This window comes from Perognathus longimembris, chromosome 5 (assembly GCF_023159225.1).
Source record: "Perognathus longimembris pacificus isolate PPM17 chromosome 5, ASM2315922v1, whole genome shotgun sequence".
Classification (NCBI taxonomy): Eukaryota; Metazoa; Chordata; class Mammalia; order Rodentia; family Heteromyidae; genus Perognathus; species Perognathus longimembris.
Genome location: NC_063165.1, coordinates 16,515,630 through 16,659,808, shown reverse-complemented (window position 1 = coordinate 16,659,808; position 144,179 = coordinate 16,515,630). Strand labels below are relative to the sequence as shown.

The window sequence follows — 144,179 nt, the reverse complement described above, 5'->3', positions numbered from 1 at the left end:
TGTTAGCACCCTGGGATTTAAAGACTATTGCTCCTCAAAATTATCCCTACTGCCTAGCTTTCCAAGTAACTGAAATCCCAGCCATAAGAAATTCACCTGGGGGAGTCTAAGGCTGGGTACCAGTGGCTCGTGCCTGTAACCCAAGCTACTCAGGAGGATAAGATCTGAAGATTGTGGTTTGAAACCAGTCCAGGCAGAAAAGTTGGTGAGACTCTTATCTTCAATTAATTACCAAAAAGCCAGAAGTGGGGCTGTGGCTCAAATGATAGTACACCTGCCTCAAGGAAAAAAAAGGGGGGGGGGGGGGTAAAAGACAGTGCCTAAGCCCTGAATTCAAGCCCCAGGACCAATTTTTAAAAATTTAAAAAATATATATGACAGCAAATCCCAAGTCTTTGTTTGACCAGGTTAACCAGAAGTGTGGGGAGAAAGAGCAAAATCGGAGAAGGAGCCCCATCTCATGCCACTGACCCAGAGAAAAGACGCAGCCCCATAAACTCAGGAAAAACTTAAGTATCCAGTTATTTTTGTACACTGTCCTTTTGATGTTGTTGTTTTTTTTTTTTTCCCCACAACTCTGTGAGATGGGAAAGTGGCATCTATTCTTTATTTGGAGAAGCTGAGCTCTAGCTAGAGATTAGATAGAGGCAAAACTGGCAACAGTGGTGAGTCTTTCCAATAACCTCTCTCCCACACCAATGTCCGGCCGAAGGAGCAAAGCCACAGTGCCTCTCTAATGATAAAGGGCTGATTTGGTTTGTTTAACTAAAGCTGTCCCAGATTATCAGTCCATAATTACAGCTACAATCCTTGTCTCTGTTACAGTTGACAGAATGTCTGTTTCACTGAGCTCAACTGTGGGGAAAGGTTTTGCTCAAGGTTAAGCCAGGCTGCTTGAAAGCAATAGTGCTGTTTTGGTGTCTTACTGGATAAGTTATCTGAGCCCCAGGATTTCCTATGGCTTCGGTTTCAGATGCTTTACTCTGATTTCTTGGGAAGATAAAGAAACTTACTCATCACTAAATGGTATTTTGTAATGGCCACACCACAGTAAAACCTTAGCTAATTTCTTTTACAATTAGGTGGGAACAGATCTTCTCTTCCTTCTCTTCTTCTGTTTACACTTTTATTTTTCCTTTTTGGGCTTGTTCATATAATGCAGAGAACTTTTATGTGAAATTTGAATATATGAATATGGTATATTTTGAGCAAGTTCACTTCCTCCATTACATTCCCTTAACTCTCTCTCCTTCCTTCCCTTTTAAAAAAAACCTTTGATGTTATTTGTATTTTTTATGCTCTACACATAATACAACAAACACAGGTATGTATGTAATGCACCCCCATTCTCTTCACCACCCTGACTCTGTTCATTTCCCCTTCTCTTCCCATTAAGGTTTCCCTTCCCACGCCCAACCCCTACCATGTCCACACATTTGAGGTCTCTTTGTTATTGTGATTTTTTCATTTTATATCTAGGTTCTATATATAAGTAAAATCGTGATATTTAGCCTTTTGAGTTTGTCTCACTTCATTCAATATGATGGATAATCTCCAGTTCCATCCATTCTCCCAAATAATTTAATTCTTCTTTATGGCTCAATAATACTCCTTTTATTTTGGGTGGGGGTGCATCCTGGGGCTTGAACTCAGGGCCTGAGCACTGTCCCTGGCTTCTTTCTGCTCAAGGCTAGCACTCTACCTATTGAGCCACAGCACCATTTCTGGCTTTTCTATATATGTGGTGCTGAGGAATCCAACCCAGGGCTTCATGTATGTGAGGCAAAAACTCTACCACTAGGCCATATTCCCAGCCCCAATATTATTCTACTGTATGTGTGTATGTGTGGTGTGTGTGTGTGTGTGTGTGTGTGTGTGTGTGTGTATACACATACATTTTCTATATTCTCTCAGCAGTTGGTGGGCACCTAGGAGGATTCTACAGTTTGGCTACTGTAAAAAGTATTGTGATAAACATGAGTGTGCAGATATCTCTCGTATGTTGATTTACACTCTTTTGAATATATACCCAAGAATGGCATACAGAGCAGAGTCGAAATATAGATCTATTTTCCACATTTTTATGAACTTCCATACTGATTTCAATTGCAATTATACTAGTTTACATTCCCACCACAGTAGATGAGGGTTTTCTTACTCTACCCTCAATGTCACTAGCAGTTGTCCTTTTTGTTGTTGGTGGTGGTGGTGGGAGTAGGGGTGGTTGTGGGGCTTGAACTCCGGGCTTGGCACTGTCCCTGAGCTCTTTTGGTCAAGGCTAGTGCTCTACCATTTTGAGACACAATGCCAATTCCCATTTTCTGGTGGCTATTGGGAGATAAGAATTTCATGAACTTTCCCACCTGGGCTGGCTTTCAACTGTGCTGCTCCCATCTCAGCTTCCTGAATAGCTAGGGTTACCAGCCACCAGCATCCAGCCTTTGTCCATTGTCTTAATGACAGTCATTCTTCCTGGAGTGAGATGCAATCTCAGTGTAGTGTTGTGATTTGAATTACGTTTATAGTTATCTGTTATTTTATTGATATACAACTTTATAGGGATTTCTTTTGGGAAATACTGGCACATACATACTAATTCTTTCCTTGTCATTCAGATTTTGCAGAAAATGATGTTGTCTACTGTTGGTAGGCCTTTTCTCCATCTGGTTTTTTCTATTTTCTTTTGGCCAGTCCTGGGGCTTGGACTCAATGCCTGAGCACTGTCTCTGGCTTCTTTTTGCTCACTGCCACTTGAGCCATAGCGCCACTTCTGGCCTTTTTCTGTGTATGTGGTGCTGGGGAATTGAACCCAGGGCTTCTTGTATGGGAGGCAAGCACTCTAACCACTAGGCCATATCCCCAGACTCAAATTTTTTGTTCCTTTTGAGCCAGGATTTTTTTTTTAATTTTTAATTTTTTATTTATTTTTTGCCAGTCTTGGGCCTTGAACTCAGGGCCTGAGCACTGTCTCTGGCTTCTTTTTGCTCAAGGCTAGCACTCTGCTACTTGAGCCACAGCGCCACTCCTGGTCATTTTCTATATTTGGGATGCTGGGGAATCAAACCCAGGACTTCATGTATACAAGGCAGGCACTCTCGCCACTAGGCCATATTCCCAGCCGCTCTTCCATCTGTTGACTTCAAATTTTATTCTTTTTTTTTTTCAAATTTTATTCTTAATTCCTTGAGATTTAGAATCAACAATCAGTTCACTCTGGTGTTTATCTATATCTATAATGAATTAGAAAATATTCTCTACCCTTTTACAGTCTTCTTTTTTTAACCAGTCTTGGGGCTTGAACTCAGGGACTCAGCACTATCCCTGAACTTCTTTTCTTCAAGGCTAGAGATCTACCACTTGAGCCACAGTGCCATTTCCAGCTTTTTCTGTTTCTGTGGTATTGAGGAATCAAATCCATGGCTTCATGCATCCAAAGCAAGCACTGTACTGCTAAGCCACATTCCCAGCCCATTGCAGAGTCTTTTGTATGGTTTCCTCTCTGTGTTCCCTCTCTATGCACTCTCATCTGCTTTGTGAGACAGAAAGCAAGTTATAAATATAATTTGATTAAAAGTATAAGAGATAAATCAGGGCAGGAAAAATAAGCTGAGAACAAGACTGATAATGAGATGCATTTGGACAGTTCTGTTTCCTCTCTCTCTCTCTCTCTCTCTCTCTCTCAGACACACAGACACACACACACACACACACACACACACACACACGACACAGCCAGCCAATCATCCCAGACTCCCCTTAAATATAGTCCACAGCTCCTGTGGCTCTCTAATGAACAGTGGTCAAGTGGTAGCTTCAATTTGAAGCATGTTATTACCTTTTCTCCCCATCCCTTTGTCTTAATTAGGGGCTTAGAAGGAGGTTGCTCAGTTTCTGACATACAGCATTAGCTTCATGAAAATGCACCTATGATCTTGGAGGTCTTTCCTGAAGAAGTGACTCTTTTATTCCCAGGAAGCACTGTTGTTTGTGACATTCTGTACAGACAAGGAATGCAGGAGGGGTACTGTGAACATGATCTGTGAAGCTTATGAAGTTCCCTTCTTTCTAAAGGCCTCGTCTTCTAGGACTGATTTTAGTAGTCTCCATTATAGGGCAGGGAGACCTCAGTCTTGACTGAGCCTCTTAAGACCCACAAAAAGATTCATTTTCACACACACACACACACACACACACACACACACACACACCAAAAATTCCATAAATAATATTTATTCCTACGATATACAATGATTTTTGCTTCCCATTCTATTTTATTGCATTAAAAATAAGTGATGCCAAATCATTGAGCTTATTTCCTCACATTAAAAAGTGGTAACCTCCAGCTTGAAAAATCCCCAATGGGATACCCTTTTATTTTGCTGACCCTGTAATTCAATAAAGTGATTTGGAATTGGGGACAAGCCTGATGCATTTGAGGTATGAAATAAAGGAATCCTATCGGCTCTTGGTGTATTGTGTTTTCCAGTCTTCCTCTGTGTGTTCATTCTCTTCAGCACAGAGAGGACTCTATTATCTTTGCTCAAAGAGCAGACAGTGTTCTGGCTGTTTCTCTTTGATCCCTGAAGTAGGCTTAGCCCTTCCCCCAGCCCTGCTGTGCAGACTACAGTAGGCTGTAGGGACTCTGGGGGTTTGATGGGGCCAGCCTTCTGTTAGTCCCCGGTTCTTACCCCACCCTGCTCATCCCCCACCCTTTACCTAACCCCTACCCCACCCCCCACTGAGCTTTTCTTCCAGATCTGTTGCTGCTGCAGGTTGAGGGGACTTTTGGACGTCTCTGATCATTATTCTTCTATTTCATACAGAACTGAATAGTCTGTTACTTTATTGCTGAGGTAACAAATGAAGGTGAACATTTCTTTTTAGGCAGTTGTGTTTCTTTGTCAGCTAGGACTGAATCTGGGAAGAATTCAGTCTCTCAAATTAAGTTCTTTTTTGGAGAATGCTTGAGGATGAAAATCCTTTAACAGAGATAACCTAAGGTAGCTGTCGTTGATGCTATGTTTTGGTACTGGAGATGGAGCCTGGACCCCCGCAGATTGGAAGCATATGCTCTTTCAGACCCCCAAATAACCACCTGCTCAAAGGTAAATAGTCCCTGCTGCGCTAACATCTGTACCACATCTAGTAGCTAATATGTGCTTTCATGTACAATTTCCCACTGAACCATTTGACTCACACCATGAGGCAGTGAGTAGAAGTATTATTATCCCCATTTTGCAGATGGGTGATCTGGAGCTCAGGAAGACTAAACCATTCACTCCAACCTAGATTAAATAGTTTCCAAATATTGTGAAATGTAATGCCCCACCAAATGACAGCTGCCTGGTGAAAAGTAAACTCTTCACAGAAGAACAAATATATTCCTTCCCTGACAAAACTCCAGGTTTGCTCTCCCTCTAAAAGAAAACAGTTGGCCAGGTACCAGTTGTTCACATTTGTAATCCTAGCTACTCAGGAGGTTGAGATCTGAGGATTGTGGTTCAAAGCCAGCTGGGGCAGGAAAGTCCATGAGACTTTTATCTCCAACTAATCACGGAAAAAGCTGGAAGTGGCAGTGTGGCTCAAAGTGGTAGAGTACTCTAGACTTGAGTGTCGTATCCTGGTCACCAAGGACTCAAACTCATGACAATCAAATCACCAGCACTCAGTCAATCAGGTTAGGAGTCTTTATTAAAAGGATCCCTGGGGGCTGGGGATATGACCTAGTGGCAAGAGTGCTTGCCTCGTATACATAAAGCCCTGGGTTCAATTCCCCAGCACCACATATATAGAAAACGGCCAGAAGTGGCGCTGTGGCTCAAGTGGCAGAGTGCTAGCCTTGAGCAAAAGGAAGCCAGGGACAGTGCTCAGGCACTGAGTCCAAGGCCCAGGACTGGCCAAAAAAAAAAAAGAAAAAAAGGATCCCTGGCCCAGAGTTCAAGCCCCATGTCTGGCAAAAAACAAAACAACAACAACAACAAAAACCCTGGCAATCACTATATATCAGTATTGCAAAAATAACCCCTTGACCACTGTACTTTCAACTGTGGAGTTTTGTTTTTTTTTTTCAAGTTGGATACTTCTAATGTAACAATCTAGTTGACAGCAGATCAGTACATTACAGGCCGAGCTTTCACATTGGCCCTGAAAATGTGTTGCAATCATTTCTGTCTGGGAATACAAACAAAAGTGGCTCTGCAGACTGGGTGTTTGTTACAGGACATGCTGGCCAAGTCCCAGCCCCCGGGACATTGGCTCACCCAACAACAATACCTCTCTTTCAGGCAATGCCAACTCTTCCATGATACCTTCCCTGGATGTCAACGTTTGGGTTTTGCCCTAGTCAGCAGGATCTATCTTTACCAGAGCCATGGAGAATCAGCTTTTTATACCTCCTTCTTCTGACACTGTGTGAAAGACAAGACAGATTTTAAAGGCTGAATTCCACTGCCCTGCCTTTTGAAAGGTCCTACTTGATAATAGGAGCTATATTGCTTCCTACTTAGGCCACCATGAAAATTATTTCTTTCCCTTTCTGAAATTTTTGGCAAAACCTTTGGCAAATCATAATTGGGTTACTGTGGAGAGCCACAGTAAACCATGTTAGGCTTCAGAACGTAGATGAGGTCATAAGGAACAGGTAAGAGCCAACGTGACTATTTCTTTCATAGCAACCCCTCTGGCATCTTTTTACAGGGATCACAATCATACTAGTAATGATGTTGCCTCCCTGGAAGTGCTGAGTAGAGAATCTTTTGCCCTAGCTATAGGCCCCATACTATGGTTCCTTAACTAGAAGAACAAAATGAAAACCCTGTGGCCTACTAAACTACCCATTGTCTAGTTTATTATTCACTTCTATCCTTCCTTCCTCTAAGGAAATGAGGAATACACCAATGAGAAGTAATATCAAGCTTGCCAATAAATACTAAAAGATCCCAGACATTTTTGTAATTGTCAGCATGTTTTAGTGGAGGTCAGAGGCATAAAGGAAGTTACCATCCTCCATTTCTATCTCCCCAGTAATAACCATCTCTATAAATCCTATTCTCAGAGGGGGCTGGGAATATGGCCTAGTGGTAAAGTACTTGCCTCCTATACGTAAAGTCCTGAGTTCAATTCCTTAGCACCACATATATAGAAAAAACCCGGAAATGGCGCTGTGGCTGGCTCAAGAGGTAGAGTGCTAGCCTTGAGCAAAAAGAAGCCAGGGACAGTGCTCAGGCCCTGAGTCCATGCCCCAGGACTGGCAACAAAAACAAAACAAATAAACAAATAAATCCTATTCTCAGAAACCAGTTTAATTCATGTACTGGACCAATTAAAGTAGTTTATTGGCCACCTTTCCTTATACTTGCTTTGTACAATAATGATTTGCCTAATCATTTACTAGCAAAGCAAGAAAGCTTAGAATTAATGTTACTATAACAGTCTTATCCAAAAGAGCATATGTTGAAGCAAGCACTTTTATTCCTTGAACATCTGCACAGGTGTGTATATTTTCACAAGTATGCAAACCTACCTGATAAGAAGACATTGCTGGGCAGGTGCTATAGCTTTGTAAATTCTAGTGTACATTCAAAATACCTCAAAGCATTCAGATTTCACTAGGGTGATTCAGTCCTCCTTTCTGGATCCTGCAATTGTTTAAAAAACTCAAATAGATTCTCTAGTTTCCAGACTGCCCATAACTTGTTTGTTAGTTAAAAGATGTTCTAACATGTAAAAGGTCATATTACAAGTCTGGAAACTGGTCTTTCTGACTCACATACTGTCTTTCTCAATCCCTAAAATCTCAACACCATTCATTCACCTTTCCACAGGGATTTTAAAAGGTATCTTAAAGGACTGATTTACTTGGCTTTAAATGCTAGAGTACTGCAGCAGTGGAACTCACTGGACACTATGTTGAAAATGAACTAGACAACTGGTGGGAGAAGACAGGAGGGGAAAACTGGGAGAAAGAGAGGGAAGGGGTGACATCGTTTAAAAAGAAATGTACTGTCTACCTGACTTACGTAACTGTAACCCCTCTGTAATCACCTTTATAATAACAATGAAAATTTTAAGTGCTAGAATACCTACCAGCTTTAATTCAGCTTGTCAGATTATAGGAAAAGTGATCTGAGTATCTATGTGTCTGTGTGTCAACTAGGTTCCAGAACTTCTGTCCGAAACTGTGTGAGTATGTATACATACATCCCCAGGAGCAACTTCTTTTATTCTTCTTTTGTTGCTTTATTAGATCACTTCTCAGAGTCACACACACACACACACACACACACACACACACACACACACAAAACACACTGAGAAAGTTTTTGGTTGACTGGAATTGCCTAAGGATATTATGTCAGAACAGGTGCCAAAATAGTGACATCTCACCTGTAAACACACCTGGGGATTTCAGGAAAGCACTAACAGAGAGGGTTTAAAGTAAACTATAGCAAAGAGAGATCTTTTTTTTTTTTTTTTTTTTTTTTTTTTGGCCAGTCCTGGGCCTTGGACTCAGGGCCTGAGCACTGTCCCTGGCTTCTTTTTGCTCAAGGCTAGCACTCTGCCACTTGAGCCACAGCGCCGCTTCTGGCCGTTTTCTGTATATGTGGTGCTGGGGAATCAAACCTAGGGCCTCGTGTATCCGAGGCAGGCACTCTTGCCACTAGGCTATATCCCCAGCCCAAGAGAGATCTTTTATGGAACTGTAAAATTAAAAACCTAAAAGCTTTCATGGGGAAACTTCTTGCTTTCTCTATCATCACCAAATGAGCTGGTCATATTTATTTCCTTAAAACAGTAGAAAGTAAGGCCAGGCATGGTGGCTCATACCTCTAATCCTTACTACTTGGTAAGTGAGGAGGATCCCAGTTCAAGATCAGCCTGGGCAAAAAGGTTAATAAGACCTTCATTTCAACCAATAAGCTGGGCATGGGTATACACATCTGCTTTGTAGAAGGCACAGGGAGGAAGGCCTTGTCCTAGGCTAGCCCCTGAGCAAGAAAAAAAATGAGACTATCTAAAAATAACCTAAAGCAAAAAGAGTTGCTAAAGAAAAGGAGAGAGGGACTGGGAATGTGGCTTAGTGGTAGAGTGCTGGCTTAGCATGCATGAAGTCCTGGGTTCAATTCTTCAGCACCACAAAAACAGGAAAAGTAGAAGTGGCACTGTGGCTCAAGTGGTAGAGCTCTAGCCTTCAGCAAAGGAAGCTCAGGTTCAACATCCAGGCCCTGAGTTCAAGTCCCAGGACTGTCAAAAAAGAAAAAGAAGGAAAGAGAGAAAGAAAGAAAGAAAGAAAGAAAGAAAGAAAGAAAGAAAGAAAGAAAGAAAGAAAGAAAGAAAGAAAGAAAGAAAGAAAGGAAAAGAAAAGAAAAGGGGGGAGGGCATTATTCAAGTGACAGAGCACCTACCTAGTAAGCACAAGGGCTTTAAACTCAAACCCCAGCAAAATCAAAACTAAAAAGAGAACAGAAAATGTTGAACAGTCAAGAAATTATTTTATATATCCACAATTCCATTTACTAACTCATACACATTTATTGATTATGGATGTGTTAATATACACATATGTACATGTATAATCCGATACAGTTGAATTGAGAAATCTTAGCTAGATGATGTCATAAATATATACTCTTACATAAAATCTCCTTTTTTATTTGACACATCATAACACACTGTCCATCTCAATAAACAGACATCTGTCAAATCATGATTAATGGTGCATATTACAATTTTATATGGTTGTAGTTAACATATGTCCTATGTTTGATTGAAATATTACAAACTTTGTAATGATAAGCAAAAGTAAAACAATAAACATCTTTCTTAATATATTCTTATGAGGGGCTGGGGATATGGCCTAGTGGCAAGAGTGCTTGCCTTGTATACATGAGGCCCTGGGTTCAATTCCCCAGCACCACATATACAGAAAACGACCAGAAGTGGCGCTGTGGCTCAAGTGGCAGAGTGCTAGCCTTGAGCAAAAAGAAGCCAGGGGGGCTGGGGATATAGCCTAGTGGCAAGAGTGCCTGCCTCGGATACATGAGGCCCTAGGTTCGATTCCCCAGCACCACATATCCAGAAAACAGCCAGAAGCGGCGCTGTGGCTCAAGTGGCGGAGTGGTAGCCTTGAGCAGGAAGAAGCCAGGGACAGTGCTCAGGCCCTGAGTCCAAGGCCCAGGACTGGCCAAAAAAAAAAAAAAAGAAGCCAGGGACAGTGCTCAGGCCCTGAGTCCAAGCCCAGGACTGGCCAAAAAAAAAAAAATATATATATATATATATATATATATATATTCTTATGAACGTATATGATTTTTTGAGTACATTTTCAGAATCATGATTTTTTTTAGTAAAGGCAAAAATTATTTTACTTTTAATGAATGAAATCCATAAAGCCTTCTAGAAAATCGTGAATTCATAACCGCCTTTACCAACATAAAAGAAATCTTTTTCTCATGGTTTTGCAATCATTTGAGATAATTTACAGCTAAAGAAAAGTAGGGGTTTTCCATCTGATTGGTGATAATTCATATCTGTCTAGTGAGCTTCACACGCGCACGTGTGTGTGTGTTTATTGGGGCTTGAATATTTGGGGCCTGGGAACTGTCCACTGTCCCTTAGCTTTTTAGCTTGCTTTTTTTAACTGATTAATTGCAGATAAAATCATCCTCATGGACTTTTCTGCTCAGATTTACTGGAAACCAAGATTCTCAGACCTAAGACTGCTGAGTAGCTAGGATTACAGGGGTGAGTCACTATTACCTAACTCTAGTGCTTTACTTTATTAGTAAACAATATGTTTCCTTTATATTTGTTGACCATGTACCTTTTTATTTTTTATTTTTATTTTTCCAAAGTAACTACGATTTCAAATGTGCACTGCTTTAAGGGAGTAGAGGTAAACATGGTGTCCTTGCACCTGTGTTTTTTGTTTGTTTGTTTTTGTTTTTGTTTTTGCCAGTCCTGGGGCTTGGACTCAGGGCCTGAGCACTGTACCTGAGCTTCTTTTTGCTCAAGGATAGCACTCTACCACTTAAGTCACAGCACCACTTCTGGCTATTTCTGTTTATGTGGTACTGAGAAACCAAACCCAGGGCTTCATGCATGCTAGGCAAGCACTCTATCACTAAGCCACATTCCCAGCCCCTATACATCTGCCTTCGTGTTTGTCTAAGGCCTCATGACTCCCAGGACACAGGAATTCAGTTTGTCCTTCACACTTAAAGATTTTCACCCTATGTGCATCTGATCTTATAAAGTAATATTTATTGGAGCCAGGCACCCATGGCCCACGCCTGTAATCCTAGCTACTCAGGAGGCTGAGATCTGAGGATCAAAATTTGAAGCCAGCCCAGCCAAGAAAGGCCATAAGATTCTCATCTCCAATAAATTATTCAGAAAAAAAGCCAGACGTGACACTGTGGCTTAAGTGGTAGAGTACTGCCTTGAGCAAAAGAAACTCTGGGACAGCACCCAGACCCAGACCCTAAGTTCAAGCCCCAGGACCAGCAAAAATAAAATCATCATCATCATCATCATCATCATCATCATCATCGTTGTTGTCATCATCAAAATGAACTCCAGGAAATGGAAACAAGAGGTTTCTTTCTTTGTTGCTCAAGCTTTTGTTTTCGTTTCTGTCCTGTGTGTTCATTTATCTGACTCTGGGAAGATAAAGGGAGGCACAGAAAGAGGAACAAAGTATAAACAAATGTAGCAATGCTACTCACTAGATACTATGTTGAAAATGAACAATACAACTTCTGGGTAGGAATGGGATGGGAAAAACTGGGAGACAACAAGGGAAGGGGTGTCTAATAAATGTACTCATTACCTGACTTATATAACCGTAACCTTCTGTGTTCCACTTTTATAATAACTATAACAAATATTTTTAAAAAGACTCATCTCATAGAAATCCTTAGTGAACATATAAACAAAACTGGAGTTTTCATGTGCAGTTGGAAAACTGGTTTTGCAAATCACACCTCTTAGGAAAATGCCTCAGAGACAAGTCCATTCTTATTCCTCATCTATTTCTGGGCCTGGGGTAGAAACAAACTTGTAAATAATCCAGGTCTTTCCCTAGCTACCTTCCCCAAACCCTAATGCTCAGTCAAGGGCCCAAATTTACCAAATTTCCTTCCTTAGAAGCCAGCACAATAATCATTCTAATTTGTTTCTAACATGTCTCTGGAATATCATGCCTAATTCTGGCATTTTAGCAGAATACGTCTTTAGATATTTTCATGTTAAGTCTCAAGAGTACTAAGTCTTTTTCTCTGTTTCTGTACATTTCTAATTAATTTAGTTTTCGATATATTAATTTCTTGTTGCTACTGTAATTGGTAACTGTAAGGTTAGCCAGGAAGGAAAGGAGACCCACCACACGGTTCAGGTAGAAAGGAGTTTATTGGGGGGAAAGCAAACTGCCAGCCCACACAAGATGGAGGAGTGGGGAGACTAAAGGGGAGGAAGAAGAGAAAACGAGAGAAAAGGAAAGAGAGAAAGGTAGCAAGAGAGAGTAAGAGAGAAAGGGAAAGGGAGGGGTAAACTCTGTTGAGCTGGATTATACAGGAAACGGTGGGAGATATGGCCAAGTGGATTGGATGTGACCTCAGAGAAGGAGGAGGTAACTGCCTCCAGGTGTGCCAGTTACCTAGGTAACTCAGATACTGGGCTAGGACTTAAACAGGTTGGGATATCTGCATGGAGCCCTCCCAGGGGTGGACCTTACAGTAACTTCATTCCATATTATCTAAGCCACTATTCTTTCTTTTTTCCTTTTTTGTCAGCCATGGGGCTTGACCTCAGGGCCTAGGCACTGTCCCTGAGCTTTTACACTCAAAGCTAGCACTCTTTATCCCTATGACACTGCACCACTTCTGGTTTTCTGATGATTAATTGGAGATAAGAGTCCCACAGACTTTTCTAACCTGGCTGTCTTTGAACAGCAAGCCTCAGATCTCAGCCTCCTGAGTAGCTATGCGTACAGACTTGAGCCACCAGCGCCCAGCCTAACTATTCTTTATGTAGATAAAACTCATCAATTAAGATGGTTTTTGTGTGAAAATAACAACCTCACTTGCTTATCTTATAGTTTATAAAAATGTTTTTTACTTCTTTGATTTCATTTTTATTATTTCAGTACACTGAAAAATGTTGGCTGTGTCTCTCATTATTATATGGGAGCTATGGCTCACTGATGCTGACTAGCATAGTGTTCATACTTACATAGACAATCAAAAAAAAGATGAAAATTTAGATTTCAAGTGTGGTTTCTATTGAATGCATATCTCTCTTGTACTGTAGTAAAGCTAGAAAACTGTAAGTTGAGCTGTTACCAAGTTCGAGACCATCTGTACAGCTGTAGGATAAAATTGCTTGCCTATTACTTCGGGCATTCATTTCATAGAGCACTTTGTATTTCCTGACATTTTTAGCACATAGATTAACCTCTGACATTATAAATCATCACATCGCAGTGTGTGGCCATGATCAGATAGCAGCTGACACAATTTTGTAACTCAATAACTTAGGGAATATTTGTCTTAGCTCCCCAATTTTTCCATACACACACCTAAAAATAAACCTCCATTCTCTCGCATTAAGCTTTGTGACTATGGATACATGGAAAAAGGTCCAAATTAGTGTTGATATAAGAAAGCTTTTTTGCTAAAGATGAGGCTCAAATGATAAAGCACATGCCTAGTTCAAACCCCTCACCACCCTGAGTTCAAACCCCTGTACCACCAAACAAACAAACAAAACTTGAATTCAAGGCTCTGAATTAAATCCTCAGAAGGAAAATGAATATTATGTAGCTATCATCCAAGAATGATAACAAAAAAGAGAAACATTACTGGCACCTTACCACATGTTCTAAATTGGCATTAGTATGGATTTTCAGGTATATACAAAGAAAAGCAAGAGTAAATATTGAACAGGCATTGGTGGGTCACACCTATAATCCTACCTACTTAGGAAGCTGAGATCTGAGAATCATGGTTCAAAGCTAGCCCAGGCAAGGTCCATGAGATTCTTATCTCCACTTAACTACCAAGAAGCTAGAAGTAGAGCTGGGAATATGGCCTAGTGCTAAGTGCTCGCCTTGTGTACATGAAGCCCTGGGTTTTATTCCTCAGCACCACATGTATAGAAAAAGCCGGAAGTGGCACTGTGGCTCAAGTGGTAGAGTGCTAGCCTTGAGCAAAAAGAAGCCAGGGACAGTGCTCAGGCCCTGAGTTCAAGCCCAGGACTGGCTAAAAAAAAACAAAAAACAAAACAAGACCATAAAAAAGCCAGAAGTAGAGCTATGACTCAAGGGGTAGAGTGCTAGAATTATGCATAAAATCTCAAAGACAGCACTCAGGCCTGAGTTCAAACCCCAGGACCAGCACAAAACAAACAAAAATGTATTGCTCACAGTTCCTACATAAAAGTTCTAGCAGGTATATTGACTGGGCCAAAGTAACTCATCCTGCTAATCCTAGCTACTTGGGAGGCAGACGTTGTTGTGTTCATAGAAGATTATGGCTCCTAGACAATCTAGGCAAAAAAAAAGTTTGAAACCCCCATTGCAACAGAAAAAGTTGGAAGTTTTGGTACATGCCTATCAGACCAGCCATTCTGGGAAGCATAAATAGAAAATCTAGGTCCAGGCTGACCTTGGCAAAAAGGAAGGCCTTATCTCAAAAATAATCAGAGTAAGAAAAAGCCTAGAGACACGGTTCAAACAGGAAAACACATGTCTAGCAAGGGTAAAGTCCTGAGTTCAAGATTTAGTACCATCAAAAAAAATTTAAAATAGGTTCTCTGACAGCATTCATAGAGAGCTGTCTTTGCTCTAAGATAATTTACTAAACTATGTGTCCTCACATGTGAAATAGTGAGAGCTCTTAGGACTGTTTTTCCCCATTGGTGCTGCTTGAACTCAGAGCCTGGGTGCTGTCCTTGAGCTCTTTTGTTCAAGGCTAGCACTCCACCACTTTGAGCCTATCTCTACTTCCAGTTTTTAGGCTGACTTCGAATCATGATCCTTAGATTTCAGCCTCCTGAGTAGCTAGGGTTATAAGCATGAGCCACCAATGCTGGGTTTCTGGGACCTTTATAAAAAAGTATTGGCCCATTCATAACATTCTCCATCCTTAGGCCTAATTATCTGCTAGAGGACCCACTTCTTAATGCACACTGAGGGTAAGGGTTCGAACATATGACTTTGGAGTTCAGGAAAACCAATATCCAATGTACAGCAAGATTGCTCCTAATAAACAGCAATCTCTCTCTCTCTCTCTCTCTCTCTCTCTCTCTCTCTCTGTGTAGAACAAGTAAGATATAACTTTCACTTTTACTTGATCGAATAATTTCTATTTCACAGGTTGATTGCTCCTTCTTGAGACACATAGGTTATGTAGAAAGCAATTCATCTCAATTGCTTCATTTTACTAGCTATGATAGACAGTGTGCTGATTTGAACAACTAATGATGTGAAACTTAGAGACTGTCTGATGATAGTGGGAAACCATAAGTTGACAGAAATACTCAAACTATTGTATCCTATATTACTGAACCATGTGTTTCTCTACCACTGACCTCAAAATGAGAGTTGCATTTTAGATGCAATTTTAGATCCAATGTCATCCATAAAAAAAAGAAAAAATACCCACACCCAATTGTGACTTCCTTTCACGCTGCCAAAGCTGATGTATAATGTAATATATAAGTGCATGTAAAAAATTAAAACATAGTATATTCTGGGTACGGGGATTTGTCTTTTTGTCTTTGCCACAGCTATAGACTATTCTTGCTGTTTATATGCTTGCTACTTAGAATTCTTCTGTCTCCTTGGGGTTGTCAGGTTGTCAACTGTCACTTCGTGCTATTGCTATGTTTGCCTTGAGTAATGAATAATAGATATGAAGATCCTTTGTATAGTTGTTAATGCCAAGAAAATGTGTAGTTGTGTGTTCCTTTGGTCTCCTGTGGGCTAGATATACCATGGTAACCAATCTTAATATAATTATGCCTACAATTAAAGTAAATAAATAATGAGGGAGAGTCTGTGTTTCTTTTTTTGTTTTAGCAGTTGAAAATTATTGACTCACTAAATGCCTAAATCTTGTAAGATTTGAGGGCTTTGTTATTTGTTTGTTGGTTCTAGATATGCAAGACTATATGCTAGAGGAATTCTGTAGTTTTTGTTTGTTTTTCCGGAGCTGGGGACCGAACTCGGGGCCTTGCGCTCGCCAGGCAGGCATTCTTCCACTGAGCCAGATCCCCAGCCCCATGCTAGAGGAATTCTGCATCTATATTGTCCTAAGGTTTCCTATTCTGTCTGTATTATCTATAAAGGTACAACATACAAAAACAAATAAACATAAATAAGCAAATAATTGTCCAGCCTATGTACTTCTTTACTCATAAATGGAAGAATTAGCATTGCTTCTTGCTTTGAAGTTTAAGTGTGAGATGCCTTTATTTATAAAGTTAAGTCTGTGTTCATGAACAGAACTAAAAACCCAGCTAAGGGAAGCTATCTACTGTTTAAAAATACACTACATTTTATTTTTAGCTGCCACCTTTTAGCACCTAGGTATTAAAATACATAATGATAAGGAGCTGAGTGTATGCCATAATCTGTCATCATTCACTCACTTCTAGAAGCCCCTTATTAGCTTGTCCATTAATTGTATACCTTCTAGATCTTCTTAAATCAACACCTATGCTAAATTACTATTCAAACTAAACCTTAGTTTTACATCTGCATTTTCTTTTCTAGTCTGAACAGCTTACGTACTGTTCTGTCTAGTCCTCATTTCTGCCACACTCCAGTACCTGGCATGAAGCCCTGGGCCTTCTCTAATCCAATTGTTGGCAAGCAACTCCTCTATCAAATAGCTCTCTCACATGTCTATGTATTAAAAATAGCTAATATGACTCACTTCTTACTCAAACGAAAGGAGACCTCTATGTCCCAGGGATAGTCAAATGGAGGAGGATGTGAGGAAGGCCTACACCAAACCAGAAAACACTTCTTACTTGAAAAATTTATCCTGCCACATATTGATTATAAGTACTAATAGACATAATGTGACACTTCAATACAAGTATGACCTCATGTACTAATCAGACAAGGTAATTTGCATATCTGTCTTCAGCCCACATCATTTCTTTATGTTGGCAACATTTAAAATCTCTCTTCATGGGCTGGGAATATGGCCTAGTGGTGGAGTCCTTGTCTTGCATACATGAAACCCTAGATTCGATTCCTCAGCACCACATGTATAGAAAAAGCCAGAAGTGGTTCTGTGGCAAAAGTGGTAGAGTGCTAACCTTGAGCAAAAAGAAGCCAAGGACAGTGCTCAGGCCCCAGGAGTGGTCAAAAAAAAAAAAAAAATCTCTCCTCATTATTTCGAAATAGTCAACTGTTGTAATACTTTAATTGTGATGTTTTTGTGTTTTTTGTTGGTCCTGGAGCTTAAACTCAAGGCCTGGGTGCTGTCCCTGAGCCTCTTTGTGCTCTACCCCTTGAGCCACAGCGCCACTTCTGGCTTTTTCTATGTATGTGGTACTGAGGAATCAAACCCAGGGCTTCATGTATATGAGGCAAGCACTCTACCACTAGGTCATATTCCCAGCCCTTATAATACACTTTTTAATTCATTCACTCCTTTGTTGAGAAAATCAATACTGAATGAATACCACTTATGAAAGGCGGGGCTGCCAGGTTTCCAGGGCACCATCCTCAACATAGACTCTGGAGTTGCTCTCGGAGGGGTGGACTGTAGAAAGTCCTCATGATGTTGGAAAGGCATATGTGACAAAGGAGTCTATCACTGGCTCTGCAGGAACCATAGAAAAATATTTTTCAAAACAAGGAGATTACTGTGCATGTGTTACTCATTCATTCCTGTTAGTTATTCATTGATGAATAGTCTCAGGTTTATGTTATTCTTGGCCACACTTTAGTGACTTTCTCAATGTCCATAGATAGTACATTCGGTAATCAAGTTTAAATGTTGAATAATATACAGATCCGAAACCAGCTATGAGCAAGGCAATAAAAACCACTTTCGTATAGTTTCTGTCTTCTAAGCACTGATAATTCTTAACAACTAAAGGGACAAAGTCCTACATGTAATGCAATGGAAAAAGTGAACTTTGTAATCCACAGTCATATTTAATTATTATAATTTCCTCTATTTTTGTAGTCCAGCTACAAACAGAAAAATTCTTGCTTTGAACCTCAGTATTCAGATCTCAGCCTCCTGAAAATCTAGGATTACAGATGCTAGCCACCAGCATGCAGTACAATTTCTCTTTAATGCAAATCAGGAAGCTCATAAAATCTAGTCATCTGAAGTTAATTTATTTTCATTTTGGAAAATATTCTCCTTCCAGAAAGAAACTGTTCTTCCTAATAGCAGGTGACCTTTGTCAAAAGATTTTCACCTTGTCAAACATTTCTAAGACTTAACATAATATTATGTTAATTGAATCAAAAATACCCGTAGGTCTAATTCCTTCAAGCACAGGAATTTATATAACTCTGCCTTTTACTAGCAATTAAGCAGGTTTTTTTTTATGTTGGGCCTACTTGTAATGTGTATTAATGTCAGCTTGTAGGTAGAAATTACATTCATCTGTTTTACTGCTTTATAGGTAGAGATCACTATTTCAAATAATTATCACTAAATACTGCTCTGTATTTGTGCACTGGACAGAGAACAGACATAAAGCTGAGCAAGGCTCACTTATATGCACACAATCTGGTGCCTGAGACTGACATCTACTCAAAGAACAATCAAAAGGCAAACTAACAATGGTTATAATCATGGGTTAAATGGAGTGCATGGAAAATATGAGAAAATGAATTCCAAGTGGGGGATTTGTGAGAATGTTAGAGGAATGGGAAAACAAAAAGATTAAGGGATAACAAGCTTGAGATTTTTTAAGAATGAAGACTGGTTGAGGAATTTAGATGTAACCCAAGTAAATCCTGGAAGTTGGAAATAAGATGCCCAGATTTAAAGTTCCTTATGAAGGTGTTAGGTGTTCTCAGTAAGCTTTGGGTTCCAAGGAATACTTTGAATACTAAGGAACTAAAAGTTTACCCTAAGGTTTCCACAATGGGTTCCATGACCCATGAGTTTTAGGAAGAAAAGTATGCAGTATTTTCTGCATACTTTTCTGCATACTTTTCTTAGTGTAGATAATATGCTACTTAAATGACACATTTGCATAATTTAAAGTGTTTCTATATAAATACTTTAGAATGGGATCTACTTTAAAAACAATAATCGTATGCAATTAAAATTTAGAATTTTCCAAGTATGATTTTAGGCCAGCTTTATCTACATAGAGAGGAAATCTACAAACAAAATATTGGGAGCTGTTATGTGGTAAATTACCCGAGAAGCCATGTACAGAAGGGCTGAATCTTGCAGTTTTTATTAGAGCATTAGCAGTGCACAGGCAGCCAGTTGTTACAAAGGCCTGCAGCCCACCCAAACACTTCACACTATCAGGAAACAGACCAGAGAGGAAAGAACAAAAACAATACCAACAAACCAATTCAGCTCCAATGGAGAGCTGACTTGGGACACCATGGTGACCAGAGAATAGACAGGAGACACGACACAACACATGAACACAGAGACAAGTGTCATGCTGTGATGGCGCCTGGACTGGTCTGTCTCTAAATAGGGTCAGATCGGATGCTGGGTCAAAGGAAGCTCTCAGTCCCAAGCACTTGACTGACTGGGTTCAGTAACCTATAGGCCAAGGGCCCACCCATGTCTCCAGGCATTCAGGAACACCCATCACTCTGGGGGATGGGACTTTGCTTCCTCTAGGAATTCAAGCATACCCACCATCATGACAAGATGCCAGATAGTACAATTCACCATGTGGCCAATGATGGCACTGGCCAGATCTCACCTCCCTACTACAGAGCCACACTGCAGACAGAGGGAGAGCAAATGTGGTCTGTTTTGTGAAGGATGTTCATCATATAAATTAGAATTAGGAGGAAAAACCTGTTTGCCAGACCAGACCACACCCCAAACTGTAAGGTCGACCCCCGGGAGGGCTCCATGCAGATGCCCCTCACCTGTTCAAGTCTGAGCAGAGTACCTGAGTTAGCTAGATAACTGGCACATCTGGAGGCAGTTACCTCAATCCACCTGGCCATTCCTCCTGTCTTCCCTATATAATCCGGCTCAACACGAATCCTTGCTCTCTTTTCTTTTCTCTCTTATTCTCTCTCTTTTTACTTTTCTCTGTTTTTCTCTTTTCCTTCCCCTCTGTCTCCCCACCCCTCCATCATGTGTGGGCTGGCAGTTTGTTCTCCCTGCAGTCAACTGGTCTCTGTCTTCTCTGCCGGAACCACGTGGCAGTTTCCTTTCTGGTGAGCCTTACACAAACAAATCAACTTTCCTGGGCAGTGTAGGCAGCCATTTCAGAAGGCAACATGGACAAGGTCACGTACTGGATGAAAGGAGGTTTATTAGAGGGACCATCTTCTCTATGGGAGAGGGAGCAATATGGCCCCTTTCCCCATCTGGTAACTGGGGGGTTAAAGGTGGGAGGTACTCTATGTGCCCAGTTAGGTCTGAGGCGAGAATGGGAGTACCCACCTATCCCAGGAGAGTTCTGGGGCAGGGAGGAGTTCAGGCCTGGTGGAGAACATTCTGCTGAGGCAGCTGGGGGGTACCAGCTGCTCCCACAAGAAGAGTGAAGTGGGAGGGGCTGAGAACCTGATATGGAGGGAATGCTAACAGGCAGGACCAGGCATTAGTATTTTCCTTTCCCTTTGATGGTTCTGATGTGCTAGGGTGAAGTGGCAATGAAATATTATAAACAGCAATTAATTCAAACTATCAAAGGGCTTCACAATTTACAGAGAAAAAGCAGCTAATGATTTAAGAAGTGCTAAATATTGTTAAGTTTTTAAAGTAGGTAGCTGGTAAAAGAGAATGCCAGGCAGTATTCAGGCAGGAGAGAAAAGTTTAATCCTGAACTGCTGGCCTGTGGCCAAGAGAAGGGAGAGAAGGGGCCACCCCCATCCGGCCCTGCCTTATCTAGGGCAAGGGCACGGGGTGTAGCCAGATGGATTAGGATGTGACCACAGGGGAGGAGGAGGTAACTGCCTCCAGGTCTGCTGGTTACCCAGGTAACTGAGTGGAGACTTACTGAGGTGGGGGTGCATCTGCATGGAGCCTTAGAGGACAGACCTTACAAATATGAAATATGAAAACTAGTTTTTCCTTATGAAGACTAGCAATGAAGTGAAAGGCGCCCAGGTCTTTCTGGGAAGAAATAAATGACTCATTAAAGACCTTTTACATAAGCCACTTTCTTATCATTGACTGGTGTTTGACTGAGTTCCCTAGGCCTCTCAGCTTGTATTCCCAGTTTACACAATAATAAAATCCCCGCAAGAACCCTCTTACTCTTCTTTTAGCAGCCTGATTAGCTTTGAAATGCAAATAGCACTATCAAGTAGCAACTACTTGCCATCAAACTATGCTGAAGCTGAATTGGAGTGAAATTCAAAACCATTTTATACAAAAACAAAATAGTCTCTCCAAAGACTTCTAGATTTCCAATATTTTCAGGATTATATTCAGGATATGAAATTCGTTGTACTATCAGATTATGTTTTCTCATAAATTCTTGTTCTCAAACACCCCATCTGTTTTGACTTACACTTAACAGTTAACTATTCACTGAACTTATTTGTTTTTCTAAACTTACTTGTATTGGCAGAACTTGTATTTCTATGAGAAATACCGAGTAAGGATTCTTTGTAAAACAATCTTACATTACATTAAGGTCATTATTTGTTTTTCTTAAATGCAGAGCAAGACCTTAGAGTACAAATGCTTTCAATATCACCTAATACACCCTCTTCAACTCTGAGATAAGCACGGAGGCCAGGCATGCTTTTACTAGGTCAGATGGACTGGAAGACACGGGGTTGGGTTGCTGAATAGTAAATTCCAGGTGGGGTGGAAACTGAGCTGGCACCAGCAGATGAGTGTCATACCAGCTGGAGTCCTCAGCCTGAAATTCAAGGTTTTGAAGGAGTCTGGGGCTGAGCAGAGCCCTATGCCAGGAGACTAGAACTGATCATTTTTTCTTTTTTGTTCATTGTGGGGCTCAAGTCTAGTGCTTCTACCACTTTGAGTAAATGCACCCCTTCCAGTTTTCTGGTGGTTAATTGGACAGTAGAGTCTCAAGGACTTTCTTTCCCTGGGCTGGCTTAGAACTGCAATCCTCAGATCAATCTCCAAGAGATTGCTCTTTTTTAATTTTATTTTTTGATGATTCTGTCTTCTTTATTTATATGGTATATTCAGGCGTATATGTGTGCATAGAACTCAAGGGAAAAGGATGAAAAAGTACAGCAGTAGAGCACACTGGACACTAATGAAAGTGGGTGGAAACCAAAGGAAGAGACTGGGAGAGAATGACAGAAAAGGATATGTACTTGTTGCTTGACTCAGGTAATTGTAATCCTTCTGTATATCACTTTTATAATAACAATAAAGTAAATTAATTTTAAAAATTGTTAAACTAAACCAGTAGTAGTGGCACACATTTGTGAGCCCAGTAATTCAGGAAGCTGAGGCAGGAAGTACTCAAAAACCTGAGAGTTTAAGGCCAGCATGAAAAATCATGAGACCTTAGCTCCAAAACAAGAAAAGAGGGGAGGGGGGAAGAATTATGGTTATGTATATTTTATAATAAAAATACATTCTGCCATTAGTTCTCTTAATCTGAAACTCTTAATGCTAAGGGTTCTCTGAAATGAAAAGTTTGTGACACACATGCCAGCAAGAAAAGCTGTTAAATCTGTTGTTCCATGTCCGATCTGCTGTTCACCCAAAAGTCAATACTGAGGAGAAACAAGACTTGGTGGGAAGGAGTGAGTTGTACTCAAAGGCCAGCATCTTGCAAAACCATCTTGGGGAACTTGGTTGCACAAAGGGCTTTTATAGGGAGAGAAAAGAAAAACAGGACAAAAAGGCTACATGCTACACACAGTTTTCATCATCCAGGCCATTTGTCTCCTTTTTCTTCTTCTGTCAGTAATAATGCAATGTAAACACACTTCCCTGGACCTAGTTCCTATCATTCTCTTAAGACAGACAGATTACATTGATTTGTGTGTTTTGTGCAGCTGATGCACAAAACCAAAGACAAATAAGAAAGGATGCAGATTCTAATTCTGTATGAAGGTTACTAGATGATCTAGGTTTTCTAAATTTAAAGGATACTAACAGTTAGCATCTTAATCATTTACATGGGGCCTCTTAGAACCTTACAATGCTGGGTAACAGAGAAGGATGAGAAAGGACCTCTCCAACTGGCCATTCCCAAAGGAGCAGCCATTATTATGGAATAAGTTCTGCAACTGCCAGCACCAAGACTAGACAGAGTCTAAAACATATGTCCACTGGCCTTTGACACCAAAGCATTTTTGAAATTTAAAAAAAAATTGAGAAAGGAAAGCATACACTTTTTCCACATAGAATAACAATGGCTATTAATAAGAGGGGCAAGGAATAAGAGGGGCAATGTAGGAAGCGTTTTGAACTAGGGTTGTCTCTAGGGGAAAGTACTTGCCACATCTGGGTTGGTTAGGGCTTACAGTAGTCCAGCAAATTGAAAAGGAAGCTGGAGGAACAGCGCAAGGTGATTGAGTCAAGACTAAACGTGTGCATGTTGACACTTCTCCAGCAGCTATTTACTGATTAACTACTCTCATCTCTTACCTCTGATGCCCTCCAGCCTCAGGAAGCAAGTTGAAAGCATCTCAGTATTTTTTTAATCCATTAATTAATATCTTCTGCCTTTTGAATAGATTCCTCATATTCTCATTTACTTAAATACACACAACCTCTGTAAAATGTCAAGAAATTCATTTTTTGAGGAAATGATTGCCATACTGAAAAAAAATCACCTAGAGTGTCATCTTTGAGGAAAATAATTAGATATGATTGGTGACTTCCTGTCTGCAAAGTAGTAGACAGGATACTAGCGTTTGCTGACCACGCTGCAGCTGCTGGCCCGCTGCAGAGTGTGCTGTTTTGAAGCCAGTGTGGGATGTAAAGGACAATGTGTTTTTTATCTGATCTATGAAGTCAGATGGCTTGAAGTCAAATTCCCAACTTTGCCTTCACTAGTGATATTAATACTGACATAGGTTTGTATATGTGTCAAATGGGAATTTAAATAATCTTTGCTTCCAAAGAGTGTAGGGATAATTAGATAATAAAACATGTTGTTTTCTTAGTTTATGCTTACTGTGTATTTATTAGCTAAGTAGTTTAGTAATATTACTGTTATTGACAAGAAGCCTACAACTGATGTCACTTTGGGTGTTTCATGGGAGAGATTATTTTTCCTAGCTGTTAATTACAAATCCTTGCTTTCCTACCTAGCCTAGCCAGAGGCTCAAGTGGTAGAATAGCAGACACTGTCTAACACTTGAAAAGTCTTCTGCTCAAATGTAAACCAAGTGGGACTCCAGTACCCAGGAGATCTAAATAAATTTTACCCCATTCATATACTATGTAATTCCAGTAGATAACAACTTTTGCTTCTTTTTCAATTACCAATTAAAAATTACCAGAGATGTGGGCATAGTAATGCACTACGGAGACTGAGACAGTAGCATCACAAGTTCAAGGCCAGCTCGGGCTATATAGCAAGACTCTGTCTCAAAAAATAAGTAAAAAAATAAATAGGTAAATTAATTATTTGAAGAAAGCACAATTTTCAGAATCTTTCACATATTGTCAAGAAGGGCTCTAAATATGCTAAACCCTACTAAACTCTGAATTTCCTAGTCTCAAAAGACACAGGTTAAGGCACCGCTTTCAAATTGCTGCCTGTTGAACTACATTATGAATTACTAACCTACATTAAAATTTTATAAATTCTTCCTAGGAATTTGCTCTAGCCCACAGTTTGCATGCAGAATCATAAAAATCTGAGCTCAGATTTCCTGATTCTTAGAAACTATGCACAATAGTAAAGGTTTGTTGGGTTAAGTGACCAAAATTTCCAGTAATGGCTTCATCACAACCAATACTAAAAACAATCTTCAAAAGGGGAAATAGAGAGGGATCCAAAAATAATATACATTGTGACCCAAGAATAATGCATTCTGGCAAGATGCTATTCATGAGTAAAAGTAAGTAGATATTTTCACAGATGAAAATTTTTAGGCATGGCCATATCAATTGAAAGAACTACTATGTCAGACATTGGTGGCTCACATCCATAATCCTAGCTACTCAGCAGGCTGAGATCTGAGGATCAAGGTTCGAAACCAGCCTGAGAAGGAAAGTCCATGAATCACTAATCTCCAAGAAACTACTCAGAGAGAGCCAGAAGTGGTGCTATGGCTCAAGTGGTAGAGCACTGGCCTTGAGCACAAGTTCAGGGACAACACCCAGTCCCTGAGTTCTAGGCCCAGGACAGGCAAAAAGGAAAAAAAAAAAAAAAAGACCTATTATATTTTCTAAGAAAAACAATAATCAATTAAGACTTTAATCAAAATAAAGCATCAGAAATGAGAAACTTGGCGGGAAATGGATAATGAACATTGACACTTTCAGTTGCAGATATGGTACACCAAAATATTACAGAAATTTTGATACAGATTGGGAGAATAAATAGTAAAAACTGACCCATGAGTAGATAATAATAATAATAATATAAACAACCAACAGATGAAACTAGATTCTTTAATCTTCTTCTTTTTCTTTTTTTTTTTTTTTGCCAGTCCTGGGGCTTGAACTCAGGGCCTGAGCACTGTCCCTGGCTTCTTTCTTTTTGGAATAATTATTTATTTATTGTCAAAGTAATGTACAGAGGGGTTACAGTTTCATAAGGCAGTGGGTACATTTCTTGTACAATTTGTTACCTTCTCCCTCATTTCCCCTTTTCCCCTCCCCCTTTCCCTCTCCCCCATGAGTTGTTCAGTTGGTTTACACCAAATGGTTTTGCAAGTATTGCTTCTGGAGTCATTTGTCTCTTTATCCTTTGTCTCTCGATTTTGATATTCCTTTTCCCTTTTTTTAGTTCTAATACCAGTATATACAGTATCCAGGGTACTCACATGAAATACAGTGATAGCGTGGGGATAACCACAGGGAGGGGGTACAAGAGGATCATCAACCAAAAAAAAAGGTACGGTTTCACATGGCATGTAAAAGTAATTATAGCAGTGATATAACACTCGTTTCTATAACATGGAGTTCATTTCACTTAGCATCATCTTATGTGTTCATAAGGACATAGGTATTGGGCTCTTGTGATCCTCTGCTGTGACTAGCCTAAAACCTGTGCTAATTATTCCCTATGAGGGAAACCGTAGAGCCCTGGCTTCTTTTTTTGCTCAAGGCTAGCACTCTACCACTTCAGCCCCAGTGCCACTTCCGGCTTTTTCTATATATGTGGTGCTGAGGAATCAAACCCAGGGCTTCGTGTATACCAGGCGAGCACTTTACCACTGGGCCATATTCCCAGCCCTTAAATCTTCTTTTATCCTATAGATATTTTACTATCATGTCAAATGATATTTTTCTTCTTTCTTTTTTTTTTTTTTTGGTGCTGGTTCTGAGGCTTAAACTTAGAGCCTTGGTGCAGAAGCAGAACTTCTGCTCAAGGCTGGAGCTTTACCACTTGAACCATGGTGCTATTTCTGTTCTTTTGGTAGTTTACTGAAGGTAAACTGCTTCCCCATCTGGCTTTCAGCCAAGATCCTCAGTTCTTAGTCTCCAGAGTAGTTAGGATTGTTAGCATTTCCCTAGCCTCAGGTCCTCAGCTCCTCCCACTAGCCCCCAGATCCACCCATACCTAATGAGCCACTCCTACTCACTACCTACCTACTTCCCTTTTACCCCCAGAGAAAGAAGCTGCCACCTGGATAAGGTGCAGACACCATGTAGCTCCCTCTCCTGTGGGAACTAAGGCCCCACTAATAAATCTCCTTATGAACCTTCTTCTCCTGCCAGTGGTTATCTCCGCATTGTCCTCTGGGATGGCCGAGACATATGCTTTCAAGGATTACAAGCATGAGCCACCAGTGCTGGATCAAATGTAAAACTTTTAGGAAAAATAGACACTTCCAACATCTATGTATTTTTCACAAATTATTTATGAACCTCATAGGACTTAGTACCTGATGATGAAAATATACACTCTTGACTTTGAACTTCAAAATTCATTTAGGGGCTGGGAATGTGGCTTAGTGGTAAAATCTTGCCTAGCATGCATGAGGCCCTGGGTTCAATTCCCCAGTACCACATAAACAGAAAAGGCAGGAAGTGGTACTATGTCTCAAGTGGTAGAGTGCTAGCCTTGAGCAAAAGAAGCTCAGGACAGTGCCCAGACCCTGACTTTAAGCACAGGACTGGCAAAAACAAAAATAAATAAAAAAATTAATGTAATGATATTTGTTAGTTTTCTTCAGTTATAAATTTGAATTCATACTATATTTAGCATTTAGTTATCATCTTATTTGTGTCTTTCATTCTTCCTCTTTCCACTGAGAACGTCTTTTACTGTGACTTTTTTTGCCTCTGGTACTGGGGTTTGAACTTAACTTTGCACTTTCTAGGCTTAGTGCTCTAAAGCTGAGACATGGTGCCACTAAACGTCATTTTATAATAAGAGATTCTGACTTGTTTTCATTTTCATTTTTGTGTCTTTCTACATCTATGAGGCCAAGACTAGTGTAAAACAAGCAAAGGCAGTCACAAGTTTATATTTCTTCAAACCTTTAGGAACTCTACGTTTTCTCATTTTCTTTCAAAATTAATGTAGGAGAGACTAGGGAATATTTTACCTGAACAACTTTGTCTAGTTCTTGGAACCATATTTTTTTCTTTATAATACCTATTTATTGTTTTTATAATTAATGAGCAATTGTTAATCAATGAAGGAAAATTTGGGCAGCTGTGACTTTACTTTTCTATGAAGTGAAGTGAATGAATCTTCCCCTATAGTAGGGATTAAATGAAATAATGTAAATAAAATTCTTAGCAGTGTCAACAGAACAAAACAGAGCTCCATAGAAATCAGCTACTCAATCATTACATTTGTTTTGAATTTTCCACAAAATCCTCCCAAATTACATTCCCCAAAGTGTTGTGGACAGATTTATAGAGCTTCAGCTCCATAAAAGTTCTGAGAGTGCTAAGAAAAATAATGCAGCAAAAAGATGATCTGTGTGTGACAGAACTCATTTCCTGTTGTTTGCACATCATATATGTCTCCTAAAGTTGCTATTGAATTTGCTCCACTAAGCTGCCCTTCTATGCTATGCTATGGTATTAATTAATGGAAAGAATGGAGATACAGTGACAAACGGAAATAAAAAATTTTAATCAACTCTTAAAATTAATTTGATATGCAAGTTCTGGTTAATGAGAGCAAAGGTAATGCATAAATTACATGGATAATTTCATCACTATCTTATGAGTTTTTCCTCCTATATAAAGAAGAAAAAAAGCAGAAAAATACTGGGTATCCTTCTCAGTAGGTGTTTATACCTACCAAGTTGGTTAAATACCAAGTAAAATAGAAAAATAAGTTATTTGTAAATGGTATTATTTCCACTCATCATTGTTCACATCCTCACTGGCAAAATAACAATTGTTGCTGTTATAATTAGGATTTTCTCAGTATTTGTGATCTATTCACAATAATGATCTAAAGAATTGAGAAATAATAAGTCATTGCAAAGTTTTCAAGATATGATGAAAACACAAAATTTAATTGTTTTTATCAAAACATGGAAATTGAAATAAAGGTAAAAAAATAAAACAATTTAAAATTTGCATTTTTAGAAAACATTTTTTCTTTAAAATGTTCAAACATCCATAGAAATTAAGGGCAAGTACAAACTAGAGAGCTAATCTTGTAGTTAGCAATAGATTTTATATTTTAGCTATGGCACATATTTGAATATAGGCATGCATACTTGAAGAATTTAAACCAGTTTACAGCTCTTAGGTTCTACAAGACAGGCAAATATCATAGAAGTGAATAACTTGACTTTTTGTTCTTGTTGTTGTTTTGCTAGTACTGGTGCTTGAACTCAGAGCCTGGGCACTGTCCCTGAGCTTCTTTCGCTCAAGGCTAGCACTCTACCACTTGATCCACAGCAGCACTTCTGGCCTTTTCTGTTTATATGGTACTCAAGAATAAAACCCAGGGGGGCTGGGGATATGGCCTAGTGGCAAGAGAGCTTGCCTCGTATACATGAGGCCCTGGGTTCAATTCCCCAGCACCACATATACAGAAAATGGCCAGAAGTGGCACTGTGGCTAAAGTGGCAGAGTGCTAGCCTTGAGCAAAAGGAAGCCAGGGACAGTGCTCAGGCCCTGAGTTCAAGGCCCAGGACTGGCCAAAAAAAAAAAAAAAAAAAGAATAGAACCCAGGGCTTCAGGCATGCTAGGCAAGTACTCTACCACTTAGCCACATTCCCAGACCCATAACTTGAGTTTTAAAGTAAGACTGACCTGAGTTTAGATATCCTATTTACAAGTACAATTACTCATTTTAACTTCTCCAGAATATCCAGATAATTATATTTAACTCATTCTGTTATAAGAATTAAGTGAAATTATCTATACTCTTAAGTAGCACTTGTTAAATATCACTGTTATTATTAGCCTGAAACATAAATACATTATAATCATTTTGATTTTACATCACTAATTTAGAATTTGTGATAACTGTAACACTGGTAATTTCCAAATGAAATATTCTTGATTCCACAACCTACATTTTATAAGTAAAAAATTGACAATACCATTCGCTCTAGCTTTTCTTTCTGGGTTTTATTAAGTATTTCTTCTTTCAACAAACTGCCACAATTTCAAATAAAAGCTATTTTCTTTTTTTTTTTTTTTTTGGCCAGTCCTGGGCCTTGGACTCAGGGCCTGAGCACTGTCCCTGGCTTCTTCCCGCTCAAGGCTAGCACTCTGCCACTTGAGCCACAGCGCCGCTCTGGCCGTTTTCTGTATATGTGGTGCTGGGGAATCGAACCTAGGGCCTCGTGTATCTGAGGCAGGCACTCTTGACACTAGGCTATATCCCCAGCCCCAAAAGCTATTTTCTGATGCTCAAACTTTTTGAAAATCTGGCTACCATTTTTACTTAAAAAAATCAAAATCATTATGAATTCAGTACTCAATATCCATCTAGTTCTCACCATAAAGAATCGTTCCATTTTAGTATGTGTAGATTCATATATGCCCATCTAGGCATCTGTGAGTAATACAAATTGTTCAGTCTCATGTGGTACTTTACCACTTTGCATTTAGTGTTGGAGATGGACTATTTCAGTGTTGCCCAGACTGCTCTGGAAATTCAGGGGCTCGTGGATCCTCCTACCTCAGCCTCCCAAGTGAGATTTCAGATAAGTACCACAATGCTAGACCTCATGTGATTCTTCCTTGATCTCCGGTGCTGGGGATCAAAGCTAGGACTTGCTACAGGTTACACAGTGACCTACCATGGAACTCCACCTCCACCTGCTTTTGCAAGATAGGATCTCTTTGTATGTAGCCCAAGCTGTCTTGAATACATGATCTCCTTGTCTCAGGCTCCCAAGTGCTAGGATTACAAATGTCACCCAACATGCTTGGTTCATGTCATTCTTCACAATTAGTCAAATGGAGGGACATGGAGATAAATAAGAAAATGGATGCTCTTTTCTAAGAAGATTAACAAGCATAAAGTGAGATCTACGTTCAAGCTATCTGAGAGCAAGGATTTGATTGTCCTATCTCTGTCCTTCAGGACTTTCAGGCACCCTGCCAGAGGCTGGGTATTTTTGACATCAGAAATAGCCTACTCTTAAAATTTCACATTTGGTCAGAGTGAACTTTTGTCTCCAGGACATTGATATGGAGAATCAATTATTTCTCTGGGGCCTGAATGATGTTAGCCTCAGAAAGGGACCATGTAGAGCAACACAGCATTCTGTGCTAGTCCATGCATTAAAATACAAAAGGCGCCCCTGTTCTTTACTATATTCACTTTGTGGGTGTGCCTGTGACATGTATGGCTGGATCTACTGACCCCAGCAGTAGTCTCTCTTGCCCAGGTCTAAGAGCAGAACTACAACAGGAAAGTGAATATGACCCCAATCTTCAGAGCATACAGGACTGTACACTAGCAGAGCATCCAAGAACACATACCATTCATAGTCACTTCAAAATGCTTCTCCAGCTCCCCTAGTTGGAGGAGCAGGCATTAGTACATACTGTCCAATCAGATGCATTCTGTGTTTTTTGCTCCTGCCATCACTGGTGCTGCTGACCACCTTCCTCCTGCTGGAACAAGATCCTGGAAATGGATGGGGCCACCTAAACTCTCTCATAACTGTTTATGTATCGGACCATTTATATAAATCAACCAACTCTACACGCAGACGGTCTACTAAAAAAAAAAGCCTAGTTCTATAGCCATATTTGGTTATAGCCGTCTTTGTATTTCACTGATCCCTCCTCTTATAAGTATGTTGGGAGGCTGAGAATGTATGTACATATTCAATGTAGTGGTAGAGTGCTGGTCTAGCATGCTGGGTTCGATTCCTCAGTACCACATAAAAGAAAAAAAGAGAAAACCAAAAGTGGCACTGTGACTCAAGTGGTAGAGTGCTAGCCTTGAGCACAGAGAGGCTCAGGGGCAGAGCCCAGACCCTGAGTTCAAGCCCCAGGATCAGCAAACAAACAAACCTAAGTATTTAGGGCCCACATGTATTCAATTGACCCACAATGCACTTGAGGTAATTTGCAGAGAAAATGCATTGCTTTTGCTAATACTTTAGCTTTGGGCACTCAGCAGTTACTTAAAAATACTTTGGAGTAGTAGAGAAAAGATAAAATGAATAATAAATGAGTTAAACAGGGTTACCAAGAAGTCTGAATATCTAAATAGCCTCAGTTGGCTGAAAACCACATCTACTTTTGATTATTTACCTGCTTTTACACTGGTTTCATTTTTCCTAAGAGACTGATAAGACACTTGGTAGCTGTTACTAGAAGTTGGACTCTGGAAATGAGACATGTTGTTTGGCAGATGGACTTTTGCAGTTCCGCAGAACTAACCTAATTATCCATTTTGAGTTGTCATGTGAGTTTATTTGAGTTGCCAATGTTTGTCCATTTGACTTTTCTCCTGTCCATTAAGCAATTTTACTGCATGATAGAACATCTACCCGAAAAGAATTTCAGGAAAACAGCAGCTATGTGTGAAGAGCACCATGGGAGGTGCTGGAGCTATTTACTCAAAGTCCATTTCTTTCCTTAGTCCAGCAAGTAAGAAACTCATCTTAGAATAAGGAATTCAAAGAAGATGTGGCCTAAAACGTCTATGAGATATAGGCTGGAAAATTCGTATCAAGTTAGTTTAGTCCTAAATAGGCACCAAATGCATTTCTCCTTCATCATGTACTAAATGTCTTTTAAAAAAAAATCCATAGGGCTGGGGATATAGCCTAGTGGCAAGAGTGCCTGCCTCGGATACACGAGGCCCTAGGTTCGATTCCCCAGCACCACATATACAGAAAACGGCCAGAAGTGGCGCTGTGGCTCAAGTGGCAGAGTGCTAGCCTTGAGCGGGAAGAAGCCAGGGATGGTGCTCAGGCCCTGAGTCCAAGGCCCAGGACTGGCCAAAAAAAAAAAAAAAAAAAAAAAAAATCCATAAACTATCTGTATAGTTTTCTCAGGTATGTATGAAAAAGGACACCTTAGTCTCCATTTGAATAACACAAACAGGAAAATGCTATATGTCGCAATTACCTTAAAAAAAGTTTTAACCTATACACATTAAACGTAAGCTAAATGCTCTTTCCTCACTTTTCTTAGTTTCTACAAATAGTCAATTGCCATTCCCATCTTCATCCAACACTTCTAGCCAAATCTGAAGTTTGTGGGATTAACTGACACAACAGAACTTAATCTTCCTTTAGTAATATCTCGTATATTCCTCCCCCATGTCTAAGTAAACAACAAAGAAGAAAACCAACCAGTTTATTTTTCATATTCAATTATGTTTATATAAACGTGAAATAATGCTTAGCAGTCACACAAACACTTCCTAATAATAAGAAGAACTTGTTGGCTTTTTTTTTCTTTTTGTTGCAGGGGGAGGGGAGGAATTAGGGAAAGATGGAGTCTTACTATGTTGTCTAAGTGGGCCTTGAACTCCTAGGCTTAAGCCCAGCATCTGCTGGCCTCTCGAGTACTAGAGACTACATAGGAGTACCATACTTTGCTTCAGGTGCTTTTGAGTAAGGTGAACATAATTAACTTTTAAACCTATAAAACTAGGGAAAAGCGAGCTCACTTAGAATGATTCTGCACAATGGTATAGTTGTTCCTTTATATGAACTAGTAAACTTGGAAAGTCCTTTAGAACTTGATTTATGAGTTGGAATTATATGTTCTTCTACAAACAACCTTAAATCAATACAGCCAGGTTCTAGTGGCTGACATCTGTAATCCTAGCTACTCAGGAGGCTTCTGAGGACTGTGGTTCAAAGCCAGCACAGGCAGAAGTCTCTTATCTTCAACAAACTACCAAAAAAAAAAAAAAAGTGTGCAGTGGAGCGGTGGCTCAAGTTGTAGAGTGTTAGCCTTGAGCATAAGAAGCTCAGGAGCAGTGCTCAGGCCCCAAGTTCAAGCCCCATGACAGACAGACAGACACACACACATTAAATTAATATACATGTGAATGGCTCTCTTACCCAAGGTATCCCCTCATGTCTAAAAATAGCCTTTTCCTGCCTGCTCATACCCCTTCACCTTCCCTCTCTCCTTTACTACTGTGAGCAGAACACAGGACTGATCATTGCAGAGACATCAGTAATGTCACCTGCACTTCACAGCATCTTTGGTTCCCAGGCTTCCCATTCCTGCTCATTCACCACTCCTCCGATGCAACTCTTCCATCCCTGCTTGGGATTCTTCACTACCACTTTCCATCACAGTGTCCATCTACACTGGGTTACTTTCCCTACTGGACACACCTGTCAGTCTTCCCTCTCGCTTCTTTAAATGCCATCCTTTCTTTCTAATACTACAGACAATGAAAGTCCTAGACTATAGGCTCTGTCATTTTTCTTAATCCATGTGACATTGTTTCTGGAAAGAAAATAAGGCTTAGAAGAAAGTCTCAGTTACCAATTCTGTGTTGGAAAAAGAAAAGATGCTTTACTGGTTGGCCTAGATGATGCAAGTCCTCACAGAAACATTCATATAAATGATATCGCATCATGTTCCCTCAAGAAAACTATGGCCTATATGGGTGTTTGTGGGTTCCACAGGGAATGAGCCATATTTTAAGAATGGTTCCTATAAGAAGTCTTAAGATTTCCCAGAAATATAAAAATACAAACAATTCCTCAAAAGAGTGTAATCTAGGTTCTAAAATCTGACTTTCCAGCCAGGTCCTCTCTCTTTCTGGCACTTTCACTTGGATGTACCCCAGGGGACAAAAACCTAGCCTTTATACTGCTGCAAACCTGTTCAGTTAATAGCACTCTTATCTATGAATTGTCCAAACCTAGAAACTTGGGGCAGCTTTGCTTGTTTCCTGTGCCTCACTGCCCACATTGACTGGGCTCAAATCTTTCTAGTCTTTCCTGCCAAAATCTCTCCAAACCCAATTTCAGTTTAGACTTCCAGATTTTCCTGTGACCATCACCAGGATTTCTCCATTGGTCTCTTTGAGTTGGATACTTTGTACCCTCTTCAGAACTATTCTTGGCAGATCTCTGTAGTTTTCTTTCTAAAACATAGATAAGATTGGGAAAGGCTTCTGAATAAAAGGGAAAATACAAGCAGAAGCACATCTTGGATTGTTTTTTGTGCTACACCCAAAAGCTTGACTTCCAAAGAAAAGGGATTCTTGCCTCATCCTGTCCTACTTGAGTCCCCAGGCACAGGAGCTGGGCTTTGCTAACAGCACTTGCCCAGGAGTCTGAAATGCAAATGTTTCAATAAGTCAGTGCATCCAGGCCTCTCTCTCAGGTGACCTAGAAAAGCCTCCAGGAACTCTCTTCTCTCTAGGAGCCAAAAGCATGTGTGCTAAAGAGAGGAGTGAACTTCGTGGATTAAGTGAGGACTCCTGCTGCAGAAATCACCCACTTTCCTGTCTAAGCTCAAATTTCCAGGAGTCAGAGGTAACTTTGGTGTTTCTGATTGTTGATGTTTCCCTTAACCATGGCTGATGTTTCCTCTTTTCACTACTTGCTTTGATTCTTGCCATCCTACTAGACCTTTAATGGTTTCAGTTTCTGAGGGCATACATTTTTCTATTGCAATGTGTTATAATAACTTAGAATGCTCACTGTTTTCATCCTAAATGGAACTCTTCCTTTTCTTTTTCCTTTCCTTTCCTTTCTCTCTCCCTTCCTTACTTCCCTGCCTCTCCCCACCCCCGCCCCCCACTTAGTGCCAATTTTAGGACGTGAACTCAAGCCCAGAGTGCTGTCCCTGAACATTTTTGCTAAAGGCTAGCACTCTGCCACTTGAATCACCACTCCACTTCCTCCTTCTTTTTGGTAGTTAAGTGGAGATTAAGAGTCTTTTTTTTTTCTTTTTCTTTTATCCTAGCTGGTTTAACCGGAAACCCTCAGATATCAACCTGAGTAGCTGGGATTAGAGGCATGAGGCACCAATGCCTAGCTCAACTATTTTCTCTCTGATAATAATTTCAAGTTGGACTTTTCAAGATTTGGGTTCAAATTCCCAAAAATATTTTTCCTAAAAATCAAACCTCAAAATTCAGTCAACTAACACATTTTAAATCCATATTTAGAAGAACTAAGGTGACTTAAGGTTACAGCAGTTAGGAAAGTAAGACATGTTCCTCTCCTTCACAGAGCCTTCAAAGCAAAGCAACAGCAAGTAAAGCAACAAGGTAAGCAAGCTGAAATGGCACCTGTTGCCTTGTTATAGTGACTCAAACCTATAACTCTAGCTACTTTTATCTGAGAAGTTGAGATTTGGATCACAGTTCAGACAAGCCCCAGCAAAAACCTTTGTAAGACTTCACCTCACCCAATAAAATGTTGATGTGGTAGCACATTTCTTTCACCCCAGTTTTGTGGATGTATAAATAGGAGGATCACACACCAGGCTGATCTAGACGTAAATATAAATATAAGACCCTATATGGGAAAATAATATAAGTAAAAAGGGCTGGGGCATAGCTCAGGTGGAACAGTACTTGTCAGGCAACTGCCAGGTCCTGAATTCAAACACTGGTACCACCTTTCCATGCCCTAAAGGGGAAAAATCAGAACTGTTTAAAAAGCACTAGATTGGAAGTAGTGTAAAACTACAAATAGTAACAATTCAATCAATAAAACCTGTAACTGACCTGGGAACAATCTGTGTCCCTTTTTTTTTTTTTTTTTAAAGAATAGGAATGGATCAGGACATTGGTCCAAGTATCATCTTGGGAGAAGACAGTTTATCTGAAATAAGAAGGTCAAGTGGTCATGCAAAAGTGGCTACAGTTTAATAAGAGGTAGAATTCAGAATTCTTTTCTTCATCATATATGCAACTGAAATGATTGAAATCTTTTATAGGGACAGACTGTATGACATTGTTTACAGTATTATCAAAGCAAGAGGGACTGACTGTGAACTATGTCTCTAACTCCTATAATAATACCTGGTCAATATTTAATACCGTCTCCAGCTTTGCAGAGATAATTTAAAGAACAGTGAATCATAATTGCTGAGTTCTTTGAACTCCTTAGATGAAAGATGTTTTACTGTCTATGAATGTAAAGTATTATTATTATTACCTGTCAGACAGAATGCTGTCTCCAGCCAGGAATAAATTAACAAAATGTAAAGTATATGCTGCTCAATGTACTTCTGTAGTATTTAAATTTATAATCTTGGATAAAGGAAATGGGTGTAAGGCTGAGTAAGCCAAACATCTTTGATATAGCATGCTTAAATGAGCTAGTCTCAAGATGCCCTGGGTTGTATATACCACAGACACCACACATTATAACAATTCTAAAATTCTTTCTAAAATTTGCTTCCAAAATTAGCATAAAATCCTAGAAAGTGGATATAAACTCCTGGCTTAGTTTGCTAATGTTATTCATTGTCACTGAACAATAGCAAAAAGTAGAAAAACACTTTGGGGCCAGAATGAAAACCATGAATATATAGATAATTTTTTTCTGAGATTAAAGAACACACTTGGGTTCCAAGGTAAATGCCCTATCTGTACTAGAAGACAAATTTAGTACTTTGTGGATTCATTTAGCATTAGAAAGAAAGTAGAGAAACAGGATTAGAAAGATAGTACCAGAAGGATGTGGAGGTAAGATAGAAACAGCAATGAGAAGGAATATTTTTGGATAACTACTTACTCTTCCTTTCAGTGGAAACCTTCAATATGATTGATATCACCAGAGCAACTTCTATTAAGGGAACCCCTATGGTATATATGTGTAAAAGTATGTACTGCCCCTAAATGCTAGTATTGGGTCCCTAAAGTGCCCTGAGGAATTTTTGCTGAGGAGATTCCTCACTATACCCAGATACTAGAAGATTCCACAAAAGAAACTAAGTTCAACATTTTGAAGTAATTCAATAAACTGTATGGAATAAGCTAAATAAAAATGCCAGGAGGATTAAAACCAAAGGAAATATAATTTAAATGAAAATCCATGCTGTGGTTTGAATATGGGTCTTGTAGTTCTTTCTGAAAGTTCATGTGATTACAAACACTTGATTTGTAGGAAGCAACTATTAGAAGGTGCTAGAACCCTTTAAGAGGTTGAGTGTAGAAGAGGGTCCTTAGGCTACCAGGGGTAATACTCTTGGAATGGAGCAGTATTTTTCTGGATTGAGCTCTCCAGAAAGTTTGTTGTTCTAAGACCTGAGGTTGGCCAAACCTCAGTTCTTTATTCAATCCAACAGCACTGAAAAGAACATTAACATTGACACTAAAACTAATGTCTACAGTCCTTTCCAGACATATTTCTAGAACACTGCTCACCTCCTGTTTATGCTGAGTGCTGGAGATAAGTGTCCTTTTTAAATCTAACGGTGACAGTTAGACTTCTCACCACTTGGACAGAGTATTATTCATGAACTACTTAAAAGGAGGAAATGTTCATTTCAGATCAGTGTTCTGGAAAGTTTCAGTCCATAGTCCTGGGTTCCATTGATTCTGGGCTTGTGGTGAGACAGAGCACCACAGCAGAAGAAGCATGCAGCAGATTCACACATGTCCTGGTAGACAGGAAACAGAGAGATATTGGAAGGAGTAGGGACCAGGTAACCTTCAAAGGCCCATTAGTGACCTACTCCCTGCAGCCAATCCCCACGCCTAAATTTTGCAAATCTTCCCAAAATAGCACCACCAAAGGGGACCAAACATTCCTCTCACAAAGAGGCACATCATGTTCAAACTATATTTTTTGGGGGGTTCTCATCCAAACTGACCTGAAATAAGTCTACAATAAAAATGTACCACCCACAAATCTAGAACTTTCGGTATTCTTCTTTTTCTTTTCTATCCTGTTTAATCTTTGAAGAGAAAGCCAGGAGGTAAGAAACTAAGTTGTAGTAGTAAATACCAAAACAAAGAGAAGGAAGCAATTAGAGACAGGTTATTCCTTGATAAAAATATCTAAAAAGGCTATCAATAAATCCTCAATCCTCAATTACTTTAGGAATTCATATATTAGGAATGCATGAAAAATATGCTTCACTCTTTACAGTAATAGCAGTAAAATTACATTAAAATTGTAAAAAAAAATCTGCCTCATTAGCTAAGGACTGACTGTGAATATTACATGCATACATAAAACTACACTTGTAAGCTGGGCACTGGTGGCTCATGCCTGTAACCCTAGCTACTCAAGAGGGGGAGATCTGAGGATCATGGTTCAAAGCCAGCCCAGGCAGGAAAATCCCTGAGACTCTTATCTCCAAGGAACCACCAGAAAGCCCAACGTGGTACTGTGGCTCAAAGCCAAAGAGCTCAAGGATAGCACCCAGACCCTTAGTTGAAGTCTCACGACCAAAACAAAAACAAAAACAAAAAACACAACCCTTGTATACATTTGTAAATTCATTATTTAGAGATTTACTAGGTAGTTTTTGGTTGATATTAACTCACAAGAGTAATATTTTAGTAATATAAATACAATACCCTAGAGAGTACTTTCTTATTAAGAAAAGCATTATCCATATCCCTTGTCTTTTATTTCTATAAATAAAAAATTGGCATATGTGTAGTTAGTTCCTTCCTCCATATGCTTTCCTATTCTAGGATAGGCAGGGATAGAAATCCTTTCATAACTTAAGTATACCTTACCTTCAAATGTGATGGTTTAATTTTAATTACCTGTGGGTATGTTGACAGACCCATTACTGCTGAGAAGTTTGTATATGGATAGACACTTTATTAACCACAGAGTTATTTATGTCTGTCTAATAAGTACCTTCCTGATGGCCAAGAATCACCTCTCTGTTGTTTTAGAGGCTATACAATGTGGAGTGCTTGGTACTTGACTGTGATAGGACAAGTTAATGGGATTGAATACCCAAAACAATGAATAAATTGCATGCTCTGAAATTAAGGAGATAATCTCATTACAGCTTCCAGGAGACATAATCTCCAAGCTGACAAGAAACAGAAAGTCTTTTTAAGGTGTCAGTATACTTCAACTACTTGCATGATTTAAACTACTTTTTATTCATCATAAGCCAACGACTAAAGATAACTTCATATAACTTTTTGAAGAATAACAGTTCCCTAAATAGTTACCTATATTTTATAAGAACATATTTTTAAAAACTTACATTTGGTCATCTAAGAAGCATAAAGTATTAAAGTTCTAAAGTATATTTCATTTTGGTTTGTCTGTACTGGGACCAGGCCTTAGGATCTCAGACAACTTTTTTGCTCATGGGTGGAACTCTTCCATTTCAGCCACACCTCCAGTCCTGCTTTTCTGTTGGTCAATTGGAGATTAAAGTCTCAGGAACTTTACTGCTATTGCCAGCTTTGAGCCTTGACTGTCAGATCTCGGTCTCCTGAGTAGCTAGAATTACAGGTGCAGGCTACTGGAACCAGGCTGTTTGTTTTTCAAGACAGAATCTCATTGTATAACCTAGCCTGGCCTCAAACTGGGCTACTGTGGGCAACTATACCTGGCTTAAAATTTCTATTTTTTAAATATATAAATCTTCTCAAAGGATATATCAGAGTATAATGATTTGTAATTATATGCAGTTGTCCTTTGCTTTCTGTGGCTTCACTGTATCTCGGGTTAAAAAAAAATCTCTAATAGTGGTCCCTCACCTTTCATAAGAGATATGTTCCAGAGACCCCCCCCCCCCCATGATAGGTGAAAATCCTCCAAGTAACTGTATATACTGGGGGGACGACTATCTAATGCTGTTACTTTGAGGATTTCCACTTATCACAGGGGTCTCTGGAACATAACTCCCACAATAGGTGAGGGATCCCTGTTAGGAAAATGGAGAATGGAAAAGGAATAGACCAGACTTGATTCTCAACAGACCAGGACTGTTTATTGCCAGGGAGGGGCAGGGGCTCAGACCTTCCTGTGGGTTTGGAGCTTGTGCAAGGGACTGGATTTGGGGCCAGGTTTATATGGGTCTCAACAAGGAAGCAGAAAATTAAAAAATTGGCTATGATCTCTTGGAGGCTAAGGGCTGTGTCCTTGGCCAGGCTTTCAATGGAATGTTCTGCCTAGGGTGAGGGCGACTTCCTGAGGTGGATGTAGCTTGCCTGTAGGCAAAGCAGGTGCTGCTCTGCTTGACCTGGGGGAATAAGGCAGGAGTCCATCCTTCATACTCCATTTTTAGAGACATAAAACGTTTGGTCTGAGAGGGGAGCAACATGGAGTTATGAGAAAAAAGCAGATTCCCATCAACTGTATTTAAATAATGTTATGAACATGATACAGGAAATAAACTCATTAAATACATGATGTATGTATAAATATGTATAAATACATGATTACTATATGATCTGTCTCCAATATGCTCTGCTTCTAAGCATAACAGTGATCAATAAGATATATGTGCCTTTTCAGTTTTCTAGAAACAGAGAGGCAAAATGTGAGGATAAAAAGTGCTGGGAAATAGCATAATATGAAATTTCTTTTGGAAAATTTCTAAAATGGACTTGAGTCAGTGCCAGTGTTCTCTGGAGAGTGGGTTTGATATCTACCTGGGTATGCTCTAACAGTGATAACAATGTAACACATGCTTGCCACTATAAAGGGGTTAACCCTACATAAAGCTCTCCTAAATCTGTGAAATGGATACAAATAACCTCAATACTTGATCTTTCTACCGAATTTCATAAAGTATAATAGAAATGTAAAATTCAAACATTACATACTTGTAATTTTACAGAATTCCTGTTTCCTCAATAGAAAGCCCCTAGCCATTGTCCCACATCGGTACTTGGATTCCTTTAAGACAGAACTGCCCTCAAATCAAGTTAAAGTAGGCTTAGGTGTTGGTGTTTTTTAAAAAAAGTTCTCTACATAACTTTAAAGTGTGGCTAAATTGAAGAAGTCGGTCTGAACGACTATTCTTCCTGATAATTTATCTTCTCGGCTGGGTCTCTTTTCTGGTTCAATAAATAAATGGTGAGACTTATGCAATATTACTTTTATTAGCTTCCATTTACTGAGTACTTACTGCGAGCCAGGCAAGGTGCCAAGCATTTCTTAAATGCATTATCTCATCTGATTTTCATCTCAACCCCGTGGGCATAGATGCCACCTCTAAATATCTTGCCACATGGAGTGCAAGTTCTTACCACAGAGCTGGTGTGACTTCTTTTCTCTAGTTCATCCCTGATTTGCTCAATCCAAGATAACTCTTCAAAGGCTCAAGTGGTAGAGTGCTAGCCTTGAGCAGAAAGAAGCCAGGGACAGTGCTCAGGCCCTGAGTTCAAGCCCCAGGACTGGCAAAACAAAACAAAACATCTCTGCTGCTACAAATAATCATGAACTGGGAAAAGCAAGAACTAGCCTTGGAAGATAACAGGAGGTGGAAGCCATGCTGTAGGGTTGAAGAGACTTTCAAATAGATCCCTAATTTCCAGGATCTCCTGGTTTCCCTTCCTATCTAATTCCTTTATCTGAGTTAATCCCAATGTCAAAGCTTCCATTCCAAGCCGAGCAGGAATAGCCTATCAATGCCAGGAGGCTGAGAGACAAAACCGACAGAGGAGTGTTCCCAAATCCACAGTCGCAATGGGAAGATGCAGAGGGTTTAGAAAAGCTTCTTTTCGCGCCTTCTCCAACCAGGAGAAGATTTAGGAGGCCGGAGCTGCCCGACTCGTTTTTCGGGCAGAAAAGCACCGAAGGTGGGACGGGTGTCCCCGGGTAATTACCCGTCCGCCACTGCCCCGCGGGGCGGGCAGGGCCGGGCGAGGCGGATGCTGGGCGGGGTCCAATGCAAAAGCGCAATTCCTTCTCTGGGGCCGGGCGCACGAGCCTGGCAGTGCCGCGCCCCAAGGCAGGGGTGACGGCCGTTGTAGGGAGACTGGCTAGCCCAATAATGCCTTTAATTGGCGGGGTAAAGGTCAGCACCCTGGATTTAAGCTGAGGAGGAAGGGTGGGAAGCGGGGACCAGTGCGCTCCGGTGCTCGCGCCGGGCGCGACACCACCAAAGCGGGAGCGTCCCCGGAAGCGCTGCACGCGCCGCGCCTGATTGCTATGGCAACGCTACCCCCCCCCTTTCTCCGCGAGGCTGGGTGCAGCCAGTACTTGCCAATGGGTTCAGCGTGCCTGCTGCCGGAAGTGACGCGAGTTCACCTGCCGAGCTGCGGCGGGGGCGGGGCTCGCGGGGGAGGGGCTCGCGGGGGGAGGGGCGGGACGCAGAGGTGCCGCCGCCGGTGCCGCCGCTGCCGCCGCCGCCCGGACACGCTCGGGAGTGTGCGGAGCTCCGGGAGATCGGGATTCCCCAGCTCCCTACCTGCAGCCACCGCCCTGGGTCGGGGGCATTCAGCATGGACCTTCTGCTAGGCTTGGTGCTCCTGTGTGGGGTAGCTGGTGAGTAGCGGACCCTTGGATCCTCTGCACCCACCAGCCAGGCCCGCGGCCACCCGGGAACAATGGGGCCTGGGGGGAGGGGGACGGGCACGATTTGGGGTTCTGCCGCCGTGGTGGCGATGGGGCAGCTTTTGCATCGGGGTGATTTCGGGGGTGGAGGGAGCTAGCGCGGGAGCACGCAGGAGGATGGAGCGCCCCTGTGGGGAGCAACCGCGCCGGGGAGCTGGGGGTGCCCGAGGGCTGTGGGCATAGACACCCACTGGGATCCTTCGGGACCCACCAGGATCCGGGAGCTGCGACGGCTGAAGCTCCGCGCGTGGCGCGGGGGACGCGGGGCGCGGGAGACGCGGGGCGCGGGGGACGCGGCGGGGCGGGGGTCTCGGGGCGCGCGGCGCGGGGGCGCGGTGCCTGGCGCTCTCGCAGGCAGTCTTCGCCCCCGCACGGTTCCCCTCCGTTTGTTCGCGCCTGCTCCGTGTTAGCCTCCGCGTCGTGCCCTGCCAGCCTGGACTGGATTTCCGAGCCCGGGGCGGCGAGCTTGCAGGTGTCCAAGCGGGGAGGCCGGATCGCAAACGCCATTATTCAGTGAACGCGGCGCGATTGTGCGGCTCGGCTCGTCCGGGCGACCTCGAGGAAAGATTGGTGTTGGAGCGCGCGCTAGCCTGCCCCAGTCCGAGTCTCACCGACAACGCTTGGTGCAGACCAAGAGGTGCGACCGACCCGAGGGGGCACCATGGAGTCAACCGTGGGAAATCTCAGCGCACCGGGGCATTTCCGAAGCCAGGGTTTGGATTTGGAATGAGTTGATTCCTTTTGCAGCTAATGATATACAAGTAAGGACTTGTGCAGGGTCATCCCGGTACAGGATTTCTCCGAGTGTATTTTTTCCTAGGAGGGAGAAGGAAGGCATTCTAAAAATGTGTGGATCCTTAGAAGGCATAAACATTTTGACATTTAGAAGACTGCTTTTTTTTTTTTTCCACATTAGTGTTGAACCCACCAATCCCTTGCCACACTAAAAAGCACTTGCGACATTTTATAAGCCAATGAGCCATTTTAAAAAGAAAAGATCTATAGGTAGGACTCTAGGAGGCACGCGGTGTAGCCTCAGGAACGATTTTTTTTTTTTAAATTTTAAATGCTTAGAAGCTGGGTCGAATGGCCACTGTCTGTTGGGATGGCTCCCTGCTTCCTGTTGAAATGTTAATTCCATTGTTGGCTGCCACAGCTGTGAGCATTACTCATGGGATCAACATTCTATTAACAACTCTAATCTTGGATCTGAGGCTATAGAACTACACCTCCATTTTTTTTTTTTTTTAATTTAGGCTTGGCTAAAATTTCGAAAGTAAATCTTCCGGAAAAAGCTGAAGGAAGGCTCACACAAAACCAGTTTACGTGGTCCATACATACTTTTGTTTTGCCAAATTCGAAACTGAAGTTTGAAGTTGGGAAAACTAGATTTGTGCCTTCTAGATAGTGTGCAGGCTACATCTAAAGCAGAAAAGAAATACCATGTGCAGATTTTCTTTTTTGAGGGGGAGGTGAGGAGAGGAACTCCTCCTTACCGAGGTTTTTTATACTATTTTTCTTTCTGGGTTGTCTCACTTTGATAGGCACAGTCGCAGTTAAGGATCTTTAAATACATATCTTTCTCATAAAGTTTGTTATTAAGGTGTGGTGGATATATCATTAAAGGTCAAATGTCTTCAGCTGAAGACATTATCTTCCCACCAAGTTTTTTCCTGTAATAAATAACTCAGGAACTTGCCTGTAATCCCAGCTGCTTAGGAGGCTGAGATCAGAGTTCAAAGACAGTCCAGGCAGGAAAATCTATGGGATTGCTATCTCTGATTAAACAGGGAAAGCTGGAAATGGAGCTGTGGTTCAAATGATTATACACCAGCCTTGAATGAAAAGGGTAAAGGACAAGTGCGCAGGCCCTGAGTTCAAGCCCTAGTATTGGCATGTGGTCAGTGGTCACATGTGCACACACAGACACATGCATACACATACAACTCAGAAATTGTAATTGATGTGTGGCTTTGAATATGTCTTTAAATATTTCTGACGACATTAGAAATATACTGCCATGAATTCAAATTCTGGGTTAACAGTCAAGGCCTGCATCTTATAAATTTCAGTACAAGTGATAAATAATCCTCTAGAATTGTCTATAGGTCTTAAAAGAGTTTTGTGTTTTAGCCTGGTTGTTGATGGGATTCCTGGTACATTAGAGAGAAACTGAGGCATGCAGTAGTTAACTTGTCAAAGTCATGAATTTGCTCTCCATTGTGCTGATATCACTGGCTATTATCTCTGGAAAAGCTTCTTTCCTTTTTGATTACCTCTAATTGACATTCTAATTTCTACTACTGATAATCTGACAATTTATTAATCTGCTGTTGGTGATTATGTGCCTAATACGGTTAGCCTTTTAATTTCATGATCTTAGCTGAATCCTTTTGAGAACAATCCAGGGGGACTCCAAAGATTCTCCAGCACTTAAACAGGGCTGGAAACTGAAGTGGTTTATGTCTGTGCAACATTGCCATTACATAGTTTTTAAAGCATCAGTGTGCTGCTAGATTCACCCAGCCAGTGTGAGTGACACTACAATGTTTCATCTCCCTGCTGCTTGTTAGCCTTTTGATGTTGGCCAAGTCACAGACCTTTCTGTGCCTGAGGTTCTTTCCTGAGAATTGTGATCTTAGGGGTAGGAGAGATGTTGGTCAAAGGATACGTAATTTCAGTGAGATAGAAATAAGTTGAAGAGATCTGTTGTTAAACATGATGACCGTAGTTAACATATTCTTGAAATTTTTTGAGTAGATTTTGTGTTCTCATCACAAAATGGTATGAGAATGCATATGATATGATATGATATAGCTCTATATAGCCTTTCCACAGTGTTTTATCTTTCTGCCTAGTTTCTTTTGTTTGGCTTGTTTTGGCTTTTGAGACAGGGTGTTGTTGTATAGCTAGGCTTTCCTGAAGCTTGTAGTCCTCTTGCCTGTACTTTTGGGGTGCTAGGATTTCAGGCATGCACCATCATATGCAGCTCTTCTTGTTCTCTTTTCTACCTCCCTTTTCAATTGCCAAAAGTAATGATAACTCATGTGCCAAGTGGATTTACATCTTTGCAGTTCCTTTGGTACCATACCCATTGCTTCTTCCCAACCTATGGACCTACTCCCTACTGCCTTCTAAATAGGTCCCTTAAGCTGGCTGAGATCTGAGGATCAAGTTTCGATGCCAGCTGGAGCAGGAAAGTCCTTGAGACTCTTTATCTCCAATTAATCACCAAAAAGCAAAAAATAGAACTGTGGCTCAAGTGGTAGATTGCTAGCTTTGTGTAGAAAAGCTCAGGAACAGTGCCCAGGCCCTAAGTTCAAGCCCCAGGATGGGCATAAAAAATATAAATGAGTAGCACCCCCCCCTCCTTTTTTTTTTCCCTGCTAATCCTGGGGCTTGAACTCAGGGCTTGGGCTCTGTCCCCAAGCCTCTCTGTGTTCAAGGCTAGCGCTATGCCACTTGAGCCATGGTTCCACTTCATGCTTTTTCTGAGTAGTTTATTGGAGATAATAAATAGTCTCATAGACTTTCCTGCCTCGGCTGGCTTAGATGTGATCCTCAGATCTCAGTCTCTTGAGTAGCTAGGATTACTGGCATGAGCCACCTGCAAATGGCTTAAAAATAAAAAGTCCCCTTAATACCAACTTTCCCATCCTTTAACCCATAGCCTACTTCTCAAAATGAGAAATGAGAAGTATTTCCAGCTAAGTCCACTTTGGATTTTGGCTATTTTTAATTTTTATTGTTATCATAAAGGTGATGTACAGTGGGGTTATAGTTACATAAGTCAGGCTAAGAGTACATTTCTTTTTGGCCAATGTCACTCCCAGTTTTTCCCTCTACTATTTTTAACTGCCTAGCAAACTCAAGTCCCCAAGTGAACTCATCCATTAATTAAGTTGATTAAATCATCCAGTCATTTAAATATTTATGGCCTTTCTGTATACTGTGCCCCTTGCTTAGGTGCCTCTATGACATTGCTCAAGCGTGGTAAAACATTGCAGGCAAATGGTAGCACGTTTGTCTAGAGATGGAGAGCTGAAGAGTCTAATGTGTCTTGAAAGTTGAGAAGTTCACTGTGTATAAAGCATGTAACAAATGCCACTCAGACTTAATGCACATCTGAGTCACGCTTATGAGGAGCCCTGTGGTGATGTCACTGCTGACCACATTTAGTGTAGGCAAAGATTAAAGGCAGTACTGGAGCTTGGTAAGTAATAATGGATTGGTCAAGTTGGGCCTCTCACTCCTATGACACTAAGAAGCTTGTGGCTTGCTGAATAAGGGATGCTCCACACCAAGATTTATTCTCTCAAGTGACCAAATACTGCAGCAGCTCTGGAGGCAGGATGAAGCAATAGAGCGACCCCTGGAATCCATTTGCGATGGTTAGGACCAGGGCAATCCCTGGAGACATGTAGCTGAGCAGTGTTGGACTTTGGTCTCTGGAAGCTTTTCTTGGGAAGCTGGGGTTGAATTTGATGGCTGGTTGCCATCAGGAGTGGCTCAAGTTGGAAGGAAGCTGGAAGATTTCCCTCTGTGCTTTGCACTTGAGATGATGTCACTATCTTAGGGCAAGGTTAAGAAAAGAAGCCACCCTTAGTGGGAAGACAACCAACTTAAGTTTGGACAAGGTAGTAATTGAGGTGCCTTGAGAAGATGGGAGGTAAAAAGAAAAGAACCAGGGTAACATTGTTCAAAAAGAAATATACTCATTACCTGACTTAAGTAACTGTAACCTCTCTGTACATCACCTTTATAACAACAGTAACAATAAAACAATTGCCAGTAGGAAGATTTAAATAAAGGCCTGAATCTCAAGAGAAAGAGACAAAGATTGGAGCAGAACTGAGCATTTACAGGTGACCGATTTGAAATAGGACTAGAATAGGAGGTGGGATATGAGGTGGGCAGGAGGGATCTACCTCTAACAAGCTGAAGATGAACCTTAGAGCAGGGAGTGATGGGGAATGTAGGAGAAGGCAGAACAGGGTCCCCTAAGTAGATGCTGATGGAGAACTTGCCCTCAGCGGGCTGTTTTGTCTTCCAGGAAGTTCTGTGATTCCACATGGAAGTCAGTTTCTGAGCAGACTCAAGGTTAACGGCACCTGAGAGCTGTACTTTGCACATGTGGCTGGTTTAATAGTGAAGTGTACACCTAAGGGAGAAAGCAATGTCCCTGGAACTTCATTTATGTTTTCATTCTTATTAGAGCACTTTTTCATCCTTCAGGTTCTTGAAACTTTCAGGTTTTTGACGATCTCATCTCTGATCTTTGGAACTCATCAAAGTTAGAGAATATACCCCTTCAATCCGTCTCATTTTTTGTTTTAACCAGATTTCTTTGTTTCTTTTCTGTTCCATTCTCTTCCCTTATTCCTTCTCCTTTCCTTCCATTCTCTTTTCCCTCCCCTCCCCTTCCCTTGCCTTCCCTTTTTTCCCTTCCCTCTTCTATGCCCCTCCCTTCCTCACCTCTTTCCCTTCCCCTACCCCACCTCTTTCCTTTTTTGTGTGGTACTAAGTTTGAACTCTGGGCCTTGGCCTTTCTGAGGCAGGTGCTGTACTACTTTAGACATGCCTCCAGCACTTTTGGCTCTAGATTTTTTTTTTCCAGATAGGGACTTGTTTCTTTGCCTGGGGCTGGTCTTAAACACAGTCTCTCTAACTATGGCTCCTGCCTAGCTGCATTAGAGGTGTGAACTAGCACACCTGACTTGTTGTGAGATACAATCTCCCTAACTTTTTTTGCGTGGGCTGGCCTGGCAAAATGAAATGATCCTTCTATTTCTACCTCCCATACACAGCACTAATCACATTTCTGAGAGTTGCTTATGTTCACTGACTCCATTATGTGTCTCATGTTTTTAATTCTTCCACCACCACACCCCTTCTGTGCAGTAGACTGTAGTTAACTACAGTGGCTGCATCTTGTGGACTCGCCACATTTTTAGGCTTTATCCTCTTATGAGTGCTCACAGCTCTATTGAATTCCTCTGGAGCTACTCTTCATTTTCCTTGTGCTCCATTTCCATCTTGGACCTTCAGTGCCAAGGTTCCTCAGTTTATGGTTTCAGTTACCAATTGTGTGTACAGCCTCTAGACTATTTGTAGTCTGTTTTTCCCACTCTATGTGAGTAGTAATGATATCAAACCACCCACCTGATATCTTTTCATAGATTTCCCACTGGCATTCTACCTGGATGTGTTGGAATTTATTCTGTTTCCTCTGATATTAAGTGGTCATTTATCTGTCTTCTGTCTCCATCTATACAGATGCAAGTAAAGAAGCGTAAGTGTTGATTTGATTCCTTATTTGTTACATTCATTGTCTGGGACACTTGTGTCCAACATATTGAAATGTCTTCATAATTGACCTTGGAGTAGTGAACTTGCCCTTGCTGTGCTCCAGGCTCTTTTCATTATTGTGGTGCTTATCAGCATGCCTTCGCTGAAGCTGTTATCTCTTGCCAGACAGTACATTTCATTGTTAGCGACTGTTTACATTTCATTTCTAGGGTGTGATGCAGTGCTGGTAGATTGGATGATGGGGAATGTATTGAGAGACTGGAGTCCATGTGTGTAGCTGGGAAAGACCTAGAGGAGAACGCAGTTGAAGGTTAGGAGTAGGTACATCCTGGATGAGCTGGGTACGGCCGGCTGTGGACCTTGCACAGGCTTGCTTCCTGTCAGCTTGCGCAGGTGTTCAGGAGTGGAGGGGAGTTTGTCTCTCACACACCAGCCCCAAACTTTAATCTCTCTTCACAGCCTGTTTTCTGTTTCTCTTGTCTCACATTTCTGCCAGATACAGGTCATTACTGATTGAGAATTGATGCTTTCTGTAATTACATAAAGGAAATAATTGAGCTGGGAATTTTGCAGTGAAATTCCTTTGGTGGCTAGCAAGCAGTGGATGGGAACTTTAAATTAATTATTAGGTAACCTAGAAAGTAATTAAGTATTGTCCAGCTAAAATGACCTGGGAGCTTTTATCTTTCTTTAATCTAATTTATACTCTTTTTGTGTGTGTGTGTGTGTGTGTGGGTCATGGGGCTTGACCTCATCCTAGGTGCTGTCCTTGAGCCCTACCACTAGCTCAAGGCTAGCGCTCTACCACTTTAAGCCACGGCTCCACTTCCAGTTTTTCTGAGTGGTTAATTGGAGATTGGAGTCTTGGGGACTTTCTGCCCTGGCTGGCTTAGAACCTCCATCCTCACACCACAGCCTTCTGAGTAGCTAGGATTACAGGTGTGAGCCACTGGAGTCTAGCTTAATTTATACTTTTTTTAGAGAGCACAGACTAATAATCTGGAATGATTATTAGATTTTTCTTTTCTTTGTAAGATGGAGTCTTATTTTGTATGCAGTTCTGGTTCACTCTGGTCTCCTGTCCCAGCTTTCCAATGGCTGGAGGTCACCATGTTCGTTCTGACTTTACAATGTTTTCTAGAAATTGTCATACTTATTAGAAGTAGATGATAGAGGGGTGTACAAGCTCTGGTTTCCTGCTTTTTCTTCTGCGTAATTTCTTTTTTTTTTTTTTTTTTGCCAGTCCTGGGGTTTGAACTCAGGGTCTGAGAACTGTCCCTGAGTTTCTTTTTGCTCAAGGCTAGCACTCTACTACTTGAGTTACAGCACTTCTGCCTTTTTCTATATATGTGGTGCTGAGGAATTGAACCCAGGGCTTCATGTATGGGAGGAAAGCACTCTACCACTAGGCCATATTCCCAGCCCCTTCCGATAATTTCTTCATTGGGGTTGAAGTTACACATGGTAGGGAGTGAGGAGTATAGAAGGTTGCCTTGGCATGCTGAAATGATCTCTTCACAAAAGCTGAGCCTAAGCTGGTGCCTGTGTCTCACACTTATAATCCTGGTTATTCAGGAAGCTAACAAACCCACAAGACTTATATCTTCAACTAACCAGCAAAAGGCCTGAACTCTGGGCCAAGGCCCTGTCCATCCCTGAGCTCTTCAACTTAAGGCTAGCACTTTACCACTTGAGCTACATTGCTGAAGTTGGAGGCTCAAGTGGTAGATTGGCAGCTCCAAGTGGAAAAAGCCAAGCAAGAACTAAAGGCTCTTCAGTTCAAGCCCCAGTACAAGAAAAAAGAAAAAGCAAAACACTGAGACTCAATGGGCATGGTGGTACCTGCCTGTAATACCAGAAGTCAGGAGGAAGGCCAGGTCTGGTCTGTGTAGCTCAATCTTGTCTCAGCCAACCAGCTAGCCATCCATCCAGCCAGCCAACCAACCAACCAGCCAGCCAACCCCCAGAAAGCAGAATACAGCTCATGGTTTGGTCTGGTAATTTTCTGGATTCTATTTTTTTGTACTTCTTTGTAAAATTTGCCATTTCCAATCCATTACATACCTTATTTAAAAAACAAGAAAGGAAGGGAAGTTAAAAATGTTTCTACATTTAGTGGCAAATGTTGATGTGCTTGTCATTTTGTTGGTGCTATAGCTTTTCTCTCCTGGTTATTTTGTTTTATTTATCTTGGTTATTTTACTAGTTTTCTGTAGCTGCCTCTCTTCTTATTGTCTTCATCCTTTCTAACTTAGAATAAGGAGCTAATTGGAGTATAAACCTTAAAGGACAGAACTTGAGTTAGCACTGTTTGCAAGTTATTTTAATTGGCCTGGTGCCTGTACAAGAAAAGCCTCTCCTGCTCTCTTGCCAAAGGGAAGGTAAGAAAAGAAACAAGTCTGTCATTAGGGTAGATAAAAAGATCATTGACATGATTTAATTTGTCCTTTGGCATTTGATTTGAAAAAGGATCTACAGACTAAAAATAATACATACTGAGAAATTTTCTCAAACGAATCATTTTTATACTAACAGATGTTCTACAAATTACAGTGGGAATGATATATTTTTTTTTCATTTATGTGTAATAAAAATACGTCTAGCTTTCAGGAAGAAACAAAGTTGTGGTTACTTTTACACATTCTTGTTTTAGGTGTGTTTCTGTTTGGCCGAATGAAGGGAGGCTTAGCTGAAACCATGAATTTGCTCTCAGGGAGTGTAAAGGAACACCCAGATAGAGTGAACCCGATTAGTAGAGTTGTTTTGTTTGTTTGTTTTGTGCCTGTACTGGGACTTCAATTTAGGGATTTTTGCTCAATCTGAGCTTTTTTTTGGCTCAGGGCGCTTTACCACTTGAACCATGCTTTAACTTCCAGCTGGTTCTTGTCAATTAAGATCTCAGGTTTGTGTGCCTGGGGCTAGCTTTGAACCCTGATCTTCAGATCTCAGCCTCCTGAATAACTGTGATTAGCAGCCTGACCACCCGCATCCAGCTGAGCTGTTCTTTGTGAAGCCTGGAGTGAATTCACTAAACACAGGCTCTCTTGCTAGTCTTAGCAGTGAAGAGTAGAGTGAACGCTTCAAAGCCAGGTGGTTCCTCTGAGGAGCTTCTCCAGTGAACCAAACTTTGAACCTTGTTTTGTGCCAGAGTAGTTCTGTATTAAGACTAAGGAAGTCTTGTTTTTTCTGTTGACAGTACTCAAGGCTATGAGCTTAGTAGGGAAATACTCTTATTAGTATTACTTAGTCATTAACATACTCAAATGTCGTAGTCTAATCTACAAGGAACTGGAGATGAACTCTACAATGTGCTGGAGATGTAAACATACACTATTTAAAAAAATTTATTTATTTAGTAAACCATGGGGCTTGAGTCCAGGCCTGGGCCTTATCCCTGAGCCTTTTTCCTCAAGGCTAGTGCTCTACTACCTGGGGCCAAAGCTCAACTTCTGCTTTCCTGATAGTTAATTGGAGATAAGAGTCTCTTCCATTTTCCTGCACTGGCTGGCCTCAAACCTCCAGCCTCAGATCTCAGCCTCCTGAGTAGTTAGGACTACAGATGTGAGTCAGCAGCTACCCTATTTTTTTTTTTTTAAAGTACTTCTGTGTGTATATATCTGGTTTTAATCCAGTCTCCCTCTCCCTTGGTATCTTTGAGATAGAAAAGATACTTTGCATTCTCATAGGAATCATGTTCTAAAATCAAGGTCCACTAAAAGGAAGAAGTGTCATTAATTTGGATATATTTTGTAATACACACATTTCAAAAGAAGAGGTGTGGCTCAAGTAGTAGAGCACTAGCCTTGAGTGGAAAAAGCCAAGCAAAAGCAAAAGCACAAGGACCTAGCTTCATGCCCTGGTACCAGTAAAAAAAAAAAAAGAAAAAAGGAAAAAAAAAAGAAGCATTTCTATATGTGATCAATTGAACATCCTGAGATTACAGGTTTTTTTTTTCTTTTTTGCATATTGTTTTAGATCTATGGTGAATGTTTTCATCAGTTCTCATGAGGTTGCCTGTCAATAATTAGTTGTGTCTTGTAGTTCCTCATGAGTAGTACTCATGAGGTTCTCTCTCAATAATTAATTTTGTGTCTAGTAGTAGTTTCTGTTGGCAGTTAGCTAAATGACATTTGTTGTTTCTTAGATTCTAGGAATCCTTGTTACATATGTGCAAAATTATATCAGCAAACCATATCTGTTAGGAGCATCATGTTTACATATAAGGTAGGAAAAAATCTATATATGAGCAAAAATTGTACTTTTTGCTTGTCTCCGGGGGGAAATACATGCATTTATGGGGAGATGCAAAATAAGTAAGATAGAATAGCCGCTGGTGATGGTTGCTGAGGGAATTTGAATTCACTCTGTGATACTAGAAAGGAATTTATGCCAAATTAATGCAGTCAATTTAGGGATGCTCAGAGCAGGGATGGTTTTCTTATTACAAGTAACCTTTCGTGACTTCAGGATTTCCCTTACGAAGACACTTTATTTACTGAATTTGTGAGGGTATCTGTTTGGTTTTTGTATTTTTTTGTGATCCTATCTCACGAGATATCATTTGATTTTTTTTTCTTCAAAAGTACTTTCCCAGCCTTGATTATGAAGGAAGGCACTGGATCTGAGGATTTTATAAGCAAGGAGGCAAAAGATTTCCTAAAATGGAAGTGATGAAAATATTCACCATGGTAACGGTCTCCTTTACCCACAATGCAAAATAACTTATTTGCATTTGTCTTGCCAGACATTCCTGAAATTGGCAGCCCTATACTTCAAGATCAAAGGGAAGGTAATATACTATTTACACTGAGAAGAAAGACTAGAGTAATTCTAGTCAGAATTAAAAGGAAATGAACACATTTTTATTAACCTATATTTATTTATTGTACAAATGTTTCTATTGTGATATTTTCATACATGCATTTAATATACTTGGATCAAATCCAACCTGTCTATATTAATTAACTCCTTTCCTTCTTATTCATTCCTGTAAAGCTTTTAGTAGGTTAGTTGGTTTTCACTGTGGTATTTTCATATGTTTGTGTGTGTGTATGTATGTATGTGTATGCACACACGCATGCATGTGCTTTCCTCTAAAGAGAAATGGGGGAGGAATGGGTTACAATCTGCATGCTTGTAGAAAAATATCTGCATGTCATACTTGCTTATAGAAAATATTTGCATGTCTACAATGTAATTTTTATATTTACATTGTCCTGGCTTCTAAACTATATATTAAATATTTCTTATAAATAGGCCAAATCCCTGTGCAAGTGTGGCAAGTCTGAGGGAAGATAAACAGTGTATTATATAATTAAGGGTGAGGTTGTAATGGGCTATTGGAGATAGAGAAATGAGAAGACCCTGTTGTAGTACTAGTTCTAGCAGGGTAAGTTCAGAGGGAAGGAGTCCACCATCTTTTATTTTAAGTTCACCTATGGCTCCTTGGTCACAGAGGAAATAGAGGCTAGCAGGTACTTTCTTGTACTCTAGTGTGCAAATCTAATTGTAGTTTTTGTTGTTCTGAGACTAGGACTCAAATGGTACCTTACTTTTGCTCATTAGCTAGTGCTGTACCAACTGAGCTATGTCTCTAACCCCAACTTAACAGTAATTGTACTTACTAATCCTTACATCCATTCCTTCAGTACTGCAGTTGTCTAATTTCTTATTAGGTTCGCTTATCCTTGGGGTTTTGGTCCTTTGGGGGTATAAGTGTTCCACTCAGTGCTTTTTTTTTTTTTTTTTTTGGCCAGTCCTGGGCCTTGGACTCAGGGCCTGAGCACTGTCCCTGGCTTCTTCCCGCTCAAGGCTAGCACTCTGCCACTTGAGCCACAGCGCCGCTTCTGGCCGTTTTCTGTATATGTGGTGCTGGGGAATCGAACCTAGGGCCTCGTGTATCCGAGGCAGGCACTCTTGCCACTAGGCTATATCCGCAGCCCCCACTCAGTGCTTTTTAACTTTTCCTATTCCCTTTGACTTGTAAACATTTTCCATATTTCTAATCTCAGAACAACCTTTCCCTGACCTCACAGTACAGTCTTATTGTTCTCCTGTCTTTGAAGGCCAGGCTCCTCAAAACAGTCGCCACTTGTCACTTCTGTTGCTCCTCACTTGCCTCAAACACTGTAATCAGACGTGCCCATTTCCAATCCAGAGGCCTTCACTACATCACCAGTGATCTCATCGCCAAGCCTAGTCATTGATACTTTCCAGTGTCACTTATTTACTTGCTAGGTTTTGGGTTCTTCCTGTGTGGAACACGTTACTAAGTACTATGAATGAAAGATTTTTAAAGACCTCTCTCATAGTAGGAGGGATGAGCTTTTCAGGTGACAGCAAATGATATAGTAGCTATTGTTTATTGAAGAGACAATACCAGTTTGGTCTGGACCGTTTACAAGAGCTTTCTATGTATTATTATCTTATTTGATCCTTCCAAAGAAGCAGGCTTTATGACTACTAATCCTTATTTTAAAGATGAAGGCATCAAGTCATAAAACGGCTTCAAATTGCCCATGGTTAAACACTTAGTAAGCTAAAGATGTGCCTTAGATGTGACTTTTTAGAGTTATGTTATTCGTGGGTAGAACTGTGTGCGTAGTGCAGGATGCTAATGTTGAGGAAATACCCTAAACTGGTGGGGAGGTAGACGCTGAACTGCAGATACCGTTAAGATGCAGGTGGGGAGGGAGAAAAGAGAGGGCCTCTTGGTTGATTGATGGACTGGAATCAGAACATACTTAGATCTGAAATAGATTGCTCAGTTCAACATCCTTCATTATTATGTTTGAGCCCTTGGGAAACAACTTGTTAAGAACGATACAGCTCTTTTTTGATCTCTCTATATGTGACAGTTTTGACAACAGATTACCAGCCTGAGATTTCTGTTTGGGGGATAAAACCAAATAAACCAAAGTCCTGAAGTATATGCTACTTAAGTACTACTTAGAATTTAAAGTAGAAGAGAAATGCCAGTCTTCTTCCCCATGGTGACTGTGCCGTGTAGAGGCTCGTGGCTTTTAGTGGTGTGCTCCTTGTGTTTTATCATGATTTCAGAAATGAAATGTGCCTGGGGTTTTCACTAGTTGACTTCTACATACAGATGTGCATGTCTGAGGAGTTGGTCAGAATGGACCATTGCTCCGTAATAGCTTAACTACTTCTTAGTGTCTCTTTCTTCCTTGTAAACTGTGTGTGTACCCCCACACAAAGTGTATGTTACTTATAGTATATTTACCTATAGTATGTGAGTATATATACACATGTATGTATATATGTATATATATATATAAGTATTTTGAAAAGAGCTTGGCAATAAGTGCTCAATTGCTATTTCATTTATTTAATTATATTAACATACTTTAATTGTACAAGGGAGGTTTAGCATGACATTTCCATAGGTGAATGTAGTGACGGGGAAATTTTCTTAGCTGTGAGCACACGTTAATATTCTGTAATGGGAATCAACCATGAAAACTCCTAGATAGTAGCAAAGAGCCAAGTTTTGTAAGTAGTGTCTGATCACCCCCAGCAATATTGTAGTCAATAATTAACATAGTTTGTTTTGTCTTTTACTTCCTTTTTTATTTTTCATTTCTCCTCTCTGCCCCGTACCTTTCTTCTCCCTCCCTCCTTCCTGCCCTCCCTTTCTCTTTTCCTTCTCCCAGCTTCCCTATTTTGTTTAGGTTGGTTGACCTCAGCCTCTTCTCAGCTCAAGCTGGTTTCACAGCCTAGTTGGGATCCTGCCTCTGCTTCCCTAGTGCTGGAAGTATGTGCATATTCCACACGAGGGAAAGAAATGGTTCAAATAGCATAGCAGTTATCTTTCCCAGTCCCCTGCTGACACTCTCCTGCAAGGCCAGGTGGTCCTGTCTCCATTCTTCTCTCACACAGTTCCTTCATTCGAGTCACCTCCCTCTGCTCTGAGCTCCCTCCACTCACAGTTTCGCTAGCTAGACCTGCTAGCTAGGTCTGTGTGCATATGGTAGGCGATCACGGGAACTCACCCTCCATTGGTGAGGTACTGAGATGCCAGTTAAGTGAAGAAAAGCATGTGTTTCAGAGTAGGGTCAGATAAGCAAACACCTATAACAAAGGAATTGGGTAATCCAAAGGAGAAAGTGATTAACACTGCCTGGGAGACCAGGAAACCTCCTGAGGGGAGATGGCCAGTGAGATGCTCTTTGGTAAATGGCCTAGAGGTACTTTTAATTGGAGAAGGTTGGAACGGAGTGGGGGAGGGAAGGGGTGGGGGAAACAGGCTTTTCAGGCATTACATGGCCAGTGGACAACAACAGAGTATATTCAACCAATGTGGGCTTAGTGGACTCTCTCCCCTTTGTCCTCAGTGCATTCTCTGACTTGTTCTTTCTGGAACTGATTCCAGACACGTTTACTGCTGTGGTTCTGTCATTAATGAAGAAAGGACTAATTCTCACCCACATTCAGTTGTATTTCACCTATTAATTAATTAACTAATTAATTTGGTGCCTGTTTGAATTCAGGGCCTGGGTGCTGACCCCTTAGCTTTTTTGTGTAACACTAGTGTGGTACCTCTTGAGCCATGGCTCATAGCTTATCTCTTTCTTTCTTTTTTCTTTTTTCTTTTTTTGGCCTGGTTAACTGGAGATAAGAATCTCATGGACTTTGTACTGCCTAGGCTGACTTTGAATTACAAAATCTTCAGATCTCAGCCTCTCCAATAGCTAGGATTATAGATGACAGCTGGAAGCACCAATCCATCTTAACTAATTTTTTTTCCTCAGCTTTGAGATGTACCCCCTTTTGTCTCTAGTGGATCCTTCATTCCCATCTGTAGTAGAAAGGTCTGAGTACCTGTGAGCGTGACTCTTGACTTCCCTGAGCACATCTGAGCACTGTGATCTGCTTACCCCACACATCCAAAATTGCCTGCTTGTTGTTGTATTCTGTTTTAATGAGCACTTTGACTACTTAGTTCACAGGTTAGATAGTTGCTTAGCTTATAATTCACAGCCCTTTGCTGCACCCAGGTGAAAAGACCTTACCTAGTCACTGCTGGAATTACATGACATGTTCTTTGAAATCTCTGTGGGTCAACCATCCATGGTCCCATTTCCATCAATGGTCTGACTTCCCAGTTACTGTCTTGTTGGGTAGGTGAAAACACAGAAACTATGTTATCAAACATTTTTTGTTTTGTTGCTTCCTCAGTCAGGGACCTAAAAAGCTTCATTTATTAGCAAATGTTTGTGAACTGGAAAGTTACGTACCTGACATGAAACAGATGAATGGAGAGAAGCCCGTTAGCAGGCTGTATTCAGGCCTTGTGGGAAAGAACAGTGACCACGATGTACTTAGAAAATTGGATTTGGGATGTATGCAGGAGGCAGAATTAACAGGATAGTATTTGTTTGAGTCCATGCAGGGTAAACGAATTGGTAATGTACCTATTTGCCAGTCCTGAGGCTTCGGACTCAGCCTGAGCACTGTCCCCTGGCTTCTTTTTGTTCAAGGCTAGCACTCTACTGTGGTGCTGAGGAATCCAACCCAGGGCTTCATGCATGCTAGACAAGCACTCTACCACTAAGCCACATTCCCAGCCCCATGTACATAGTATGTCTTATACCCATGATGCAGTGCAAGAATTGATTGCCATTTGGGTGCCAGTGGCACATACCTACTCGGGAAGGTGAGATCTGAGGATCACAGTTAGAAATCAGAAAGGGCAGACAAATTCAAGAGACCCTGATCTCTAACCAGCAAAAAGCCCAACATGGAGGTGTGACTCAAGTGGTAAGAGTGCTAACTTTGAGTGAAAAACCTAAGGGAGAATATCCATGCCCTGAATTCAAGCTCTGGTACTCTCTCACACAAAAAAAGAAAAATAGAGGGGCTGGGAATATGGCCTAGTGGTAAAGTGCTTGCCTCGTATACATGAAGCCCTGGGTTCAATTCCTCAGCACCACATATATAGAAAAAGCCAGAAGTGGCGCTGTGGCTCAAGTGGTACAATTCTAGCCTTGATCAAAAAGAAGCCAGGGACAGTGCTCAGGCCCGAGTTCAAGCCCCAGGACTGGCAAAAACCAAAACAAAACAAAAACAGAAAAATAGAATTGGTTACCACAAGGTGATTGTGACAGATATATCACTAGGTTAGGCAATTCAGAGAAAGTTAGGGTTGTGCTAGGGAACAAATACATTACTGTTTGATGTCACTACTTTCCTTTCCCTGAAATTAGGTATGAGGGTTAAATTCTGAAGTTGCTCCCATATTCTCTCCCTCCCTCTTTCCCTCCCTCCCTCTTTCCCTCCCTTCCTCCCTTCCTCCCTTCCTTTTCTTTGCCAGTCCTGAGGCTTGAACTCAGAGCTGAGCTTCTTTTGCTCAAGACTAGCACTCTATCACCTGAGCCACAGCACCATTTTTGGCTTTTTCTGTTTATGTGGTACTGAGGAATCGAACCCAGGGCTTCACACATGCTAGGCAAGCAACCTACCACTAAGCCACATTCCCAGCCCCCTATATATATTTTTTTATCTACCAACCTATCTTTAGAACCTTGGTACCTTGTGCTTTCTTCTTTCTTCACGACTTACCCACGATTCTGAGAAACGCTTGTTAGATGTCTCTCTCTACAATGACTGTCCCACAGGTTTTGTAAAGATTAAATGAAATAAAAAAATGTAAAGCTGCTCCTTACATAATTCCTGACTTAACAGGTAGAAACATTGAGTTTATTTCTCATACATATCTGTGTCTTATTTATTTACTTAGCCAATCCAGGGGCTTGGACTCAGGGTCTGAGCACTGTCCCTGGCTTCTTTTTGCTCAAAGCTAGCGCTCTACCTCTTGAGCCACAGTACCACTTCTGGCTTTTTCTGTCTGTGCATGTGGTGTTGAGGAATCGAACCCAGGGCTTTGTGCATGCTAGGCAAGCACTCTACCACTAAGCCACATTCTTAACCCACATCTGTGTCTTTTTTGTTTTTGTTTTTTTTATTTTGTTTTGTTTTGTTCTTGGCCAGTCCTGAGGGCTTGGAACTCAGGGTCTGATCACTGTCCCTGGCTTCTTTTTGCTCAGGGCTAGCACTCTACCTCTTGAGCCACAGCAGGACTTCTGGCATTTCCTGTTTATATGGTGCTGAGGAATCGAACCCAGGCCTTCATGCATGCTAGGCAAGCACTCTACTGCTAAGCCACATTCCCAGCCCAGCACATCTGTGTCTTAATGTACATAATAATTTCCCTCCTAACCTGGAACAACCATCCACAGAATTCCCTGCTTGCTGGCTGTATGGCTGTGGATTGATAAATATATTGATAAACATATTTTGTGAATTCCTGATTACAGTTAAATCCAGGAGTGTTAGGTAGTCTTATGTTAGTCTGTTCTCGCTGCTAAAACAAAAACACAAGGTAACTTATTTCTCTCAAAGGCAGTGGTGGAGGTAGGCAAATTTGGTTGTTGGTGAAGGCCTTGTTTTGGTGTGTGAACAACTGCCTTCTCCTTTGCTTCTTCGCGAGGTGGAGCTCTCCTTTCGCTTCCTCTGCCAAGCCTGTCGGCACCGATCTCTACCCTTAGCACCTCTTTTAACTTGATTCACATCTAACACAGCCTCATGGCGGGCTCTGATAGGGCAATTTGGGAATTTTTAATTCCTTACACACTCTGAAAGCTTTGTTTTTGTTTTTTGCTAATACTGGGACTTGAACTCAGGGCCTAGGCACTGTTCCTCAGCCTTTGCACTCAAGGCTGGTGTTCTAGGCTGGAAATGTGACTTAGTAGAAGAGTGCCTGCCTAGCATACATGAATCTCTGGGTTTGATGCCTCAGTACCACATAACTGGAAAAAGCCAGAAGTGGCTCTGTATCTCAAGTGATAGAGTGCCAACCTTGAGCACAGAGAGGCTGAAGGGCAGTGCCCAGGCCCTGAGTTCAAGCTCCAGGACTGGCCAAAACAAAGACTAGTGCTCTACAAATTGAACCACAGCTCTACTTGTCGCTTATATTTTTTTTTTCAGCAGTTAATTGAAGGCAAGAGACTTCTTGACTTGTTTGGAATGGTTTCCAGCCTCATAAGTAGTTGGGATTCCAGGCATGAGTGGCCATGCCCAGCTCACTGATTGAGAAGTGAGTCTCAGTCAAGAGGATGATTCCATGGTTAATGCCCAGGTTGCCTTTGAACTATAATCTTCCCAATCTCTATGCTTAGTATGTATTATTATGTTTATTATTATGCATGCATGTTATATGTATATACACATGTACAGAGTGTATTACATATTTCTCTTACAAATAAATATGCATACACCCATTTTTCTTTCTTTTTGTTGCCAGTATTAGAGCTGGAACTTAGGGCCTGGGTGTTGCCCCTGAACTCCTTTGCTACCACTAAAGCTACAATTTTCTTTCTGGCTTTTTTGGTGTTTAATTGGAGTTAAGAGTCTCATGGACCTGCCTGGGCTGGTTTCTGACGCAGATCCTCAGATCTCAGCCTCCTGAGCAAGATTATAGACATCATCCACAGCTACCTGGCTATCTATACATTCTTTCTGTAAAGTGAATGGAGTTAAATCTGAAGGTGGCCTTATTTCATCAGATGCCCACTCATGCATTGGAAATCAGTTTTACCAACTTCAAAGGGGCCCTATGTTATAAGACTTTTTTTTTTTTTGCTGGAGGGGAGTAGTTTTACCTGGTGTATTTTGTAGGTGTCTGTCTCAAATAGTTGAGCTTGAATTCCTTATCATAAATTTCCTGGCCATTTAGGTAGTGTTTAGCTGTGTTCTTCTGTCAGGAAATTTTAGTGAGTAAGAGTGCATTTAAGAATAATGCTCGTGCACGTGGGAGGTCCTGCCTGTGGATGCTGTCTGTCCTCATGGTAGTTTGGTACGTTGACATTGCTCAGGTCTCCACTGTGTGGACATTCGGCTGTACTAATTTAGTGTGTGTGTGTTGCCATGGTTTCCAGCACCCTGGCTAAGCTTCACTTTTGTTTAGAAAAAAAAATAAACACTGTCAGTCTTTTTTTTTCTTTTTTCCCCTCTCTGGTCATAGGGCTTGAACTCTGGGCCTGGACACTGTCCCTGAGCTCTTCAGCTCAAGGCTAGCTAAGCACGCTACCATTTGAGCCACAGCATCACTTCCTACACTGTCAGTTTTATATGGGAAAGATGATATTGTTTGAATATGTATTTAGTTATGCTTGTGATTGCATATGCTCTCGTTAGCTTTTTTTTAAAGAACAGTTTTTAAAGTTTTAAAGAACAGAGAGAGAAAACATGCACACACTTGTCTACTTCTTCCTCCTCCTTTCTGTCATCTCTGGTCTCCCCACCCCTTTAACTTCATTTAACTCTATTCATGTTAAAATACTATGTCTTAACACTTAGGGGTTAAGGGCTTTGAGAGATGGATTTGGGGAGATTTGCACCCAGTAGAAATTTTCCTAAATTTCCCCTTCAAGGAGAAAGTACATTGGTAGGTTGTTTTCAGCAGAGCTCCCTCTTGTCTGTGTGACTTGGATGAATGGGCATGCCTATGGCTCCCACTATAGCATGTAGAGGAGTTTTGCCACCCCCTAATCCTCTGTGCTCTGCCTGTGTCTCTTGATCCTTTCCAATCTGTGATCTTTTTACTCTATATGTACATTCTGTCATATCATTGTACTCAAACAACATTGTGCTTTCAGATTGGCTTCTTTCATTTAGTAATATACTTAAATTTTTAATAAATTGTTATTATAAAGGTCATGTACAGAGGGATTACAGTTACATAAGTCAGGTAAAAAGAAGAGCACATTTCTTTTTAGACAATGTCATCCCTTCCTTCTTTTTCTCCCAGTTTTTTCCTCTCACCCACCCACAAGTTGTATAGTTCCTTTTCAACAGTGTTCATTGTACCATTGCTGCATTTGTTTATTCTTTGTCCATTTCTGTGCTTTCCATTACATTCCCAAAGACATATTGACAAACAACAAGACAAAAAGAAAAACAAAAATGAGAACATCAACAAAGAAACAAACCTTGTTCCATTTCCTGGAGTTCATTTTTTAGTAACACACTTCCATATCTTTGTGTGCCTTGTGTGTGTGAGGTGGATGGTGTGTTTCCTGTCCTTAAGCTTTTGTGCTCAGGACTCATGCTCTACCATTCGAGCCACACTTTCACTTCCAGCTGCCCAGGCTGGCTTTGAACTGCGATCCTCAGATCTCAGCTTCCTTAGTCACTAGGGTTGCAGATGTGACCCACCAGTACCTGGTTTCTTGCGTATCTTTATAGTAAGATCATACATTTTCTTTTGGTACACACAATCGTGGGATAATAAATACTGTGTGTCTTTTGAGTCAGGAGGCTCATGACACCCATCTTTTCTCATAAAGGCCATTTAATTAACTTAGTGTGTATTAGAATTCTGCATTATAAAGTTACCATCTTACTCTGTAATATGTTTTTGTGAGAAGATTCTCTGCCAACATGTAAAATACATCCTGTATATTTTTCTGGGGGGAGGGGGTGTTCCATCATGGGGCTCGAACTCAGGGCCTGGGTGTTGTCCCTGAGCTCTTTGGCTCAGGGGTAGGGTTGTACCACTTTGAGTCACAGTGCCACTTCTGATTTTTGTCTAATTGGAGGTAAGTGTCTCTCTGGGACTTTTTCCTTTTTTTTTTTTTTTGCTGGGGCTGGCCTTGAACCTCACATTCTCTATTCTCAGATCTCAGCCTCCTGAGTAACCAGGATTACAGTTGTGAGCCACCAGTGCTCAGCAACTAACTATCTTATACTTATATGTACTACCTTTCCACATCTTGCTTAAAAGTTATTACTGTGGTTTCGCCAAATGGTGATTTGAGCTCCTAAAGTTTAATATAGTTACATTTCTCTTTTTTCCCTTCCTTTTATTTTTTTTCACTTTTCTCTGACTTTCCTCACAGAGACCATTGAACAATTTCACATGTTTACCCCTCTTAAAACACCTTTTCTTTTAATCGTACCATGATTTTAAGCCTATTAGAAAGAAAAGATCACTTTTTAGATTGCCCAGGTTAAAAACATAGCTTAAACTTGAAACATTAAGTAAATGAAAACATGCTGTCTGTTCTGAACACTGCCTCTTTTTTAGAGTCCTAGCTCAGCCTTCATTATCTCCAGTGAAATACTCCATGCTGGGTAGAAATGGATCTTCTAAGGCTGTGGTAGGAGGTGACCTTTAAGGGCTGAAAAATATTTTTTGATAAATCCATGTTACTTTGATGCTCAGCTTGAAGTGAGACTGGACAACAGGGAAGCTTTAAAAGTCCAAATGATTTAGAAAGTTGAGATTAAAAAGAACAAGCAGAAAGCTGGGAGATGTGACTTGAATCACGGCCAGTAGGTGATGTGATTCACTGTGTTTATTTATATACTCCAGTGCTGGGCACTTATTACTGGACGGCAAACTCTTGTGACTTGACAATGTGCTTTATATTTTGCCACACTCGGAATATAAATATGAATAAAATATTGTAAGAAAATGTGAGGTTTCATTTAATTTTCAAGACAACTTTGAATCTGTAGTTGATTTTGCTGATGGCTTTGCTGTACAAGTAACACTGGATGGTGTGGAGAAAGAATCTCCAGGGCCACTGCATGGGACCAAGCATCTGCCTTTGTTTCATGCAATTTGTGACTGCTAGATAGGTCAGCACTTGGCAGGAAAAACTGTGTCTTCATGGAAAGATACCTTTCGGTGTTGCTAGGGAACCTAGGAACTGTTTTCATAGGATTTTGAGATGTCAGTTCATTTTCAGTACAACAGTAAAGAACAGTTGAATGTTTTAAGTACTATTTTGAAGAGGAAATACTGAAAGTCACTTAAAAAATGACTTGAAATGTCTCAAGCAGAAAAGTCCTCCCTTGATCTCTGCAGGCCCTTTCTAGCTAGTCAAGCCCACAGATGCTCAGGTTTCTTATATACAATGGTATAATGTTCTGCATGTTACCTGAGGCCTATGCTTCCATATACTTGAAAATCACTTCTAAATTATCTGTAATGCAACATAAATAATGTATACAGTATTAGGGAATTGACTAAATGAGAGAATGAAGAAAGAAAGAGAGCACACATGTGAGAGAGAGAGAGAGAGAGAAGGAAGCAAGCAAGCAAGCAAGTGGGAGAGAGGAAGGAAGGAACAAAGAGCAAAAAAATCTCACTTAATATAGATGCAATTTTGTTTTTGTTTTTGTTTTGTTGGTCCTGGGGTTTGAACTCGGGTCTGAGTGCTGTCACTGAGCTCTGCTCTAGGCTAGTGCTCTGCCACATTGAGCCACAGCTCTTCCAGTGTTCCAGGTGGTTAGAGATAAGAATCTCCTAGACTTTCCTACCCTGACTGGCTTCGAACTGTGATCCTTAGATCTCAGCCTCCTGAGTAGCTAGGATTACAGATGTGAGTCACCAGCGCCCGGCTTAGGTGTAGTTTTAAAAGTATATTTTTGTTTTGTTTTGTTTTTTGCCAGTCCTGGGGCTTGAACTCAGGGCCTGAGCATTGTCCCTGGCTTCTTTTTTGCTCAAGGCTAGCACTCTGCCACTTGAGCCACAGCGCCACTTCCAGCTTTTTCTATATACGTGGTGCTGAGGAATTGAACCCAGGGCTTCGTGTATACGAGGTGAGCACTCTACTACTAGGCCATATTCCCAGCCCTTAAAAGTCTATTTTTGGCCCACACTCTGTTGACTCTGTAGATGCAGAACCTACAAATTAGTGCTTGGGTGTAAATTTCAAAATATCAGAATAAAACAATAGGCATTTACTGTCATTGCATTCTCAGTTCTCAAAAATAGTTGCTGATAGTAGTATCAGTATACTTTGGTATATTATGTTTTTTTACAGATCATTTTTATGAACATATATAACAAGTATTAAGGCATTTCAGTATTTTAAAGTCAAAGTATTTTTCTCTGTAAATAAGAAGAATGGAAGACACTTAAGTTGCATTTCATTCTAGAGACCTTGTGTAAAGGAAGAAGTTTAAGTTGGAGGATTGAACTTTACATATTTTGATGTTTGATTAATGTCATTTCCATAAAATAAAATTCAAAAAGCACACTTGTGATCACATGACTGTTTTTGCATATTCACTTGTGTGTTTTGCTGGACTGTGTTTTATTCATTTTGAAGTGCAGTTTTTGTTCTGAAGTGCAGTGGGTTTTTTTTTTAACCTTAACATAACATTAAATGCAGGCAATAAGCAAATGACAGGTGCAAAGATATAGAGCCAGCACTTGCCTAGCATTAGTAAGGCTCTGGATTCAACCTAAGGAACAAGGAACACTTGAAAGAGCTGGAATTTCTTCTTGCAGATGAATCCTCCCCCATCTCCCAACATTTCTAAAACTAGCACACTGATAACGCAGTCTTGTTTTGTTTTGTTTTTTCCTTACATGCAAGGAGTTGTGTGAAAAATTGTTACTTCTAGTTTTTATCACCCATAATGGTGCTAATTAATGATTTCATGGTAAAATGGGACATGTACTTCAATAACTCCTAAGATTATGAGATAGCCTGGGATGAAAAGTTTGTCAACTTTGAGGCAGTATGACACGATCTTGAATGCTGATAGTCTCACCATCGAATCTAATGAAAGGAAAAGCAGTCCAGGATAGGATATGCAAAAAGTTGGGTGGAAACTGTGAAGTGATGTCCCATGGACAAGGATAGAAAGGTCACTAGAGGCAGAGAGGAAGAACATCTTTAGCAACTGAGGAGGAAGGCATGGAACTGAGTTCATTAGACATGATTTAGAAAACCCCATGCTTATCAAGAGGTATACTTTTAAAGGAGAAACACTTATGATGGCACAGTACATATCAAGTCATACTTTAAATATGTAGATATGAAATGGAGGCTGGAGTATTAAGGACTAATGGGTCTGAATTATTGGACTTGGGTAGTGGTCACCAATCTTGCTATGTAAAAATCTATTCCCAATTCAAGTTGAATTTTCACACAAAGAAATCCTATGTTTGTGATCCTATGCATTTCGAGATTAGGCTAAGCTAAGGGTAGGACACTCTAGGCTCATTCACAGAGCTACAGTTGAGACACATCAGATCTTTCCCCTGAGATTTGGTCACAGTGACAGGGGTCCAAAAGAGGAGGGAAGGGGTACAGCAGAGCTTTCGAGGCCGAGGGCACAGAGGTCCTCCTGTGAAATTTCGTTGGTCAAAGCATGATCAGCCACAGACTTAGAGGAGGAAGTAGAGGAAATTTGTATCCATTTTTAATCTGTTAGAGAAATGTTCTTAAATGCTGTCAAAAACTTAGGAAATAGCTGGGCTCTGGTGGCTCAGGCCTCCTGTATTTCTAGATATCAAGGAGGCTGAGAGCTGGAGTTGTTCAAAGCCAGCCCAGGCAGAAAAGTCTGTTACTCCATCTCCAATTAAGTAGCAGAAATGCTGGACTGGAACCCTGACTGAAGTGGTAGAGAAGACTCGTAATTCAAGTCCTGGTACTTATAAAAGAAAATTGCTAATGGTATTTGTGTATAAAGACATGCAAGACGTAGAGTAAAAACACTGGGTGATAGGAAATTTTCAGTTCCATTAAACCTAAACGAGATGAAGGCCATTGCCTCAAAACAATATTATACAGCCATCACTCAGATAATACAGTCCTCCCTCCCTCCCTCCCTCCCTCCCTCCCGGGCTTTGTTCCTTCCGTCTTCTCTCTTACTCGCTCTTCCTTCCTCTCTCCTGCTTGCTTGCTTCCTTCTCTCTCTCCTGTGTGCTCTCTCTTTCATCATTCTCTGATCAAAATGTATTGCTTGAAAATATTAAAGCATTCAACAGAAATTATACAATAGAAGTTTAATACAAATTTGGAATTAAAGAAGTATTAGCAGGACCATGTGTCAATAGTCGTTAACATGGCCTACCGAAAATGACTTCCAGCTGTAATTCATTCTATTGTAGCAATTGTGAATCAGTGTGATTTCTAGATTATAACTGAGCTTTTACAGAGTCTAGCTAAATTCAATTTAAAACATCTGCTGGGATACAGAAATGCTCAATTAATAATACAAAGTTATTTTGTGTTGTGTTGGAAAGTTGGTAATGTTTTTTAAAGAGAAGCAGATGACACTAATAGTGTCATTCCATTTTTACAAAGGCACTACTGAGTTTAAACACCATTCTTCCAGGTCCATCCTACCCTTAACCCCAGCACTATGCTCTCCTGAGAGCTTACAGGCCCCTGTGCCAGTGTCATTGCAGTTGCTTAGTCCTATCTGCATGGTCCTTTCTACAGATCTCACCAGAGGTTTGAGTATCACTACTCCTGAACAGCAGATTGAAAAAGCTAAAGGGGAAACAGCCTATCTGCCCTGCAAGTTCACCCTCAGCCCGGAAGACCAGGGGCCACTGGACATTGAATGGCTGCTGTCTCCATCTGATAATCAGCAGGTGGATCAAGTGGTGAGTTTGAGAAGGGCCTGCCCATTCTGCAGATGGCTGTGCAGGTCTCCTGTGCCTACCCATCACCGTGCACATAGCATGTCTGGGTGCAGGGAACAGGGAAGAAATCTGGCCATGCAGACTTGTTCTAGGTGAGGAGGGCAATCATGTAGGGGGATGGTTGAGGTCACAGAGGTAATGGAGTGAAATGGATAATATGTAACTTCAGATTACAGAATGAGAAGAGCTCATCCTCCCTCTTCCTTAGAGAAGGCTTTAGGGAAGAAGAGGAACTTGGTTAAAGTACTTACAATCTTGGTTAGAAGCTGTGTGTCATACGGCAGGAAATTGTGGTGGGTGTCTAGAGCGGGCGCCAAGATGGAAGTGGGCATGGTGCATCATGGATGCCAGGGAGCAAATGCTATGTTAAAGGTTGGATAGAATACAAAAGGATTCTGTTACTGTAAAAGGTAAGATGTAACATCGTGAAACATAGGTATATGTTATTAGATACAGTTAATCTTACTTTTTACTTTAAATATCCTGTGCAGTGAGTTTCCTAAGAAACAAAATGAAGGCTTTGTAGCATGATGATATAGTACATAAAATATTTAATCATTAATTTAAAAAATTTAAATTGTTGCTATAAAGGTGATATACAAAAAAAAAGGTGCTATACAGAGGGGTTACAGTTAACAGAATTCAGGTAAAGCATACATTATATTTTGTTTTGTTTTTGCCAGTCCTGGAGCTTGAACTCAGGACCTAGGTACTGTCCGTGAACTTTTTTGCTCAAGGCTAGCACTCAACCACTTGAGCCACAGCGCCACTTAAAGAGTACATTTTAATCAGTAATTTAAAAATACATTTGTAATACTTCTTCCTAATCAAAGTAATAAGTGCCTAAGGTAGAAAACTTGCAAAGCCAAACAATAGTGTGCCTGCACATACAAGCTTGTGCACACAGATATACATATACACTCTATTCTCCCCCCCCCCCCCCCCCGCCCCGGGCATTTGCCAGGTACCGTCACCTCCAAAAATGAACATCTCTTTTTGCCTTTTAAAGGCTTCATTACACATTTAGTGGAATAAAATTAGAATAGAGGAAGAACAAGTCAAATACTATGAGGGATGTTGTGAGATGTGTGTGTGTATACATACATACGAATATGTGTATGTACACGTATATCGTGTACAAAAAGAAAAGAAGAACTTGACCTAAAACAGTAAATTCAAACCAAAAGAAAGGTAGAAGGGTTAATCGGAGTTTGATACAGAAGAGAGGGTTTACTTAGAATTCAGTTCTCTTAGCAGAATCCTTATTTTAATGTATTTAGCAGGCAGTGGTTAAGGACTTGGAATCAAAGGATTGGGCTGAGTCCATTTCCAGTCTTCCTTCCTCTGTGATCATTTTAGTCAGCAGTTATCACGTACTGTGTCGTTGGTAGTGTTCTTTAATTAAATAGCCATGCAATTCTCAATATTGAGGGAAGTTCTGAGAAATACATTGTTAGGTGTTTTTTGCTGTGTGTGTGTGTGTGTGTGTGTGTGTTTGCCATTGTGTGAACACCACAAACTGTTCCCACATAAGCACAAAATGACTCTGAAATAAACTTAGGCACAGAAACGTCATTATACAGTCCAGCCTGACTGTAGATATTTATGTAAGCCTGAAGTTTTACCCTAAAGTGAACATATGAAAAAGTAGAAATGGTATCAGCAATTTGTAGGGACAAGCCCATAGTCGTCTCACTAGCAGCTGAGATTTGAACCCAGTTCTCTATGACAGCCACACTCACGCGTGTATGATATTTTGACAATCCCCTATTGCTTCCCATGGTAGATACTCCTTTGTTTCTTCATATGCAAAATAGGGGCAGACTATTCATTACTTCAGAGGTGCTAAAAGAAACACTGTAGGCACAACTATTTTGTCAGCTTGTAAGTAGATATAAAAATATTAATAAAAAATGGGAATCAGAAAAACAGTTGTGCTTTCTATGTGAATCTTGTTTCATCATTAATCAAGTACCATTATTTGGAGGACTTCTCCAGTACCATTGTAAACAAAGCAAAATATATTTATAGCACATATATATATATATGCATGTATACTTATATAGACACACAAAGAAAGAGAGAGTATATTACTTTAAAAATAAGAAGAGCAGAATTTATTCAAAGTGTAAAAAAATATTAATCATGTATTGTGTTAGATCGAACAGATCTGAATGGCAGCTAAGTGTGACTGCAAAGGTTGGTTTGTAGGAACTAATTGCTGCCGTCCTTCAGCTAAGTGCTACATGTGGACAGTGCTCTAATGTTTCCCTGGGTGTGAAGAGGAACCAGCAGAGATGGGTAGAATTGCCTGCTAAATGTTAGTTCCTCACTTGTAGTTTATAAAATAACTCACAATGTAAACCTAGCTTATTTGTCAGGCCCGTTTTTAAAGACTACTACTGTGTATGTTGCAAAATGAGCTATTAAAAGTAAGAATAGATATTGGCTAGGCACTGGTGGCTCATGTCTATAATTCTAGCTACTCAGGAAGCTGAAATCTGAGAATCGTAGTTCAAAGCCAGCCTAGCAGAAAAATTCCCATGAGACTCTGATCTCCAATTAATCACTTAAAAACCAAAGTGGAGTCATGGTTCAATGTGGTATAGTGCTAAAACAGCTCAGGGACAGTGCCCAGGCCCTGAGTTTAAATCCCTCAACGCGAAAAAACAAAAAACAAAAAAGCAGACTAGATGGATGCTTAGGGTTTTTCAAAACAAGTCCATAGTGTAATTCAAAGGAAGCTTAATCTTTGTCAGCGCTGAGGTGAAGAAGTGGGTGTGTCAAGAAGACTGAGCAAATAAAGTAAGGGCTCCTGTTTACAAATGAACTCAGCTGTGGGGCCCCCTCTGCTTTTTTTTTTTCAACTGCTTTTTATATGTACTTATTGAACTAAGCACTGAGTGTTTCCTGGTTACAGACACTTAATACATATGTACACACACACACATATAAACACACACTCAGGTTTTTAGTTAGGGTGGGGTTATATGAGAGTTGGGAGGACAAAAAAAAAAGTGTGAGTTTCCCCTCTCGGCAGTTCTATGGAGAAAACGTGGCAAAAAGTATCCGTCCATGCCATTTTCCTCAAATTATACCACAGAAATCACCAACTGAGAAAAGAAATGATTTTCAAAGTATAGATTATAGTTAGTTTTTTTTCTCTTTACTAGATTTCAGTGACAAGTGCAAGAAATTATAAAAATGTATTAGAGATTATAACTATAGATCTTCAAGTCAATTTTCATTTTTTTGAACAAAATTTCTGGGGACTGAACTCATGGCTTTGTACACAGGGCCAGCACTGTACAACCTGAATTGTGCTTCTTGCCCCCTTTTGCTCCAGCTTGCTTTTGTCATGAACTTAACGTTTTTGTTATGGCCAGGTGCAGACCTTAATCCTCCTACCTGTAACTTCCAAGTAGCCGAGATTGTAAGCACAGATTACCAAACCCACTTTGTGAACCAGATGTGGCACAGAATTTATTATCTTCCTTAATCTAGCCTTCAGTACTTGCCATCAAATTCTGTAATGGTGTTTCAGAAAACTCATTAAAATAGGAAGTAGTATTTGATTTAGTTTCAGAAGATCACTCATAGGTTTTGTTAGTTTCAGAAGAGTCATTCATAGGTTTTGTTAACCAAAGGACACATATTAAAAGACGTATTTTAGTGATTTTATGTATTAAGAACTAGAATTCTCAAGTGCCTCCGACTTAGCTTTAAGACAAAAATGCTTTTTTTCCCTTGTAAATTGGTTAATTTTTTTACATAACGTGGTAAACTATAAGCCATTTTGGAGGGAAATAGAATAGTATATACTTCTTTTAGTATACTTAATTGATATACTGTTCCATAGCAATTTAAATTTATAGTGCACAGGAATGAACAACTGCATCTTCCTCCATTCTCGCCACATCTCCTAAAATGGCTATATTTTGTTATTATATTTGCTGTTGGCTTCTCCATTTTAACTACAAGAGTGTATGTAACTGCACTCAAGAATCTCATTCATTTCTTTTCATTTTTCTCATTCTATGATTAGATGGCTGTAGGCTTCATATAGTGATCTTCCCCTTTTGATTTTTTTTTTTTTTTTGGCTAGTCCTGGGCCTTGGACTCAGGGCCTAAGCACTGTCCCTGGCTTCATCTTGCTCAAGGCTAGCACTCTGCCACTTGAGCCACAGCGCCACTTCTGGCCGGTTTTCTGTATATGTGGTACTGGGGAATGGAACCCAGGGCTTCATGTATACGAGGCAACCACTCTTGCCACTAGGCCATATCCCCAGCTCCTCCCCTTTTGATTTTAGACTACAGTATTGTGGCATATTGAGAGCTCCTAAATGAGACAGTTTTGTTTTGTGTGTCTCCTGTCTTATTTTGACTTTTCTTTTAGATTATTTTGTACTCTGGAGACAAAATTTATGATGACTACTATCAAGATCTGAAAGGTCGAGTACATTTCACAAGTAATGATCTGAAATCTGGTGATGCATCAATAAATATAACAAATTTACAACTATCAGATATTGGCACCTATCAGTGCAAAGTGAAAAAAGCTCCTGGTGTTGCAAATAAGAAAGTTCTGCTGACTGTTCTTGGTAAGTTATTTTTATTTGTATTAATGAATTACTTACTAAGAGGGTGGGTAAGTAGTTTCATATTACCACATAGCAGCAACTTTTATTTAAGATGAAAGTTTAGGTTTTTAGAGTAATAATTTTAAACATTTGAAATACTTATGAAGTCCTCAAATAGCATAAAAGACAAAGCTAGTGTTTTTTTTTAATAGGGTAATAAGAAGTGATCAAATTATTTTTAAGTTTGTTGAGTTTGGTATAGTTTACCACTATCAGATCTAATACTGAAGCTTAAATTCCTTGATGTAGACAGTTTGAAAGGTGGAGAGACCTTTGATAGATACATGGAGGCTTGTTTGAGGGTAATTAGTCCTTGTGAAAGGATTGATATAGTCCTAATGATAGTGATTGGTTTCTCATGAGTGCTGGTTGTTACAAAGCAGTCATTTCTTTTGCTGTCTTCAAATTCCCATTTCTCTTTTGCCATGAGCTCCTCACTATAACAAAGTAATCTGGCAACACGTTATTGGGCCTCCCCAATTGTGAGCTAAATAAAAATTTAAAGATCCAGTTATTTTGTAAACAGCAACAGCAGATAGATAAGTTAGGAACTAAGAGGTCTGAGTTCTCTGTACCATACTTAGCCTAGGTCTGAAAATAGAACTGTTTATTTCTGTAACCTTCGGATGATTTTGCAACAGAAGACTTTACCCATCAAATCCTTCCCATTCTCTTCCAAATTAGTCCTATAGGCTTTAAACATTTACTTTCATTGTTTAAAGAATAAATATGGTTTCTCTCATAAATAACGAGACTGTTCAGATTGGAAGAGATGGAGTAGAATAAAAGCTATTGAAGTAAGGCAATTAGACATCAGGCAGTTACTTAATTTCCCTGACATCAGTGATTTGCATCCTTCAAGTATGGGCTTTAGACATGGGCTAAGATGTCTTCTAATTCGTATTCTTTCTCTCTCTCTCTGTCTCTCTCTCTCTCTCTCTCTCATAGTTAAGGAAATAACTGTAAACTGCTGAGTAAGCTGTTAGACTCTCATGTTATCCCTCTGTAGGTGTGGTGATGTGTGTGTAAGCAAGAACTCTTTAAGTAAATAAAAAGTTATATAACTCATAAATATACTTCTAAAACCTTTTTACTGTAGATGTCACACAAAATGTATAATGATTATCATGTAGATAAATGTTAACAGTCTCCATTTCTTTATTTTATGACAGTAAAATCCATTACTCAGTGACTCAAAAGTGCCATGTTCTAGAGGATCTTAGCGGACCTACTTATTGTATGAAATGTTGATGGCTAGAATAGCTTGATAAAATTGAGGAAATAACTAATCACCACAGGTCTGCCCACTTCCTTTTGTTTAAGAGAATTGGCTAGGAGTCGAATGGAGAAGTAAAAGGTTAGTCTTTATGAATGAATATAAAGTGTAGGAGCAGGAAAGGGAATGTTTTTGCCTGCCAATGGCCACTTTGGGGTCACCACTTTGTTGGTCAGTCAGGATTCTGTTGGCAGCTTCATTGAGAGGACCCCTAAGGCAGTCTTAACAATAACAACAAAAAGCTGGCCCCTGGTGGCTCTTACCTACAATTCTAGCTGTTCAGGAGTCTGAAATCTGAGGATTGCTGTTCAAAGCCAGCCAGGTTAGAAGAGTCTTTGAGACTCTTAGTTCCAGTTAACCATCAAAAAGCCTGAAGTGAAGCTATGGCTTAAGGAATAGAGTGCTAGCCTTGAGCAAAAAAACAACAATAAACAAACAAAACAAAAAGCTCAAGGATAGCACCCCGGCCCTGAGTTCAAGTCCAGGGATTGGCACCAAAATTTAAAGTAAAAGTACAAAAAGCATTCAAGCATAACGTACTAGTTAAAAAGAGTTTGCTTTTGGCAAGAAAGTAAGTGAAGTTGGGACCCTGGAAGCATTGGGATTTGCATTGTTGGACCTTGTGGCGGGACCAGTTGGTTGTAGGTTATATATGTAGGTCCCAGCGAAGTGAGGCCACACGGACCTAAGGGGAACTAGGATTGGCCAGTAGTGATGGTGCATGATACGATAAGCCCATAATAGGGCACATAATATGATCTCCAGCAGGAATGGCCCTGGAGTTAAATTTCCAACCCTAACACCACCCCCTCCATGTTAGTGGGAACCATTTCCCTTTTGTTAGCTCTGTGGGAGATTACCATAGCCAAATAAGCTTTGAATTCCAAACCAGAAGGGAGGGAGGGAGAGGAGATAAATTGAGTAAATGAGAAGAGATTGCTAAAGCAACCTGTGGCTGTCACCAAACAAGAACAAAAGCTTACTTCTTGTGGCTTTTTCTTCTGTGTTTTCCATTAATTATGATCAGAGCTGAGGAAACCACCAGGATTGTTTTTTTGTGTTTTTTTTTTTTAAGTGAGAATTGGAGAAAAGCTTATCTGTTAGCTTTGCCTGGAAATTCTTCCCAGATAATGAGGGAAAAGATAAGATGAAGTGCCCTCTAGTGACCCAATCAAGAGTTAGTTCCCTGGAGCTGTCATTTGCTTCACTAGCTCAACGAAATACTGAAAGTTCCTGTCATAACATTCACAGGGTAATGAAAAGTTATTTATCAAAACCTGTACACCTTGCAGCCATGAACAAAAAATGCCAAAAAGTTCTGGAAACCTAGACCAAGGAACCATTTAACAGCCATCTGTGTTTCCTTCAGGGCCCTCTTTTCTCCTGTTGTAGCAAGTGCCATGAACTGACTTTTTTTCTATGGTGTAATAGTTAAGAACTGACATGGAAAGACTTGTACTTTCTACTCTCAATGGAAAGCAATGGGGGTGGGGGGTCTTGCTCAAGTAACTTTCAAACTAATATTGATAAAAGTCTTTGTGGATAAAGGGTATATTGAAACCTTGGATTCAGTGAGACGTTGGGTTTTCCAATTTTCAGCTTTCAGTAAAAGCCCAATATTGGGTATGCTTGGTATATGAGAGGAGGACGTTTTCAATAGCAAGGACAAAGATTGAAATTAATATTGTATGCTAGTAGAGGTTCTTTGTATAAAGCACTGCTTTAACATGTCATTGACTGCTAGCTTATGGTAATAAAGAGTTTACTGATTAGTGTGAAGAAATGGAAGAAAATAAGGCTCATTTTGTTGAAGACCTCATTGCATGAAATAATATGCAAAAGTTATTTAAAATTCCAATTGATGTAGTCTCTAGGGTTAGTCTGGAAAACAAACATATTTGTTTCAAAACGCAGTAATGCAGTTAAATGTTTCTATTCATTCTTAACTAAGAAACTTTGGAGTGAGCTCTTGATTGATAACCTTAGTTGAACTTGCTTCATTGGATATAGCCCATCCTACCAACTCTACCCGTTTAATTAAAATGTGATCCAGCAAATTGCCAAGATGGAGGAAAATACATGCCAGTAATACATGAAATTCTGGTGGTGGTATATATGATAACACAGAAATATAAAACCAGTCTGCCTTCATTCATAGTAATGAAGGAATCAAAGTGCATCCAGAACTATAAATGAAAATCGGCATAGACTTACAAACAAACAAACAAGCAGTCTGGACACTTATGAGGATGGGAGGACAGATAATAAAGCCAGCTACAGAATTTATAGGAAATGTTTTCTTCATATATTGCTATAGAAAAATGCTGGTTCTGCTTTGCCCCATTACCAGCATTCATGATTATAAATCTCTTGGTTGTGGGGCTATCTGCACACCGAGAGAAATGAGTTAGTACATACTCTCATAATGGAGAAGAATAGATGAGAATTGGAGAGGGGAGCTTCTTTGCTTGAGTCTCAAATGATAGTCCTCCTCAGCCTCCTCGCTATCTGCCCATAGAATGGAGGAGCACTGAGCTGTGCCTGAGACGTGGCCAAAACCACCTTGGCTGCTTGCCTGAGTTCTTTCTTGACCTGTTCTGTGTTTGGGAAGCTGAGGAAACTGCTATTCTCAAGCTAGTCTTTATTCTTTTGTCACTTTGGAGCCAAGGATCAACTGATGAGGACTCGGTGGTGGTAGACCATGGTGGTGTTTAAGTAACTTGTTTAAGAAGGCCAATCTGGCCCAGTACCACTGGCTCACACCTGTAATCCTAGCTATGCTGGAGGCTGAGATCTGAGGATCTGGTTCAAAGCCCAAGCAGGAAAATCTGTGTAACTCTTTTATCTCCAATTAGCCACCAAAAAGCTGGAAATGGAGCTCTGGCTCAAGTGATCTAGCACTCGTCTTGAGCAAAAATGCTGAAGGAAAGTGCCCAGGTCCTGAGTTCAAGCCCCAGGACACTCTCTCTCTCTCTCTCTCTCTCTCTCTCTCTCTCTCTCTCTCTCTCTCTCATATAAAAACCATACTTTTTTTTCCCCTCAGTTAAGCCTTCAGGTACAAGATGTTTTGTTGATGGATCAGAAGAAATTGGAAATGATTTCAAGCTAAAATGTGAGCCAAAAGAAGGTTCACTTCCTTTGCGATATGAATGGCAAAAATTGTCTGACTCCCAGAAAATGCCCACTCCATGGCTAGCAGGTATTGTCCATAATACTAATTTTATGTGCCAATGATTTGGATTTAAATTTAGTAATGCTTGTCGGTATATGTTATAAAATTTTAATTCCCAAGTATCTTCCTTTTTCTACAGTGTAATCAGAACTGCCATGTAAATTATTCTGTATTCTGTAATTGCAACTTAGTGTTATATGAACGGAAGTTTTCAATAATGAATGGCTTTACCTTTAAGAATTGGTTATTTAGTTAGACTTTTTTTTTTAAGTGGTGGGAAATAGCTAGAAATGTAGGAATTGATACTGTATGTTTTGCCTAGATTCGTGTAGATGACAGAGTCATTTGCCCATGTTATATCTACAAGTTTAAACAGAAAAACTTAAAAGCCTGTGGGACACTAGCTAGCTAGTTGAAAACATGGCCAAATCTGATCCCTTACCTGCTTTATTATAATTGACCTCTTCATTCAAACTGATTGCTCTGCTCTGCTCTCTTCTGTCCATCCTACCTTGATGTTCAGTAGTTTTCTTTCTCTCTTTTTTCCCAACTGGAGATCAAGCTGGATCATCTCTTCTGACTTTGTTTTGTGTGGTTCACTCGTCTAGGGTGGGGTAAATAGGATTTTCTAATCTTCCTGCTGCATGAAAGAGCCCTTGTGGAATGAGATTTTTTTGCCTTTTTTTTTTTTTTTGAGATTTTTTTTTTCCCTTTTTCGAGTCTGAGGTGGTGCAAACTGTTTTGCAACTGCTACGCAGCAGACCATCCCCTGCTTTAGCTGAGGCTCTGTGGCTGAGGATCTTGGTTATTACCTTTTGTCTTTATCTCAGGAAGCTTCAGGATGACTGTGAATTCTGGACACATGCATGTGGCTCCCTGGCAGTTTGCTTGCGTCATGCATTGTCTGTCTTTTAGTTGGGTTGTCCAGCTCAGTAGGGTTAAACTTTGTGAAACACAGAGAGCCATGCATCGTGTAAAAACAACTTTGTTTTTCTCCCACAGAAATGACATCACCTGTTATATCTGTAAAAAATGCTACTTCTGAATACTCTGGGACATACAGCTGTACGGTCCAGAACAGAGTGGGCTTCGATCAGTGTGTACTTCGCCTTGATGTTGTTCCTCGTAAGCATCTTCTGTTCTCTTCATAGAGCCTGCTTTAGTCAGTGAGGATGTGTGGAGGGACAAAAGATGCTAGCTAGCTTTGGTTAGAACACTCGGTGGCCTGGGTATTTCCCCTTCTCCTTCATTGAGGAGGAAAACAAACCCCCACAGTTTATCAATAAAACCAATAATGATATGAAGAAGTCAGAATTGTCAAATAGCTTTTGTATAATATTTAGCTATTACAGATAAGAACAGCTTAAAAATTCTTTAAAAATTTTAGTGTTACCAAAAAGGTGATGTTCAGAGGCGTTAGTTACATAAGTCTAAAATTTTTAATTGTTATTATAAAGATAAGGTATGGAAGGGTACAGATATATAAGTCAGGTAAAGATCACATTTCTTATTGGACAGTGTCACCCCTTCCCTTGCTCTACCTAAAACAATTATTGTGTATTAACCAAGAAAGCTTTGAATATTAAGTAACTTCTGTTCATTTTCATCTTTATGCTAGAAATAGAGCGTTTGGAAGAAAATTCTGTTTATAAAATTTTTCTCTTTGGGCTATAGAAGTTTAAATAATTTTTCTCTTAAAATTAATATATCCAGTGAAATCAACCTATCTATATATAACCTACCTTCAGTATCATAGTTGTTTCATGGGCTTTTGAAATATTGTTATTTTCTTTATTCTAGCTTCGAATCGAGCTGGAACAATTGCAGGCGCTGTTATAGGAACTTTGCTTGCCCTTCTGCTTATCACTATTATCCTCTTCTGCTGCCACAGAAAGCGCAGAGAAGAAAAATATGAAAAGGAAGTACATCATGATATAAGGTAATAAAGTAGGAGCTACAAGAGATAAATGGAATCTATTCTGTCTCTAAGGATTAGTCTCTTATGCATTTGAATAAACTGTCCTAGGAGACCTCGGTGAACATTTTGGTTTCTCCCCTTAACAATTTGGAAGCACTTCCAGTTTCAAGTGCACAGGTTCAAGCCACTTGTCATTGTGCACTCTTTAAAAAAATTTAAGCCCTATTTTCAGTACTATTATAAAATAGTTAAAACTGTCTGCCTTTTTACAATAAAGTGGCAGGAATAAAGTTTTCAGAAAATGGGGCAGATTTTGAGGTCTTAAAAATGACCCAATAACACCAAGTGATACTACTAGTTTGTTTGTAGAACTATTCATAATGTAATCTTTTTGGTTTTTTAAATACTATGTAGCTTAAGCTGACCTCAAACTCATGATCCTTTTGCTTTAACCTCTTAAATGCTGACTTATCTTTATAAATATTCTACAAATTGGATTACAGGACTTTAAAAAATAATAACACATTGTCAGGAACCAGTGGCTTACTTCTGTAATTCTAGTTACTCAAGAGGCTGCGATCTGAAGATTTCAGTTCAAAGCCAGCCAGGCAAGAAAGTCAGTTAAGACTATTATCTCCAATTAAGCATCAAAAAAGTGGAGCTATGACTCAAGTTGTAGAGCACTAGCTTTGAGCAACAAAGCTCGGACATTGCCCATGCCCTGAGATCAAGCCCCAAGAACGGCACACGCATACACACGTACACACAATAACACGTGATTTAAATTCTTTAGCACCATGACAGACATTTGGTAGATCTGGGGTAGGGTCTGAACCACTGTATTTTTTAAGTGCACAAAAAGTTGTATAGGTTTATGAGGTTTATATTTGTTAGTGTTAGATGTGAAAATTCTTATGCCTAATTTCCCAGTTATTGGAAAACTGAAATCTGTAAGGTTTTCATCTAATGTCTTAGATAACATTCCTTGTACAGTGTAGCTAAAAATATATAAATATATTTAGTACATACGTTATATATACATATATAATATTATATAGCTAATATATGTGTATTAGTACTTCAGCAGCTAGAAAATGTTCTGACTATAACTAATTGATCTCCATTACTGATCATCTGAAACTACTTGACATTTGTTTCTCACAAGACAATATTGTAAAAATCATATCCATTCATAAACGGATATTTCATCCCATGTGCGTTATATACTCTCTAATCAGAATACTTAATGGGGGCTAGTACACAGCTCAAGATATACATTTTTCCAGGTTGCTTTTTTGTGCCAGTCACTTTTATACACTTACTTATTACTGAATACCCTTACACATGACTCATAGCTTACCCAAATCTAGATTTGTAGAAATTGGTTCCTTTAACTTATTTGGGGGGACGTTGCTTTTCAGGGAAGATGTACCCCCTCCCAAGAGCCGGACGTCCACTGCCAGAAGCTATATTGGAAGCAATCATTCATCACTGGGATCTATGTCTCCTTCTAACATGGAAGGCTATTCCAAGACTCCCTATAACCAAGTACCAAGCGAAGACTTTGACCGTGCTCCTCAGAGTCCAACTCTTGCTCCTGCCAAGGTAGCCGTCCCTAATCTAAGCCGCATGGGAGCCATTCCTGTGATGATTCCAGCACAGAGCAAGGATGGGTCTATAGTATAGAGCCTCTGTACTTCCTTTGTGGTTTTGTTTTATTCTCTGTGTTCCTTTTGTTCTCTTGCTACAGAATCTTAATCAACTCTAAAATTTGTCAACGGCCTTGAAATATCTAAAGAAAAACAACAACCATATTCAACAAACAGAAATTTCTGTTCACAAATTTTTATGTGGTTCTATTGGGAAAAAATAAGTGCATTATAGATTGTAAAGAAACTCACCATCTGGGAACAAAAAAGATAGATTTTCTTAAAGAGGTTGATTTATAAAGGTATCTGAATATGAATACTGAAGTAAGATGTAGCACTTTGAATGGTAGGTGCAGAAATTTGCAGGCATACCAAGGTGATGCTTGAGGCATCTGAAGTGGTACTTTATAATCTCAACTCTTATTTTTAGGAGGCCTGTCTCATTTATTTATGACCCAATGATGTCCCCAAAGTTAGTTTTAAAAAATCCCTGTGAAAAACTACTTAGTTATGTTTGTACTTATTTCTGTAGATTCGTTGAAAACTCTAAATGTATTTGGAGTATCTCTAATAGTACAAGATACTACAGTGTTTTAGAAATGACTTGTTTTCCTCCCAAATTATTCATAACAATTTGAGACAGGGTCTTTATTATATAGCCCAAAGTAGTCTTGAATTCTCAATTTTCCCGCCTCCGCCTCCCAAGTGCTGGGATTACAGCGTTGCACTATCATTCTTGGCTCAGAAAAGATTTCTTATTCATTTAATTAACTAAAAGGCAAAAAGGACATAGTAACCTTGTTTATATGTTAAAGTAAAGGAATACCTGTTACATGTCCATAATACTTTTAGAGCAACAGTGGGGATAGAATTATTAATGCGTGGATGATCTGGGCATGGAGGCCTCTAGTGGTCTTTGGAAACTGGCCAGCTATACTGGGATGTCATATTTCACAGTCCCCAAGCAAACACTGCTCTTCACTTTTGGTGATGTCGTTCTACAAAGAAAATATTATAACTTGTTTATTATCTGACGATTATAGATTGGAATTCCTCCTAACTATGAAATGTAAATGTTAAGTGTACTTTTTGTTTTAGAAACATGTAGTCCAATCTTAAACTTATTCTCTTGAGCCCAGCTCCTGAAGAATGTGTTTATTATCAACTCAGTGATCAAATACGGTTTAGGCAAGTATCTTCCCTCTGTTCTGAATTCTGGACATGGAAGAATGTGGACACTTGCTATTGTGTGGCCAAACTTGTCTTTGTGTAGATAAGCAAATCAAGCTGAGCTTTGAAAAAGTTTGAATCTTAATTTTGTGAAAGTGATTTCTTCTTAAAAGAATAAGGAGTGAAGGGAATACTCCTAGTTGCCAAAATGTATTAAGTGCTGTTTTAGTAGAAGAAAGTGAATTTATTGTATTTCCCTTCAGATTTTGAGGGAGCGTGGATATAGTATATTGAGCCAACAGTTTTCTTTATAGTAAATAAGGTCTGCAATAAATTATTTCATTAGTTCTAAAACCTTTTCCCTAGATTTTAGTAGGGAGTTGGTTTCTGTTCATCTCTTTGGGTGCTGTGGTGGTAAACGCTACATTATAAATTAATGCTGGCATGTATTTATGACTAGGCAGAGTACTGTGTATGCCTTTTAATGGTAAACTTAAGGCAAATGTTGTGATGGATTAGTGTACAGTTTTGCATACTTGGAAGCATTTTTTTTTAAAGTAGGTTCTTAACTTTACATACAATTACCTTTTATACTTGTGTTAACATTTTCATCTGTGCCTTTTGGGAGTGATTTGATTTCCATTATGACTTCTGGTGCCTATGAGCTAGCTATCACCTACCTACCTGGCAGGTGCTTAGAGGTGAAGGTACTGCTCTTTCTCAGATGCATCACTGTGACACCTTCCTAGCCTCTTCCTTTCACTCTTGTCTCCCACTCCTGTTCTTTTCCTTGTAGCTTCAATGGTGATGCTATTCAAAGGTTTTTAAATTTTTAATAACCCCAACACTCTTTGACTGTGTTTCTAGTTTTATAATGGCTATTTTTGAAAGGTAGATATTTGGCCTGTTTTATAAGGTATTGTAAGAACAACAACAACACAATTTGATAACAAAGCTGTTTAGATTTATGCAATCTCTGATTTTCATGAAGATTATGCTATCAGTGTAAGTAGAAATTACCACAGAAAGTAGATGTGTGCAAGATTGTTTTTCCCTTACTTAGACTTCATATTTATCTAATGCCAACTTTCAAAATCTCTCCTAGAAAATGTTAGTTTAGATTCATACAAACTATAATATGAAAAACAAACTTGAAAAAAAATAGTGTAACCTGGACAGACTTCTTGGTTGTGATTACAATTAGAAGACATAATTTAATTTTAGGCTTATATTGCCAGTTAGAAGCCAAACTGGATCTGGTTCAGTCAGGTTAGAGCTTCATATTATAAAGAGAAACAATAACGTGTTATATAGTTCTGAGCTTTGAATATGAAGTAGTTTACACATATTCTTTTTCTTATTGACAATCTTATTGTTTCCTTCTTAGCTTCCCACTCCCTGAGAATGTCCTCTTATTGGTTGCACTCACCAGTTACTCTATATAAGTTTTTTTTATTTTAACGAGTTATTTGTCAGGGGTTTGTTAGAATGGAAACACAGCCTGAATAGGTCTTGGGGGAATTTAATTGGAAAAAAAAAATCCAAATCTTTATCGGTATACATTTGGATATAAATCAATAACTGATTTCTGTCAGGTGTAGTTGACACACACCTGTAATCCTAGCACAGGAGGATTGAGAACTTCAGGCCCGACTAACAATGAAATTTATCCTCAGAAACCAATGCCTTGTTATAGAGTTCTTAGTAGAACACTTGCCTGGCATGCACAAATGCCTGGAGTTGATCTCTAATCCCAATGAAAAAGAAAAGAATGTCATGAAAAAGATAGTGTTTGAAAACCTAAGAAACAGGAGCAAGTGAAAAGGCAGATCAGCATTTTGATGAAATGTTAAGAACTCATTGCATGAAGTTGGCTTTCAAATTCTGTAATATATGGCTTCTCAAAATAACTATTCTCAAGCTCTGGGTGTGTATGCAGCATGTAAACTGAAGTTATGAATGTCTGTAGTTTTTTCCCCTCTAGTTTTCACTGAGCACTGTTTAGGGTTTTCACAGGCCTTATTTCAGTGTGGAAAAAAAGGTCCATGTTTTATGTGGTTAATGCTTTGTTGTGTCACAAACAGAGTGCTTTGTAGAAAATGTTGGCCCAATTTTTACTTTTTAGTGTCTTGTGACATTATATATTATAAATATGTACATAGATCTTTATAATGTTCCTGTGTTTAGTGGTATAAATGTTCTGGGCAAGTTTTAGTATTTCAAATGTCTTTGGATATTGCAGCAATAAAGGCAACTTGTTTTGTAATAGAATCTCTTGTTTGCCTACTTTGACACTAAAATAATTGAGCAGGGAACAGTAATAAGTAAGCTGGTGAATTGTGGATCTGCTTATGTTTTTCTACAGAAGACTGACCATTTATCTCATGGATGGTTAACACTAGCCTCTTAAGTAAAATCAAGTGTTGCAAAATGTTTACCTTCTTTTGTAACTTAAGAATACAGTGGCTAGGCACTGGTTGCTCACACCTGTCTGTAATCCTATTCCTGAGGCTGAGATCTGAGGATCATGGTTCCAAGCCAGCCCAGGCAGGAAAGTCTGTGAGATGCTTACCTCTCTAATCAGCCGACAGAAAACTGGAAGTGGCACTATGACTCAAAAGTGGTAGAACACTAGCCTTGAGTGAAAGAGCTCAGGGACAGCACCCAGGCCCTGAGTTCAAGCCCCATGAGCAACCCCCCCCCCCCAATATATATATGCTGCCAGTTGTTGGTGTTTTGGTCATGTAAATGAAAGATTTCATCCAAGAAGGAGCATTGTGTTTTCTGCTAACTTGACAATTTAAGAGAACCACAATTTGCGATTCACTTACTGTCCCTGTGACTTTTAGTGATGAATACACTTGTACTACTGAAAAATGTACTTTGACACTTTACATTTGCAAAGTGGAGTATTGCTAGTGTCAGTTTCAGATTTTATATTTAAAATTTCTGGCTTACATATCCAATGGTGCAATTTTAAAGATTGTAAGAACAAATTTTGTTAAAACAAAATGAAAACTTGCTCTTAGTTTTGTGACCTTGTGTACTTTTGAAATAAAATCAAGAAAGCAGTTCTATGATTGTGGTGTGACTTTATTTTGCCTTTAAACAAATGTCCACTACAGCTTTTACATGGTATTTCTTCCTGCTTTCCTGTGTCAAGGTTTCCTTTACAGTATACAGCTTCAAACAGGAAGAATAAATGTAAGAATCATAAATCAATGAAAACATTTCATGCACTTATTTCCTCAGTTCTATGTATTTATATGACCATATGTAATATTTCAGGCTAAGGCCTACAAAATTCTGACATTTTAGAATTTACAGTATAAACTCAGTTTTTCAGAGGAATTAAAAGTAGAGGGCAGGAAATATGGCTTAGTGGTAGAGTGCTTGCCTACCTGAATGAAGCCCTGGGTTTGATTCCTCAGTACAACATTAACAGAAAAAGCCAGAAGTAGCACTGTAACTCAAGTGGTAGAGTGTTAGCCTTGAGCGAAAGAAGCTCAGGGACAGAGCCCAGACCCTGAGTGCAAGCCCCAGTACTAGGAAAAAAAAAAAAAAAAAGAGTACACATATGCACTAAATACACCTCTGTCTCAAAGAAGTGGACCTGTCTGTATACTGTTTGAAAAGCACCCTGACTAGGTGACTTAAACACCAGACATTTGTTGCTCACAGTTCTGCAGGCTAGCAGGCCTGAGATGGAGGCACCTGAAGATCCATGTCTTCTGATAGGACTTAGCTGTGTCACCTCTTGCTGAGTGCTTGCAGATGTAAGGGAAGAAAGAGCATACTCAAGCTTTTATCGAAATATCTCCTTCTGTTCAAGGAGGTAGAGAGCCCTCATAACTCAGTCACATTCCCAAGGCCTACCCTTACATATCACACTAAGTGTTAGGATTTCAACAGAGGAATTTTAGAACACAAACTTTCCTGTCATAGCAACAGCTTATCATGGTTTCCAAGCTGTTTTCACTGACTTGAAATGCAGATTTCAGGCAAAATCACAACAGGGTATTAACACTTCTGTAGGAAGACATATTGGGGACTATTTTGTTTTACTGAAGTTTTTCAACCATGGCATCTGTCAGTCAGCACTTTGAGCTGGGTAATTACTTGCAGTGGACTACTGTGTATTTTAGGGTTAGTGCCCTATCTGGATTCTTCCCTGTAGATAGCAGCAATGCCCAATCCTCTCAGAGGACAATGAAAGTATTCCCCACCATAGCCAAGTAAGTGTGCCTTCGGGGCAGAAGGCTAGCCATTTCCATGGAGAAACAATGGTGTATATTCATGCGAAATTTTCTACACTGTAATTAAGATATCAGAGCACAGATTTAGAAGCAAATGTGTTGGAATACTGTTTACTGCTTCACAGTATGCCAGAAGAGTTTCAAGAAAGAACTGGCAAGATGAAAAATCTTTGTATTTCTGGTGGCCACGATGCGATAATACAGTTTCACAGGATCCAGATTTTAGTAAAATATGCTAAGTGACACCATTGAGTATAATACTTTTTAATTAGGACCACATTTTTAATTTTGTAGCTCTTAAGAACATAGCTATCTTGTTTGTCTATCGGTTACTTTGTATTCAGTACCTCAGTTTGACCATCTTCATCTTTGCTATGTTTTTGGTGTGAGAATTTAGGGAGACTTACTTAGCACAGCAATAAATAAAATCATTAAGAAGCTATAAAGTTATATTTTTATGAAAAATTGTCATATGCTAATGATATAATACCAGCCAGATGCTGTTAGGCACTGTCACACGTCCATTCATGAAGTACATATCATTCAATCCTCATGTGATCAGTGAGCAAGTTTTGCATCTTTAACTCCAGATGCCAACCTTCTTCCTGTTATTTTGAGACAGAGTCTCAGACTGCCTTCAAACTTGTGATCTTCCTGCTTACAGCATCAGACTGTTGGAATTATAGGTGTGTCCCACTATAGCTACTCCAAACCCCAAATTCTTAACCATGACACTTACCTACTTCCAAATGAAACCTTCCATTCATCTTTAATAAGGGGCAAGCATAAACTTTTCTCATTCAAGTTGATTACATACAAAAAGCTTGCAGTAAGCAAAATTTCTCCTTTATTCAAGCCTTTACTCTTCTAACTCATGGACTTAATGGATCCATTTTTGGCTCAACAAATTTAAAAGAAAATCCATTCTGTGTGATTTGCTAACACTATGTATTTCATACCCAGCAGAAATGAGACCAGATCATAATGAGTTTTTCTGGCTGCCTCTTCTGTAAATTGTCCTCCCAGAGTCCACAAAAAAATCCAATTGGATTACTCACTAATGCTGAGGGGAGTGAAATGAGGTGTTTTTGTTTTTGTTTTTGTTGTTGTTGTTTTTTCCAGTCCTGGGTCTTAGACTCAGGGTCTGAGCACTGTCCCTGGCTTCTTTTTGCCCAAGGCTAGCACTCTGCCACTTGAGCCACAGCGCCTCTTCTGGCCGTTTTCTATATATGTATTGCTGGGGAATTGAACCCAGGGCTTGTATACCAGGTGAGCACTCTTGCCACTAGGCCATATTCCCAGCCCTGAAATGAGTTTTAAACTGTCAGCACGACCAAATTTTGTGTGGCTACCTTGGGTCACATGACATGTTTCAAGTTTGTTTATGTTGGAGAAAATGAAGTGCTGTCACCCAAAATTTATTTCCTAAAATTTGGCTTATATGTCCTGTAACTATTATGGACATTTATGGGTTTTTTTTTTTTTTGTAACACTTAAGGGGCTGGGAATATGGCCTAGTGGTACAATGCTTGCCTCATATATATGAAGCCTTGGGTTCAGTTCCTCAGCATCACGTGTATATAGAAAAAGCCAGAAGTGGCGCTGTGGCTCAAGTGGTAGAGTGCTAGCCTTGAGCAAAAAGAAGCCCCAGTTCTGGCAAAAAAAAAAAAATAATAATAATAACACTTAAAATAGCCCATGGACATAAGGATAAAAAACATACCCTAGAACTACTATATTATTTGTTTACTTATTTGCCTGTAATATAAAAAGAACATAAAAGATAATATCTTTCAACTGACAGGGCAATGATTAGATTTCCTCTCGTATAGTTACTGCATTTTGTTGTGTGATATGTTGATTCTAAGAGCATCACATGGCCCCTTGTCAGACTGAAAGACCAGTGAATATGGAAGGTCTATAATTTTCTAGCACTTTTCATACCTAATCCTAGAATTGCAAGGTCATTCTCTTTGTTCTTAGACATCTTATTGTTGACAGTTCTAGGACTATGAGAGGGAAATATGTCCTACTTAGCAACATTCAGAGAGCACAGAGCCAGCAGCCAACATCCAGCTTGGAATAGTGTGTGACAGGCTAACTCATGACCCAGCTCAATCTTATTTTACTTTTTCCAGAGCTGAGGACGAAACTCAAGGCTGCTCTTCCACTGAGCTAAATCCCCAACCCCTATATCATCTTTTTTTGTTTTTTGTCTTTTCCTTTTTTGGTACTGGGGATCAAGCCAGGACATCGCACTTAGGCAAGCGCTTTGCCACTGAGCTACATCCCAGCCCTATGTCATGTAAGTGCAAGGTAACTAATTTTCCTTACTAGCCTCACTTGTGCTGATTCCATAAAACTCTTCTACATAAAAATTCCAGCAACTTTAAGAAACCAAGGATACACTAAGGTCCGGGAAGAAATAGAAAATTTAACAGATTTGCCAATCTGTTGAATTTCCACACAGAAAAACATGTAGACAATTCTTATGATGCCCATGGTGAACCCAAGGGGTATGAAAACTTAACATGCTTTGTTCACATACTTATTTATATTTGTTATATTTATTATGATTACCTAATACATATTATACTAAATATGGTGTGTACAGCATATCTGAGTAAAATCACAATCTGTCTGCTTCTAGGGATGCATTTAAGGGTTACAGCCCTTCCCCCCATTAAGACCCTGATTTTGATCCTCAACACTACTAAACAAACAAAACTAAGAATCCAATTCTGCTGTGTCTGCCAGCCAATACAGTAGATAATTGTGTGTGCGCATGTGCACGTCTTTGTGTGGTATGGGAGAATGAACCCAGGCCTTGCCATGATAGGAAAGCTCTGATCTCTGAGCTACAATGCTACAGCAGAAAATTTCTTAATTCTACAGTCATCGGAGAGGGCTTTTTTTTTTTTATTCTACAGTGATGCAAATATAAGTTTTCAGTAGAAGCCATAATTTGAATTCAAGATTTTCCTGCATGTGGTGTAATACTCCTGATGCTAGGCCAGAGTCCACACTCAACCATGTGGTCATGAAATGGCATTCTGCCCATGTGCATGTTGCCTAACTGTAATGTTCTGTAGCTTAAGCATATTGAGCACATTTTAATTTACTATATTTTCAAATTATAAGACGTAAAATGAACATAAGGAGCATTTTCCATCAAAAATTTGATGACTGAAAATACATTGATATTATATCATTTGTAATGGAGTTATTCATACCTTTCTCATTGCTACTCCTCATGTGTCAAGAAAGAGAGATGGGTACTGTAAACCTGCATAGTAATCACATCTAATGTAACTTTTGTATATTCCTCAAACTTATCAGTATTGAGCATCACCTTGGTGTTTTCAAAATGCTTATGTGTCAAGTTTTAAAATATAATTTATCTTCTCCAGTGTACAATATTAAGAATATTATTTCTGGCTAACGTGGTACAGAATTGTAATCCCAACACTTAGGAAGCTGAGGGCAAGAGGATCATGAGCCCGAGTCTAGCCTGGTGACACCAAGTTTAAAGGCAGCCTGGACTGCTAGTGAGATTGCCTCAGACAAATAAATGAAGATTGGTATTTCTATCTTTGATCTGAACCTTTCATTCACTGTATATTGTCAATATTTGTGCCTTTCCCCCTCTAATGACAGCTTGATTGTTGTATTAACTTAGATAGATGTATTTTAAAAATACACATACACAGAAGAGTTCGAGTTCTGAACATCAGGTAGACACATCAATCAAGAATTTGGGGGGCTGGGGATATGGCCTAGTGGCAAGAGTGCCTGCCTCGGATACACGAGGCCCTAGGTTCGATTCCCCAGCACCACATATACGGAAAACGGCCAGAAGCGGCGCTGTGGCTCAAGTGGCAGAGTGCTAGCCTTGAGCGGGAAGAAGCCAGGGACAGTGCTCAGGCCCTGAGTCCAAGGCCCAGGACTGGCGCAAAAAAAAAAAAAAAAAAAGAATTTGGCTGTAAAATGAGGCTGTAAAATCAGGAGGGTGAGATCAGGAAGATCCAGGTTTGAAGCCAGCCTGGTTAGAAAATTCAAGAGACCTCTTATTAACCTACAGCAAGGCAAAAAGGCACATGCCTTCACTCCAGCTGTGTGGGAGGGAGGCTGAGATCAGGAGACTCACAGTTTCAAGCTAGCCTAGGCAGGCACTTTTGAGATGCAAAGTCCACAGAGGAAGCCGGGTGTTGTGGTACTTCTCTGCCATTCCAGCTACAGTGGGAAAAATAAGATGTGAGCATTGTGGTCCAGGTGGAAAGGGGGGTGGAGGACAGTACTTTATCTCAAGATAACTAGTGCAAAAAATTGGAGGCCTGGCCTAGCAACCGGGTGTCTTCTAGCAGTGAGGAGGCTGAGTCATCCCTCTACCACCCAAAAACAAAACAACCCGGGAGTTCTCAGCAATACACTCCAGGGGGGCTGGGAATATGGCCTAGTGGCAAGAGTGCTTGCCTCATACATAAAGCCCTGGGTTCAATTCCCCAGCAATACATATATAGAAAATGGCCAGAAGTGGCGCTGTGGCTCAAGTGGCAGAGTGCTAGCCTTGAGCAAAAAGAAGCCAGGGACAGTGCTCAGGCCCTGAGTCCAAGGCCCAGGAGTGGCAAAAACAACAACAACAACAACAACAAATAACAAAAAACTCTGCAGGGCACACCGTCCAAATATATTTGTGGGAAGTTTTTTGTCACAGTATTCTCTTTCCAGTTCTTGGGATCAAATCCAGGAACTCTGCATATGGGAGGCAAGCACTGTCTCATTGAGCTGTACCCTAAGATTTACTGCCATTTGTGATCAGTATACTGTACTAGTATTATTTCTATAGAAGTGTTCCATGAATGTACTCTATGAAGTAAATGCAGGTTGTTTTCTAGTGAGATCAATGAGATGGTTAATCACACTGGTTATTCTCACTGAGCTTTACAGTTTTATTAAGTTGATCCCCCAAAATGTACTGTCTACATATTTATACTATGTGTAAATTCAAAAGTTGACACGTGTTAGGAAATTTGTCTTTCTGTTACTGGATATTAAAGGAATACTCATCACTACCACCACCACATCAAACAGTATAAATATGATGGAAAGACTGCCAAAAGATCTGTAGTTTATTACATAATAGTAAAGACTAAGTTAAGGCTCATATATATGAATAGCATATTCAAAAATCTTTTTTTTAATGTGTCCAACTTTTATATATTCAAAAATCTTATTTTTGAAATCTGAGTGATGAAACATCCAATATTTTTTACTTGTGACCATAATTTTTGTTGTTGGTCATGTGGCTGGATGGAACTCGGGGCCTAAGCACTGTCCCTGAGCTCTTTTGCTCATAGCACTCTACCACTTTGAGCCACAGCTCCATTTCTGGTTTTCTGGTGGTTAATGAGGAGAGAAAAATTTTTCTACCCAGGCTGGCTTCAAACTGCTATCCTCAGATCTCAATATAAGCATGAGCCATCAGCGGCCTGGCCTTTTTTTTTTTTTAATAGCAGTATGGGAGTATAGAAATAAAAGCTCTGCACCCTCTAAAATACTGTGACTATATCTTACAGTATAGTCTTTATGCCTCAGTGTGTGTATCCATTTTTCAAATTATTTTTTGCCTGTCTTGGGGCTTGAACTCAGTGCCTGGGCACTGTCCCTGAACATTTTTGTTCAAGGCTAGTGCTCTACCGTTTGAGACATGGCATCACTTCTGGCTTTTTCTGTGTATGTGGTGCTGAGGGATCAACCCAGGGCTTCATGCATGCATGCTAGGCAAGCACTCCACCACTAAGCCACATTCCCAGACTCTGTGTGTGTGTGTGTGTGTGTGTGTATGTATTTTTTTTTTCCAGTCCTGAGCCTTGACTCAGGGCCTGAGCACTGTCCGTGGCTTCTTTTTGCTCAAGGCTAACACTCTGCCACTCGAGCCACAGCGCAACTTCTGGCCGTTTTCTGTGTATGTGGTGCTAGGGAATTGAACCCAGCACTCTTGCCACTAGGCCTTATTCCCAGCCCTTATGTGTATATATTTTCATATATGACAATTTCTACACATAAACCTGTAGGAAAAATGATCCTTTACACTGTAACCACTAATACTTTTCAGAGAAAAGACATTACATGTGTTTGTAACCCAACCTTTAGTCTTGATACTGGAAGAGTATCTGATGCCCTCTTGTGGCCAATAATTTTATACGTGATTTATTTCTTTTTTTCACTTAAATCTAGTTTAAACTAAAGGAATATCAAAATGATCTCTTTCTAAACAATAAAAATAATTCCTATTAAAAGTTTAATGATAATGATTATTAATGGCTTGAGAACTATGTTCACAACTTTATAGATAGCTTGTTTGAAGAAAAATTGCGATGACCTACTTGAATATGCAAAGTAGTATTATTAGATACACATATACCTGTCATAAGATAGAAGGCACAAACTCACTTTGCTAGAGAAAATGCTTTACATATGTACATATACATATAAACTATTATAGTAACAGGCAATAAATTTAGGTGATTGTATTATTATTTTATATTTTCACCCATCATGAACTTTGTTAACATAGTAAAAAGTTATTGAGCATTCAGTACTTGTCAGCCTTTACATGTATCATCTCACCTCACTCTAATAAACTATGTTCTACTACTATCCTTTCCTTTATACCTATTTTCACCCTTGACATAAACTGTCATTGACATTATTTCACAACAGTAAACCCAGGTGATTCCTTTATTGGCTTCATGATCTTATGCAGTAAGAATGAATTATATCATTATTACCAACAGTGCTTTTTAAGAAAGCATTCTTCTGCATTCTGGTACCATGTGATGTTTCAGCACATACATATGGCATGTAAAGTTTAAACTGGACATTATTAATCTTATGATTGCCAAAGTTAAATGTATTGTGATTTGCACTTATTAGTCAAGTTGATAATTTACTGTTACCAAAATTGTGAAGAAATGTTAAACATTGTGATAGAAATGCTTTTCACCCATCTTCCTCATGCATTATTTTATAAACTTCATGCATATATATAGCCTATAGAGCATATATATAGCCTATATATATAGCCTTTTGCTCAAGGCTAGCACTCTACCAGTTGAGCCACAGCTCTGCTTCTGGTTTTTTCTGTTTATGTGGTGCTGAAGAATGGAGCCCAGGGTTTCATGCATGCTAGGTAAGCACTCTACCACTATTTTAGCCACATTCCCAGCCCCCCATTGTTACTTTTTAAGTGTTATTATAAAGGTGATGTACAGAGGGGTTACAGTTACTATACGTCAGGTAATGAGTACATTTCTTTTTGGACAGTGTCACCCCTTCCCTTGCTCTCTTCCAGCTTTTTCCTCCCATCCTACCCACAAGTTTTATAGTTCATTTTGACCAGTGTGTAGTATGACTGCTAACAGTTGGTATTTTACTAAGTCTTCCATGATTGTATGTGTAACCTCTATTACAAGCGCTTTCTATAGCTTCATTGAGGGTAGAAACTAAGTGGATACTTTCATTTGTGCTATATGTATTCATGGAATAAACATCAAACTACCATGTAGAAATGTTGTAGCTGCTACCAAGTCATCATGCTTTGGATAAGGATTAGTGCTTCCATTTTGAAGCTTGGGTTATAATTGTAAATGAAAACATTTGGAAGATGGGCTGATGCTAGTAAACTGGGGAGGTAATGATTTCTGCAATGATGAAGGTACACAGATTTTAAATAGGAATTATGAGACCTCCTTGAAACTTGTGCTGTTTTTACTGCTTCCTGGTACAATGTGTCAGAGGTGCTATCTATAATATAGACTATTGCATTACCCCCAAATCCCAGCATATATGAATTTTGGCACAAGGAGCATTGTGTTTGTATGCCACATTAAATCACCAAATATTTGATAAAAAGTTTGTGATAAAATTTGGGCATTACTATAACAAATTGTGTGATTTTTGTTTTCCTACCAGAACCTGGGTGGAAACACTTTTTTAAACTGTAGAGACTTGCCTAGTTCTGATTTCTCAGCCATGTACAACTTTCATGTATTTCTAAGGCTCTGGGAACTTTTTTCCTTGTGAAAATCTGCATAACAAGACTCATTTTAGGATGAAAATAACTAGTTGGGATCTTCATATGTTAACTAGGTTTGGTTCGAACATCTAAAAGCAAGTAATTCTCATCCTAGTTCTTTGGTTGTTGAGATTATAGGCATGTACCACCATGCCCCGAGATCTGTCAAAATCATTGCATTAAGCTGGTGCTGGTGGCTCAAGACTGTAATCCTGGCTACTTAAGAGGCTGAGACCTGAGGATTGGTGTTTGAAGCCAGCCTGGGCAGAAATGAGACTCTTATCTCTAACTAATCACAGAAAAAGCCAGAAGGGGTACTGTGGCTTAAGTGGTAGAGCATTAGCCTTGAGCAAAAGAAGCCTAGGGACATACCAAGGTCCAGAGGCCAGATCTCAGGACAAAAAAAAAAAGTTAAGATCCAATACTTGTAAATCCCACTGAGAAAGTTGACTTCATACTTTCACACGAGTTTTGCTCTGTCTGTGCTTTATCTACACTTCAGAAGTTGTAAAAAGGTGTCAACAGATTTCCTAATAAGCAATCAACTTTTGGAATAGCCATGATCATAAAATGAAGTATTAGCAAGGTATGGTTTTCTTAAATTAAGTAAGATAAAAAGTCTAAAGATGAGGGTGATAGGAACAGTACTGCTGATTTTAATTTTTGTTAACCTACCACTAATATCTGTGGCTCCCACCTGTAACCCTAACTACTCAGGAGGCTGAGATGTGAGTTCTTAGCCAGCTCACACAGAAAATTCTATGAGACTCTTATCTGCAATTAATCATCAAAAAGCCAGAAGTGGAGGTGTGGCACATGTGGTAATGCACCAGCCATAATTGGAAAAAACTAAGGGACAATGCCTTGACCCTTGAGTTTAGTCACAGCACCAGCACCATAAAAAACCCCAAACCAAAAATAAGACCCCAAAACAAAAAAATCCTAAAAGTTACTACTTACCATATTATAGATGTCTCTTTTTTTCCTTTTGTAGTTGGAATATACTTACAAGACTGACGGACCTACAGTGGTATAAGCATGAAGGACTACTGAAGAATATGAAATGGGCTATCTGACTTTATTTCCAAATTCTAGTATGAAGACTTAAAATATTTTTTTGAAAAAAAAAAAACAAAAGGAACAGATTATAGAGCGGCTGCAAGAATGTTTTATTTATAGCATGGAAATCAGATAGCAGATCAAATTACAATGAACTAAATTCCCAGTGAGGAAAGTCTACGTATAATGACTTTAATAGTAAAAGAAATTATATATTTATATTTTTAATCAACTATCACTATTAAATTTTAGACTTTTTGATGTCTACTTTGGCATGTGATCTTTGGGGAAGGTAGAGTTAATAAAAAGTGGACTTTCTAAAGGAAGTTTTGAAATTGTTTTCTTTACTAGAGACTTATGCTTTCCCCCCTTTTTTACACAAAGAAAAAACACACATTGTCATGCCTCGAACTACTTTTTATTGCAACTACATGATTTCACAGAATTCTTCTAAAACAATGACATAAAATAGATTTGCTGTGTATAAATAACTTACATAGTCTCCCATAAAGTAAATGCTCAAAGGTGCTAGAACAGATCGTCCACTTCTACAGTGTTTTCGTATCCAACAGAGTTGATGCACAATATATAAATACTCAAGTCCAATATTAAAAATTCAGGCACTTGACTAATAAAAGTTTCTCAAACTATATCAATTTATCTAAAGTGCATATATACTTTTTAAGAAAGAATATTCAATAACTTTTCTAGAAAAATAAGTTTGATGGTTTGGTCCATCTAACTACACTACTAAGATATGAACTCTTAACATGTAATGTGTTATAAGATATAGAATATCTTTCTCTCAACATTACACCCTCAGAATCAAAAGGGGCTAGTGAGGTGCTAACATATGAGGATTAATCCAGTGATTTCGGTCACAATGCATTCCAGGAGGAGGAACCCATGTCACTGGAACTGGGCGATACGACTTATTCTTCCTTCCTGGATTTGGATAACCAAATGGAACAGGAGGAGGATAGTGATTCTGATGGCCAGGCCCTCGGTACATTCCTGGCTTCTTTCTGGGCAAAGGCTGCCACACTGGAAGAGGTGGGAATATGAGTTCTGAAATCTATAGAAAAGAGAACATATTAGTTAACTCAAAGGAAAACTAGTTATGTGTCCAGTAAAGACTAGGCAAGCTTCTAGATTTCTCAGTAAAGACAAAAGCACTTACCCATGATCCTAAGAATAATTCTATGTGAATTTCCTAAGGTGTGGTCTAAGTATGTTAAAAACATCATTGATAATAGGCGAACGCTTTGGGAACAAATGGGGAAATGAATAAACTCAAACATATTAATAATAACTTCACCCAGAAAAGATCAAAACACAATGAATGAAAGATTATCGAGTCACTTAGGTAACTTGAAACACAAACTAATCATGCCCCATTGAACAATAATAAAACCTTAGGAACAGAAGCCAGGTATTCTACCAAAACTTTCCAGTTCATGGTACTGTAAGCAGTTTAGTTTGAAAACAAAAGATTTCAATTATCTGTAAGTCAGGAAGGCACAGCACGTTCCCAATATGCAATAAGTTCTTATCCTGTTTCGGACTCTCTGCTTAGAATGCAGAACCCTGTGAGCTGCAGATTTCTCTAATTTCCAATGTGCTCTTCCAGCTTTACCATTTATGTTCTATGCAGCATTCTATTAATGATGGAAAATACAATGAGTAGAGCGGGAAGTCCTTGTTCCTGTCAGATTTAACTACCCAATTATTGTCAGAATATACATGAAGATACGCTATGCATGTTGTGTCTTCATACGTACCAACACTTATTGAAAACACATACACACATTACACACATATTAATTGATAAGCCCAAGTACAAAAAGTTTAACTTATAGATATATAGGCATACATTTTAATTTTTATTGGTAAATATTTAGGAGTAGAATTGCTGCCTATTTAGGCAGATACATAATCAACTTTAGAAGTGTTAGTTTTTCAAATCTAGCTCCTTTACATTCTTGCCAATATTTGGAGCTATCAAGACTATTTAATCTGGAAAAAGTAATGTTTGATTGTGGTTTTACTTTATATTTCCCTGATGTCCAATGAGATCAGGCACCTTTCCATGTGCTTATGGGCCATTTACCTAACAACTTTTGCCCCTACTTTTAATAGGGTGTTTTTTGTTTGTTTGTTTTTTTTAACCATCTACTTATAGGACATGTGTATTTGTGTGTGCTGGTCCTGGGGCTTTAACTCAGGGCCTGGGTGCTGACCCTGACTTCTGTGCTCAAGGCTAGTGCTCTACCATTTGAGCCATAGCTCCACATCCCGCTTTTTTGATGTTTATTTGAAGATAGAAGTCTTAGAAACTTTCCTGCCTGGAATGGCTACAAACTGTGAATTCCAGATCACAGACTTCTGAGTAGCTAGGATTAGAGATGTGAGCCACCAGTTCCCAGCCAAATAGGATATAATTTAAAAGTATATCCTGAATATTCTGTCAGTCTTTGGCTTGTTTGCTCATTCGTTCTGCTAATGGCTTCTTTTGATAAAGGGCCAATTTATCTGTTGTTTTTCTTTTTTGGTGTTTCTTATGACCCTCAAAAGAAATATTTGCATACCTCAAGATAACCAAGTTATTTTCTAGCCAGGGATGGATGGTTGGTGCATGCTAGATCTAAAAAAAGGCTGAGGCAGGAGTATTCCAAGTGAAGCTAGTTTAGAATACATATAGCAAGGTCAAGGTGCAGCCTGAGTTATATAATGAGACTCTTTCACAATAACAACAAATACAGGTATTTGCCTGTATTTCTTCAAAATGCATCAAAGATTTCACTATTTTACATGTAAGCCTATGATCTTCCTTGTGTATATTATACAAGGTAGCCGTTAACTCTATTTTTATCTTTTTCTTCAATATAGATTATCCAGTTGTTTCAACACCAGTTTGTGACAACTTTTCCCACTACATTTTTGTGTACTGTATGCTGGGGAAAGTGACTAACTATATATATGTAAATTTATACTGGACTTTCTATTCTGTTTCAGTGATATATCTGTGAATATTTAAAGAATTAACAGTCTTGATAAGAACATAACAGCTTTGAATTAGTATGGACTCTCCAATTTTATTGTTGTTGTTTTTTTAAATTTGAATCACAATCTCACTTTCTAGAGAAAGCCTTTTGGAATTTTGATTGAGTTGAATCTATAGGTCAATTTAGTGAGGCAAGTATAATCTTTACTTAATTTATGGATAGTTGATTTTAGGGGTAATTTACAGAAACATTATAGAACAAAGACCACAAACTTAGAATTTTTTCCATTTGATAACTATTAAAGATCTTGACAGTGGACACCAGTGAAGGGGGCGGGCTTAATGTAGAGGGTGAAAAGAGGATAACTATGTATGGTTCATGTGGTTTGTTTGACATATGAAAATGCAACAATGAAACTTTTAAGATGGATAGAGGACAGTGAGAGGGAATGAAACTAATTCAAGAGTATGTGTTATACGTTTAAACATCACAATGAATCTTTCTTCTACAACTAATGTATGCCTTAAAAAAAAAAACCAACAAAAGATCTTAATAATGTCAGAGTCAAGATAAAAGTAGATAGGAAGAAAAGACTAAAGTGGGCCATTTACACTTTCTCCACAATTGCTTGTAATAGTGTTTCCCTGCTAAGAAATATTTTATAAAAAAGTAATATGCCAAGGAGTTTTCTGAAAATGTGAAAGATACCTTAAGTTTTATAACTTAAGTTTGGTTATGTTTGGCTTTTCCTAATAGGGGAAAATCAATGCAATCTCATTTAAAAATGCATGTTGGTGGCGCATGCCTGTAATCAAAGCCAGCTGGTGCAGGAAAGTCTGTGAGACTCTTATCTACAATACATACTTAGAAAAAGCTGGAAGTGGTGCTGTGGTTCAAATGGTAGCGTGCTAGCCGTGAATAAAGGAAGCTCAGAGACAGTGCCCAGGCCAATAGTTCCAAGCCTTAGGCTGGGCAAAAAAAAAAAAAAAAAAAAAGGACTTATCAGCCATTGGGATTTACGTTCTTGAGTAAAAACAATAAAATTATGAGTTTAAATCATCATACTTTTGAATGATGTGCAAGAAATATAGAAAAAATCATATGCAGTACATAATGCATCATATCAAGACAGACAATGCTCCAAATAATTATGGCATAGGTTTAAAAAATAATACTTATCAATGTAAGGATTCTGTAGTAGAACAACAATGCCCTAATGATAAATGCCAATTGGCTGCTGGAAAATAAGACTTTTCATGCTTTTACACTCCTTTTAAGTTTTATAAAGTAGATGTATGTTAAGATACATAGATATGTACATATATTTCTAGTATATAATAATCTTCAGAGTTAATCTTCCTGTCAAATGTAGGAAAGGTAATTCAATGAGAAGAAAACCCCCCAAAATGAAGTTTTACCTCACATATATATGCTAAACTTTAATGTTTTAAGTTTTCACATTTAAAACTCCAAAAAATCCTCTGTTCCTTATTCTTTAAAACACTAAAAAAAATTTTTTTTGCCAGTCTTTGGGCATGAACTCAGGGCCTGAGCACTGTCCCTGGCTTCTTTTTGCTCAAGGCTAGCACTCTACCACTTGAGTCACACCACCACTTTTGGCGTTTTCTTTCTTTTTCTTTTTTTTTTGGCCAGTCCTGGGGCTTGGACTCAGGGCCTGAGCACTGTCCCTGGCTTCTTTTTGCTCAAAGCTAGCACTCTGCCACTTGAGCCACAGTGCCACTTCTGGTCATTTTCTGTATATGTGGTGCTGGGGAATCGAACCCAGGGCGTCATGTATATGAGGCAGGCACTCTTGCCACTAGGCCATATCCCCAGCCCCTTGGCGTTTTCTATGTATGTAGTGATGAGGAATTGAACCCAGGGCTTCAAGTACGTGAGGTAAGCACTCTACCACTAGGCCAAATTCCAGCTAGATGCTCCTTATTCTTTAGTCCAACTTTTTGTTTTACTCCAACTCTAATCCTACCATAACTTAGTGGCAAATTATATCTCATCATTGAAATAATAATAAAAAGTACACTTAGAAATTTACTGAAATATAGGTTTCCTTTACTTAATTTTTGTTATTATTGAAGAGTATTGTTCAGTCAAGATTTTTGAAAGTGTAAGATTGGCACTGGTGGCTTATGCCTTTATTTGAGATCTGGAGGACTGTAGTCTGAAGCTTTATCTACAAAGAAGAGTCCTGAGACTTCATCTCCAAAATAACCATTGAAAAACTGTGTTGGAGATGTGGCTCAAGTGGTAGTTTACCAGCTAAGTTACCATGAGACCGTGGGTTCAAACTCCAGTACCAGCAAAACAACAACAACAACAAAAAAAAATCAAAGAGTTTTTAAAGGGTATTAAATGGATATTCTTAGGCAAGGAACACAAAGATGCAATGCCTCTGTGCCTCTAATCTTACAAAATAATTTTTATTGAAATTAATTCCAGGAAATGGAAAAAAATTGTATTTAGTGTTCTCTGGTATGTAGGTATAAAGTAAATAGATTTGTAAATGCACTCCTACTATTAACTATATGACTCAAAGCAAATGGGAAAAAAGTTTTGGTTTGAGTAAAAAAATTAAAGTCAATGAAGTTTCTCTCTTACTATTGAAAATGGATAGAACAAGAAGGTTGAACTCAACCATGTATACTGGTATTAGAGCTAGGAAATTAAAAGGGAATACCAAAATTGAGAGACACAGGGTAAAAAAAGACAAACAACTACAAAAGCAATTCGTGCAAAACTGTTTGGTGTAAGTGAACTGAACACCTCATGGGAAAGGGAAAGGGGGAGGAGGAGGGGGGTTATGAAAGATGAGGTAACAAACAGTACAAGTAATGTATCCAATGCCTAACGTATGAAACTGTAACCTTTCTGTACATCAGTTTGATAATAAAAATTTGAAAAAAAAAAGAATGGAAATGTTAAAAACTATAATAAATGAGTGGCCATTTTTGAATAAAGTAAAAATTTAAGTTACAGGAATATTTTATCACCATGAGTTTTCTATTTTATGTGAAGGAGGCACATTAAAAAAACACACTTACCCCAATTACTGAGAAGTAAAGCATATCTTTGATAAAGTGAGTCTCAATGCCAATTTGTATGTATATGTCAGAGGGGCAGTTTCCTCTTAGTGTGAGTGTAAAAAAGCAAGAACTGAGATCTAGAATGTTAATTCAGAAATTTGAACAACCTAAGTAGGACTATTTGAAATATTTGCTAACACTCCAATATAATGACTTTCATGGTTACCTGGTATACAGGACTTGGGGCTGCAGCCACCAAAGTGGGTTTCACTGCCACTTCCTTAGTCGTTTCTTCATCTGAAGAAGAGGATCCAGAATGATAATCGGAGGTCACCTTGTCAAGAGCCCTGGAAACTTTCTTGGAGATCTCATCTTTGTTCTCATCCTCATTTTCAAAGCTGGCAACAATGAATGCATTGTTTTTCTCTCCATAGCTAAGTGAATATAAAGTTTTAAAAAAATCTTCAACAAAGCAAGAAATGTCCATAAACACAATTAAACAGGACCAAACAAGTAATTGCGTGAAGGCAATGCAGGATTTATCCAAGAATTGGACTCTGAACAGTTTCATGTCAACCAGTAGGCTGTAATTGTCTCCTTCTGGTTTATATAAGTGCAAATATAGGTGACCCAACTCTCTTTCTCCATTTTTTTGGTAACTATTATTAAAAACAGTATTTAAAACACCATTAAGTGAATGAAATCTATTACAGAATAGTTTTCTAATGTATTTCTTTAAATTAAATTTTATTGACAAGGTGATGTACAGAGGGGGTACAGTTACACAATAAGGTAGTGAGTACATTTCTTGTCATGTTTATTACCCTCCATCATTTTTCTTTTCTTTCTTTTTTTTTTGGCCAGTCCTGGGCCTTGGACTCAGGGCCTGAGCACCGTCCCTGGCTTCTTTTTGCTCAAGGCTAGCACTCTGCCACTTGAGTCACAGCGCCACTTCTGGCCATTTTCTATATATGTGGTGCTGGGGAATTGAACCCAGGGCCTCATGTATATGGGGCAAGCACTCTTGCCACTAGGCCATATTCCCAGCCCCTCCATCATTTTTCTTAAATGACCACTGTAATGTATAACCTGGAAATTCAAGTCATTCAAGCTATTACCCATTAGATTTACTTTTACTTTCTAGAAACTTCTAGGTTGATTGCTCACTAGTTACCTTAATTCTTTAAATAAAGGAAAGTGAGCAACCCTGTTTATCCATCCAAACATTTTTTGACAATTTAAGAATATTGTGTCAAAATATGTAACCATAACTGTTAGTCTCAACAAAAATGTAAAATAAATTCTTCAGAAAGAAATTAGCATTTAGTCAACATGAAAAATAAAATACAGTGCAAAGTAAAATATGTAAGCTATTCAAGTAGATTACACAAATTATTAAATAATGTCTAATGTTAAGACAAAGGAAATTTAGTTAAACAATTCTACGTAATTGAAATTTAGAAACACAAAGCATTTCTAAGCTTGAAGTAGGATTAAAAAGTGTCTATGAGGTTAAAATGTCAAACTTTTGATTCAGTAGAAAAAATATCTGTGTATTCCAAGAAAATTCATTTGAAAGTATTTCTGAACTATAACGACTGATCAGGTAAACCTTCTGAAACCTTCTGAAAGTTTACGTGGCCATCAAAAATAGTTTCCAGCAAAATCATATTACTTTAAACAGGTGGTCTATCTTCCATTTCCAAAGGCTGAATGGAGCAATAAATATAATCGAATTACAGTGTAAAATTCCTTTTGCTATTCTTTTCCAATATATCTTCACCAACAGAATCAATGTAGGTTGGTAGAGGGAACACGAGTTACTTGTTCTGGCTCTGCCTATAAGTGGTTCTGTTACCAGAGGCCCACTCATTTAAACTTTCTCCTCAGACCCTAATTTTCTGTGCCTAGATCAGGAAGGTAGAGGTGACTGGATATTTAGTCTTCAACTAGCAGTTCTTACTGAGTTCTCCAACACACTGAAATCATGTAGTATATGTAATTTCAAGTCTACTGAGTGTAAGGTTGTAGGGATGAGCATTTAATCCTGTCTTCTCTATGCTTTAAAGACTCAATTCAAACGTCAATTCATATGTTAATGGAATAATATTGACAATGGGTTTAAACAGTTATCTTCTGTTTTGCTCAATCATGGCGTCAAAATTCAAACAAAACATAAAGGTAGGAAATTATCATTAAAAAAACCTCTGCTTTTGTAGAAATAAAAACCTAAATCAAGGGCTGACATCTTATAGTTGAAGGATCAGCTTTTTAACTGAGATTTCTTTGACAGTCAATTAGGTTCTGCACCAGTGCCTTATAGTGTGGTATGAGGGCTTTCTTCAAGGCAAATGAAGCTACTAGCTATACTACACTGACATTAGAATGAACAGTTAATTTTTCAGTAGAATTAGCAATGGATTACCTTTAAGCTTTCCATTTTTTTCAATTATGTACTGCTAAAACATCAAGACTAGTTACTATGAAACATAGCAAACGTTATCTAATGCTCCTTATAAAAAGGATTGCAAGCTAGGCACGAATGGCTCACACCTGTAATCCTAGCTATTCAAGAGGCTAAGATCTGAGAATCACAGTTCCAAGCCAGCCCAAACAGCAAAGTCCATGAGACTCTTATCTTCTAATACACAGAAAAAAGCCGAAATGGTGCTGTAGCTCAAGTGGTGGGAAGCTCAGGGACAGCACCCCGGCTCTGAGTTTGACCCTGCCCTATCATCAGGGAATGAACATATATATTCATTTATATTCATACATATATACATATATATACATATATACATACACACATATACACACATACACACTTTTTTGCTGGTCCAGGGCCTGGGACTTGAGCCACAGCTCCACTTCCAGCTTTTTCTGTTTATGTGGTACTGAGGAATTGAACCCAGGGCTTCACACATGCTAGGCCAGCACTCACTAAGCCATACCCTGGCCATTTTTTTTTTTTTTTTTTTTTTTTGCCAGTCCTGGGCCTTGGACTCAGGGCTTGAGCACTGTCCCTGGCTTCTTTTTGCTCAAGGCTAGCACTCTGCCACTTAAGCCACAGCACCACTTCTGGCCATTTTCTATATATGTGGTGCTGGGGTATTGAAACCAGGGCTTCATGTATACGAGGCAAGCACTCTTGCCACTAGGCCATATTCCCAGCACCCCAGCCATTTTTTTTTAAAGATTTTAAAAATTACCAAAAAGTTACAAGGTACACTGAGTACATAAAAAAAGCTGCCAGCTATTCTCAGACTTTCTCATCACAGGAACGATCATTTGTCTATTCTGTATCCTCAAATATTTCATTAAGTGATAACCTTTCAAACTATATGGCATTCTTTGTAGTTACACAGCATTTCATTCTGACAGAATGCCTCAAGACTATGAAAGATGCTCCCTTGGAGTGCCTCTTAATTTTTGTTTTTCAATAACCTTACTCTATATACCAATGACTTATATTTAAAGACTCATGATATAAGATATTTTTTCAATTATTCTTCATTAGTATTGCCTTAGTATCCAGACCATTTATCTTTCTAATTATCTTCTTTTTAATCTCGGTGTCCCCTATTAACTTATATGATTGATTCTATACAACTTCTAATTTAACTTTCAGAAGTTCTGTATGATCAACTTACAGAATGAATGTGATATTTACTAATGTGGGGAAAATGACAACAGACAAATTTTGGCAAAATTTAATCATATAAAATGTTAGGTTCAGGCTAGGAGTGTGACTTAGTGGTAGAGTGCTTGCCTTGTATTAAGCCCTGGGGTTTGATTTCTCAGTACCACATACACAGAAAAAGCCAGACGTGGCGCTGTGGCTCCAGTGGTAGAGCACTAGCCTTGAGCAAAAGAAGGTCAGGGACAGTGCCCAGGCCCTGATTTCCAGCCCCAGGAATGGGGGGGCAGGAGGAGGGGAAGGTAGGTTCATATAGTTACTTAAAGTAACAAAATGTAAGCATATTCATTTCTCATTTTTAGTCATTATCAAGTAATGAAATATCCAATTAAATACAATGTTCATATAACTAAAGCTTTTATTTTTAAAACTTATTTTTAAATAATGTCCAAAATGTATATGTTTAGACTTCCTCTGGTAATTTAACATCCTTATGTTATCTATTTGTGTAGGGTCTATTCTCTTACCTCTCAGTCAGATTAAAAATTTTTGCTTTTTGTATCTCAGACTCTCGTGTACACTAGAGAAGAGCTCTACCACTGAGTTATACTTCTACCCTCTAAGCAACCCTTTTTTAAATGCTGTTTCTATTCTTTTATGTGTTGCAAACCTAAAAGCTAAAAATTTAAAGAATGTGTGTTAAGTAAAATTCAACTGGGAATAATGGAAGGGGTGACATTGGTCCAGATGCATTGTACTTATAAACTGACATGTTGAATTGAACCCTTTGTGTAACTACTTAAAAGGTTTTTTTTTTTTAAGTATGAAGTAGAGCTTTGGCTTAAAGTGGGAGAGTGCCAGGCTTGAGCAGAAAAGCTTAGGGACAGTGCCCAGGCCCTGAGATCAAGTCCCACAACTCCCAAAAAAATAAAAAAAGTAAACTTTGATGGGTACTGGTGGCTTACACCTGCAGTCTTAGCTACTCAGGAGGCTGAGATCTGAGAATAAAGGTTCAAAGCCACCAGGGGCATGAAACTCCTTGGGGCTCTTACCCACAATTAACTACCAAGAAAGCCAAAAGTGGGAAGGGAGCTGTAGCTGAAGTGGTAGAGTAGAAGCCTTGAGCAAAAGTCTCAGAGACAGTACCTATGCCCTGAGTTCAAGTCCCAGGACCTGCACCAAAAAATTAAGTCAACAATTTACTAAAAGTGAGCTTTGTGATTTGCTCAAGGCTAGCATTCTAGCACTTGAGCCACAGCGCCACTTCGGGCTTTTTCTAGATATGTGGTGCTGAGGAATGGAACCCAGGGCTTTATGTATGCCAGGCAAGCACTCTACCACTAGGCCATATTCCCAGCCAAACTATGTATTTTTAACATTACATATTTTCACTTATACCTTCACTGCTGACGAAGTTAACCTTCACTGCTGAAGAAGTTAACAGCTAAGACCACCTCTAGAGCAAAAAGTTGGATTTGCATCAAAAAGTAGGTTTTACTTAAGTCAATAGAAAAGATGTGAACTATATCTCAAAACCAAAGAGAAACACCCTAAAAATACAGCAATAGAAAATTGTTATAGGAGTTCCATGCCTTTGGTTACTCTACTCCTTCCTAGCAATATCTTTCCTATCTTGTCACCTGCTCAATTCCACTTTTTACCTCCCAGTTCAAGTACTACCCATTCAGTAGTCTTTACTGATGCTTAACAGCCATTAATTTTTTCCTATTAGCTATCATTGTACTTTGTACAATTCCTAGTATAATTCAGATTTTATAAAATTGCTTTTTCTTTTTGTATTCTTTACTATACTATGAACTACTTCAAAGAATGTTTTCATTTGGAAAACCTCACAACTTAAACAGTATCTAGTCCACAATGTTAATAATGTAGGAAACAGATTTCATAGGGCAGAAATAGATTAGCAAATTTCTATTATGGAAATCATCACTCAGCCACTTGCAAACCAAAAAGAGGAGTGAATTAAAGACACAGGGCCACCAAAAATTATTGCTCAGTATTATCTGGAATTAGCTTGAAGAAGGGAAAGTATACCACCAATAAAATATAATAACTGATTTAGAAGAGTCTGGACATCAATATTCTACTTCTGGATCTACAGTAAAGTTCTTAGCAATGCTCTTAGAAAATCTCATTCAGTTTCTGAATTTGTTTTGGTGTCAAACAGGAACATAACTGGCTAGTCCTCCACCATCACCTCAAGAAGAGAATTTCACGTATTTTTTTTTTTTTAAGCCAAATGACCAGCTCCAGGATGTAAAGATAGATACAACGACACACTCACCGACAGCACACTTCACATGGGTCTACCCAGAGTGTGAGCTCTTTAGGCAGACCCAGATCACTGTACAAGATGCAGCTGTTCTCACAGGCTTTCAGGACATCAGGATCAACTCTCTGAAACTTATTGACACGAATGCATCTGCAACAAAGTAGTTTGATTAACAGCTTTACTTGAATCTCCATCACAAACTATCATTATTTGTGAAAGTGAGTAATCATAATAAAATACCCTAATGGAGAACATGGGACCATATTTATCCTAAAATGAGAGTAAATCTGAATAGGCAAGGGGGCAGCATCAAGACCACTCAGTCTGGTACAATGTACCTGTGTAAAGCCAGAGCAATCACTAGAACTAGCTCCACTTCAGTTTACTTACTCAAAGTGTACTTGACTGCATATGTAAGCATATCAAATGAGCATGGATAAAAACGCTTCATGAAATTAGAACTTGTAGGTCAAGTTCTGATATAACAAATCTGTATTTAACAAAATACTTCAATCAATGTTTCAAATGGTAATTTAGGGATTTTTTTTTTGCAGAGTTTAATGTCATTAATTTGTTTCTAGATCCTAGATAATAGTGTTAAAGAAGAAACCTCATTCATAATTGTTCTAAAAGTACAGAATCAGTCAAGGTCAAAGGAACATCCATATCAGACATTACATACCTGCCTGGGCTGGCTTTGAACCATGGAACTCCGATCTCAACCACCTGAGTAGCCAGGATTATGGACACGAGGCATCAACACCCAGAAAGGGCATTCTTTTTTAAACAAAACAGTTACTCAGGGCTAGGAGTGTGGTTGAAGGGTAGAACATCTGCCTAGCATACTAGGGCCTTGGCTTCAATCTCCAGTATTGTAAGAGGGAAAAATTTTTGTCAAAATTACAGGGGCTGGAATGTGGCCTAGTGGCAAGAGTGCCTGCCTCGTATACATGAGGCCCTGGGTTCAATTCCCCAGCACCACATATACAGAAAACGGCCAGAAGTGGCGCTGTGGCTCAAGTGGCAGAGTGCTAGCCTTGAGCAAAAAGAAGCCAGGGACAGTGTTCAGGCCCTGAGTCCAAGCCCCAGGACTGGCAAAAAAAAAAAAAAACAACAACAAAATTACATGTCAGGTAAACAGTACATTTCTTTTGGACAATGTCACCCCCTTCCCTTGTTGTCTCCAGTTTTTCTCTCCCAATCCCACCCACAATTTCTAAAACTGATTTCCAATAATTGAAAAATAGGGTGAAGCTGGGCATTGGTGGTTTACACCTATACTATCCTAGCTACTCAGGAGACTGAGATCTATGGATTGCTGTTTGAAGCCAGATCAGGCAGCAAAGTCTGTGAGATTCTTCTCCAATTAAACACCAGGAAACCAGAAGTGGTGCTATGGCTCAAAGTGGCAGAGCACTAACTTTGAGCAAAAAGCTCAGGGACAGAGCCTAGGTCCTGAGTTCAAGCCCCACATCCGACAGAAAAAAAGTTAAGAGAAAATTCTAAACCAATAGAGCCTCAGTTACTTTTTTTTTTTAAAAAAAAACCTAAGAAATACCACATCTACCTATAAAATGTTAAAAAATGCTACTGGAGTAAATGTAAAAATACACACTAAGAGAAACATTCTGCTAAAAGGAAAAGTAGGTTTAATAGAAAATACTAGCTACAATCAAGAATCAGTTAAGATTTGGGTGTTAGTTCTAGTCACAGTATGTATGTACATATGTAACTACTGTAAGTATATTGGAGCATGAAACCAGCGCACTTGCTTGGCTATTTTATGCAAGGCTGGTTCTCTACCATTTAAGTCTCCACTTCTGGCTTTTTGCTGGGCAACTGGGGATGAATCTCACATACTTGTCTGTCCAGATTGGCTTAGAACCTTGATCCTCAGATCTCAGCCTCTTGAATAGCTAGGATTATAGGTATGAATCACCAGCTCACTGGCTTTGTTTACTTTTTCTTAGATGTGAAGATAAAAAGTAAGTATGTCAATATAAGTTAACAGATAACTAGTAATCATTCTATAAAATACAATTCTCTCAAGAATAATGTGCTATTTGGGCTGAAGATATAGCTTAGTGATAGAATATTTGCTTAGAAGTCCTAGGTTCAACCTCCAGCAATGAAAAGTAAAGAATAATGCGCTACATAGCTATTTTTTTAAGTTGATTGATTTCAATTTTCATTGAAAAATGTGAAATAGTTCTAATTACACATAATAAATGTTTCTAAAATGTTGTAAATCAAATGTGTACTAGGCCAGTTTTATAAATGCTTTACATGTATTAATTCCCACAACAATACTTTGAGTTAGACACTAAATTCACCAATGTGGAAAATAAGGAGTAACCTGTTCAACATCACAATTAGTAATGATGAATCAAGGCTTTAAGTCCAGGACACCAGACTCCAAAGTTCATGTTATTTAACAACACCCAGAGTTGGGGAATAGTTCAGGAGTAAAGCATTTGTTTGACATGCATGAGGCCCTCAGTTTAATCCCTAGCACAAAAACAAAAACTTCACAGTATTCTATGTCCATCTATACCTGTCTTAACAGCATTGTTAACAATGGCAAATTCTGAGTGAAAAAAATGCTTTCTGACTTTTTTTTGTTAATTAGATCACCCCATTCTAATCATGTAGAAGGTACACTGGGCACTGTGGCTCCACCCATAATCCTAGCTACTCATGAGGATGAGATCTAAAGATCATGATGTGAAGCTATCCTGAGCAAGAAAGAGACTCTTATTTTCAATTAACAAGCAAAACGCTCAAAGTAGAGCTGTGGTTCAAGTGGTGGAGTGACAGCCTTGAGGAAAAACCTAAGGGACAGAACTCAGGGCTGAAGATCAAGTCCGTGCACCATGCTTGCGTGCGTGCACGTGTGTGTGTCCCAGTGTCCCATGTGCCTCAGCATCAAAAACAGTTAAAGACATGAAAATATATCTTTAGCATATATCGTAAATATACGTTGTAAACATATTCTCTACAGTGCAGTTTCTAAACTTAAAAATTATATGTAAATATACTTAGATTTAGCCTTATCAAATTTAGACACTGTGTATATTTTATGGTATTTTTTACTCTACCTGATGACTACTTATGTTTTATCTACTTACTCTTCAAAAACAAGATTTTAAAACTTGCACAAATAGTCTATCATTTAATGTTGAGAGTTCTTTCCAAGTTTTTGCAATTATAAGTGTAAGAGATACTCATTCATACATATTTCCTTGTCTTTCTGATTAGTTTCAGAATTTTATAGTAAGAGACTCTTACTTTCGCTATCTTATATTGCCAAACGATCCTCCAAAGTATTTATACATATTGCAGAGAAACAATTTCAACTTATGTTTCAGATGAAAAAAAATGCCTCAACCATAAACTGAAGAGATCCTCAATCCTATATTTTCTTTTTTTTTTTTTTTTTTGCCAGTCCTGAGCCTTGGACTCAGGGCCTGAGCACTGTCCCTGGTTTCTTTTTACTCAAGGCTAGCACTCTACCACTTGAGCACCACTCCTGGCCGTTTTCTGTGTATGTGGTGCTGGGGAATCAAACCCAGGGCTTCATGTATAGGAGGCAGGCACTCTTGCCACTAGGCCATTTTCCCAGCACCCTATATTTTCATTTTTATTTCCCACTGCAGGCTACAGATTTTACTCTAAAGTTTTACAGTTATTCTTCTGATCACATACCAATATTTTGTTTGACTATCTTTTTCCTCAAGTTTTTAGTGAATAGAAATGACACTGTATACTATCTGACCTTGAGGCATTTGACTGGACTGTGACTCCTTTTTTCAGAAACAGTAGCTTAGCACTTCCAAATCCTTCACTCAATGTCAAATAGATCACCATATAAAGCCTCAATAGCTCTAACTCACACAAAAAACTCTTTTTTTTTTTTTTTTTGCCAGTCCTGGGGCTTGGACTCAGGGCCTGAGCACTGTCCCTGGCTTCTTTTTGCTCAAGGCTAGCAATCTGCCACTTGAGCCACAGCGCCACTTCTGGCCGTTTTCTATATATGTGGTGCTGGGGAATCGAACCCAGGGCTTCATGTATAGGAGGCGAGCACTCTTGCCACTAGGCCATATTCCCAGCCCCCAAAAAACTTCTATCAGATATGAAGATGTACAGAAAAAAATCAAATGAGAAGATGAAAAAAACGAGGCATGCTTAACATTAACATCTATATTTCTACTTTAATTCAAGTCATTCTCCAACTAAGAACTCTCCTTGTATAAAAATGAAGAAGGAAATATAGTAATTACCTTGATTTTTAATTGGCAATAAAAAAGGAAAGTTCATAGTTTTTTTTTTTTTTGCCAGTCCAGGGGCTTAAACTCAGGGCCTGAGCACTGTCCCTGAGCTTCTTTTGCTCAAGGCTAGCACTCTACCACTTGAGCCACAAGCACCACTTTCGGCTTTTTCTGTTTATATGGTACTGAGGAATCGAACTTGGGGCTTTATGCAAGCTAGGCAAGCACTCTAACACTAAGCCATATTCTCAGCAAATGACAAGTAAATATTTGCTTCTCATCTTCCTAAATTTGCCATATAGTCTTATACTTGCAATAGCTTAGTGAGAGAAAGGAAATCCTTTTTACAACAATTACTGATCTGTGGGGAAAACTTGGGTGACAACAATATGCACAAATAAAAGGATTTCTACAATTGTGAACAACTGTTTCATTTTTATCTTTGTGTGCGTGTGTGTGTGCTAGTTCTGGGAGAATTTCTCGCTTTTACATGGCTTTTTCTCTCAAGGCTGGTACTCTACCACTTGAGCTATAGCTCTACTTTTGGCTTTTTGATGGCGTTAACTGGAGATGAAGAATCTCACAGACTTTCTTGTCTAGGCTGGCTTCAAACCACAATCTTCAGATCACAACCTTCTGAGTAGCTTGGTTTGCAGGAATGAGCCACCAGCACCCAGCTTTACATTGAGTTTTTGAAGTCACATCTACAAATGGGAAAAGCAGCAATAGCTAGCTTTAGGAGAGTCTTAACTCAAGTTTCTGATTAGTGAGATATATACTAGGGAATAGGCATGCCAGGGCAGGTTTACTTCAAGCTGTAAATGTAACTTATAAAACAGAGTACAGGGCTGGGAATATGGCCTAGTGGCAAGAGAGCTTGCCTTGTATACATGAAGCCCTGGGTTCAATTCTCCAGCACCACATATCTAGAAAACAGCCAGAAGTGGCGCTGTGGCTCAAGTGGCAGAGTGCTAGCCTTGAGCAAAAAGAAGCCAGGGACAGTGCTCAGGCCCTGAGTCCAAGCCCCAGGATTGGCCAAAAAAATAAAATAAAATATTTTTAAAAAAACAGAGTACAAAAGACAGCTCCAAATAAGAGTTATCTACCTTCTCAGTGCCGAAACTGATGTTTAGAAAGCTTATGAGAATTTGGAATTAGACTTGAGTTCAAATACCAAAACCAGCCAGGAACTAGTGGCTCATACCTATAATCCTAGTTATTTAGGAGGCTGAGATATGAGGATTGTGGACTTGAAGCTAGCTTGAACAGGAATGCTTGAATCTCTTGTCTCTAATTAAGCACCAAAAAACTGGAAGTGGAGCTATGGCTCAAGGGCTAGTACTCTAGTACTAGCCTTGTGCAAAAAATCTCAGAGATAGTGTCCAGGCCCTGAGTTTACACCTCAGCACTGGCACCAAAAAAAAAAAAAAAAAAAATCAACAAAACAAAACAGTATTTACCAGTTGTGGAACATAGGTAACTTACCTTCATGTATAATTTCACTAGCTTCTACCAAAAAGAACTGTTCATAGTATAAATAAAATCACTCATTCTAAGTGTAAAGAACATGAATAGTTCAACTTTTCCATAAAATTTGTTTCTTCAAAAAGCATGTAGTAATATGTTGGGTGCCAGTGGCTCATGTCTGTAATCCCACCCACTAGGTAGGCTGAGATTGGAGAACTGTGGTTGAAAAACAACCTGGGCAGGAAAATCCATGAGGCTCTTATCTCCAATTAACTACCAAAAGCCAGAAATGGTGCTATGGCTCAAATTGGTACAGCCTTGAGCACAAAAGCTCAGGGTCAGTGTCAAGGTCCCGAGTTCAAGCTCCCGGACTGGCACAAACCAAACAAACAAAAAAGCATGTAATATGGAATCTGCTTTTAGGTACAAGAATTATTTCTTCAAACTCTTATATACCCAATTAAGATTGACAGGAGTCCTTAGGAATTGTGAAAAGCCCAGTGTACCTATGATGTAGTAGTGTACGCAGTCACTCAGTCAGGAGCCAGACTATAGCCACAAGGTCCTATGTCCCTATGGCATTGGCCTCCCAAGGCTAGGCAGTAGAACTCCTATCAACAAATACCTGTACTTTGTTGGTTGTGGCACTTGGACTCATGGCCTGGGCACTGCCCCTGAGCTCTTTTGGCGCAAGGCTAGCACTCTCTTTGAGCCAGAGTTCACTTCCGGTTTTCTGATGAATAAACCGGAGATAAAAATCTCAGGGACTTTCCTATCTGGGTTGGCTTTAAACCATGATCCTCAAATACCAGCCTCCTGAGTAACTAGGGTTACAGGTGTGAGCTACCAGGTCCAGCCAAATACCTACATTTTAAAATGAGTAAGGAGAAAACACTATGCCACCCTAGATTCTGTATTTTGCAGATACAATTGTGACTGGCATGGTCTAGACAGCTTTCATTCCTCTAGCTTTATACCCAATTCAGAGATGAACTATTTCTTCACTTAGTCCAATATAACTGTCCAATGTAATTCTTTACCTGTAGGCCTGTCCTTTTGATGGTTTTTCCGGATACCAGTGGTTTTTGTATTTCTCTTGAAGTATCAGAGTCAATTTCTCAGCAAACATCTCAACTGCCTCTTTTTTCAACTTGTCATGTTTTCGAACCAGTCTTGTGAAAAAGAAGACAACGGCAGCAATTTCATTCTTCATTTTTCCTGCGAAGATAAAACATGTTTTCTTAAAAAAGTGTACAAAATCTAGAAGATAAAGTTCTGCAAAAGATCCCTCCTTGCAGATTCCTCTCCTCCTTCCAGTTTTATCTCATGCTTCACAAGCCCATATCAGAAGCTGGGAACAATCATCATATTCAGGCTACAAAAACCAATTATAAAATACTGCCTGAGAAACATAGCACATACTTTGTGAACATGGAGCACACCAAATTGTTGCTGACTGAAATAGCAATAAAAGATACCACTCAAGGAGAACCACAATGATATATAGGCTTTACTGTATGTGTCAATATGTAGGTACAATAATTAACCTTTAAAATTCTGTAAAATGATTTGAACAACCACACAAAATGGTGTATTGTAGAGTTATTTTGGAAATTTTTTGCAGATCTGTAAGTTGCCATATTCTTCAGTCATTTCACTTTTTAGCTATATGTCCAAGAAAAATGCTTACCCAGAAAACTTGTACAGAAATGGTCTAACAGCATTATTCCAAATAGCCAAAGATTAGAAGCCATCTAAATATGTATCAACTGATTCATACTGTGGTATGCACAATGTAGTAGAACATTATTTGATAATTAAAAGGACTGATATATGCCAGTATGAGTGAAGCTTCAAATACCCTATGCTAAAGGAAAGAATCCAGGCACAATAAACCAGATATTATATGATACTCTTCATGTGCAATGTTCAGAATATGTAGATATATACAAATAGAAAACATATTAGTGGCTTAGAGGCAAGAAAGGAAGTGAAAGGAAGAATGATAGTAGTAAGTTCAAGTATGTTCAAGTAAGTCTTTCCTGGGACAATAAAAATACTGTAAAACTGAGCATTGCTTTTTTTTGCCAGTCCTGAGGTTTGAACTCAGGGCCTCAGCATTGTCTATGAGCCTCTTTTACTCAAGGCGAGTACTCCACCACTTGAGCCACAGTTCCACGTCTGGCTTTTTCTGAGTAGTTTATTGGAGATAAAGAGTCTCACAGACTTTCCTGCTTGGGCTGGCTTCTTTGAACTGCAATCCTCAGATCTCAGCCTCCTGGAGCAGCTAGGATTACAGACATGAGCCACTGGCACCCAGCTTTAAAATTGAGTATTGTAATGGTTGCAAAACCATAAATATACTAAAGTGACTGTGTATTTTAAATAGGTGAATTGTATGGTATGTGAATTGTATCTCAATAGAATATTAAAAAATCAATATTGAGTTTCCATATATTCTTTCAGAAACAGAACTTTAATTCCCTAAAAGATGAAAACTAAGTGATTATCAACATATATTAAGAGTATAAATTCAAGATCACAAGGTCTAAAAGAAATAAGCAGATATTCAGCTAGACTTTGGAATTGCTTCAAAGAAGGAATCTTAAAATGGCAGATTTGATGATTTATCATTGATTAATCCATACAGGCAAAAAACTTATCCTGGGATTGTTTTGATATATATTCTGTCTTTGCTGGATGAGCTCATTCATTTGGCTGGCTGTAAGTAACTTGGAATTATTCAAATGCAGCATTCACTAAGCAACATCACCTTTTTGTGAGCCAATTATTAAAGACACACAGCCCTTGCTATGTTTAGTATAAAAATCAATTACCTTAGCAAGCCTATATCCCTACACACTCAAGAAATAAGGCCAATTCTGTTTCTCAAACTGTTCTTTAAGTCTCTCTTCATAACGTGATTTCCTTTATTCTGTGTACACACTCAAACAAGGGACCTCACTGTGAAATAAATTCTGTAAGTTATCTGAGAGGTGTGTTGGCAGCCATACTCACCCTGACGCTGGATGAGAAGACACTCAAGCCCTTTTTTCAGGAACCCTATGCCAAATTCACTTTCTACTGTTAAAACTACCAGGAACTGGGAACGGATCTGCACACAACAGTGTGTGGGCACACACAACTTTAGTCCACTACAACTGCTGTACAACCTCCTCCTGAAAAATGTGAGCTATTTCCACTTTATAAGGTTATATTTATACTCTACCACGGTATGATGGAAAAGAAAACCCACTGGAATTTAGTACAGTTTAGGAGAAAAGTTGCTGATGGAACCACACTAACCTCCACCCCACCAAAGAAAACAAGGAACCACACTAAAGAAACTTACCAACTCCTAGACTATGTCACTCTTTATTCATTAAGTATGTCGACTATGTGCTACATACATATCAATCAGAGTTTGGGCATTTGCTTTTGTTTGTGGTTTCATATTAAAAAAAATCAAGAAAGGAAGGAAAGAACCACTTAGTGGCTGTTTTTGGTTGTAACACAAGATGAGTCATATGGACTTTATTTTTCTGTTTGAAGCAATGATGACTGGAACAGCTGAGAAATTACACCCCCTCCCCTTTGCTCCCAATACCAGTGTTCTAGGAGTACCAAAAGGTTTAAAAAAAGAAAGAAAGAAAAAAGCCAATGAAGACCTAGGGCATCTTAAGTAGCCCCATTAAAAAAAGCTCCCATTTTAAATATTGCTTGGTGACGTCATTCTGGGACGTAGTCACCGCCCAAAGCTGCTCCTCAAGTTCTACTTTGTTCCTTGGTCCCTGGCCTTGCAGAGGAGTTTATAACTTTGTAGTTTTCTCTCCCTTGTAACAACAGCAACAAAAAGCTAATCTCAACCGTTCCTATTAAACAAGAATTTTTCTCCTGATAAATGTTCCCATGGGTGTGTGTGGGGGCTGGAGAGGGGGTGAAGAGTCCTTGACCAGACTGGGGCAGCGTTCCAAAGCCGGATCCTGACCCGGAGGAGGTGCAGAATTTCCCAGGGTCCGGGAGCTGGGACTTTCTGACCATCCAAACCTGCTGCCAGGCACTGACGTTGGGGTTTCAGGGGCGCTAGGTGAGGATGCATCCCGCATCCCCACCCCACTCTTGGGAGTAGAACAAGTCTGCAAAGCTGGGTCCAACTTCTGCAACCCTGGTCGGCCCCAAGTATAGGGGAGAAGGCCCTTGAACAGCTGGAGCCCAACTCCCAGCTGTCGTCTCGCACGCACGCCTAGGATTGGCTGCATCCGTGGCTGGAGGTGTGTGTGGGGGGGGCGCTCCTCGGTGGTTCTGAGTTCGAGACCCCAGGCTTCTTGGACGCGCGATCTTCTGGACAACAAACCTGGTCCCGGACCCAGATGTTCCCCCGCCCCGACGCGACGCGACGAGACGGGCTGGCACGGGGTGGGACCGCTCTCCTAGCCCACCCTGGGGGCGGGACGGGAGGCGCCGTGGAAACGTGGCAACGGCCGCGAGGTGGCGGCGACTCTCTCCCGCCCGAGCCCGCCGAGGGTCCCGCGGAAAACAACGCGTGCCGCCTCCGCGTGCCCAAGTCCAAGCCCAGGTTCTCGAGTTCGATTCCGCTTCCCTCTCCTTCTCCCCCCGCGGCCCGCCCGCGAGTGTCCGACGTGGCCTCCAGGCGCCCGATCCCGCCACCTCCCAGCCCCGCCATGGCCTTCCCCCCCCCCCCCCCCCAACCCCGGCCGGGTCTCCTCACCGCCGCGGCGCTGCTGCTCTCGAGCTGCAGATTCCGCGGACCTGACGGTATCCCGCTCGGGAACGGAGAACGCTGGCTCGGCAGGGCCCGTCCGCCACACACCGGGGCTGAGCAAGCCTCGGGGCTCGGCTCTCGCCTGCTCCCGCTCGTGCGACTCCCGCGTCGTCGGGCGTCCGAGCGCGCGCGGAGCTCTGACCGACTGACGGACTGACTGACTGACGGACTGGCGGGCGGGCCGACGGGAGCGCGCACGAGCGAGCGCGGTCCCGAGGCGGCGTGCGAGGGGCTTGAAGGCCCGGAAAAGGGGAGGGGCAATGACCCGGGAAAGGGTTGGCGCCGCGAGGGATCCACTCGCGCGCCTGAGGGAGGGCGGTGCGGGGGCGTGGCTCCACGGTGACCACGCCCCCTCGGGCGCCCGCGGCTGAGTGGCGGCGCGACCCTGTGGGGAGCCGCGAGGGCCCCCCACGCCCGCCGCTCGGCCCGCCACGCCCACAGTTCCTCGGGGCTCAATTCTCCCTGCCCCCCCACCTACCCTGAGTGGCACTGGAGGCCACGACCCCCGCCCGGACTCCCCGCACCGGCCGCTGTGCCTTCAGGGGGTCGTGCTGACCACGTTCCCCCGGCTCGGCCATGCTCCTGTGGAGAGTTCTAGACCCGGCTTTGTAAGAAAGGCCCCGACGGCCCCGCCAAGGGGAACGGTGCGGTTGATACCTACGCGTTCCTCGTCGTGTCCGCCGCGGTCCTTACTGGGCCCACACTGTCGTCGGTGGAAGTCTGGTTTAGAAGTCTTTTCCCGAGGGGGTGGGGGACGGGCGCCCGGAGGGCCAGCGCCGCCTCCTCGTCGTCGTGGCCGGTCATGCTCACCTGGCCTGCGGGGCAGGGTTGTGCCTGCGGGCGGGAGAGGCTCGAGGCTCGGGGAGGTGAGTGGGCCGAAGAAATGAAGCCTGCAGAGTACAGGTCATTTCTGACACGCCGCGAACCCCGAAGCACTTCCCAAGGTACAAAGTTTAATGTTTGACCAAATATAAATATGAAACAGGAACATCAACTCCTTGGAGAGAAAGTCCCCACTTCTCTCCCCACCCCTCCGTCTTACATTGAGTTGCCAGTGAGCCATTGTGAAAGCACTTTTAAGACCCCAGGTGGGCCAAAATTTGTAAGCCATACTAAATAGTTCTTTTTATTTATTTTTTTAACAAAAGCAAAATTGAAAGAGGTAAAATACAAACGACTCAAGAACTGATGCTTAAAGTTATGTAGTGACCAGATTCCTTATTGCCCACTGGGCTTGGGAACCTATTTTTCAGCCTAGTTTTACGAATATTTAAGCTTTTTAAAAATGAGTGATGTTGGTGTATAACCTATTGCGATTCAAAAATGATAATTTTGAATTGTAGTAGATATAAAAATTGAGCAGTAGAAGTTGTAAATCTCCCAAACTAGTACAATAAATGGTAAAAAAATAATTAAAAAGTACATAGTCATAAAGTTTTCCAAATTTGATAAACTTAGGATGAATGTTTTGTTGAATTTTTATTCATCTGTGACCCAGCTGGCTCAGACATTCAGCAATATCATATTAAAAAATACTGCAACAAAACATAGGCAAAAACCAGAACCCTTTAAAACTAAGTTTAAAAAGGCAGCACAACTGAACACTGCAAAATGGATTCCTCTTTCTTCCTTACCCAAATGGAATTGTTTTTGTGCCTTTCAAATTTTACCCCGCTCTTCTTTAGCCCTATCTATGTGCTTTAAATAGTCCTTCATATCTACCTGCTTCATATAGTCAAAACCACAAAATCAAGCAACAGCAGCAAAAAAAAATTGATCTAGCAAGGTGGGAATCTTTCTGAATTTTCAAGCGATATTTTGGGAAGTTTTTCTGGAGTAAATTTGTCTCCTCCCCCTTGTTCATATCTTGAAATTTAAATCTCCACAATGATTATGGTTGGTTTTAGGTCTTTGGGGTATGATTAGGTTTTGAGAGTTGGAACAAGAGAGGTGACTGGATTGTTTTGTTTTTCTGCTAGAGCAAATAAGACAGATTAGAAACTAGGAAATGTATCCCCCCTCCCCCTGGGAGCTGTTAACACCTTGATGTTGGACTTCCCAGCTTCCGAAGCTGTGAGAAATTTCTTTTATATAAGTCAATCCATGGTATTCTGTTATAGCAGTCTAAGACAGAAATGAAGCCGATATAAATAACTACATGTTGATATATATCCCTTTCACAGTTAACTTTAAATGTTCACTGATATTGTGTGTTAATTAGTATAATTTGCTTTAGCACAAGTGATTTCTTTGAAAATGAGCCACCATAAGAGAGTCAGGCTTTGTGATCACACACATCCTGTGATTATATCTCTAAATTACAGAAAGCAAAAATCATCATCAACAAAATTTATGACCTTTTTATTTTTATTTTTTGTCATCTTATTTTATTAAATAATGGTATAAATTTTAAATGTACAAAAATTTATTCATTAAAAGAAACCTGTTAAAGTGGCTGGGAATATGGCCTAGTGGTAAAGTGCTCATTTCATATACATGAAGCCCTGGGTTAAATTCCTCAGTACCATGTATATAGAAAAAGCCAGAAGTGGCCCTGTGGCTAAAGTGACAGAGTGCTAGCCTTGAGCAAAAAGAAGCCAGGGACAGTGCTCAGGCCCTGAGTTTAAGCCCTTGGACTTAAAAACCCCCCAAAACCAACCAACCCTCCCCCCCCAAAAAAAACCCTGTTAAAAAGTTTCATGGAGTAAAGAGAAGTTTACATTAAACACAGAACTGCAGCAGGTACCTTTTTTGAATCTGAATACAAAATCATTGAGTGCTGGTCCTGGGGCTTAAAGTCAGGATCTGAGCACAATTTGTGAGCTGTTTTGCTCAAGGCTAGCACTTTGCTACTTGACTCCCTCCACTTCCGGCTTTTTTGGTGGTTAGAGATAAAGAGTGTCATAAACTTTCCTATGCAGGATGACGTCAAACCATGATCCTTACATCTCAACCCTCTTCTTCTTTTTTTGTTTTTTCTTTTTGCAAGTCCTGGGGCTTGAACTCAGGGCCTGGGCAGTGTCCCTGAGCTTCTTTTGCTCAAGGGTAGCACTCTACCACTTGAGCCACAGTGTCACTTGTGTTTTTTTCTGGTTATGTTGTACTAAGGAATTGAACCCAGGGCTTCATGCATGCTAGGCAAGCACTCTACCACTAGGCCATATTCCCCACCTGTAGCCTTCTTGTGTAGCTAGAATTACAGGTAGGAGCCACCCCACCAGTGTCTGACCTAAAACTATTACATTTGTGGTGGAAACAGAATGTTCTTGTTAATGAGGTAGCATCATGAGGAATGTTTAGTAATTGACAATCATTGTAAGTAAAGCAAGTGGGTTCTAAAACTCTTTAATTCTAAAGGCACTTCAGTATATTTGTGTCAGCCAGTTTTACATTACTGTAATGGAATGCCTGAGATAATTATGAGAAAATGTTAATTTTGTTTCATGCTATTGGAGCATCCAACCCTTTTTCATGTGAATCTACTATACACTCATATTGGATGATAATGGCAAGGAACAGGTGGTGTAGCAAAACTGTTTCCTTCATAGCTAGGGAATAAAAGAGAAGAAGCAGCCAGTCACAAAGTCCTTTAAGACCATGCTCCCCATGACCTCCTAGTAGGTCCCACCTAATCATCCTGGCACCAAAACATCAGTATAAATTTATAGTTGTCATTATATTTTTATTATATTATGTAAAAACAAAGTCTGACATCTGGAAGTAGACTTGTGACTCCAGTGTAACGTGCCAGCCTAGCAAGCTGAGCAAGAGCAAGCAAGGTCTTGAGTTCAAGCATCAGAGCCACCAAGAAAAAAAAAATGCTGAATACTGAAAGTCATATTGTAAAGTGGTGGAATCTGCAAATACTGGCCTTCTACTTTGAGTTTGTTTCACTGTTGAAACCCTTCTCCTAGCCACAGCCTGATGGCCCAAACATGGCTACCATTTTCAGAAGAAAATATTTTGACAAAACTTCTCAGATTCTTTATTGGAAAAGTTGGAATTTGGTTAGGTATTACTTAACTGGGCCATATACATACACTTTGAGCTCCAGCAAGCTAGATATTGGACACCCTTTGTGTAATTTTTTTCCTGCTTTGCAGGAGAGATACCATTGTTACATTGTTGACAACACTCTGCTGTTTCCCAAGCCAGCAGAGAAACATGCTTTTGTTAGTGAATAGGGCCTAAAAGTTTTAATCAAGGGAGGAGAGGAGAGAGGAAGGGAGGAAAGGACAGGAGAGGAGAGCTGAAGGAAGATTGGTTGATGTTGAACAATGGGCTTGTGTGATTTTTGAAGCTGGAAAATCTAAAATCTACAAGGCCATCAGGGTGAAATTGTATTCTTGAGCCCCAAACATCTACATTTTTGTCTTAAGGCACAATTTCTTCTTTCTGGGAAACCTCAGGTTTTGCTTCTAAGGCTTTTGTTTGAGGGAGGCCCAGTCCCCTCCTTGAGTGTATCCTCCTTTGCTTAAAGTTACTTATCATAAATGCTAATGACTCCAACATTTACATTAATATTTGATCAGATATCTCAATGTCTTAATTTAGCAAGTTGGCACATAAAATTTCTCATTGTGGTAACTTTTATTCAATAGTTTTTCTTTAAAGGAATACTGATAGTTAGGTTTACATACATAATTCCCATCCAGCCATATGCTGGTGGCTCAAATCTAGCTACTCAGGAGACTGATACCTGAGGATCACGGTTCAAAACCAGCCTGGGCAGAAAAGTCTGTGAGACTCATATCTCCAGTTAACTGCCAGAAAACCAGCAGTAGTGATGTGGCTCCAAGTGGTAGTGCACTACCCTTGAGCAAAAGAGCTCAGCACACAGGCCCTGAGTTCAATCCCCATGACTGACAAAAACATAAAATAATAAAAATATATATGCCATAGTGAACAACATAAAGCATACTTTCATCAAGAAAATAAAATCCTTGTTCTTATTTTTCTTTACTCCTTTTTTTTTTTGGCCAGTTATGGAGCTCAAACTCAGGGCCTGGGCACTATCCCTGAGAATCTTTTGCTCAAGGCTAGTACTCTACCACTTCAGCCACAGAGCTACTTCCAGCTTTTTCTGTTTATGTGGTACTGAGGAATTGAACCCAGGGCTTCATGCATGCTAGGCAAGCACCCTACCACTAAGCCACATTCCCAGCCTTTGCTTTACCCCTTCTAAGGATGGGAGAGGATTGCCTGTTTTCAGAGTAATTCTTTATAACCATATGCTAAACCTAATGCTAAAGCACTAGGTACAGTGCATCTGTTAAGATCAAAAGTTGAACAAATATATTGGTTTCAATCTATTCACAGATACAGTTAGGATGTATTTTCTCTAAAATTCAGGTGTTACCAAAGGCATTGTCTTTAAAAGGTAACTAAGTCATGAGAATATCCTCCTGAAGGAGATCAGCAATCATTCTAAAAGGGATTTATGTAGGGTTTGTGAGAGCACAGCACTCTTCCTCTCCAGAGCAATAAGGTGCTATCTTCAAAACAGAGAATTACACTCACCAGACAACCAAATGGGATTCGGTCTTGAGCTTCCCAGTACATAGATTTGTGAATAATAAATTTCTATCCTTTATAAATTACCTAGTTTCAGGAATTTTGTTGAAGCAGCAAAAAGTTATTTAGACATATGTGAGCAGTCTACATGCTACAATTTATGTCATGAATTAAGGGCCACATAAAGATATAAAGGCAGTAGTTATGTTGGTATGTATGTAAAAGGTTTGGATGTGATTTGACTCTCAGCTGAAAGGAAGTTTTAAGACTTGTGAGGACATCTTGCAATCCTTCTTCACGACTTTTTCAATGCAGTCAAGTGTAAGAGGGGAGGCCATAAACCTAAGGAAATTGCTTCTAGGGCAGAGTCACTCCTTTAATGCAAGCAGCATCAGTTACACCACAGAGATGGCTAGAATTAATCAAATTCCCACAGCAAGTCCTGACACTTGATGGCCTAATTAGAGTGATTATGGTTAGGCTTTAAAAATATGCTTTGTCAGCAGATGATCCAATGAGATGATGCCATAAAGAGCAAATTCCCACCCCACCCCTGGACCCTGGAGTAGCTTAAAACATGGACTAAAGTTAGTACACTAATAATTGTTTGTGATGTGGTTGGCAAAAATACTTTGCAGTAGGGTGCTTGTAAGAGTGCTTTAGGAGATAATTGCAGCAGGTTAGGTTTTTCACTACTTTATAGAAAGGTTTCTACTTTTTTTTTTTTTAAAGTATGTGTATGTGAGCAAATACTGTATTTCCAGGAGAGAATTTATAACAACAATTTTTCTCAATACTTTTTTTTTCACAGAAGGTATATTTGAGAAAACAACAAACCAGTTTTAAACTTTACTAAAACACATGTGGTAGAATGTAAGGAAGAAAGTAGTAGAACCAAGTCATGTTGGTAATTGCTTTCTGTTTTTTTTTCGCCAGTTCTGGAGCTTGAACTCAGGGCCTGAGCACTGTCCGTGGCTTCTTTTTGCTCAAGGCTAGCACACTGCCACTTGAGCCACAGCGCCACTTCTGGCCGTCTTCTATATGTGGTGCTAGGCAAGCACTCTTCCCACTAGACCATATTCCCAGCCCTGGTAATTGTTTTGTGTTGCTTTTGTTTTCAATTGTAGCCATGTAAACACCTGAAGAGCTGAAGTAGTAATCCTTTGTATTAGTACTCCAAGGGGCTGAGGCAGGAGGATCACAAATTTGAGGCTGGCCTGAGCTATATAATGAGCCTGTACCTAAAAAAAAAAAAAGGAAAGAAAATTCCCTTTTTAAGAGTGAATGTGCAAATACATTTGTCTTTACATGTTAGAGTAACAGTGTAGGAGATACTTAAAAAATTGTAAGCCAAGAAGCACCAATCTTGTTTCTTTATATTAATTTTCTCCCATGTTTGAAATGATGACCTTATGGCTTTGAGTACCACTGTGTGAAAGGACTCTATCATTAATAGTTATAGCTCCAAACAATCTTCTAAATTTCAGACTAACAGGTTGATGAATATCTCTCCCTTTGGCTGTCTGATAAACATTTCATATGTAAGATGTCCCAAGATGAACCCAGATCTGCCCCTGACATCCAACTTCTTTAAACTTGCTTCTTCTTCATCCTTTGTTATCTGAGTAGAATTATTTTACTCATGGATCAAGCCCAAGATTTTGGCACCAACAATAATTCCTCTCTTTCCTCCACATTCCTTAAATCATCCATGAGCAAATCTCTTGTCTCGTCCTTTGATTTTTCTTTTATTTTTTTTTTCAGTTGTGGGGCTTGGACTGAGGGTCTAGGTACTTTCCTTGAGCTCTTTTGCTCAAGGCTAGCAACCTACCACTTGAGACATAGCTCTATTTCTGGTTTTCTGGTGGTTAAGTGAAGATGAGAGTCACACAGACTTTACTGCTCTGGCTGGCTTTGAATTGCCATCCTCAGAGCTCAGCCTTCTGAGTAGCTAGGATTACAGGGGTGAGCCACCAGCACCCGCCTTTTAATTAAAAAATGTTTTTTGAGGGGAGAGTGGGCTGGGCCTGGAGCTTGATCTCAGAGCCAGAGTTCTGTCCTTGAGCTTCTTTGTGCTCTACCACTTGAGCTACAGAGCCACTTCTGACTTTTTCTGATTAGTTTATTGGAGATAAGACTCTCGGGGACTTTCCTGCCTAGGCTGGCTTTCAACCATGATCCTCAGATCTCAGCCTCATGAGTAGTTAAGATTACAGGCATGAGCCACCAGCACCTGGCTTGGCCTTTGATTTTTATATCGTTTACCAAATACAGTCTGAAGCTGACTATTCCCATCTTCATTATGATTGTCTAGGCCAATCTGTTGCATGAACGGTTGTAGCAACTATCTAACTGGAGTCTACGTACAATAGTTCAGACGGATTCTTTTATAGTGTGGCTTTGATTATATCATGGTTCTGCCCCAAACTCCTGTTTGTTTCCCATTTCACCTACAGTTCAAACCAAATACCTTACAGTGGTCTATAGGGCTCCTTGGTAGTTACCTCTTTATTTGTCCTCTTCTCTCAACCCCTATTCCCTATATGTCTTGACTCATCTCCTGCCACATTCCTTTCTTATTTCTTAGTCTATATTAGTTTGGCATTGCTGGCCTAACAAATGATCATAGACTGTCATAAAGTTAGTAGCTTATAACAACATAAATCTGTTGTCTCAGTCCTATCTACCCGGAAATCTGGCTTGACTTAGTTGTGTCCTCTGGTTTGGGGAAGGATCCACTATCTTGAGTTGGTACAACTAATGCCCCTGTTTTCTTGCTAGCTGTCAGCTAGAGATTATTATGAGAGTCTTAGAGGAATTTCAAATTCATCAATGTGTGGTATCGTTTTCATATTTGGGATCTGATTTTTCCTTATGTTGAATTTTCTTTTCTTACAGCCAGAGAAGTTATTTTGTCATGAGATTGCCTTGCCTATATAATCTAGGATAATCTATTTCTCATAATATAATTTTATTGTTATTATTAAGGTGTTTTATACAGAAGAGTTTCCACTTCATAAGTCAGGTAATAAATACATTTCTTTTTTTTTTTTGACAATGACACCCCTTCCTTTACTTTTCTCCATTTTTCCCTGGGATCATCTATTTTTAAGGCCTGAAATATTAGTTCTACCTACAAAGTTTCTTTATATTTAAAAATATATTTAATACATATTTAATATCACAAATGCATAGGCTCCAAGAGTTAGAGCATTATATTATGAAAGCTAGGGTATGGTATGAATGTGTTCCCAAAGGATCATGTATTGAATTTTAATTCCCTTTGTGAGGAATTAAGAGGATGGAAGTTTAGTACAACTCATGTTTAGAAATAAGGCCTTTAGATAGAGATAATTATGTTGGTATGTTATGCCTTGCATCTCTCAGGACTCTGCTAGCAAGCAGGCTCTCTTAAGATATGGCAACTTGAACCTCTAGAACTGCGAATGAAATAAATGAGTTTTTGTTGTTGGCTGTGGGGCTTGAACTCAGGGATTGGGCACTGTCCTTGAGCTCTTTCAGTCAAGGCTAGTTCTACCATTTTAGCCACAGCTCCACTTCTGGCTTTTTGGTGGTTAATTTCAGGTAAGAATCTTATAGACTTTCCTGCCTGTGCTGGCTTTGAACTGTAATCCTCAGTTCTTAGCCTCCTAAGCAGCTAGGATTACAGGCATGAGCCACCACCACTGGGCTTGGGAGTTTTTTTGTTTTTAATGTTATGCAGACTCATATTTTGTTACAGACGTGAAAATCAGACTAATGTAGTCATGGAGTTATTTGGAGAATGGTGGTTATGCTTATTGCACAGGCTCTTGGTCAAGCAGGTTTCCATCTAAGGTCCATATGCTTATGCTCCTGCTTTCAGGAACATTCTTGTCTCTGATAACTACCCAGAATATTCCATCTGTCCTTCAGGTCTCTGCTCAGTTATCACCATATCCTATTAGCCTGACTAACCTTTAAAGGAAGCATTCCCCAGTTATCTTTTACCCTATGTCTTTCTTTAATTAACTCTTTCTTTTACAGCAACCTGACATAGAATACATTTATCTATTATCTGACACTCTTTTCTTTTTTTGGCCAGTCCTGGGGCTTGGACTCAAGGCCTGAGCACTGTCCCTGGCTTCTTTTTGCTCAAGGCTAGCACTCTGCCACTTGAGCCACAGCGCCACTTCTGGCCGTTTTCTGTATATGTGGTGCTGGGGAATCGAACCCAGGGCCTCATGTATACAAGGCAAGCACTCTTGCCACTAGGCCATATCCCTAGCCCTATCTGACACTCTTGACAGAAAATACTAATTTATTCACTGTTGGATTCCTCCTACCTAAAACAGTTCCTGATAAGTGGTAAAATGTTAATTAAATATTTGCTGAATGAATACAAATTATCAAAAAAAATCTCAGAGACCTTACTCATTAATCACATCTGAGAAAAGTGAATGAGTGAAACAACTCTAAATTGAGTTATTAAATTGACTTAAAAACATATTTATAGGATTCATAGGGATATCATTAGTATGTCAAATGCTTTTTTTTTTCTTTGTCAGTGTGGGGCTTGAACTCAGGGCCTGGGCCCTGCCCATGAGCTTTTGCACTCAAGGATAATGCTCTACCACTTTGAGCCAAAGTGCTACTTCTGGTTTTCTGGTGGCTAATTGGAGATAAGAGTGCTATATAGACTTTCCTAGAGGGCTTTAAATCACAATCCTCAGATCTTAGTCTCCTGAATAGCTAGGATTACAAGCATGAGCACTTGTGTGTGGCTTCAAATGCTTTTTAATATTGTTAGTAACAGACACTAGAGGTATCTCCTAAGCTATCAGAAACAAAACAAATCAATTTGGCTTTATTGTCCATTGTGTGCCTAAACTAGCTCAAAGTTTTCATCTATTTAATCACTAAATGCTGGCAAGAGTTTTAATTATCTATGCTGAAACAATAAAAGAGTTTAAGATCAAGTCTGTAATTTTTCGAATCAAATTTTTCCTTCTTTCAAAATCAGGACCTATCATATTTGCCCATTCTTACCTTTTCTCCTATTTTAAATATCTCCTCAGAAATTATTCACAGTGGACACTAGATCTACAAATAACTAGAGTCTGATATATTATTCACCTCAAAGCTATTATTCTGTCTTTTACTTTAGATTTTTTGCCTAAGGATATTAGTTTTGTTCTTTCTTGCTTAGGGTTACTGTCTTTGGAGTAAAGTATGAAAACATAATGAGAATTTGAAGGTATTGATTGCTTTTGTTTCTACTCTACTGAGCAGGAGTCCAAACCATTTTTTCTGAATTTAGCTAATCATAGCTCCTATCCCTTCTGACATTTTGTCTTCCCTTCGTCATTGTTATAGTTGCAGCCCATACCTTTGGTATTTGTAGTTGCCCTATCAGGCCGTACCCTGTGTGGTTAGTTTCCTCATCTTTTCCTTCTGAGTATTATTTTTGATAATATGGACCGACTGTTTTATAGTTACCCATGTCTTATGACTCATTTTCTATTTTAGATCTTTGTCAACATCATTGTACCTATCCCTCCGAATGAAAGAATGATTTTTAAAACACTGCTTTTTGAGCTTTTGTAAATAAGCAAAAATTGTGATATATATGAGTAGAGTGAGATATACTCAAAGTATGATCTCTAGATCATCTGAATCAGAATTGTGGAACAGGAAGGAGAGTACTAGTAGAACGTAGATTACAATTTACTGAATTATAATTGGAGGAGTCATGGATGGGAAGCTAGGGGATTAACATTCTTTTCATCGAGTATATTTGAAGAGTTGTACTCTTCAAAGTTTGAAAATTTTATCTGTCAAGGATACAAAGAGGCATAAATCCTAGCTTTTAAGGAGCTCACGATATTTAGTAAGATTTCTATATTTAGCAAGATAGCATAAAATAACATATAACAGTAAATGGCATAGACATTCAGTACACTTTCCCAGCTCTTAGGGATGAGGTAGTGGGAGTTAAGGTTAGTTTCATAGAACAGATGTTTATTACTCATAAGAACACTCTAGAGCTTTTTTTTTTTTTTTTGGACTGGTAAGACTGTAGGGGAAAAGGACCCTTATTTATTGTCAATGGAACTATAAATTACTCCAGCCAACATGGAAATTAGTATGGAAGTTCCTCAAAAGATTATAAATAAAACTACTATGTGGATCTTTTATACCATCCTAGATTTATACCTAAAGGAGTGTACTAGGTAAAAATAGAGATGCCTGCACATCTAAATGTGTGTCACACTACTGTTTATAATAGCTACATTATGGAATCAATTTAGCTGATTATTAACAGATTACTGGATAAAAATATGACATCTATACACAATGAAGTATTATTTTACCATAAGGAAGAATGAAATTATGTTGTTTGGGGGAAATAGATAGAACTAGAGATCATCATGCAAAGTGAAATAATCCAAATAAAGAGAAATACAAATACTATATGAGAAAGACAAATCGTACAGGTTTTCTTTCATATGAGTAAGTAAACCCCTCAACAAAAACAAGCAAAACAAAGGACATAGTATAAAAGAAGGACTATAAAAGGGGTAAACCAGCAGGAAATAGGAAGGGAAATAGAAGGTGGGAGAGTAGTTATAATCAAAGTTTATCATATGCACATATGAAAAAACAATGAAACCCATATGAAAATTGAAAGATAGAGTGCTTGGAAGAAGAGGGTATAAGAAAGAGTACTAAAGGGGACAAATACAGTTAAACACTAGAACTAAGTTTCCTAACTTCAGACTTAGTGCTTTCTCTATTGATCCATGAGATAACTTGGGTTGGCCAAGAACTGCTGGGATTTTAAGAATGAAGAGTCAAGTGGAATATATATTTACTAACATAGCAGGAAGGCCAGAGAGTTTGGTTAAGAAATTGATGATAGACAACTGTGAAAAAAACAGATTGAGATTAGATTATGTGGAGTTAAAAAAAAAGGTAATATATTTGCCAAGTGCTGGATGGCTCATGCTTATAAACATAGCTATTCAGGAGGCTGAGATCTAAGGATCATGATTCAAAGCCACTCAAGCAGGAAAGTCTGTGAAATTAGTTTTTTTTTTCATAGACTTTGTAATAAAGCATCTATTCTTAATATGTACAGTGCCAACTTCTAGGCCCTTGGGAATGCAAAACAGTACCAGTAACAGAACCAGTAAGGCATGCATTAATATATACAAAGAAATTTATTTCAAATAATTGGTTCACACAATGAAAGAGGCTTGTGAGTTCCAAAATGTAAGATAGATCAAGGAGTTGGAGAGTCAATGGTATAGCTCTTGTGAATGTAAAGACCTAAGAACCAGGAAAACCCATAGCATATTTCTGTCCAGTTGCCAGCATGCTCACCACAGGAAGAACTGATACTCGGATAGGAGTTAGAAGTCCTGGAAAAGCCCAATGTCCTAGTTTGGAGGCAGAGGAAAGCTCTTTCACTTGGGAGATCAGCATTTTTGTTCTATTGGGCCTTCAATTGACTAGATGAGTCACACTCACACAATGGAGAACAATCTACTGTGTCAACCTATAGAATCAAATACTAATCTCAATCAAAAATGCCCTTGCAGGCACACCCAGAATAATGTTCAACTAAACAACTGAGTGCTCAAAGTGGACACATAGTCTCACTCTGCAAGTTGCTTACAGTTTATCTTAGAAGACAGAGAAAAATAAAATTATCAACTGAAATACAATAGATTCAAAGGAGAACTCAGTGCAATTCCTTAAAAAAACAACAACAGTCAAGCCAGGCATGGATGGCTCACATCTGTAATTCTAGCTATTCAGGAGGCTAAGATCTGAGAATTGTGGTTCCAAGCCAGTCAGCCTTGGCAGAAGAGTCCCTGTGAGATTGTTATCTCCAATTAACCACTCAAAACTGGAAGTGTTGCTCAAGTGGTAGAGCGCTAGCCTTGAGCACAGAGAGGCTCAGGGACAGCATCCAGACTCTGAGTTCAAGCCTCACAACAGACCCCCCCCCCCCCAAAGTTCAACAAAATAAACACCAGGAAGTGGGTGCTGGACAGGGATGGGTGGACAAATGAAGGGAGAAGAGGAAGATAATGCAGTCAAGACTCCAATGCATATCCTATGAAATTAAGAAAGAAGGGATGAGGAGGGGAGGGATAAGTGAAAATTTGGGAAGGGGTGACATTAATCAAGATATATTCATAAATGACAACTCCTTTGTACAACTACTTAAGGAAAATTAAAATACAAAAGGAAAAGAAAACAAAAATTATAATTTTAATGCTGTTAAACCCAACTCTTTCTTTTGGCTACATGAATGATTTAAATTTATTTCATTTTCACAGTTTACCAAATTAGCAAAATGAATGTAAAATTTGATATCTCCCCTTGGGTAGATAATTAAGGTAGCATTCCTTCTAACCATTTCCAAAATATTAAAAATTAGGGACAAAACTATCCCAATTTATTCATTCACTGTTTATTCTTGGTAAACCCAACTCTTGAGACCGAAGGAAAAATCTGATATAAAAAGATTTGTTGAACCATTACAGATTTTAGCCATAAAAAAGGATTAAGTCCAAAGACAAGCTTCCACAACTAACAGCAATATTCGCAAAACAATGGAAGCTAAAATATTTTTAAATGAACACTTTAGGTAAGCAGTAATGATTAATTACCTTAAACTACACTGGCTATTCAAGAAGGATTATCATAAATGGGAAGGCTTTGTGATAGGATAACCTTTTATTTATGTATGTATGTATGTATGTATGTATGTATGTATGTATGTATGTATGTATTTATTGCCAGTCCTGGGGCTTCGACTCAGGGCCTGAGCACTGTCCCTGGCTTCTTTTTGCTCAAGGCTAGCACTCTGCCACTTGAGCCACAGCACCACTTCTGGCCTTTTTTAAATATGTGGTACTGAGGAATCAAACCCAGTGCTTCATGTATACGAGGCAAGCACTCTTGCCACTAGGCCATATTCCCAGTCCCTATGATAACCTTTTCTAAATTCTTTTTATTTTAAAGTTTTTTTTTATTGTAAAGGTGTTGTACAGAGGGCTTGTGGTTATACAAGTCAGGTAATTAATTCATTTCTTTTTGAACAGTATCACCTGTTCCCTCAATAGGATAATTTTAAGAAGAAATAACCCTTGCCTCTGGATTGGTTGGGCTAACAAGCAGTATAAAATAACAACTATAGATCTCTAGCTGGGCTTACATTAAGGTTTTTTTTTTTTTGCCAGTCCTGGGGCTTGGACTCTGGGCCTGAGCACTGTCTCTGGCTTCTTTTTGCTCAAGGCTAGCACTCTACCACTTGAGCCACAGCGCCACTTCTGGCTTTTTGTCTATATATGTGGTGCTGAGGAATTAAACTCAGGGCTTCATGTCTACCAGACAAGCATGCTACCACTAGGCCATATTCCCAGCCCCATGTTAAGGTTTTAACATACATGAAGGAGTGTGAAATAGCCTACTGTTCTATTTGACTACAGATGATAAACACCTGTAATCTCATCCACTCAGGAGACTAATATGGCAAGTTTGTGAGTTCAGGGCTAACTGGGCAAAGATAAAGAGAACCCATCTCAAAAATAAATTTAGGGGCTGGGGATATGGCCTAGTGGCAAGAGTGCTTGCCTCGTATACATGAGGCCCTGGGTTCAATTCCCCAGCACCACATATACAGAAAATGGCCAGAAGGGGCACTGTCGCTCAAGTGGCAGAGTGCTAGCCTTGAGCAAGAAGAAGCCAGGGACAGTGCTCAGGCCCTGAGTCCAAGGCCCAGGACTGGCCAAAAAGAAAATAAATTAAAAAAATTTAAAAATATTTTTAAGAGTTAGATCCATGGGGCTGGGGATATGGCCTAGTGGCAAGAGTGCCTCCCTCATATACATGAGGCTCTGGGTTCGATTCCCCAGCACCACATATACAGAAAATGGCCAGAAGTGGCGCTGTGGCTCAAGTGGCAGAGTGCTAGCCTTGAGCAAAAAGAAGCCAGGGACAGTGCTCAGGCCCAGAGTCCAAGCCCCAGGACTGGCCAAAAAAAAGAGTTAGATCCACGGCTCAGGTGGAACAAAGAAAAATATTTTTAAAAGGACTAGATTCATAGCTCCAGTAAAAGAGCATTTGCCTAGCATGTGATAGGCCTTGGGTTCAATCTTCAGGATGCCCCCTCAAAAAAAAATAAATGAAACCCCCAATTGCCTAAAAAATTCCATTACATAGCTAATTGATTGAATGGCTATTCAACATCTATAAATTACATTAGGATAGTCTGTCTGTTTAAAGATCTCATCTCCCTGGATAAAGAGTAAGGGAAGGGACGACATTGTCCAAAACAAAATTTACTCTTTATCTGACTTATGTAAACTGTAACCCTTCTTTACATTATCTTTACAATAACAATAAAAATATTTTCAAAAAGACCTCATATCCACTTTTTGTTTCTCCCACAGCTATGGAATTTGCAAAACAAACTGAAAGTGAGATAAGATTAAGTATTAGACCCCTTATACCTACTAAAGGAAGTAAACAACATTTTAGAAAATGGAGATGTAAGAGGGATGGAAATTTCTCTAGCCACTGAAGGTTTGCTGAAGTGAACTGACAATTGACTGACTAGTGAGGGAAAAAAAGGCATATAAATTTATTAATGTGCATGGTAGCATCATAAAAGGGTCACTATTTAATAGTGCAGTGGGATTTAGGAATTGATACGTCTTATTTCATAGCAGTAGGGAAATGGGAGAATATTGGCAATGTGGGGGAATAATAATGATTGTCAGGGGATTCAGTAGGCCCAAAGAACAGATAGTAGTTTGTAAATGAGTCTTTCATTCGAATGAACTGAAAAACATAAGATAACTTTTGACAAACTTTTGATAAGTGTGGTAACATTGCTTATCCTTCCAGTGATACAAGTTCATCTGTTCTGGTTAATGGAATCTCAGGGACAGGAATCAAAGGCAATTGTGTGTCTTTTTGGTATACTGGGTCTTTAGACAAAAAGAGAACTATAGAGAAAAAAACTTTTTGTATCTGGGGAGAAGGGAGGAATAAACTACACTGTTGCATCTCCCCAGTGTGTTCCCAGAGCCCATGTTTATCACAGGTACTAGGGCTTCAAGGTTACTTCGGGGAACTGGAACACTGGCCGCACAGCCTTTGAGGGCCGAAGTCCTATTGGGGAACTGGAACACTGGCCGCACAGCCTTTGAGGGCCGAAGTCCTCAATAGGGTAGCCATGGTCAGCTCCTTGGCGTGTAGAGGTGGTATTCCTAACGATGAGGAGCAGGTTCCTGGGATAGAAAGGGAAACTGGTTGCCACACAAAAGGGACTGAGCCTTTACAATATGCTGGATCGGAAAGATGCTCAGGCACCACGGAAGATCCTAATTTGGTTTCATTCATCACCAACAAGCTACTGGGTTGCATCTGTGAAGATGTCAGGGCTGGTTTATGGCTCTGGTTGCACAAAAGTGAAACTCAGCTATGTCCAAGTTGTGGAATTTATTACAAGCTGGTATCCTCCCAGATAGCCAATTGAGACCCTTGAGAATATATTAAGCATGTTCTTTCCAGTAAAGACTAGCCATTGTGTTGGCTACTCCCACTCCCCATACACATACATACATGCATACATACATACACGTACATATATATGGCATATATATATATATATGACAAGAAAACTTTGATTTTAAAGCAGCCTCTAAGACTTTCCAATTTCCTTTAATAAAAGTTATCAGTTTAAGTGTTATATTGCAGGATATTATTTTCTAACACCTAACAGAGTTTTTAACAGACTCTCTAAGGTAACTGTAGGAAGATTAATTATTATTTTTTTTTTTTGCTAGGCCTGGGGCTTGAACTCTGGGCCTAGGCACTGTCCCTGGCCGACTTTTGTTCAAGGCTAGCTCTCTACCTCTTGACCCATAGCACCACGTTTGGCTTTTTCTGTGATTCATTGGAGATGAGAGTGTCATGGAGTTTCCTGCCCAGGCTGGCTTTGAACCATGATTCTCAGATCTCAGCCTCCTGTGTAGCTAGGATTATTGGCATCAGCCACCAGCATCTGGTTTAAAATCAATCTTATATTAAGAGGATGATAGCTACCTGAAAAAAAAACTGTATTAATTCCAATAAATAAGTTATTATTATTTTGATGTGGAAGGGTTATTTTTAGAATGAACATAGAATTCACACATTTTTTCTGGAGGGAAGGAAAATCACCTATAGGATCATGTAGAAGTCAGTGGAAAGCAGCTTAGTATAATATAGCTTTGGAGTTTGTTATTTTTGTGGTGTCAGATTATAAAATAAAACACTTGGACTCAAAATATCTTACTCTCGTCTAATTTCATTGCTCCACTGCTTTTTACACTGTTTTCCTTTTTGTTGGCCAGCACACTAGTTCACTGTAAGCCAAGTATTCAAAGTGTCAAATAAAAGAACTGCTGTAGCCAGCCAGCAGCTGCTTTCTGTTACTTAAATATGAGATACCACTCAAAGCTGTCAACTTTTATTGCTTTTAAATGAAATAATTTTTTCTGAATTCCAAGTATACTAAACTATTGCCAAAATCCCCTTTACAAGTACAGTATATAGTAATCACTTGTGGTATCATTAATGTTCTCTATTTTTCTTCACAGATTATTATTTTGTTTTCCCAATTACTTCCCTTACAATAGACTGTAATTTAAAGGCATTGGTTTGTTCTTTGCAGATACCCCTCGGTGTGTTGTTATTTGAGGTATCAGGTATGGTTATAATAAAATATTAGACATTTCACACTATTTTAGAATGTCTGAGTTTGAAAGATTTCAACAGAAAGCAGCCAACCTGTTTGAGAATTGTAATATAGATAACTAACTTTATTTACTTATTTCTAACATGAGTACCACAAAGTGAAAGATCATTTGAGATCGATAAAATTCATACATCTCTAAGAATTTGGAGAGTTTTATTTCTGTAAAGATTGGAGACAGAGTGGATTAAATGTCTGAGAAATATAGTGTTTCAGGATTTTAAGGAAAACTTAAGGAAATACATGTGAGTTGACATTTTATTAAGAAAGACAAAGGTAAGGATTATTAAAAGAAAAGATGACTCATTATTAGAATTGCATTTTTTGTTGGTTTACTTATATATTTAGCATTTCTCTAGATGGTTCTGGAAATCAGAAAGAGGTTTAGCTCAAAGGAGTTAGGACAACCTAGTCAAGGGGCAACTTAGCAATTGACAAGTCATGTGACCATTAGCGTTATTTCTTTTTTTCTTTTTTTTTTTTTCAGGAAAGAAAAGTTTATTACCAAACTGCTGGCCTGTGGCCAAGGTGATGCAAGGCTGGAGGGCTAGCGTTATTTCTTGTATTTGAAACTAAAAGGAATAGATAGGCCGAAACTTGATTCTTCGAATCTGAAAGGTCTGTGAGAGGAACCAGGATATGAATTGCACCTCCATGTTCATTGCTGCACTATTCACAATAGCCATGATATGGAAACACCCCAGTTGTCCCACTACAGATGAATAGACTCAAAAAATGTGGTACCTACGTACAACGGAATTTTACACTGCCATTAGAAAAGACAAAATAATGGCATTCGCTGGAAAATGGATGGAACTAGAACAAATCATGCTGAGTGAGACAAGCCAAGAACAGAGAGACAAATGGTGTATGGTCTCCCTGATAATGCAGGTGTTAGAATTAAAATGCAAACAGATAGAACAAAGTAAACAGGTCTCAAGATACTGAAATACAGTAAAAAGAAAAGAGGACACAGAATGAGTGGAAAGTGTGTGAGAATAGTAATAATAACAATAATATAGCAGAGGGGACCATAGCTACACTGGACATTGATGAAAGGGAACTAAGCAACTCACGGTGGGAAGGGTAAGGCAGGTATGAGTGAAGGAGGGAACAGATGTTGCTAAACAAAAGGAACGTAATGTACATATCATTTGAAATAGAGAAAGTGATTTTATTGCTGAATTTCATAGACTTCATAAGCTATGTAGAGTAGAATGACAATTTTCATCATTGTGAAAGTTAAAATGTACACTGTGGAAAATATGTAATAACTTAAACCCAATAGTAAAAAAAAGAAAGGTCTGTGTGAGAGTTCAGATTCGATATAATCTTTATGGTCTCAAGGATTGCATGGTCTAAGTTTTTTAAATCTTTGCTAAGATAATTGTACAACATGGGATACCACAACTGTAATTTTCTTTAATTATATGAAGCTTCTATCTCAGAATGGCCTCATATACAGGAGTAAAGATGAGCAGGTCATTTGAACCATTGGACTTCTGCCTTTGTCCTCTTTCACGCTTAACGGTTTGTCTGTTTTAGATTTTTTGCATTTCCCTACCAATTCCCTACATTCTAGAATAACAGAGGAGAAAGGAAAACCTCATGAGATCATTAACTCAGAAACAGGATCTTCAAAGGAGAGACACCATCTTTTTCATACTCTAAATAGTGGAGCCATATATGAAAAGATCTTCCATTTGGGAATAGAATGAAATACCCTTACCTCATTCTTTCACAGTTAAAAGACAAAAGAGAAGAGGTAGATTAAGCAGTAATTTTTGCTGGATTTAGATAATTATGAGTTCATGTTTGTGATATACTAACAGCTACATTGGAGGACTGCAGAAAGATACAAAAAAAAGGAAAAAGCAAAAGTACTCATAGGCAGTGGTAAAGATACGTTAATGCATTAAAAAAAAATAAGGTTTCCACTGTAAAATGGAAGACCATTTTAGAGTCCTTGTACAAAACACAATAATCTGGCATGGTTCTGGTAAAAATCTTAAAAGTTCTTGCTAGTAACCTCCTTTTGGAAATATTAGCACTTAGTAACTTTATCTGTTCAAAATTAACTGGCAACACTGAATGATCAGATACAGAATTAAAGTTTATATTAGCAGATTGTCACTTCAGTGTATTTTCTGGAGCTTCTAAAACTTGATGCTAAGTTACTGTGTGCTCTATTAAAACATAACAACCTAAATATTTGTAAAATATCTTCAAATAATAGGATATTTTCCCATTTACTTATTTCTAAATTTACTACTAATTATTTCCACTGTCATTTATTTAATTTTTATTATTTACTTCAAGTATTATTTATTAATCTATTTATTAAATTAGGCTTTTTTTGCCCTCCCTGTCTAGGATATGCTATCAGCAAGTATCCATCTCTTCTCACTTTTGCCTCATTTGCTCTTCATAGAGTAGACTCACTAGGTATTTCTGAAACTCTGAAACTCATGAAAACTTCAAATTTGCTGTTTGTGGGGTGGGGTACTGGAGTTTGAACTCTGGACTTAGCATTTGCTAGTCAGGCATTAGGCTACTCTGCTACTTGAGCCATTATCTTAGCCTTGAATTTTAAATATTTGAAATCTAAAAGGATTTTGAGACACAAAATTTATTTTAATCACTTACTGTTTTTACATAAATGTTTCTTTTTATATTAATCCCACTTATGGAAATTATTTTCAAAGAAACCACACACACACACACACACACACACACACACACACACACACACAAAATGTCTTCTGCCTTTATTCTGTTTTACTCTTAGTTGTTTGTTTATTTTAGATTTTTCGCACTCCTACACAGTTTGAAACCAGCTTGTCACTTCTACAAAATAGCTTGCTAGAATTTTTTTAAAAGAAGTGTTGAATCTACAGAATAATTTGAAAAGGAATAGTATCTTAGTAACCGCTAGTTTTCTAATCTAATCTCTGTTTACTTAGGTCTTTTAAAATTTTTGTCTCAATAATGGTATATGCTTTTCTATGTTACAGGTTTATCATCTTTGGTCAAGTTTATCCTTAACCATTTCATATTTTTGGTGCTGGTAAAAATAGCATTTTTTATTTTAGTAGCATTTAAAATTACTTTTTCTGATTATTTATGGCTAATATATAGAAACAAATATTTAATCCATTATTTTACTGAAAGTCAGTCACATTGACTGGGTAATGTCATTGAGGCTCAGTTTCTCAAGTACCCTGCTCATCTTCTTCCCAACATTCTTATTAGACAGTTTCTCTTCTTCTTATAACCATAACACCTTTTCACTTTACATATTTGTAGCCTTAAAGCCAGCAGGGAAGAGTGCTTATGTCCTGGAAGCCTCAGCAGAAGTCTGGTTCTATCTCCTTGGACTGAGATGGGTTAGCTTGCCTATTTTAAAGAAACTGGAATGGCCTGTACAGTGTAATGGGTTGAATACCTCAGGACTGTGTCCAGTGTTCCACCAGCAGTTGGGATGGGTTTAGAGCCAACAGAACCATAGTGTCTGAGAGTGCAAGTATACCGTCCTAAATGGAAGTAAAGTTGTGGTTACTAAACTTTGAGAGAATAGATCAATAACTGTCCTCTGGGTTAATATTTCGTTAGTGTAAAATAAGTATACAATAAGCACAAAGAACCTCATATTTCTTCATTTCTTTCTTTCTAGAACAATACAATGAAATAAGGACTGTTGGTATACTAATTTTATAAATTTGCAAATAATTAATCTTCCTTCTTTTCTTCCTTCTGGCTAAGCCATTGCTAAAATATGATTTCTGACTATAATCAAGAAATAAAATAAATTAATCCAAGTTTGATGGTTCACACTTCAAATTCTAATACTTGGAAGTTAAGGCATTTAAATGTTGATCTTGAGGCCAAAGTGGGCTATGTGGTGAGGCCCTGTTTCAAAAAAAAAAAAAGAAAGAAAGAAAGAAAAAGAAAAAGAGAAACGAGGGAAAATAATTCAGTAGTCAAATATAGCAAGAAAAAATACATTTATGCATTTTATAAATGTACTTAAAGGTGTGATTTTTCCAGTGTTTTCTTTTTAATAGATTTGATTTTTTTTTTTTTTTGGCCAGTCCTGGGCCTTGGACTCAGGGCCTGAGCACTGTCCCTGGCTTCTTTTTGCTCAAGGCTAGCACTCTGCCACTTGAGCCACAGCGCCGCTTCTGGCCGTTTTCTGCATATGTGGTGCTGGGGAATCGAACCTAGGGCCTCGTGTATCCGAGGCAGGCACTCTTGCCACTAGGCTATATCCCCAGCCCCAATAGATTTGATTTTTAATAGACTATTTTTAGAGTACTTTAGATTCACTGCAGAAATAGAAAGTTCTCACGTATCTTCTGCTCCTTCGCACATTTGACCTTTCTACCAATATCCCATACCAGACTGGCATGTTTGTTATGAATGATGATGAATCTACGTCGACACTTCATTAACACGCAGAGTACATTGTTTCAGTCAGGGTTCACATCTAGTGTTCTATATTATGTGGAGTTTTAGCAAACACGTGATCACACATATCTCCAATCACTTAGTATCATGCAGAGTGGTTATCCTCCACTAAAATCCTTTGTGTTCTTCCTGTTTGTCCTTTCTTACCCCTAGCACATGTAGTCATTGATCTTTTTGATGTTCACATAAATATACTTACACTTGTTAAATCACAAATTTGACAGAAAATAAATTGAAGCAAATATAAATATTGTCCCCAAACTTGGAAAAAAAATGAGCACCCATCAGTTATAAGAAGTACAATAAAGTTCTTGGAGCAAATCATATTCTTGGGCTGATGGCAAACCTGCATAATAGTTATCAATTGTTCAATGGTTACATTTATTAAGTATTTATTGACTGATTTCCTTTGCCCACTCTGCCTTCAATGCTGTTTGTACTGTAATTTTAATGAATGTGCTGATTGAGTATTTTTTTTTTAATGTGTCTGAGTCCACTAACATTTTCCTAGAGGTCAGAGTCTTGCCTGTAACCTGGTCTCTAGATTTAGTAGACACACATCATTGTAAGCCCTATTCAAAGCTCCAAGGAGAATACACAGTCAGAAATGTTTTGGCTCTTACATATAGTACAGTACTTTACCAAAAGAAACATCAATAACAATTATGTCTAACTTAAGAAAGGAAGACTAAGTGCTAAAGAAAAGGTATTACTAACACTAAGGTCTATTCAGACCTTAAAAAAAGAAAGGCAGTAGCTGAGGATGTCAGAGTATGCTTGTCTAGCATGAATCGGAGAGAGAAGGGAAGAGGGAGAGAGAAAGGGTGTAAATGGAGGAGAAGAGGGGAGAGGGAGGGAGACAGAAGATTCTTTTTTCTAATAAGTAGCATCAAGAGAAGAAATATGGGTCTGGTATAGTTTTCTCCATGAGTCTTGAAAGCTAATTGCTTATTTTACCTTCCAGTTTTTGTGTGGTACCATTAGCTGTGTAATTTGTGGTGTTTAGTGAAAAATGAAAGTGTCTTGTTCAAACCTTGAGAATTTCAAGATGTCCATGGCAGAGCATTAAACCCTAGTGAAGGGCACTGTGTAACTTCAAGAGTTGCATACTTTAAGCCAGGTCTTTATTGTCGTTGTTGAAGGATGGCTCCAGACATATTTCTTTTCTAGGCAGTAAGATGAGAAAGGTGAAGACAAAAGGTGAATTCTGAATCTCTTTCTTTTTGTTAGAAATAAAATAGCTTTCCTGGAAGCTCTAACCAGCAAATGTGCATTTATATTTCATTAGCTAGAAATGAATCACATGGCAACTGCTAGCTGCAAAGTATCTGGGGGAAAAAGCTTTTGTAACTGGGTGTTTTGCTGCTCCAAAGAAAGGTGGATTTCAGAAGGAAGGAAAGATAGGCTGTTTTGTAGCAGACATGTAGCAATTAGCAGACATGATATTAATGCTAACAGTATTTCATTTATCCAATACTAAGCAATAAATCACTCCAAAATTGAGTGACTTCAAATACTGTGGATATTCAGTTTGCTTTTAAGTCTATATTTTGGCAGAGATCGGCACTTTACTCTGCCTCAGCTGGAGTGGCTCAAGACTGAAGATTAGAATCATTTGAAGTATTATGCTGAAGTCCAGGAGTTGATTTTGACCACAAGCTGGTCCCTCTACAGAAGCCGTGAGTGGAATACTTTCACTGGGTCTTTCATGTACTCTCCTGGCTTCCACTTAGCAGGTGGATGAGCTATCTACCTTTTTATAACAGCGTTGGAAGTCATATGTTGTCACTGGTGCTGTAGTGACTGGTCCACCCCAGGTCAAAGGAAGGGACCTTTGACCCTACAAAGGAACAGTATAGTGTCAATGTCATATTATAACAAGAGTGTGTGGAGCAGGTTTTATTGAAGCTAGTGCCTTTGGAATACATAATTTACTTACTCATGCACTGATGTTTGAACATAGATATTTCATTTCTACAGACATTGAAGTATCTTTCCTCTCTCCTCCCTCCTTTCCTTCTATTCTTTCTTGCTATAATTCTTTTGTTTTTAAGTAGAGATATCCTGCAAGACTTAATATGATTTTTTAAAAATTTTATTATCTTTAGTTGAAAAAAAGAGGTGCCATTTAACAAAGCAGTTTATGAATACAGTGCATTTTGATCAATGTCACTCTTTTCAATATTGCCACTCATTGTAACATACTCTTGTAACATACTCTTGTAACATACACCTTCCCTCACTTTTCTTAATTTTGTAGGATATACACTTAATTCTTGGCTGCATTCTTCATTTGTTTACCCCTCTCTCCTTGAAGCCACCTGCCCCTTTCAAGTATCAGGTTTCTGGTGTTTATCTTGTTGAACATTGGCCTTGCATTTCTAAGGAACAAAACTGAAATGTGTTTGCCTAATCAAAAAATTTCAATACTTTCCACTAAAATTCAAATTCAATAAAACATTTTGACTCATAGTTCATAAGATGCCTAGTTTCCCTCTCCAGTCACATATCTTTATTTTTCTACCTTTCACTGCTGTAAATCCATTGTATGGCATGTCAATTCTGCAAACATACCAACTCTTTTTATTCTTCTAGTCTTTTGTACATTTATTTTGCTCCTCCTAGGGTGCTTATTGACAAAATCCTGCTTATTCTTTACTTCTTAGAAGACACTTAAATAGGTGATCAGATAAGACAGCATATATCACCATTTTTTCACTCA

The 144,179-nt window shown here is 39.4% G+C and overlaps 2 protein-coding genes across 5 annotated transcripts; one reads left to right on the top strand and one right to left on the bottom strand.

The window, feature by feature from the left end:
• The first annotated feature begins 42,974 nt into the window (after window positions 1-42,974).
• On the top strand, window positions 42,975-96,243 carry Cxadr (CXADR Ig-like cell adhesion molecule). Of its 2 annotated transcripts, XM_048346395.1 has the most exons (8): window positions 42,975-43,117; window positions 68,761-68,927; window positions 73,363-73,567; window positions 77,926-78,081; window positions 79,057-79,179; window positions 79,855-79,993; window positions 81,394-81,577; window positions 96,119-96,243. In XM_048346395.1, the coding sequence occupies exons 1-8, from the start codon at window positions 43,075-43,077 to the stop codon at window positions 96,158-96,160; spliced, it is 1,059 nt and encodes a 352-aa protein (XP_048202352.1). In that variant the 5' UTR covers window positions 42,975-43,074; the 3' UTR covers window positions 96,161-96,243. The 2 variants fall into 2 exon arrangements, with proteins under 2 accessions (XP_048202352.1, XP_048202350.1); XM_048346393.1 differs by lacking the exon at window positions 96,119-96,243 and having other exon boundaries at window positions 81,394-85,062.
• Window positions 96,244-96,248: 5 nt separating this feature from the next.
• Window positions 96,249-119,439, bottom strand: Btg3 (BTG anti-proliferation factor 3). 3 transcript variants are annotated; one of them, XM_048346397.1, is made up of 5 exons: window positions 119,339-119,439; window positions 114,935-115,112; window positions 108,172-108,309; window positions 102,456-102,663; window positions 96,249-97,258 (listed from the first exon to the last, which is right to left on the bottom strand). In XM_048346397.1, exons 2-5 carry the CDS (start codon window positions 115,105-115,107, stop codon window positions 97,019-97,021), a joined length of 759 nt encoding a protein of 252 aa, XP_048202354.1. In that variant the 5' UTR covers window positions 115,108-115,112; window positions 119,339-119,439; the 3' UTR covers window positions 96,249-97,018. The 3 variants fall into 3 exon arrangements, with proteins under 3 accessions (XP_048202354.1, XP_048202355.1, XP_048202353.1); XM_048346398.1 differs by having other exon boundaries at window positions 119,335-119,353; XM_048346396.1 differs by lacking the exon at window positions 119,339-119,439 and adding an exon at window positions 118,624-118,866.
• Window positions 119,440-144,179: the final 24,740 nt, after the last annotated feature.

Coding starts and splice junctions, on each gene's coding strand:
- Cxadr (XM_048346393.1), top strand. CDS start 43,075: ATGGACCTTCTGCTAGGCTTGGTGCTCCTGTGTGGGGTAGCTG. Junction 73,568..77,925: donor AGTTCTGCTGACTGTTCTTG/GTAAGTTATTTT, acceptor TTTTCCCCTCAG/TTAAGCCTTCAGGTACAAGA. Junction 78,082..79,056: donor GCCCACTCCATGGCTAGCAG/GTATTGTCCATA, acceptor TTTCTCCCACAG/AAATGACATCACCTGTTATA.
- Btg3 (XM_048346397.1), bottom strand. CDS start 115,107: ATGAAGAATGAAATTGCTGCCGTTGTCTTCTTTTTCACAAGACTGGTT. Junction 108,310..114,934: donor TCAAAAGGACAGGCCTACAG/GTAAAGAATTAC, acceptor ACTTTGTTGCAG/ATGCATTCGTGTCAATAAGT. Junction 102,664..108,171: donor CCATGTGAAGTGTGCTGTCG/GTGAGTGTGTCG, acceptor ATATTCACTTAG/CTATGGAGAGAAAAACAATG.